At 40.3% G+C, this 144,179-nt stretch overlaps 8 protein-coding genes and 3 long non-coding RNA genes across 12 annotated transcripts in view; 5 read left to right on the plus strand and 6 right to left on the minus strand.

Moving 5' to 3' along the window:
• Window positions 1–6,445: 6,445 nt before the first annotated feature.
• Window positions 6,446–8,095, minus strand: Bex1 (brain expressed X-linked 1). Its single transcript, XM_040744425.1, has 3 exons — window positions 7,936–8,095; window positions 7,544–7,620; window positions 6,446–7,081 (listed from the first exon to the last, which is right to left on the minus strand). Exon 3 carries the CDS (start codon window positions 7,074–7,076, stop codon window positions 6,690–6,692), a length of 387 nt encoding a protein of 128 aa, XP_040600359.1. The 5' UTR covers window positions 7,077–7,081; window positions 7,544–7,620; window positions 7,936–8,095; the 3' UTR covers window positions 6,446–6,689.
• Window positions 8,096–14,076: 5,981 nt separating this feature from the next.
• LOC106021641 lies at window positions 14,077–25,460 on the minus strand. The gene is made up of 3 exons (XR_002384136.2): window positions 25,163–25,460; window positions 14,922–15,110; window positions 14,077–14,552 (listed from the first exon to the last, which is right to left on the minus strand). It is a non-coding gene; the product is annotated as an uncharacterized LOC106021641 (long non-coding RNA).
• A 5,411-nt stretch (window positions 25,461–30,871) lies between these two features.
• On the plus strand, window positions 30,872–31,487 carry LOC110342146 (peptidyl-prolyl cis-trans isomerase FKBP1A-like). The gene has a single exon (XM_040744428.1). It carries the CDS (start codon window positions 30,872–30,874, stop codon window positions 31,109–31,111), a length of 240 nt encoding a protein of 79 aa, XP_040600362.1. The 3' UTR covers window positions 31,112–31,487.
• Window positions 31,488–35,211: 3,724 nt separating this feature from the next.
• Window positions 35,212–42,807, plus strand: LOC121140011. 2 transcript variants are annotated; one of them, XR_005876822.1, is made up of 3 exons: window positions 35,212–35,281; window positions 38,568–38,648; window positions 42,558–42,807. It is a non-coding gene; the product is annotated as an uncharacterized LOC121140011 (long non-coding RNA). The 2 variants fall into 2 exon arrangements; XR_005876821.1 differs by lacking the exon at window positions 35,212–35,281 and adding an exon at window positions 37,269–37,506.
• A 16,699-nt stretch (window positions 42,808–59,506) lies between these two features.
• Bex4 (brain expressed X-linked 4) lies at window positions 59,507–60,978 on the plus strand. Its single transcript, XM_005076727.4, has 3 exons — window positions 59,507–59,633; window positions 60,055–60,134; window positions 60,415–60,978. The coding sequence occupies exon 3, from the start codon at window positions 60,420–60,422 to the stop codon at window positions 60,774–60,776; it is 357 nt and encodes a 118-aa protein (XP_005076784.1). The 5' UTR covers window positions 59,507–59,633; window positions 60,055–60,134; window positions 60,415–60,419; the 3' UTR covers window positions 60,777–60,978.
• Window positions 60,979–62,835: 1,857 nt separating this feature from the next.
• Window positions 62,836–95,459, minus strand: LOC121140013. The gene is made up of 3 exons (XR_005876823.1): window positions 95,340–95,459; window positions 67,845–67,983; window positions 62,836–64,582 (listed from the first exon to the last, which is right to left on the minus strand). It is a non-coding gene; the product is annotated as an uncharacterized LOC121140013 (long non-coding RNA).
• On the plus strand, window positions 76,195–77,069 carry LOC121140012 (SAP domain-containing ribonucleoprotein-like). Its single transcript, XM_040744429.1, has one exon. It carries the CDS (start codon window positions 76,211–76,213, stop codon window positions 76,535–76,537), a length of 327 nt encoding a protein of 108 aa, XP_040600363.1. The 5' UTR covers window positions 76,195–76,210; the 3' UTR covers window positions 76,538–77,069.
• A 2,068-nt stretch (window positions 95,460–97,527) lies between the features above and the next one.
• Tceal8 (transcription elongation factor A like 8) lies at window positions 97,528–99,731 on the minus strand. The gene is made up of 3 exons (XM_005076726.4): window positions 99,589–99,731; window positions 99,080–99,147; window positions 97,528–98,488 (listed from the first exon to the last, which is right to left on the minus strand). The coding sequence occupies exon 3, from the start codon at window positions 98,454–98,456 to the stop codon at window positions 98,103–98,105; it is 354 nt and encodes a 117-aa protein (XP_005076783.1). The 5' UTR covers window positions 98,457–98,488; window positions 99,080–99,147; window positions 99,589–99,731; the 3' UTR covers window positions 97,528–98,102.
• A 21,874-nt stretch (window positions 99,732–121,605) lies between these two features.
• Window positions 121,606–124,525, minus strand: LOC101837976 (transcription elongation factor A protein-like 5). The gene is made up of 3 exons (XM_005076725.4): window positions 124,371–124,525; window positions 123,050–123,117; window positions 121,606–122,453 (listed from the first exon to the last, which is right to left on the minus strand). Exon 3 carries the CDS (start codon window positions 122,425–122,427, stop codon window positions 121,843–121,845), a length of 585 nt encoding a protein of 194 aa, XP_005076782.1. The 5' UTR covers window positions 122,428–122,453; window positions 123,050–123,117; window positions 124,371–124,525; the 3' UTR covers window positions 121,606–121,842.
• Window positions 124,526–134,031: 9,506 nt separating this feature from the next.
• Window positions 134,032–135,636, minus strand: LOC101837709 (protein BEX2). The gene is made up of 3 exons (XM_005076724.4): window positions 135,487–135,636; window positions 134,986–135,065; window positions 134,032–134,657 (listed from the first exon to the last, which is right to left on the minus strand). The coding sequence occupies exon 3, from the start codon at window positions 134,650–134,652 to the stop codon at window positions 134,266–134,268; it is 387 nt and encodes a 128-aa protein (XP_005076781.1). The 5' UTR covers window positions 134,653–134,657; window positions 134,986–135,065; window positions 135,487–135,636; the 3' UTR covers window positions 134,032–134,265.
• Window positions 135,637–144,111: 8,475 nt separating this feature from the next.
• Window positions 144,112–144,179, plus strand: part of Tceal7 (transcription elongation factor A like 7) — a 10,032-nt gene continuing 9,964 nt past the window's right edge. Inside the window, exon 1 of the mRNA XM_040744435.1 lies at window positions 144,112–144,179. This exon is cut by the window's right edge and continues 662 nt beyond it. The gene's annotated coding sequence lies outside the window, so the exon portion shown is untranslated.

Genomic DNA, 144,179 nt, shown 5'->3' on the forward strand with positions numbered 1-144,179 from the left:
CCCCTAACAATGGGAGCGGGGACTCTCTCTGACTGTTTTGCCTGCTCATTGGACCCTTCCCCCCTTACTGGGTTGCCTCATGCAGCCTAATATGAGGGTTTATGCCTAGCCTTATTGCATCTTGTTATGCCATGTTTGGTTGATGCACCTAGGAGGCCTGCTCTTTTCTGAAGGGAAACATAGCAGCAGTGGATTTTGGAGAGAGGGGAAGTGGGGGAGGGGGCTAGGATAAGGGGAAGGAGGGGAGGCTGCATTTGGGATGTACTATATGAGAGAAGAATGAAGAAAAAGGAACTTTGATAGAATATTCAAAATGGTGTGATATTTAACAAATAATGAAAGCTATCAACAAAATAATAAGGGCTTTGAAATTTTGTGTGCACGTTGCACTTTTCACATATCTCCAATCATATTATACATGTTTTGAATTCTCAATAACCATAGATGGCTTATGATCACTGTAGACTTGGGAGGAGGATCTTGAATCCGTTATCCATCCGAATCTCAATCATTTGTTATCTTACTTTGGTATTATAGCTGACATTAAATAAACCTAAAATTCTTAATTTTCCTAAGCAGTTCATCATTGATTCAAATAATGCACACTACTCCGTGACATAAGTTATTACACCTGGGATCAATAAATACTTTTTTAATCCCATAAATTTTCTTAACTGTCATACATTAAGCTCCTCATTTTAGTGAATGAAATCTTTTTGCTTTCGTTTTGCATGTTCTATAATATTAAGAGCTAACATTTGCTAGAACTTAGTATACGATATGCATCTCAATGAACATTTTCTGTTTTATAGGCAAGAAAAAGTCAACTAAGGGAGGAAGTTATGCAATTTTGTTGCAAGTCATCGGACTTGTAAGTGGTGGTGTCAATATTTGATCTATAGTTTGTATCTTCACTCCAAAGTCTATTCTTGTTCAAACACTCCTTCAAATGATTGCTGTGTTTGTGTAATGCCCCACACACACACATACACACTTTGTCCCTGTACCCTGTGCTCTTTCTTGTGGCCTTTTCTCCAAGATTGCAGTGTATATCTGGTATCTGTCGGTCTGTCTCGATCTAGTTTCCCCTTAGCTTCTCTTTTTGGCCTATCCTAGGTCCCCTTTATAAATGATGTTTCATTTTCTCAGCTTCAGCTTTCATTTTCCTTACAGTGTATTGTACCTGCTTTCATCACCTTTATTTGTAACGCTGCTAAGCTGATGGTTCACTCCTGATAGATAATTGTGTACTTTTTTCTCAATTCTACATTAAATGATACTATACAGCTAGCATGAAGTCAGTTGTCACAGTTTTTACACAGTGGAGATAGGTTAACACAACAAAAAATTTACTTGAAGCTCCATTGTTAAACTTTTATAATTACTTTTGCTTTTGCTTGATTTGTGTGTGTGTATGTGTGTGTGTGTGTGTAACTGAAGACCAGTATAATATATTTAAAAACAACACCTTTCTGTTTCCTTATGTACTTGTTCTTATGATGATACAAATATTATATTTTGTATCCAACTTTTGGGGTCTTCTGTTTGTTTGTTTTTGAGACAGGGTTTCTCCAATAGCCATGGCTATCCTGGAACTCACCCTGTAAACCAGGCTAGCCTCAAACTCACAGAGATTCCCCTGCCTCTGCCTCCCAAGTTCTGGGATTAAAGACATGTACCACCACCACCCAGCTGTATCCAACATTTTTACATGGACTTTGTCAGTTAATTACAATGCTTCTAAATGTGTGTGGTACATCTTACTATAATTTTCCATTGACTGAAACTCTTACTTCTGTTTAAACATGTACTTTAGTACCTTGAATATTCATTCATTAATTTTTGTTCATAATACATTTTCCTTCTCAGGCCAGCTGGATATTTTGGTCCAAACACATGAATTGTTTTGTTTTCCTGTGCTGTGTTTCCATATTAACTTTTCTTTTCTGTCTCTTACTACACGTTTCTCACATCAGTTGTACAGTTTCCTTCACTAACATCTAAAATCTGTCATTCAACTTCTACCTGTTTCAACCTCAAGCCACTTAAAATATCTACAAGATCCTGCTATATAATCATTGTCATCGTCATTGTCACCATCAATTTTCTTTCTCTGAAACACTTCAACTGTGCCTACATGGCAATAGAGATGACATCAATTAAATATTTAATGTTTCCCAAATTTTCATAATTATACTATAAATATTTTACTGACAATTTATTCATCAACAGAAATTGAAAATAATGTACATTGTCATATTTACCAATTTATAGTCCTAAGAGGGCATTCCCATTTCTAAGAACAGAGATTCCCTGGATCCACAGATTATAGCCTCAATCCATTTATATTAATACCCAAAATTTGAACTTCTTGAGAAAAAACAAAGGTCTCTTTGCTAATATATGTCACTGTTTACTCAATCAAATCAGATGGTTAAAGAACTTCAAATGCCTGTTATTTCATTTTTTTTCATCCTATGGTTTCACTCTAACATTTTTTCTAAAGAGAACCAAATACAACATTTCACTACAGATGCTTACCACAAGTATGGTAGACAGATGTTTACATATTTCTAATGTTTTCAGCCTTCTGTGTCGTCTAACAATTCTTTTCTTCTTCTAGGGATAAACATTTTAAGAAATCAGGTTAGCTATAAGTTTTTTATAAAACTTTGGCAACATAAGATATCATATTATAAAATGAATTTATTGTTTGTTGGTTTGGTTTGGTTTTTGATTTTTAGAGAAAGGGTTTCTCTGTGTACCTCTAACTGTGCAGGAAATTTCTCTGTAGACCAGGTTGGCTTCAAACTCATAGATTTGCCTGGACCACCACTACTGGCTCAAAAGAATGCTTTTTTATTAATCTGTTATATATGTGAAAGCCCTTACTGACCCTCAGTATATCCTTATTTTTCATTTCATCTCACATATTAGCTTTTCTCCTAGCATTTACTAGACATTGATAGTCTGTAGCCGGTTCTGTATTGAATCTGAGACAGCTTTGTCCAAATATGTTATTTTGTAGAAAAAGTTATAAATTTGTAGAAATATATACATATGTTGCTTTTGCTATTTTACACCCTGATAAAGCAAAAAGTATTCCTTAGACACATAATTTATATAGCTTGGGGTTAAAATTTATCACACTATTGAGAATTTGACTACTGACTATACATTGCTAATTTTAATGTGCTAATTTTAACTAGAAAAATATTTTTCTAGTTATTTTATTTTATTTTTAAATAAATAACATTCAGTTTTGGCTGGAGAGATTGTCTTGCGATAGTGGGACCTGTTCTTTATCCTCAGAACCAATGTTTTATAAAATATGGAACTTTGACATGGTTTCCAGTTCTTGTAAACCAATCTGGGAAGGTAGAAATGGGTCAATCCCTAGGGTTTACTGGATATCCAGTCTAGCCTATTTAATAAGCTTATGTCAGTGAGAGACCCTATCCTAAAAATAAAAATGATAAGAACTGTAGAGGTATTTCAGCAGTGACCCAAAGGGTGCCCATTCATACAACATGGACATATGTTCCACTATGTTCATAGCAGCATTATTTGCAATAGCTAGAACCTGGAAGCAACCTAGATGCCCCTCAACCGAGGAATGGATAGAGAAAATGTGCTACATTTACACAATGGAGTACTACTCAGAGTTAAAAACCAGTGGAAGTTTGAAATTTGCAGGCAAATGGATGGAACTAGAAGAAACCATCCTGAGTGAGGTAAGTCAGTCACAGAAAGACAAACATGGTATGTACTCACTCATATATGATTCTAGACATAGTGAAAAGGATCACCAGCCTACAATGTACACCTCCAGAGAAGCTAGGAAACAAGGAGTACCCTAAGAGAGACATACACGATTCCCCAGTGAAGCAGAAGGGACAAGAGCCCCTGAACAAATGGGGAGTATTGGGGAGGGGGAGGGAGGGAGGAGAAAGAGGAGGGGAGAAGAGGAGGGGGAGGAGAATATGAGGGATCAGGAGGATTGAGTGGGGAAAGGAATAGAGGAGATCAAGAAAAGAGACACATCAATAGAGGGAGCCACTGTGGATTTAAAGAGAAATCTGGCATTAGGGAATTATACAGAGATCCAAAAGGATGACTCCAACTAGGACCCTAAGCAATAGTGGAGAGGCTACCTTGAATGCCCGTCCTCTAATAATGAGAATAATTACTGCCTTAAATGCCATACTAAAGCCTTCATCCAGTAGCTAATGGAAACAGAAGCAGAGTTCCACAGCCAAGCACTGAGCCAAACTCCTGGAATCTAGTTTCAGAGAGGGAGGAGCAACGAACAAAGGGATCGAGACCAGGATGGGGAAACCCACAGACAGCTCAGCTGAGCAAGTGAGAACTCATGTACCCCAGTCTGACAGCGGGGGAACCAACACAGGATCAAATTCTCCTCCAAATTCTCATGCTGCAGACACCATAAACTAGCAACTCAGATATTTAATAATAAGTATACGCATATCAGTAATCTTGTAGACATTGATGTGCAGCAGAATCACCAAGGATGCTTGTTAAAAATGACAGTTCTAGATTCCCACTTAGTGAATCTAGGGTGGAACCTTACATCCATGTATAAACCCATACTTTACTAGACTCCAAGTGATCCTTGTACCAGTAATAGATTAGCATACTGTCAGGAACATTTAGGCATTTCTAAATAAGTCCAGTATCCTTTTAGAAATTGCAAGCAATCTCTTCTAGAAAAGGAAGTTATACATTCAGAGTTGTTTGTTCAGATAGGAACTGTACTCAGACCAAAAGAAGTTCCAGACTCAATCATTATTTTTCTCCTTTTGAACATGTATGCTTCCAGTCAGGCAGAAATCATAGCATGATCAGCAGACATTGCATCCTTGATCAGGAAATAGGAGGTGTGCCAGACTACTGCAACCAGGTCCTAGACACTGCTTATTACCTAAAGGGAATAATATGCAGATAGGGTTCTTCCCTAGTAGGTGAGGATTAGTGAAAACTTGATGAACCATATCCTCATGACCTTGCTTCATTTGCGTGAAAGCAATATCATTCTCGATTTCTTAAAAAAAAACAAATTGCTTGGCTTATCCGTGTGGCTACGAGACTCCGTTTCTGCTAATGAGTATTAAGTGGCTTTGTTTCTTTTATAACACAATTAAAAGTGGTGTGTTTCTTTTCTCCAAATACAGAAAAAAATAAACCAGCAAGTCTATTGGTCTATATTTCTCACAGGGAATTGATTGGATTGGTAACTGCCTAGAGGATTACTGAAATAGACCTCTGTTTCTATGAAAGAAATACTTGCCACTAAGGAAGAGAGCATGATCCCATTAGCTGGGGTCAGGGATGGAACAAAGGCAGAGAAACTGTGATGTTTCTTCCTTCCCCCACTCCCGGCAATCATGGTGTGAGCTACTCTGTTGCACAATATGTTCCTCACAATGATAGGCTGAAACATTTGCAATCAGAAACCAAAATAAATCTTTTCTCCCTTTGAGATGTTCATACCAGGTATTTTATAACTTGAGCAAAAAGTATAAGATCATAACTTTTTTGATACTGGTTGGGGTCTGGATACAGTGTTTCCACTCCCAGGTCTCTTAACCAAATAATTGAAAAAGGGGGCTCAAAATTGGCTAAAGAAGCAAGGTGAATTTTGCTCAAATAAAATCAATAGTGTAGGTTATGGAGGGATACATTGTCAAGATTCACAGCAAGTCACATGAATGAGAACACTCAAGGTCCCCATTATAGTTCAGAACTTCTTTTTATGGGATTTAAGATGTTACTATGGGACATAGACTGGGTGATTCTATTACTTTGATTGACAGATCAAGTCATAAATTCATATTCCCTAATACACATGCCCTGTCCCACAAAGCATCCGATTTTAATAATGTGCATGCCCAGTTTTACATAGGCATACAATGGTGAATATGGTTATCCTTAAAAAATTTACTACAGTATAGACTTTTGCCTTACTGTGTATGTACCCAAAACCAGTATGAGCCAGAAGGATCAGCCCTTCTCCACACCCACATACCTTGAGAATTCACTTGAACAGAAACAATATACATGCGGTTGTTACCAAGGGTGGCTGGGAAAACACACTTTTGTTTGTTCAGAGACGGAAGTGTGAGAAGCATGACGAATGTGAGGGACTGAAGGGGTTCTGGGATTGCTGGGTGCCTTGTGTAGAGACCGGTGTGCGTCTACTACACACAGGTGAAAGGAATAGGTTGCAAAGTGTATAATACCATGGGGAAGTGGGCATAACCAAAACCAAACGGGGGCCCCGGGGTACTAAAATATCTCCTGTTTGTTTATGTTAATATTTCAGAAATGACTCCCAGTATTAATTAATCCTTTTACAATTTAATCCCACCACTTCACTTGTGTGTGGGGGATGTACAAGACGCCTTTAAATAAGAAATACTAAGGATGCTTTTAAAATCTGCTTTATTAACTCCACAATATATAATGAGCATCTTTCCATGCATTAGATAAATTCTGCTAACAAAAAAAAATTTAAGACTAAATCAAAAACACAAGTTCCAATTAGAAGCTGGCGGCAAGTGGAGACCCATGAGGAACAAGTAACACCAAAAATTTTACAACAGTACATCACAAACATGTAAGTTTTGTAAGCAGGGGTCCCCATATTATCCTCAGTAGAACTTCAGTGTTCAGGGCATAAGGCAAAACTCATCATGATGGTCATGGTGAGGGGGGTCAGTGCTAACTGCCCGCAGAGTATGGCTCAGCTGCCTTTCCCTCAACTTCTCCATGAGCTGTCTCACATCCTCCCCAATCCTCTCCATGTTCTCATCTCTCATCCTTGCCTGGGGCTCTCCAACCCTATGCATCAGGTCCCATCTATAGTGCACGATGGGCTGCCTAACACGGAAGCGCCTGCGACTTCCTCTAGGCACGCAGTAATCGCCAGCTTCCAAAGGCAGGGCCACAGGAGGCTCCCTTTTGTCAGCGTCTTGCAGCTTTTCTTCCTTTTCCTCCTTCTCCTGATGGTCATTTTCCATGTTGAGATTTTTTACTCCTTGATCTTTGGATTCCATATCTCCTGGAAGACAAGGGAATTGTTGAAAAGTTCAGCACCGAGGACAGAGGCCCATTTTCCAACATTCATTCTCTTGGATGTCCACGTATACTTTGTTTTTCAAATTTTATTTTCCTACCTGAAAGGCCCAACACGCCCTCTAGGGGGCCCCTAGTCCCATCCCCTCCCTCCCCACAACCCACCATTTTCCCTGTAGATCTATCTTCAAGGATTTTGCAGGCATCAAAATGGAGGATGGAGCTAGTGGATGGGGATGGTGGGTGGTGGTCGGGGGAGATGGGCGGTAGAATGAGGGGGATGGGATGGAAGGTGAGAAAGAATGGATGGGAGGGGGCTAATGTTCCAGACAGGGTTTTCTGCACGCTCCTCCTCCTCCACCACCAGCCCCCACACACACACACTACACACACACACACACACACACACACACACACACACACACACACACAGCGCCCCTGCACCGACCTGGGCCTATCCCTTGCCGAGTAGTCCTCCTCTCAATTGTCTCTGTGAGATGTGCCTCCGCGACCCTGCTACTAGACCTGCGAAAGGGTGGGATGGGAAAGACTCAGCGTGGAACTCAGTACCGCACCCCGCCTCCTTCTACACCCCCACTGCCATCCTCCTATCCAGCCTCCCACAGCCACCATCAGCCTGTCCCCTTCCCTGCTCTCCAGAACTAGGTCCAATGCTCTCCTCCACAGGACCACCCGACCGCCCAGAGTCGCCCCTTCCCGGGCGCAGCCACTGGTCTCTATGCGGTGCAATAAGCCGCGCGGCCACTGCACCGTCCTCCAGTGCGCTCTGGAGCATCGGGAGGCTGTAGCCCCCAGGGCCGCTGCGTGCTGGCCTCTTACCTGCTCTGCTCGCCCAGGGCCCGATGCCAGCCCGCCCTGCGCAGGGAAGCACGGAGCTGGTGGCCAGACACAAGTGACGACTGCACCCAAGGCTGCGTCGCTCTGCAGCCCCAGGTCACGTGAGGGCCCCGCGTCACTGCCAAGCTTGCTCCCCTGCTCAGGAGGCCAGTGCAACAGGAGACCCCGCCTCCACCTCCCCGCCGCGAGCGCGCATGTCATGCCCCAGCTGTCATTCATCCAGATCCTCACCAATCTGAGGACCCACAAGTGGCATCACCGTCTGGAGGCTGGACTTCTCCCTTCCCTGTTACCAGGGAGAGTCTGCACCATCCTTCTTGGTTCAGCACCACCACACCCTTACCCAGGCGTTTTGCTTTCTCCCTTCTTTACATCTGTATAGATCCTTTCTATTAATTTCTCTTATTTTCTTTTTAAATATTAATGAATCTCAGCCACAACTGGTGCCTCACTCTTGAAATCCTGGCACTAGGGAGGCTGAAGTAGGAGATTCACCAGGAACTGGGACCAGTGTAGACTACATAGGGAATTTCAAATGACATTGGGCCACAGAATGAGACCCTCTTTCAAAACAACAAATTTTCATGTCTCAATTTTTGAAAAGTAGGAAATTTGATTTTTTAACTAAATATTTGAAAACTGATACAGTAACAAACAGCAACAACAACAAAAACATGTCCACTTGTGCTGTATGCAATACATTTATCCCGATTGCCACAAACTACGTTTAGAACATTCTACTTTGAATTTTTCTCTGAAAAAAATGTAAAAGCAGAGAATATCCCTGAACACAATCTGGGTTTCTAAAATCATCTAAGTGTATCTTAAGAGACAACTCCAATTGTTAGAGCTTAGCAATTTTAAGAAAACAATTTTTATCACTTCTGGAACCAAAACCAAATGTTAAATATTTCTGTTCTGTTTTATCCTTCAAATATCATCATTTTTAGTTGTAGAAAGGCTTTTGCTAGTAACTGAAAATTAATGGCTATTACTATGTATGGCTTTAAGGACCTAAGCAAAGGGATAAAGCTGTGAGGGTATCCACAAAGTTTGAGATAGATTATCTATATGAGATAGATGATCTCTGCTCTGAAAAGAGACTAGGAAGGTGCTGGTTTCCCTACCACCAAATTCCAGAGCCCCCAATTTCCTATGGTCAGGTTCCTGTTGTATATTTCCAAACCACATGGAGAATTCACCTTTGGAGTATCTTCTCCAACTCTTCCACAAGTCATTCCCTGGTAAATTATCTTTTAGCATAGAATAGAAGTCTATGCCCATACTGGAAACCTCAAAAGTATCCTAAACTTTTGTAGATTCCATGCAAAGTACACAAGTGTCTGTTGAGGAAGGAGAAAGGGAGATCTCAAGACTGCCTGTTCTTCATTGCACCCAGCTTGGGTAGAATCCTGGCTGTGTTCTGGTTGTTAACTCTTCTGGAACACTGGAGGTGTGGACTGCTGCTGGGATCCTTATCATAACCGTTTCACCTCCAGACCACTGAGCAGGAAGATTTCTGTGAGTTTGAGGCCAGACTGGTAAACACAGTAAGTGCCAGGCCAGCTGGGGCTACATAGTGAGATACTGTCAAAAAAGGAGAGAAAACCTAACTAACACATGTCTAGAAATAATAAAGATTAAGGCAAAAATTAATGAAATAGAAAATAAAAGAACAATACATACAAATTAAAGAGTTGGTTCTTCAAGATTAACAATTCTAACAACAATCTTAGCTAAACTAACAGAAGAGAGATAACTCAAGTTCATAAAATCAGAGATGAGAGGGGAGTTGTTAAAACTGTATTCAATGAAGTCCAGATTGTGGTATACTTTGAAGAGTTTTATCCTAAAAAGATGGAAAACATAAAAACAATGAATACATTTCTAAACTCCTAGGTACTGCTGAAATTAAATCCAGAAGATGTTATAAAAATTAAAAATGCAATTAAATTGACATAGTAATTACAAGTCTCTCCACAAAGCAAATCCCAGAACTGGACAGGGTGACTGTTGAATTCTATCAAACATTAAAGGAAGGTTCAATCCCAATACTCCTCAAACTGTTCTACAAAATAGAAATGAAAGGAACGCTACAAAACCAATTCTATGAAGCCAGTTATTACACTGACATTAAATCTGGATGAAGACATAATAGTAAAAGAAAGCTACACACCAAGTTTCCCAGATGAACATAGATGCAAATTTTCTCAGCCAATAGGATTGGCAGCATTCAGATGAAAGGGCTCATGGGCTTCCATCTCTAACTAAGGAACTATGGAGAGGTGATGGCTTCTGGAGGAGGGAGGGTCAAGGTTTAAGGGTGTGGTTCCTGGTAGGTCCAGCACAGTACAGTGAATACCTCCATAACAAGAAGTATATGGACAACACAAATTGGAGTTAGTAAGCTATTAAATTTTTAAAAGGACAAAAAGGTCAGGGATATTAAAACATTAATTTAGAAACAAAAAATAAAGACTGTTATTTTCAGAAAGAAATATTTGTTAATGTATATGTGTATGCACAGGCATATATCTCTATAGTAATGTCTCCAAAAGCTGTTATAGTAAATGCTTTACACTGGATGACTTTAAGTTATGAAAAATAAAGATTGTTATTTTCAGAAAGAAATATTTGTTAATGTATATGTGTATGCACAGGCATATATATCTATAGTAATGTCTCCAAAAGCTGTTATAGTAAAATGCTTTACACTGGATGACTTTAAGTTACAAAAGTGTCCTGGAATAGTTTGGAATAGACAAAACATAAATCAAAACAATAAAGGCTACTTATGAAAAACTTTTAGTCAACATTACACTAATGGAGGCAAGAGAACATTTCCTATAAAATTTGGAAGAATACAAGGTGCCTACTCTCTCCGCCCTTAAAATTTGATATATTTCTTGAAGTCTTAGCTAGAGAAATAATGCAAGAGAAAGATACAAAGGGGTTAAAAAAGAAAGGAAGAGGTCAAATTATCCCAATTTATAGATGACAAAATTGCATACTTAAAAGAGTCTCACACTTACAGTAAAACGAATGTAACTGTAGATGATTATGTTAAGTGAAATAAGACATACTATCAATGAGCCAAATACTATATGTTCTTTTTCATATATGGGTTGTAGCTTTTGGTGTTCTTGTGTGTGTGTGTGTGTGTGTGTGTGTGTGTGTGTGTGTGTGTGTGTGTGTGTGATTAAGTCCTAAATTTGAGACATTGTGTTTGAAAATGCTATAATGAAACCTTATATTTTTATGGCAATTAAAAAATTTAAAGAGAATCTTACAAGATATTTATGGTCTTTTTAGCACTTTGGCTTGGGAATTATAACCTCCAGATTGTGAGAAAATAAATTTCTGTAGATTTAAACTACCCATTTTGTAGTATATATTTTTAAGCTTTGGACAACAATAGGCACCCAAATAAAGATACACACTTATGTATGCAGACACATATACTCAAATGTTCCTTTTTCTTTCTGTTCTCCTTTTTAATATGATTTTTTATTGATCCTTTGGGATTTTCACATCATGTACCCCATTCCCATTCATTTCCCAGTCCCTTCGTATCTACCCTTCACCCTTTTAGTGTTCCCTCCACAAAGGAAAACTTAAAAATAAATAGTAAATAACACAGCTAAGAATATTAATTAAAAACAGATGTAAACAAACAAAAACAGAAAAGCAAACAACAAAAACCACTTCGCTCCTCCATCTTTCCAGCCTCTCCATCCCTCCTCATTAGTCTTAGCGCCATTGGGAGCTGTTGTATATTGTGCAGTATACCTTTTGTTCAAACAGCTTCACTTGAAAGTGGTCATTGAGGAGTGTATCAAGACCTCTGGTACCCTGACTCATGGAAATCCTGGAGGTTTGAGTCCAGAGGACCAGTCCCTTCATGCTCTCCAGCAGGTCATAGATGGGGTAGTTGTTCAAAGGCCTGGAGATGGGCCTGGGTGGTAGCCAAGTTGGTCAATCAGGCCTCTGGGACCATCCCCTTCAGTCGAGGGGCAGAACAACCTCTCTCACATCTGTGGTAAGGGGTGGAGTCAGCTCCTTGTTGCGAGGCAGTTCTCACAGGGCCACTTAGGGGCAGAGCCAGCTCAGCATGGCCCTTGTACTTCAACACATTGTTTAACACATGGTTCCCATGGGTCCCTATGGTAACACAGGCAATGGACATCAACACAGCCTCCAGCTAATGTACGACCAATAATCCAGACATGGCTAGCAAGCAGCAGTAGCTTGGGCCCAAATGTCACCATGGGCTCCAAGTGGCAGCACAGGCTACTCAGATGGGCATGGGCCTAGCAGTAGCATAGTCCCCAGACTCCAACATGGCCCCAGATGGCCAGACCCCAGACAGTTGCATGACCTTCAGTGGTAACAAGAGTCATGGATATCAACACAGACCCTGGTTACAAGACCCAAACATGGCCCCTTGTCCACAACCAGGGCCTGGATGACTCCATGACCCTAAGTGGCAGCACAGGCCACTCAGATAGGCATAGCCCTGGCAGTGGCATGTCCCTCAGAATCCAACATGGCCACATGTGGTGGCCCAGAATCCAGGCATCCATGAGGCCTTTGGTGGCAATACAGGAGCAACAAGGACCACAAACATCAACACAGACCCCAGCTTAGGTAGGACCATGAACCCTCAGCACCAGCCTGGGTCTGAATGTCACCATGGTCCTGGATGGCAGTGCAGGGCACTCAGATCTGTATGGCCCAAGTAGCAGCATGACTCAGATGCCAATATGGCCTCAGATGACAGTTCAGATCCTGAGCATCCTCATGGCCTTCCAAAGCAACAAGAGCCACGGACATCAACACAAATATCAACTGTTGAAGGGCCACAGACCTAGACATGGCCCTTAGCAGCAGCCCAGGCCCAGATGTCATCATGACTCTGGGTGGTAAGCAGACCTCCCAATCAGTCCATTCCTAACCACTGTCCCCTCTTCAGATCTGCCTCTCTCCCATACCCCACCACATAATTGCTCAGCATCATGGTGACTGCAGTTTCTCTTCCTTGCCCAAGGCAGGCAGCCCCAGGCAGCCATGTAAGTGTCCTTCATCTGCCTGGTTCTAATGGCTCTGGGAAGGCCCTTGGTTTCTCTTCCTGCTCGCCTGCCTGGGGCTGCCTGCCCTGTAAGAGAAAGAGAAACCACCGACCTGCCTGGCTCTATTAGAAACAGGCAGATGAAGGATACTTTTTTTTCTTAAAATAATAATCTTTATTTTCCTTTTCTAAGTTATCTCAGTGTTTGTGGCTACTTTTATACTTTTAGTGTTTGAACATATTTTCATAGGGTTCCTGGATATTATTGCTTTTAATAAAAATAGAAAATAGTAATTTCCTTACTCTTACTGCTTTTTGTACCAAGGATTTTTATAGTATGACAATTACATACATGGGAGTTACTTTTCTTCACAGGCCTTTATGTGTTATTCAATGCTATATCCTACCAATTATACTGTATTTAATTTTCAATAAATGTGTATGGTTAATAAAAGAATATTGTTATCTGCATGAAATACTTGACTAATATTTTAGGCACATAGAACATCAGTACTCAGTTTTAAAGGGGTTATAGAGTATGCTCAACATAGGGAGCTATACAGCATAGAGGAGCAGAACTCTACAGCCTAAGACTGGATCTAAGACTTCAGTCTCTGCAGCAGCTCTTCCTTAGTGGTACTCATTCTTATAATATGATCTTCCTCCAGGGGATTTTGAAGGGATTCAACTGGCAACATCAGTAGTATCTTCTGAGCATGGCACAATTACTATAGTCTTTTAGCCACCGAGACGGCCTCCACTGGGCCTACCCAAGACTAGGCTTTCATTAGTCAATAATAGAATGGGGGTTTATCCTTGTCTGTCAAACTATTGGCTACTGACAGATTCTAGAGGAATCTGTCATTGTCTTTAACAGGTGAACCCAATGGACAGTTCCAAACACACGGTCACATAGATGGCCCTGTTTATACTCAGAGAGGCATAACAAAACAAATGACATGAGTGTGAGACACTGACTTATAGGGAAGTGGGGGTAGGAAGGAGATATGACAGGGTGAGGGGTGAGAGTAACTAGAATATATTACATAAACACAAAATGCTCAACAAATTTAATAAAATTTATAATAAAAGAAAATATAAGAAACAAGGATTCTGAAATATGTGGCAAATACACAAACAACAATTCCTTTAGATGTATGAATGAGTTAGCTTTACAAGATAGGCGTTAGCTTCCAGAATGTAACTAGATGGCCCAATTCATTTACATGGAAATTACTAGAAGAAAATGACAACAGAGGTTTGAAGAAAGAAGACAGCAGCACCTAGGAATTTCTTCTTTGTGTGTTCTTAGGATCCTGGACCTGTCTGTGTGAAGGTATCCTCTGGGCTTGTGTCCTTCACCAGGAGGAGGTAAAGGAGGCAATTAGGAGATCAGCAGATACAAGAATACTAGCATCATTTCCAGGCCACCTGGCATTTTATCACTTGGTTTTAATTTCCAAACCTCACCTTGAGCACAGCAAGGCTTTGTATTGCTTTGCTGTAATCCCAAAGCTCATCATTAAGGCACCTGAGATAGAAGATGAACAAACAGCACCCATTAAAACATAAGAAAATATACAACACAAAGGCATTACCTGGTCTATGGCACAGAAACATGCCTCTACATATACTTCAAGATATTCATCGAGATGACACTTGTGCCATAATATAGGCAAATTCCTGAAATTCCAATGTCTCATTAAATGAACAGGGTCCATGTATTTTGGGAAATTATCAAATAGCTATTTAAAATGGTTAGTTAGCCTACTGTTCATGGAGAAGGAACTGTTCATTAAAATAGTGAATGAAATAAAGAAGTGAAGCCTACATGTTTCCATAACTCATTATCCTAACCCTCCTCCCTCACACTACATCACTGTGTACACCCAGAGCTCACCTCTGAGACCCCTCGACATTCATCCCAGACTGTGCATAGAATGTTTGCACCATCTTCTGTTGATCTTCACAGAGGCCAGGCAAATAGTCAGAAGATGTGGCCACAGCGATGGAGGCACAGGGAATCCCTTGGACATTCCTCACAAACAGCTTGTCGTTGATGATATAAAGACTGGAGGAGAAACATTCCCTAAGGTGAATGGGAAAGCAAACAAAAATATAATTCCCAACAATTGCCTTGTTCTCACTGAGCAGCAACCAGATTTTTCCCACATTACTGCTTTGTCCTGCTTTTACTTCCTGGTTATCTAATACTTCCAGAGAGTGAGCATACCATTGGAGACTGTCTATATCAATAGAATGACAGGTTTAACTTTAATTCAAGAATTGTTTTATCAGCTAACGGGAGTGGACAGTATAATCAACAATTTTAGAAGACAGAGTTACAAGTGGGCTATGTGACTTGACCAAATTCTCAGAATAAGTGAGTACTATAATGAGAAAGGACCTGAAAGTCTGACCCCAAAGTCTGCACTGTTAGCCACTACACTAGACTACACTTTGAAGCTACCCATTGACCTTCCATAATATTGCTAATACCCCAAGAAGTAGACCACCACATTGTCACACTGCTGGCCCGAGGCTGGAATGAGAGTGTCCAGCCACAACACAGGACTTACTCTGAACTATTCCCATAGGTAGCAATGAAGATCCAAGTAAAGGCATGGACACATCCCTGAGAGCTGCCCTCCACTTCAAGGACAAGAAACAATAATGCATGTTAGAGTTGTCAGTGCTTTATACACTCACCAGGGCATTCCCCAGGCAGGGTCTTATACTAAAGGGGCCAAGAAACAATCAAATTTTAGCCTGGAGTCAGGAAAATGTGGCAGGAATTGAGAGGGCTGATGACATTGGAAATGATCCACGTCCATTGAAGGGCCTCCTACCACATGCCGCAGTCTGTTTCACATTAAGGGGGAGTGATGGGGGAAGTCCTGTACATTTGTTAATAAAGCACTGTTGGCCAATAGGAATCTAGATGGGTGGGACTAGGAGTCCAGGAGGACTCTGGGAAGGAGAAACACAAGAGAGTCAACATGTAACGCCATGGGGGTAGGAAGCCTGGAACTATTCTCCGGTAAGAGACATACTTAGATTAACAATTATGGGGTAATTACTTAAGTCAGAGCTAGCCAGTAAGAAACAAGCAAGGCCAACAGCTTCATAATTAATACAGCGTCCTGTGTGTTTATTTGGGGACTACAATGTGGCAGAGCCCAGGCGACTGGCGGGTGATAAACCAAAGCGGCTAGCAAAGAAAAAGCTTCTCTTAACAGGGGAGGGGGAGTTTAATAAGCACAATTAGCAAATGTGGAAATGCAGAGGTTAAGCAACTGACCCAAAGGCAGAGTCAGGATCTGGATTGAGAGTCACAAACCCCACAGCTCCCGTGCCCTCCCTCACCCAGGAGCTGTGGGACAGACAGACACAGCCCTCGGTCAGATCAGGATGGTCTGTGGGAGGGTGCTGTGGGCAGAACACAAGGGAGGACAGGACGGAAAGGCATGCACTTGTGGGAGCTGGGGTGTTCTCAGGAATGCACATCCAGGGCAGAGACTGCCTTTTGTTGGGCAGAGAGTTCTTTCTAGCATGAGCCTACTCTTGGTCACTGGCTTAAATAAAGGACTTGTACTTGGTCTTACATCCACAGTGGTCTGTGGATTTCTTTTTTGTGGCTTTCTTTCTTTACCTGTAACACAAACTTTCAACCCTTTCTTCCTCAATATTTTCTGAGCCATAAGTACAGTAGCTGTGATGTAGATGTGTCCATCGAGGATGGGCTCACCATGATCTGTTGGTCTCTACTATATTGTTTTCAGTTGTAGTATTCTGTCATGGTCCCATTCTAAAATTTATATGGAACCAGAAAAAAACCTGGATAACCAACTCAATACTGAGCAAAAAGAATATTGGAGGGATTACCATTCCATACTTCAAGAGATATTACAGAGTTATAGTGATAAAATTAATACGGTGCTGGCACAAAAAAAACAGACATGTAGGACAATGGAACAAATTAGAAGAACCAAACATTAGTACACATAACTACAGACATCTAATGTTTCACAGAGGCAGTAAGACATATACTTGGAGAAAAGACATCATCTTCAACAAATGGTGAATGCAAAAGAATGAAATTAGACCTGTGTATATCACCCTGAACAAAAGGTAGATAAAAGTGGACAAAAGATCTTATATTGAAACACGTACACAATACCACATTTCACTAACTCCACCTTTAAAGTTCTCAGCCTTAACTGGCTGCAGCAGTCTGAAATCCTCCTGTTGTTTTGCGTTCTTACATCAAAAACTGTGTCCTAATGGACTGGAATGCCTCTTCCTGTATTGGACCCATCAGTATAAGAGGATGCCACCAAATCTCACTGTTGAGGAGCATGTTCAGTAAAGTAGATAAAGATGTCATCTCTCTATATGACAGCAGTAAATAGAAAGTTGCCCAAGATTGCACTCAGGTAAGCAGCAATGTGTAAGACTTATATCAATATTATTGATCTCGTTATAATTACCGGCTACATCTTTACCTGGCTTCATCAAATTTAGCACTGGCTCACTGGTTAATGAGAATACTCATTGACAGTTGCTTGTTGTGTTCTGCTAAACATAAGCATTCCTAGACAACATCAATATCCGTCCTTCTGATGACTCCTTTTTATTTTATTTCCTGTATTCATTGACTGGTGTTTTGCTTGCATGTGTGAGGCTATTGGATCCTCTGGAACTGGAGTTACAGAAAGTTGTGAGCTGCCATGTTGGTGCTGAGAATTGAGCTCATATCAGTCGCTCTGTACCCACAATGAAGTGAACAAAATGAAGCCAAGACGATGAAAATCAGAAATGATCATTCTTATCCTGACTAATCTGAATGACTTATTTTTTCATTTTTTGAGAATATCATACATGAGTACTACATTTACATTATTTCCACCCCTCCCTCTTCCACTCCTAACTCCTACATCCCATTCCTTCTCAAGTTCATGGCATTGTTTTTTGCGGGGGCAGGAGAGGTTTGAGACAGGGTTTCTCTGTATTATAGCTCTGGCTGTCCTGAAACTCGCTTTGTAGAGCTGGTTGGCCTTGAACTCAGTGAGATTCGCCTGCCTCTGTCTCCCGAATTCTGGGATTAAAGGCATGTGCCATCACAACTGGCTGACCTCTTTTTAAATTGTTGTTACACACACAGACACACATATACACAAACACATACATACACAACTTAGAGAAATTTTATTATTGCTAATATGTATATGTCCTTAGGACTGACTACATAAGACTACATAACCTATATGGAGCTTATTTCTGTGGGAAGTTTATTCTTCCCCCTCTCAGCATCATCTATGAGTGGGGCCTTGTGACATTTTCTCCATCCAGTTTAAGATGTGAAATAGTGCTCTCATACAAATAGTCCTCTTGTTTAGTAAGCAGTATTATTGACATTTCATGGATGCAGCATTCTTAAAATGTCTAGAAGATACTGTCTACCAGCAGGCATCCTAGTCCTCTGGCTGTCAAAATCTTTCTGCAATTTTCCCCTGAGTCTTAGATGTAGGAGATTGTGTTGTAGATATTATCAATTAGGGTTGGGAATCTCATGGTCATTTGTTCTTTGTCTTTTGGCCAGTGGTGAATCTCTAGCTGTCTCTAGCCACCACAAGAAATGACACTTCTTTGATAAGGAGCTATACTTATTTGTGGATGTGAGAATAAGTATTTAGAATGCAGTTAGGAATTATACTGGTTTAGGAAAGTGTCACTAGTGGGTTCTCCTCTAGGATCTACAGCCTTTCCAGCCATGGGTCCTCTGCTAGATTTGCAATAACATGCATGTGTTCTTTCCTATTGTGAAGGCCTTCAGTCAAATTAGACAACTGTTGATTTTCTTCAAGATAACAGTGCCACTAGTGAACCACTGGAGATATCTTGCTTGGCTGATCAATTTTTTTTTGGTTTCTATGTTTTACATCTGGGTTGTTGATTGTTTTTTTTTCCCTTGCAAAGCACCTTCATATGCTATGAGAGCTACTAGTCCTCAGAAAGGAGCCTTCTAGGTTGGTTCCAGCTCAATTACTTCAAATTCTGTGTCTGAACTGTGTGGTTTGTTCAGCAATGGGGTCTTACCTTCACGTTATTGAAGGCAACTAGGGGCAATGGCCGTTACCTACATTGGAGAGTGTCTTAGATTCCTGTGGCCAACAATTAGAAGGAAGACATCACTTGCCTGGTAGTAGGGCTTTTGTTAAATAGCCTAGGATTCTTGGGTGAGCACTATCACCCCATGTGTAAACTCTGTGTGTGTGTGTGTGTGTGTGTGTGTGTGTGTGTGTGTGTGTGTGTGATGTGTTCCTGTGGCTTTTTAAAACATTTTTATTCTTATTTATTTCTTCCTCTGCCTCTGTATTATCTTCCAGTCTCCTCCCCAGTTAAAGTTCTCGTATTTTCCTATTTACCCCTGCATAGTGTCTGGGTCTAAGCCCCTTTCTAAGGCTCCTTCTCCATCCCCCATGATTTTGTTCTACTTTTCAGGTTTCTATGGTTACTTCATGTTACACACTACAATTAAAGATTCAAAGTGACTCCTGATTTTTATTGATAGCAGCTTTGGATTTTCTGTATTCTTCACTCCTAGACAAACTGTAATAAGAGAGCAAATCAGGGGATGGATGGTCCTTAATGACAGCCTCACCCCCAAACAACCTGACACAAACCCAAGTCCTCCAAGTCACCCCAATACCATCTTATTGACACATTCTGTCATACCCTATGGTATGCATTTTTTCCTCTTGCAATGAGTTAAGTATCAACTTTCTTGGCTACATGTATGTTCTTGATGATCAAGTGTCTAGAAACTGTTCTTGAATTGGTTGGCCACCCTGCGGTGGCCACACAGGGTTTCCTATATCCTGCTGTTCCTTGTTTCAACAGGCCTTGACTCCATGCTTATCAAAAATCTTTGAGTGACAGAGTGTGTAATAGAAAGTTGTAGGAAATTTCAGGTAAATTATCTACGATACAGTATGGAGTGTGAGGTAAAAGGAATGATTAGGACAAAGATACAGCTCCTGAGATATAAAGCTTGGTTATTAATCCAGAGTCACCTACATTAAGAGAAAATAGCAAAAACACTAACATATAAAATAAATTTATTTACAGTTTGGGCCCAAATTAAGGAAAGACAATGAGTATCTCTCAATAAACCCTTAGAAATCTTCCTTGAAGTAGAGTTGGGGGTTTGTTTTACCCCATCAGAAAAGTAATGAGAGACTACCATTATTAGGGATTTGTTTCTCTGACTCTAATGCTAGACTTGGATACAAGACAAAATCCTTCCCTTCTGAAGTCTGATTGGAGTAAAGAGAAATAGGATGGACCACTGGTGAGTGTACAAGTAATCTAGAGAGCAATATAGCAACATTTAAAAATATCTGATAAAGCTAAGAGTGATCCTATATAATAACCCTACAATTGCACTATTGACACTCAATCTATAAAATAGAAATAACATTCACTGCCACACTGTTTTATTAAATTTGCAAGAAGATTATTGATAGTAAATTATCTTTAAAATATAATACATTCATGCAAGAGAATCACATACAATGATGGAAAATGAATGGAGTCGATCTCCAACTACTCAATAAATGGAACACATATAGGACTCTGAATAAAATATAAAGTATGATAAGAGTGAGACAAAGACTTCTATACAAAGTACTCCAACACAAACACAGATTTAAAACTATGAAAACAAATTTTTATTCTAATTAGAGGTAGAAGCAGTGGTATACAAGGTATAGATTATGAAGCTGTGGTCAAAACACATTAGGTAATGTACTTAATGGGCAAGCATGGGTACCTGGGTTCCATCCCCAAAGCCCACACAATAAAAAAGTCCAGCATGGTAGTATAAGTTTATAATCACAGCATAGTGCAGGCTATCCTAGTCTGGCCTAGAGTTCCAGGCCAATGAGAGAACTTGGCTCACACTACAAAAAAATTCAAAGGTATACAGCAGCTGGTGACCAAGACCTGAGGTTGACCTTTTGCCTGCTCACCTATACATGCACAAATGCATGCACACACACACACAAACATATGCATCCTCCAAGTGTGCAAATGTACACACATACGCATAAAGTATAAATTATAACTATACATTCCAATAGAATTGCTACCTCGAAGGGAAAAGACAATGACATGAGGGTAGACTTAAGGATTCTGTGGTAGCTGAAATAATGTATGTCTTAATCCGTGCTCATGGCTATTGCATTATTTGTGATAGCTTTGAAGTTTTACAAAATTTCAGAATTAACAGGCAACACTTGTATGATCTTTATGATTACTTTGTGATTACTTTAAAGCAATCTATATAAACTTTAGAAACAATAAAAAGAAGAGACATACAAAAACATATTTGGAATTTCACCAGGTACCAAGATAAACCCCCATCTTTAGGGAGGAATGCATGGCACATAGATACAACATGTGTACACTGCTTTCTGAGGCAGTGAGCAGCTCCCAGAAAGTGCAGTTACTGCTTTTGAAGGTAAACTCATAAATAATATTAGAGTTACTATAAATAAAATCTAGGTTATATTTTATCTTTTCAACACAGTACCTGTACCTTACAAGAAATGCCCTCAAAAGCCTTGAAAACTCTTTCCAAGTAATTAAATCTAAAATTATTCTAAAGCTGTCCCACAGTGCCCTGAAGCATCCACAACTCGTGTTGCTCTAATCTCCTGGGCACTTCCCTAGAGTATTGCTCAATTTCCATTATGATGAACTATATATTTAAATAAAACAATTACAGCAGTCTAAAAACACATTCTCAACTGGGTGTGGTGTCATTGCCTGAAATTCCCTCACATGGGAAGCTAAAAGAAGAAGACTGTCAAGTTCTAGCTCAGCATGGACTATGTGATGAGAGTTTACAAAAACACACAAGGATAAAACCTCCAAACTCAGCCGGGCGTTGGTGGCGCATGCCTTTAATCCCAGCACTTGGGAGGCAGAGGCAGGCGGATCACTGTGAGTTCAAGGCCAGCCTGATCTACAAGAGCTAGTTCCAGAACAGCCTCCAAAGCCACAGAGAAACCCTGTCTCGAAAAACCAAAAAAAAAAACCTCCAACTCATAATAAATGCAAAGTCAATAGTAGTGTGATAAGTCTGACTATGTTGTTTGAAAATTACAGTTACTATATTAGTATAACATGTTTCAAATATGAAACACATTTATTAACAACAAATGGACAAAAGAGAATTCACTTAAAACTATGCATGCACCAAAAAGAAGTCTTAGCATATTAAGTTCACAAAAAGTAATGAAGTATAAGTAATAATTTGATAAATCATATTAAACAATAAGGCAACATAAAGATAAATATTTATAATTGATTATAAGTTTGAATATGAATATGTGGATATAAATTTGTTAATATACAAATACAAGTTACTTTTCCATCCAAAGACCAATCAATTTGAGTAATATGTACCAATCTACTCACAGAGGCCTCATTTCAGACAAACATCAACAGAGGAGGTGATACAAAATTATTTCACTTTATAGGTATATATTTGTGTGAGAGGCCCTGCTGCTCTTGACATGGGCAAAATCCAGGAATGAAATCTTTAATTTGGGTTTTGTACAGAGATCCAGCAATCTGAGAAGCAGTATAAAGATCTACCCTCCATCTTATCTTCAACCAGCAGACTATAGAGTCAATCATTCCAAAGCTTAGACTTGCCCCTCTAATCTGGAGGTCAGTCTTATCTCTGAGATTTTTGGTGTTGGTGCTTTTCTCCTCTTCTCTGTTCTAGATGAGGGAAGGAGGTAAGGGGTGGGAGTTTCACAATCACTAAAGTCACTGAGCATTCCCCCCAAGCCAGCTGTTTGGGTGATTTCCAGGTTGAAGGTTAACTCAAAGCAAACAAACCATTTTCAGTGTGTGCGTGTGGATCCCTTCCTATAGAACAAATACAAATGTGTTCTTATAAATACAGAATTTGCAGTGCCCCTATCATTGTGTCCCTGTGACTTGTTATAGCATGACCTTTCCCCCTTGTGTGTAATGTAGTCACCTCATCATCATCTTGAAATTACCCTGTGATAATGGTAATCGATACTTGTAGAAGGAGGAGGGGAGTGTCATGGGACTCTTACCTGGGATTCCAGCTGTTACTGACTTCTACCATCCCCCCTGCTGCAAGTGATATGAAGATATGCTAGAGTATATAGGAAGTAGAAGATTAACTAAAGGACAGATTCCATGATGCAGCTTCCATGAGGATAGGGCTTTATGGTGATGCTATTCTTATGGGGTCACCCATACACCTAAAAGTAATGTTTATCCCTCCTCTGCAGATATGTCCAATAAACACCTTTTGTCAATGTGGGTGGAATCATATTTTGGTCTGTTGTTAGCTCCCTATCTGGAGTGACTAAACAGTTGTATGCTTTTCCCCAAGAAAAGTTAACACAATAGTATCCTATTATTCTTTACAATGTAGTATATTTGGGAAGCTATGAATAAAATAATCTGGAGAGAAGAAACTTACTATTGGATTGGCACAAATGTTTATGTGTAGTTAGACACTAGTTTGATGCATTTAGGGCATTTTACTTGTTACTGTTGTAACAGGAGAAAGAGACAAATACATAACTAAGCTCAGATTTTAAATAGAGGATAATTATGGATTTTTTGACAAAGAGCGAAGTTGGAGATTAGAGGGATTCTTGCTAAACTGACTTCACAGAGTTTCTGTTAAAATTAAGACAATGTGATAAGGAATCATGGGTGATGACAGAGAAAATGAATCACACATTAAAAATGACCAGACTATGGAGAGCTGGAATAAGCAAAGTTCTGCACTAAAACTTACTCTGGAAGGACACAAAATGACACATAGTTAAAGACTAAAAGGTTCAGAAGAATCAGTGTAAATTTGGTTGGGGGGAATTTTTGTCACATATATATATGTGTGTGTGTGTGTGTGTGTGTGTGTGTCTGTATGTCTATATTTACTGATTTTAAAATAGATACAAAGTAAAACCTTTTTTGAGTAAAAAGGTTAAAACAATTGCGTTTGACATAGTAGGTGCATGTGTGTACTTGTGTATACATACATGTGTGTGCATCTATGGCTGAAAATAACAAAACTGTGTATTCTGGGAATGCTCTCTCATCTTGGACACATGGGGGAGGGCCTAGGCCCTGCCCTGGATGAAATGAGAGACTCTGGAGATCCCCCATGGAGGGCCTCAACCTCTCTGAGGAGCAAAGTGGGGATTGGGTGGGGGGTTGAGAGGGTTGGAGTGGGGGGAGGAGAGGAGGGAGAGAGAACTGGGATTGACACATGAAACAAACTTGTTTCTATTTTAAATTAAAAAAACTGTGTATTCTGTGTTCTTGGATTTGAACTCTATCTCCATAGACACACATTCATGGGTGTGGTTTTCTGTCTGTTAGTCAGAACTCAGTCTTGGAGTTTAGAGATGTAAGAAAGTGATGGGAATAGGATTGCTTCTTCTGGGTGGAAAATTCATAGACACATCACAGATATTAGAGTCCTTATCTCTTCCCTGTCACTCCTACAGAGTGTCCAAATGAGACACTCTGGATGTGACCAACAAAAGATCATATACATTTTTGTTTTGGTTCTTTATTTAAAATTAAAATTCTTAGGTTTTGAAATTAGGTTTCACAGTAATCCCTAGACTAACTCACAAAATAATTAAAGGAGTATATACAGCCAATCCTGCTTCAAAAGTTTCCATGTATATTAAAAGTATAAACATTAGCTCCTGTTGCTATTGGAATCATATATTTTATTCATTGACCATCTGCTTTCCCGTTCTGTTCCTCATAATATTAGTTAATATGGCCACATTGCAGCAATGGTCCTTTCTAGGAAGAATTCTATTAGCGTACCAAGATCACATCCTTGTCAATGCTACCCACTGATACTCCCCACCCCCTCTCTGATATCTGGTCTCAAGGATGCTCTAGACAAAGCTGCCCAGACCAGTTTCCCTGCATCATTATCTGAGCACAGAGGCAGGCTGTTGCATAGCAACAGAGGCTCAGAGTCAAATATAGACCCTGGAAGGAAAAGTGGCCCCATGTAATGTCAATGCTATTAGAAAAGTGAGCAAAGCATACCTTCAAAACAGCCTCAAATGCAGCTCACATCCTCTTCGTACCAAAGCCCCTCACTCCATGTTCCCATTCCAGTATGCTCAGCCATTTCTGTTCTTGGTGAAGTGTTCCATTTTTTTATCCTTCCGCTTTCCAAAATCCTAAGAATCTCAGTCACAGAATGGGTTAAATTTGAATAAAACTTGCATTCATTACAAGTACAGTGATATTCCACTTTCATGTGCTACCCTGTAAAGGACTGGTCTTAATCCCATTCTTTTAGGGTTTTTGTTTTGTTTTGTTTTTCGAGACAGGGTTTATCTGTGTATCTTTGGAGCCTGCCCTGGAACTAGCTCTTATAGACCAGGTTGGTCTTGAACTCACAGAGATCTGCCTGCCTGGCCTGCCAAGTGCTGGGATTAAATGCATGTGCCACCACTGCCCAGCAATCTCATTCTTTTTTTAATGATCATAAATCTGTGTCTCTGTAGAAATTGTTTGTTGATCTCTTCAGGTGTGCTTAACAAACCATCAATATATAAGATGCAGTTATAAAATGGTTTTCCCTGGTTGTTACACAAATCTCAAAGTCTGCACTCTTGCTTTCTATTTTTTGAAATTTTATATGTTTTTATTTTTAATGAATAAATGTTTTGCCTTCATGTATGTCTGCTTGCCACATGTGTTCTCGATCCCCATGGAAGTCAGAAGCGGGAATCAGATCCTCTGGAACATGAGTTGCGGGCAGCTGTGAGTCACTGTGTGGATGCTGGGAATTGAACCCAGGTCCTCTACAAAAGCAGCCAGTGCTCTTAAGCACTAAACAACTTCGCCATCCCACAGTGCTTTTGCTCTCAATTCCAATATATTTATTAATATTGTATCTCCTAAACTATGCATGTCATAATATAAAATAATGATAAATAGCAGAAGCAAAGGCAAAGTTAAAAGACTTTTATAATAAATACAAGGCTATTTGTTGATCAGTAAACACCAAAGTTTTCGCCTGACTTAAGCTCACCTAAATTCAGTACTCAGATATGAACCATTTTCATCACATTCATTAGCCTAAATAGATGTTAAGAACAAAGCAGGTGATAAAGAACATTGGCCCAAAGTAGTTCAGTATCTACAACTTTCCTCTCACTTGTCTCAAGGATCAGCCACTTCATGAGGTCCTAAGGGGTCCTATATTCAAGCCTCCTGACAAAAGGGTAGATTTTCTCTCCTGCACCATGCTCATCTCTGAAAGGGTCTGTAGATGAGGACTTCTGCAGCCACATTAGTAGGGTAGTGCCATCTGCCTGTGCCTTGGGCCTGGACGCCAATCTGCTATCATGAAGATGGTAATGATATATTATTTATGATTTAGTAAAGCTTGCCTGAAGATTCAGAAAGCAAAGTCAGCCATAAGTCATAGAAGCCAGGCACACACCTTTAATTCCAGCAGCCAGAATCTAGGAGGTGGTGGTGCACACCTTTTGTTGTCCATTTACTTCTGGGTGAGGGACCAGACACTGGGGTATGTTCAAAGTATTAGTGGCCTCATCTTCAAAGAAAACTGACCCTCATTGCCCCAGACACCATCAACTGTCCATACTTTCTCAGTTAGGGGTGTGAATTCTTGGTTCCCTACCTCCCCTATGCTGGAATAATGACTGACTTGATATTTTGTGAAATTAGTGAATTACAATTCTAGAAATCTTCAGGGAGTACAGAAATCATGAGGCTAAATGCCCTTGGGAAATTTCATAATGGGTGGGACAGCCTTCAGACAACAACTGCAACTAGTCATTCGTCTTAAAAACACAGGAAAAGAGCTAGTCAAGCACACTGGACTTCTAGGACAACCACAAGTAGCACAGGTTAGCTGTCACTAGGCTAGAATTTGTACAAAAGTCCTAGGACATTTCTTTGTGTTTCTGAATCCTGACAATACTCATTGTCCTTCACTGTAAAACCCAACAAAATTCTTGGTGGTGAGGGCCTACTGTGATATCAAAAGGGGTGGAGGCAGAGTTCTGTCAGTCATCTGCTTCTCTGCATAGCTTCTCTAATAAGCACGCTTTCCAAAGTTCCCTGAAGGGGAATATGTTCTTTCCAGGACCGGTAAAGGCAGAGAAAGGAGAATTGTACAGAGACATTTCCAGTCTGTGGAACAGCCTGGACGTCACAGTTCCCATAGAAACGTGATGTGATTATGGTGCCTTTGAAGACTTTTTTAATGGCAGCTTCCATGGCCAGAATAGTGGAGCAAGTTCCTCCTGCAGGTATTTGGACAGAATTTTTACTTTGTAAACATAATTATATAAGAATAGAAATGTGTCAGGTGTGATGGTTTATTCTTATAATTCTAGAATGCGAGAAGATCAGGATTTCAAGGCAGTTGTTGGTTATATAGTGAGTTTGAGACCAGCCTGTGCTGCATGAGACAATGCCTGAAGAATGAAAACTCAACCAAAAGAGTACAAATAAGATAATACCTCACTTACTGCCTTAAAAACTTATTTTATGACAATAACCACATCTTGAATGTTTATTCATGCCAACCATAAAGTCCACACAATAATAAATTGTAACAAAAATGGTCGGATCTTTGTGAGTTCGAGGCCAGCCTGGTCTACAGAGCGAGTTCCAGGACAGCCTCCAAAGCCACAGAGAAACCCTGTCTCAAAAAACCAAAAGAAAATGGTAAGAGTCAAGTAACATGTGCTAATAATGACAAAAATGTTAATGCTTGAACTGAAAGCATAGTTCAATGGTAGAATTTTTGCCTAGCATGCAAGATGCCTTGAATTGGATCTCCAGTATCTGTGAATGCAAACTATTTGAAAATGAAGTCTATGCATGATTTAAGACCTTCACATGAGAAGGCAGATTTAGTGTAAGCTTTAAATCCAACAATTCTTGTTCTTGTAACAAACTGTATGGAAGAGGGTCATGTAAAGGAGACAGACTGGATTTATGGTGCCACAAAGCCCAAAAGCTAGGAAAGAAAAGGAAATGAATGGACCTACTAACAATGTCTCAAACGGCATTGACTGTGAAGAAATATCAGTCTGTAGTCACTTTAATTATTACACAAAGTAACATCCACCACATTAAAAACAAATTTTAAAATTAGCAAAGGTCTATTGAGGTGGCTCAGTGGATAAGGGCACTTACAATCTACATTCAACCCCAGGAAAGCCCACACATTGTAAAGAGAGAACAGACCCTGAAAAACTGTCATTTGATCTCCACATGTACACCCTACATGCATATGCACACACACAAACACACACAAATAAATAAATAAGTAAATAAGTAAATGCAATGTGAAATTAAAACTTGTAAAAATTCTGATCTACCATATCATTTGCTGTTGGTTAGCAATGCAAATTAAATCCTGTTGCACAAGGTAATTACATGTTCTATTTTAACTACACCCTCAGGTCCTTATCATTTTAAAGTAGTAGATCATATAGTGCTAAGAGCATATTTCCAAGATGGCCAACGTTGCTCACCCTCATTGTACAGCAGAGAGGAAACAGGGAGGGGCAGTAAGGATAAGGATGGTGCTCAAGGCTGCAGAGTTATGGAATAGGACAGCTTGCATTTACACCCAGAACATCGTGCTCCAGAGTCTGAGGAATTGTCAAAGACTCATTGCTAAAGAAGAGAAATGGTCTGTACAATTGAGAACATATTAGAACACCATTAAAATACATTCAGTGTGTTAATATTTATATAAACAACTAACTGTACCATGTGCTAGAAAAAAAGTTTGTGACCTTGGAGAGAGAATGGTTGCTTCAGGAAAGACAGAGAGAGAGAGACAGAGAGACAGAGAGGCAGAGAGCTCATCTCAGACAGAAAACCCACATACTCATCCCTCTTCTCTTGTACTTACTAAAGAATTAATGGGTCAACTCTCTAATAGGACAGTGAAGGTCTTGTGTTCAAGAAATATTTAGTTGTTGAGAAATGAAAAACCAAACTATTAGTCTTGAATTTTTGTCCCTGCACAATCAGGGCACGGGTGAAATTCTAGTGTGGTGAGATGTGTCTGGATAGATCTAAGGACTGGTCCTTGGGCAGGTCCAGCATTTTCCTACATAGATATTAACCAACATGTCAAACAGTTCAGGGGCAGCCACTGGGCCCACCCAGAACCAGTGAGCTCCACAGATCAAGGTATTGGGTGGGTCTGTTTTCCCAGGTAAGGACCTAGATTTGGGTTTGCTTAGAGGTGTGATGTGAAACATCTCTTATCACATCATGAAAGACCCAAGAATAGAAAGCTTCATTACTATAGATGCTAGGCAATGAACAGTGGAATTATTCTCACAGTGCCTGCCTTAGATCTAAAACTTAGCCAGACCTCTGCCCCAACATTTAAAGTCATTAACAAATGTCCCACTTTATGCATGAGCACTGGACATGTTTCCTCAGTTCACACTCAGGCATCTTTGTAAGAAAAGCCTGGCCTGTCCTTTTTCACAGATGAACAAGCTCAGGCTCTTCTCCAGATGTCCAGCATGGTTGGACAGAGTCCATTCCTTAACCCCCTTAGGGGACTCCGAGCATTCCCAGGTGCACTTTCATCTCAGTACATGTGGGAGGAAGGAAGCAATCTCTGTTTCGGATGTTCCTGTGATAGTTTCAGTAGGATCCCTTCCATTAGTTTACCAAGTCCATAAAATTCTAAGCCTATGCCCCTCCTTTTTCTCTGTGCCCTGATGAGACACTCAAAGTCACAAACCTTCCTCCAGACTCCCAAGATGGTATGCATATCCATTGTTTTTGTTTATTCTGTTGTTGTTGTTTTGAGTCATAGTTTCTTTGTGTAGTCCTGGTTGTCCTGAAACTCACTCTGTAGACTAGGCTGACCTCAAACTTACAGAGCTCCTCTTGCCTCTGCCTCCCAAGTGCTGGGATTAAGGACATGTGCCACCACCACCTGTCTTTCCATTGTTCTTTATAGTTCCTTTGCATTTTGTTTTGTTTTGGGTTTCGAACAAGGTCTCACTATACCCTGTGTTAGCTTTGAAGTTGATAGTCTCCTGCCTCAACCTCTGAAAGGCTAGAACTGCAGGAGCTACTAGCATTCCTAGCTTCTTTTTCTCTTTTATTTTTGTGTGACTATAAGATTGTGTATGTATATACATGCGTGTGCAGGGGCGTGAGGACAGCAGAATTTGATATTTCATGTCTTCCTGTATCAGTCTCTGCTTGTGTATGTTATATGTGTGTACATGTTCATGTATGTTGTGTTACATGAGAACTCACATGTGCACAAAGGTCAAAGGTTGATGTTGATTTTATTCTTCTATTACTTTCCACGACATATTTTGAGACAAGGTCTCATACTGAAACTGGAGCTCACAAATTTGGCTAGACCAGCTTGCCACGAATAATCAGGGATCCACCTGTCTTCTCAAACTGTTGATATGGCCAGCTTTTTCACAGTTTCATAGATTTGAATTCAGGTCCTTATGCTTGCTCCACAAGCACTTTACTGATGAGCCATCTTCTCAGGCCCCTTTCTCCTTCTCCTCCTCCTGCTTCTCCTTTTTCTATTTCCCTCCTCCTCTTCCTATGTTTTTAATGTACTGTAATACTAAACATTTAGTTCCTGGGGCTGGAATTATGGCTCAGTTAAAAGTACTTACTGCTCGATTTGCCGTCTGTCTCTCCTCAGGGCTCACCTTCCCGAAGCGCAGCCAGACCTGCATAGTGCACTACACGGGAATGCTTGAAAATGGAGAGAAATTTGATTCCTCTCGAGACAGAAACAAGTCTTTTAAGTTTATGTTAGGGAAGCAGGAGGTGATCCGAGGCTGGGAAGAAGGCAATGCCCAGATGAGTGTGGGTCAGACAGCCAAACTGACAATCTCGCCAGACTATGCCTCTGGAGCCACTGGGCACCCAGGCATCATCCCACCACATGCCACTCTGGGCTTTGATGTGGAGCTTCTAAAACTGGAATGACAAAAGTGGCCTCCTCCCTTAGCTCCTTGCACATGGATCTGCCATGGAGGGATCTGGGACCTCCAGACGGGTGCACATGAATCCATGTGGATCTTTTCCTGATGTCCCACCACTCTTTGTATAGACACCTACCCGACTGAATGTGTTCTGTCACTCAGCTTTGCTTCGGACACCTCCATGTCCTTGTCCCCTTCTGTATGTGTGTTGACCTAAACTATGCCATAAACCTCAAGTTATTTTGTTTTGGGGTGAAGATTCAGTTTCAGTCTTTCAGGTCTAGGTTTCCAATGAAGTATATTGTCAAGTATTAACAGCACAAGCGGTGGGTTAACTTTAGAATAGGAATTGGTGTTGGGGTGGGATTTGCAAGAATTTTTATTTTAACTTTTTGGATGAAAAATTATCTATTATATATTAAGGCATTCTTGCTGCTGTGCTGCAAAGCCATAGCAGATTGGAGATGCTGTTGAGGGCTGGATTTTTCCAGTGAGGGAGGTCCTGTTAAACTGAAAGCCCTACCCAAACTGAAGTCAGAAGGAAGGAGCAAGCCTTTGCTTCTGACAGTCCTCCCACCTTCTGAAGCCGTCTGCCTTTTAAAGCAGGTCCCTTTACTGCTGTGTTGGACACTACAGAACCTGTCCCTGGTCAGCAGGGACCTCTGAAGCCTTCTTTGTGACCTGGCTTAATTTGTTTTTCATCCTATGATTTTTCTAATGAATTTTCAGAACTTTTGTAATCTTGTAACTATCCAAGCTCCACTTCCTAAATTTTAAGAACTTTAATGGAAAGTTTAGCTATTTGTATACTCACCACCCAATGGATGCCTAGTCATCACTATAGATGCTTGAGTGTTCTCTAAGAAAATGATGCTGCTCATCACAGCTTCAGCATCTCCTGGGGTTTGATGCTTGGCTCTCTCTGCTAATCTCAGCTTCCTTCCTTTTCCCCCCTCCTTCAATTCCTTCTCACCCCCTGCTGTCCTGTGTAGTGATTTGGTGAGAGAAAGTATGCTTTTGTCCCCTGCCCTCTGCACCACATATGCGTTTCAAGTTTTATTATTGTAATAAAAGTGCTTTATGCTTGCTTCTCTAAAAAAAAAAGTACTTACTGCTCTTGCCGAGCACCAAAGATTGGTTCTTAGCACCCATATAGTGGTTCACAGCTGTCTATTACTCCAGTTTCAAGGGACCCAACGCACTCTTCAAACCTCCAAGGATACCAGATACACATGTGACGCACATGTACACATGCAAGCAAAACTTATCTACAAGCATAAACGTATATGCAAGCAAAATCAACTGTATACACAAAATTTTAACATAAATTTTAAAATATTGTTCATGTTTAACATTATGAACTGAAGTTCAGTAAAACTTCCCATATATACACATATATTAATAATTGTTTTGCAATATTTTTTCAGAAATGTTCTTTCAAAACCTTGAAATATTCTATGCATTCAGAGTATTAACACGAGTGTGTTTTGTTAGCAATGTTATTTGAAAGTATCTATGCATTAGAAATAATGTGAACCAAGGGCTGATCTCCAAAATATATAGTGAACACAAGAAAGTAGAGATCAAAATACCAAATAATTCAATTAAAAATGGCATACTGATCTAAACAGAAAATTCTCAACACTAGATTCTCAAATGGCCAAGATACATTTTAAAAAGTATTCAACATCCTTAGCCATCAGGGAAATGCAGATCAAAACAACTCTGAGATACCATCTTACAACTGTCAGAGTAGCTAAGATCAAAAACACTAATGACAGCTTATGCTGGAGTGGGTGTGGAATAAGGAGAACATGCCTCTACTACTGGTGAGAGTTCAAACATGTATGGTGGTTTCTCAGAAAATTAGGAAATGTTCTTCCTCAAGGGCCAGCTATATCACTCTTGGGCATATACCCAAAGGAAGCTCAATCATAACACAAGGAAACTTGCACAACTATATACCTAGCAGCATTATTCATAATAGCCAGAATCTAAATGTCCCTCAACCAAAGAATGAATAAAGAAAATGTGGTACATTTACACAATGGGGAGGTGAGAGGGACGACGACAAGGACATCATCAAATTTGCCGGCAAATGAATGGAACTAGAAAACCCATCCTGAGTGAGTTAACCCAGACTCAGAAAGACAAACACAGTATGCACTCACTCATAAGTAGATATTAGCCATAAAGTAAAGATAACCAGGCTGCAATCCACAACCCCACAGAAGCTAGGTAACAAAGAGGACCCTAAGAAGGACGCATGGATCTCCCTGGGAAGGGGAAATAGATGTGATCTCCTGTGTAAACTGGGCATGGGGTTGTAGGCAGGAGGGAGAGGGGATGGGAACATGAGGTATTGGGATGGCCAAGTTGCGGGAAGGATTGAGAGGGAGAGCAATAAAAGATATATCTTGATAGAGGAGGCCATTATGGGCTTAGGGAGAAACCTGGTCCCAGGGAAATTCCTAGGAATCCACAAGGATGACCCTAGCTAAGATTCCTAGCAGTAGCAGAGAGGGTGCCTGAACTGGCCATCTCCTGTAAGCAGATTGGTGGCTACCCTAATTGTCATCAGAGAGCTTTCATCCACAGAGATCACAGCCAAGCACTGGACCAAGCTCTGAGAATGCTGTTGAAGAGAGGGAGAGTGGATTGTAGGAGCCAAGAGGTCATTACAAAGGAACGCACAGAAACAACTAACCTTGTCTCATAGGAAGTCACGGACTCTGGTCGGACAGCTAGGGAGCCTTCATGGGACCAAGCAAGGGCCTCTAGATATGTGTGACAGTTGTGTGGCTTGGTCTTGTTTATTAGACTCCTAGCAGTGGGATCAGGGCTTCTCCCTAATGCTTAATCTGACTTTTGGGAACCTATTCCCTATGCTGGTTTGTCCTGCCCAGCCTAAATACAAAGGAAGGAATTTAGTTCTACCTCAACCTCAACTTGATATGCTATGCTTTGTTGATATCCATGGGAGGCCTGCCCCTTTCTGAACAGAAGCAGAGCAGGAGTGGATGAGGGGCAGAGGGGAGGCGGGGAGGGAACAGGAGGAGATGAGAGAGGGGAAACTGCAGTCAGGAAGTAAAATAAATGAAAAAATAATTGATAAAACAAAAAATAATGTGAACACTGCTATTCTGATCTCCCATGATTGTATTTACTGCCTCCCACAAATGCTTCCCATGAATGTAACTATTGGTTTTTACAACTCCAGATTATGTGTAGTTTTTTTAAAATGCCTGTTCATAGACTCTTTGGGTGGCAATTTAAGAGTGTGTGTATTGCTAAAGGGAAGATGAGGGCAATAGAGAAATCTCCCAAGATTATACAATATGATGTAGTTGAATGATTAAGTTTCTGCATACGAAATAAGTATAATGTCCCAATGCATTTTGAAATAAGTCTGAGATTTCATAAATGACATTTTAAAATATTTCTAGTTGATGTAGTCTAAATATTAGAAGCAGTCTCTTAGTGTTCAAACAACACAGTTTGGACTGTACGTTATACAAGCAGTCCTCTAAAGGGCTCCCTCATCTCCAAAAGTTGGAGGGGATATTCCTGAGTGAATATGTACAGACAGAGCCTGCAAAAAAAACCTCCTCATTCTGTTTCACAGAGTATTCTGTCAGTTGCCTGCTTCTTCTCCCAGACGGTCCAATTATTCTTCTCACATAGTTATCAGGAGAGCAAAGACATTCTACTTTCAAAACCGGGTGAGGTCGTGAAAGGTTGAAGGGGAGAGCTGTGTGAGAATAAGCCTATGCATCATGGTTACCACAGTAACGACCAAGCAAGGAAACCATGACAACCAGAACATTTAATGGAGACCAAGGTGATTTGGCAAGAAGAGCAGGGTCTCGCTTACATGGAAAAGCTTTGTTAACCAAACTTCTTCAGCTAATTATCTGCTTCCCTACCCAATACCTCTAATGAATATGCTTTTTCAGGTGGACTGAATTGAAACAGTGTTTTTGTTTTGTTCTGTTCTGTTCTTTTTTGAGAAATGCAGGGGCACAGAGAGAGGGCTACAAAGAGACATTCTAGAACGGCCTGTGAATCACGGTTGCCATAGAAACCTGATGTCATTTTAGCAACCAACACGATACTTTGATGGAGACCCATGTAATGTGGTGAGAAAAGCAGACGTTTGAGCTCAGCTGAAGGTGTAGGTGCCCCATTGTGGTAACTGAACCTCCCTGAATAGTTGAGAGACTCAAGGATTTCAGAAATAAGTCAGCTGCTTTCCATTTTGGGACTTAGTCATGTATTGTCTCCTGAGAGAAGTGGGATCCTTCTGGCCCCCAAATGATGTGCTGTTGTACTCCTGGTTGTCCTGGGCCCATTTTCCATTTCCTTGTGGGTGGTATACAGGAAGATGAGACAGGAAATAGTTCTGTTCTCAGCCCAGCTTTTCCCACTGTGTGTCAGGACACTCACTCACAGGATGCAGTAGTCAACACCTACTTGACCAGTAGTGGATGAGTCTCTTGTATATCTCAGATAGTTATTGAGCCACAGCATTTTTTGCATATTGAGATTTTAATATGTAGTATTTCATGATACCATCTTTTACATTATTTTCATTACATTTGTTTGTGTGTGAAGCAGGTCCCTGGGACTGACCTTAGTAGTTAGGCTTGACAGCAAGTATCTTTACTGAATGAGCTACCTGACTAGCCTCCCACTTTGAAAAAAATCATTTTATAATGACTGTCATGAAGCTAGGGGATTTATCAAGTGTTAGCTAAAGTTGTCAAAATTTCAGATATCAAAATTAAGTAGTTCCAAAAATAGTAAAAAAAAAAAAAGTCAGGCTCATGCCTTTAATCCCAGCACTTGGGAGGCAGAGGCAGCTGGATCTCTGTGAGTTCAGGGTCAACCTGGTCTTCAGAGCAAATTCCAGGATAGGCTCCAAAGTTACACAGAGAAATCCTGTCTCGAAAAACCAAATAAAGGAAAAATCATACATATTGGCCCGTTATAATATGAGCCAACTATGTCCTCTAAAATAAATACATACACCTCCATCCTATTATTGTTAATTTCCAGTAAATAAGGCTTCCTGTTCCATCGTACCTAGCCTCCCTGACCTTCCTAATGACCTGTACCTACATAAGTATAGCACTTCTGTTGCTATATAACGTTAACATTCCAGAAGTTTATTTAAGCAGATTCATGGAAATTCTTTTATAGTACTTACAATACTTTCATATATATCCATATATTGCATATAGCAATGATATGACCTTATTTATTAATTTGATTTAATTTGCAATGATAAAAATCAAACACAGACCTTCAACTTCTTAGGTACATGCTATGTCACTACCCTGTACCTCCAATCAGATCACTGTTTTTATTACAGTATAGTATTCCAGTACATGGTAATATCACAATTTGTTTTATCCACTGGCAGTGGATAAAATCTTTCAGATTTTCCCACTGTTTGCACCACTACCAAAACCTACAGAATCTACTTTCTAAACCATTAGTCGTATCACTTGAATTTTTTTTATTTCATTGATAAATTGCATGTATTCTTCCTATGTAATGCAACCTTGTATGCTGAAAAAAATCACCACCACCACCACCACCACCACCACCACCAGCAATGTGTTAAAATTCAGATAGCATTAAGCAATGTCTTAGTGTATTGAACATGAAATGCCTTCCATTTCTCCAGGTTCAAACCTGTCTTTCATTTTCATTATATTCATCTAAGCCTGCTATATGCATCTAGAACCATCGTGGTCAAAGTAACTGAAGTTACTTGTCAACTGTGTCCTGACTGCCATCCGAACCCCTTGCTTGTTTAAGAGATAAAACATGTTTAGAATGTGGTCTGCTTTTGCATTACAGAATTGGCATGTGTACATTTTCCTTTCTCCTATTAATTTTAGATGCCCAGGAAAAGGCCTGCAGGGGCGTTTTGATTACTGTGTTTTGATGGATCCTAGAATGCTGTTCTGAATGAGGACTTGACTTGCTTTTTACCCTGAATCCTGCTATATAAGCATCGCTCCCATCTGGAAACTATGGAGCTGGCCACAGGGTGCTTCCCACACAATCCCTCCTCATTTTTCTTATGTAAATTCATTGCTGGGTTAACTATGTGAGTAAACAGGGAAGCCTGCTGTGTATTCATTGGACTTTACTTAGGAGTATAGGGAGAAGCATGCCAGAAAATTCCTTTCATCTGTGGCCTTATTGAAATCCAGAAAGTGGATACATGCTCTGATTGCTAAATGCATGGTCCATCCTAGAGATTTTTCTGCCTTCTGTTATGTAACTGATTTCCCTAAGGCACTCACCCAGACCTGACCTGTGCAGGCATTAGGAAGCAGCTTCAGAACCACCCCATCTTTTCACCAAGTTCCCATGGCTTTCAAGGTAATCTTTCTTCTGTCACTGGGTCATTTTCTAATGGGAATGGCAGTGAGGTTTTGCTTTGTTGTGTTTTCTTACTCTTTTCATTGCCCTATTCAGGATAGGTTCATAGCAGATGAAATGGCAAACTGTATGAAATTAATAGTTACTAAATATACCTTAAATTAGATTACTTTCAAATATACACTGTTTACATTTGAGCTCCCCTCTCTGTTTTTCCTTCTTCTTCCTTCTCCTTCCCTCCTCTATTTCCCCCAAAGTATTAACTCATCTTTTTTCTCTCTACCCTTGAACACATCCAGACTTTTCTTTGTAGTGCTAGAGATGAAACCTAGGACCTTGCTCAGGCTGTCAATTTGCTGTACCATGGATCTACATCCCTAGCCCTTGGCTCATCAACAAGATGAGGGTTTTGCCTGTGGCCCAAGCTGGCCTCAAAGTTATTATCCTCCTGATTTCACCTCCTTCACAGCTGGGACTCGAGGAATGAGCCACTCTGCACGCCTAACTCAAAAGTTGGCCACAATTCGTATGCTATCAAGTGATTTTTCAACTCATTGGGTGATTTCTACTCACAACACCTTTATAAGGGAGATACTGCCATTAACCCCCACGTTGTAGATGAATAACTGTGGAGTAGAATGATTTTTCTGATTTGTGGAATGGGAAACCAAGGATTAGTGTGAACCAGAGCCTGGGAGAATGTCACCAAATTGTTATTAAATGAAGCAAGCAGAGTGCTCAACTGCTCACACGTTAAGAGGAGATCAACAGCAATAGTATGCTATGATGGCGAAAAGCTATCTTCCTTTCTGTCTTTCCTCTCCTTGTGTTAGTTCCAATCTGTAGATGCTGCACAAGCCATAGTTGTTTCAGTTCGGGGATGCTCTGTTCCAGAGCTCTCAGCCTCAGACAACTCCCTACTGCCCTCCCATTCTTACCTAGTATTCATCATACTCATGTCCACGGTAATATTATTTTACAGATATATTTTAGATGTTCCCCCTTTTTTTCTTTTTTAGACACTATTAATTCGTCTGTTTTTCTCTTTATAAACCTTGCAGCTTGGTTATGGTTGAAATACGTTGGTGTCATCTCGTGGCAGAATTCTGAACTGCAGCTTGAACACCCCAGGCAGTAAAGAGGTAGGAGGGGTGGTTCAAATCCACCTTAAAGAGCTTAAATGGAAATGGGTAAGAGACCATCTGTAGGATATCAGGGTACACTAATTATTATATAATTTTCAGCCTGTTTCTATGCCTTAAAATGTTTATATGAGAACAATCATTTCAACAGTTTTAAAAAACATCTTAGGCTTCTGAATAAATGGTTGGAGACTTACATTAGCAAATATGGAACCTTCACCTTTGTAACCTGGTTTACATGTAGCAAATATATACAATTTATACGAAATTTTAATTTTTGAATGCTCTAGGTGTTTTACTGTATGAATAGCATGACACTGGTGAATATTTAATTCCCTTACCATAGTTTACATAATGAAGAGTAGTTTATGTAAAATCCTATTTATATATAAGCAGATATATTTGTATTTTATTCTCTAAATTTCTTAAATACAGAAATACTACAGCATTTTACATTAACATAACATTGAAAATAGTTAGCTAATTTATATTTTTACATTACTTTACAAAAGCATTTGATTTTATTCACACTGGAAATAATAGAAATTGTTACTAAATTGATAGGCAAAAAGCTATCCTTCACTGTTATTTATTATCATTAATAAAGCACATTATTGCAGATATATGAAGAAATAGGTACCCTTCCCTCATAGTTGACAGGGCAAATACTACTAATGTGACTATAACTGGATGGGGAATGTTAAAAAATGTTCAAAAGCACTCTAAGCCACAGTAGTCCCCTGGAGGAATTTATGCTATATCCTGAGGGGAGCCATTTACTCGTCAGTTATATGTCTTCATTGCTTAAAGTTGAGTTGGTGCTATCCATAGCAGACCGTGGGCCTTTAAGATCCTAAACCCAGCTTCATTAGTCTTTTCATTCATAGAGCATCTGCCTCTTGGTTAGGCATCCAGGCTTGGTCAACCATGCAAGAGACTCCCCTGGTATTGAAATGGAGCACTGCCCGGGTCTGAATTCCTAGAGGCACATGTAAAAATCGTCCCTCATTTCTGTCTAGATATTTCTGTTCTCTGTCCTTGGAGGCAAGTCCTGTTTACTAAGTACACATAGCCTAACATCCTCCACAAATTTAAATTTTCATAAATTGTAGAAGAAACACTGGCTCCAGAGAATTTCTGCCTCCAGACCTGACATAAATCCCATGTGGTTAAGCCAGTGAGAGCCCTTTATAAACTGCTTTCCCAACTGATGGAAGGTCTTTCTTAAGTTGTCTTGTGATTGTACAATCAGAACTGGGTAATATTTATTCATCTTGACAAATGTTTCTCAAAGAACTTGTCTTGAAACTCTACTTCTTGGCCCAGGCTAAAAATGGTTATTTTTCTATGGACACATATAGACAGTAGACACCAGACAGACATATACTGAAGACCAAGATCTTGTGGCCACCCCACTGGTGACAGCTAATTAGATAAGTGTGTCCAGTTCTGGGGACTATTTACAGGAATCCCACTCAATAGAAAATTCCATTTACACCCTTCAGTCATCTTTACAAAGAATAAAGTCAACATAATATTTTTATTATTTAGTCAGTTTCAATTAGTATACAATTTCTATTAGAAACAAGAAGGCATCTCAGGATGCCTTTAAAGGCACAAACATAGGTGAAGTAAAAACAGAGAAGACGGAAGTTATAAAAGCATGTGTGTGCATGAATGAGTGAGCGCACACGCACACATGAGGAATGAACCCATTCTAAAACCCTTTTCTGTGGAGTAATGCAAAATAAAGTATCCCTAAAAGGCAGCTTGTCACCAAGTTTTGAGGGGAAAGAGTCTGAACTCTGTCACTTCTGTTTCTCCTTCAGAAATGAGTAAGCAAACCTAGCATTACTGGGGTTGTATGTTGTATGCTATCTCTATCTATACATTTCTGAGGATAAATCAACGTATGTTTGAATCAAGTAGTAGTCTGCCTTCTACCAGGCCATATTATTCTAGGCCTTCATCCATGAAACAACTGTGAGATTTCTCAAAATGGGATTTTTTTATCCTTTGGTCTATTCGTTCATCTCTTAGTTTTCTTCCACATATGGTTAACTGCATAGTAGTGTATGTATATTCTTACATGTTTCCCCTCAAAGGGCTAGTTCATATCAAAGACTCCTGGGAGACATCCTTGGTTATCTGTAAATAATACTCTCCTAAAGTCACCTTTATAGAAAGCAACATTGCTAACAACACAGATGTGCTTTGTTCCCATGGGATAAGCAAAAGTCTGCCAATCACCTGCATCCCTGACAGCTTTGTCTACTAAGTATGCTAGGGGTTGGATTTGCTTTGCTTTCGGTAAAATACAAGGGCAAGTGGCAAATGGTTGTGTGGAGGTATTTTGGGTTTGGAGAATAATCTGTGCACCCTGGTTCTCATAGAAACTGATTTCATAACAGCTTTCATGGTGACTTTTGGAATGACACTGTAAGTTAATGGGAAGAACAAAGTCCTGTATGCAAGTGCTTGGGTTCATTTGAGGGTGAGGGTGTTCAGTGGTGGAAGCTGAACCTCCTTAGGGAGTAAAGACATTCCTGCTTCAGGCAAAGATATCTCCTGAAGGCTCTCTAACTGGTAGCTATTGGGCTCTTCCTTGCTGCTGTAACTGAGCTAAAAGACAATTAATTGATCAACCCGCCAACTTGCCTATCCTTATGCCAGCAACTAGCAGTTTGGGACTCAATAAAGGATGTCTTGATGAGACTATATGATTCAGCCTTTCCACTCTGGCTCCTGAGGCACAGCCTCCAGCAGAACACTTACAGGTTATTTTTCTCTGAATGTTTTCCTACTGTCAGCCTTGGTGAGCACTAAAAGATCCTAAACCAATTCCATTCAGGCCAGAAGGGCAGAAATTCTTAGTGGCCTACCAGAAATAAGGAAGCTGTAACTTGTGTTAAAGGGACAACACTATGGTTAGTACAAATATAAGCCTCTCTCACTTGGGTGACACAAATGCTAATTGCATACATATAACATTGCTGTAGCCTATAAACATAGACAATTTGTCCATACACAGATAAAAATACAGATAAGATTGATAAAATGTTATCTGTATCATGTGTAAACAGAATCCATTTGTGAGTGTGCCTAGACTTCCTTACCAATTTCCAAATTTAGTAAGGAGTCCTGGGGATTAGGATTCCTTCAGAGTATCATGCCAGGGAAGGAAATGGACCATCCCAACAGTACCTGACACTGGAAAGACCTGCTTCCCAGCTGTGGTAACATGAATCCATAGCCTACAGGGACATGTTTCCCAAAGTTTAATATTTTTTGTAAACTGGAACACTGCTACAAGCAAGGTGCAGAAGACTCTTCCCACTTTTGGTTCAAACTGTGAATTCAGTTTTACATGCATGTATAAATTCTTGTTTTGGGAGGGGAAGGGGGAAAGTTTTCGGATTCAGTCCAAAAGAAGCAACACTTGGTAATTTGCAACAGAAACCAGGTTTACTTATGTCAGTTTTGAGAAAAAAAGGAACTGTGTGGATTCCCAGTTCTCTGCTTTAACAGTCCCTCCAGATGAGCGAGATGTCCACAGAAATCTGAAAACTACTGACTTGCATTACCTGCTACGCTATTGTTTCTGGATTAACAAAGCAATAGTTTGGATAATTCCAAAGCATTAAGTTCACTTACTGGGGCTGGAGAGATTGCCCAGCGGTTCAGGACACTTCCAGAATACCCAGATTTAATTACCAGTACCCACAGGGCAGTTCAAAACTCTGCAAGTCCATCCCCAGAAGATCCGAAGCCCACTTTTGGTCACTGTGGGCACTGCATGGATGTATTGTACAAATATAAACATGCAGGCAAAACACCCATATGCTTTAACGTTTTTAATGAAGAAAAAGTTGGGATTTTTTTTACATGTGTGCTTACGTTATCTGATAGGTGCCAGATTTCCTGCTGTGTACTGTGTAGAGAAGCCTATCAAATACTCAAGCAAGCAAAACCCATGCATTTGGCACACTGCTGTTCAAAACAGGAGTTTCACAAAGAGTAAGTCTGATTCTCCCGAGTAGGCTCTGCCTTTCTATAGAATTCACTGGTTTGGATTTCACATGCCACTCATCTCCCCAGATAGCTGCTGCACCTGGAGCTAAAACACAGCGGGGTGCGGACGGCCGGGGTGGGGGGTGGGAAGTGGGGGTGGGGGGAGGTGGTGCCTGGAGGACAAAAGTTTTGCCATTGCTTCCTCCTAAAAAGATGTTAAAGCCTCACATCAGGGAAGGCTGATAGCTGACTCTTTTCTTGGGATAGTAGCACTAAGCCCTTGTGCTGTCAAAATCTATTTGCAGGATTGATAGCAAGAGCCAGGACATAAAGGGTGAAATTTATAAATTCTAATTAATTTCCTACTCCCGAACTTCTAATGCAATCCCCAGAAATGTCAGTTATCTTTAATGTCCACCGGTCATCCCACCAGGAGCCGAATTTGAAACTAGGGACCAACACAACACACTAATGCATACTCGTATGGGCATGCGCATTTGGTGTGTGTGTGTGTGTGTGTGTGTGTGTGTGTGTGTGTGTGGGTGTGTGTGTGTGTGTGTGTGTGTGTGTGTGTGTGTGTGCGCGCGCGCGCGCGCGCGCGCTTTTTGCTGGCATCTTTTCCTCTCTTAGATCCTGTCCTTCGCCCGCCACAATCCAGTCCTCAACACACCGGAACCAACGACAAGCCCCTGCCCCTGGACGTCATCAGCAATCGCCTGCAGTTCGGTCCTATTCTTACTCCCTCCCCCTCGTGGTCCCCACTAATTTCGGTTCTGCTGTTTCCGCGCCACTGGTAGCTCCCCCGCCGCGCCCCCCCCCTTTTTTTTACCCTGGTTTTGAACCGGGAAAAGGCACTGTGGTTGCCTCTAACTGTCTCCCCTTCGGTCGACTGGTGCTGCCCTGTGGCCTCTGGCCTCCCGGAGCCGCGGCGGTGGCAGTAGCCATACCAGCTCAGTCCCAGACTCCTCTGCGAAGGTCGCAGCCACCGAGAATCTCGCTGCATCTTTCCGGGGCCACACCGGACACAGTAGCATACCGCACGCATCCCTTGCCGGCTCCAACCGCCAACCAGGGTTTGGCCCCGGGAGGTGTTGGTTTTTGGCGGGCCATTTTATTCTTGAAGCCCCGCGTCTATTATGCTAAAATACATAAAATGCCTGACCTGTCTCTCTCATTTGTTAGAGGGTGGCTCACAAGGTTATCAATTATGCTGAAGTGGGAACTCACTTTCTTGTGTGACTCGTTTGTCGTGACCCATTTAAGCTGCTGGACCAGTTCCGGGCCTCGGTGTGCAATTTCTGCTGTGTTTGCCTTGAATTTGCAACTCTTTCTGTTCTTTATTCTGTGTTTTGTGCCTAACTCTCACTACATACCTGGAGAGCAGGACATTTGTGGAAACATAATTTCTAGGTTGGAATCGCCACTCACCCTTGTTCTGACTATGTATTTTGTAAATAAATAAGATTCAATTCCCTGCCTTTCTCTTCCAAAGAATGGGCGTATCAACAGTACCTACTGCTAGTATGCTAATGAGAAGAGAAACATTTTGTAGCACAAAGGAGTGTGTTTTGGGTAAGAATTACATTTTTTGAAATTGACAGTATTGTCTTCTCACCTAACATTCTATAGTCAATAAATAATGAGTTACAATAATGACTAACAGAGGAGCTTTGGTCCAGACAATAAGGCCACACTTTTATCGCGTTATTTCACTTAACATTTTCCCTCAGCTGCCCCATTGAAAGTGTACTCTCTGATGCTCACTAACCTTGCAGATCTGCCAGTCTGGTTCCTCTGTTGTGTTTTAAGAACACGAAAGGAAAACAGATTTCTGTTGTAATAGTAGTGGATCTGAGTCCAGGGGCACCTGCTCAAATACCGGTTCTTGTTCCAAGGGTGATGAATTCAACCAGGGACAGAAAGTTAGAAGTAGAAATGGAGATTATTTATTAAGAAGTAAAAACACAAGAATAAGGATGAGCTAGTGAGCTGCTGGTAAAGTCCCAAAAGCGCTGGACCACGAGGCCATGTGACCCTTTGTGGCATATTTACATTGCCCCCTCCTCTCCTATCTGTATAGAATGCTGACCTTTTGACATGTGCTGTTTGTTAAATGAAGCTCAGAAGAAGGGCTTCCGGTCTTCTGTCAAAAAGGCTTTCTCGGTGTGCTAATCTTCAGGTAGCTCTCTCCAAATATCCATTCTCTTGCCACGGTATGATTAACATCAAGACATATCGAAAGGATACAAAATATCTTATTAAATGCAATGAGGCTCCTACTATTTGTCTCTGTCACAAAGTTTCATGAATGGCAAGCAGAATTGGTTCTATCATTTTTATGGTACTGGAAATTGAACCTAGAGTCTTGCCCTTGCTACCACTGAGCTATGATTCCCCCAACCTCTTCTCATGTATACTTTGAGGCAGAATTTTATTAATTTCCTAGGCTGACCTCAAACTTGGAGTCATATTGCCTCAGTCTCCCATATTATTAGGATTACAGGTGTGTGTTGTTATGTCTGGTGTTGCCATAATTTATCCTCTTTTATGATTTTAGTTTAGTTTAGTTTAGTTTTGCTGCTAGATGCTATTGATCCTGCTACCCATGGCTCCTGAGCTCTGGGAATATAGAGCTGTGCTACCACACCCAGGGATGCCCAGTTCTTAAAAGGACACTATCCATTGGATTCAGTGGGGCTCCTAGAGATATCTGAATGTTGCTCCTTGCATTGTTTTCTGTGAACTAATATGTGTTCTGAAATGACATCTAAAAGTGCTCTAAATGTCCCAGGCCAGTGTTTCACCCAGTGAGTTGATGATCTGGGTCCTTGTTTACCAATGTATGGTTCTTGCTTTTGAAGTAAGCTGCCGTTATGACTTGGCGGGTGAAACCCACAGAAACAGCTGACCTGAACAAGGGAGAGCTTATAGACCCCAGACTGATAGCTGAGAGGCCAGCATGGGACTGATCCAGACCCCCTGAACATGGGTGTCAGTGAGGAGGCCTCAGCATCCTTTGGGGCCTCAGGCAATGAATCAGCATTTAGCCCTGTCATCCAGATGGACTTTGCGAGCCCATTCACATGGAGGGATGCTGTCTCTGCCTGGACACATGGAGGAGGGCCTAGGCCCTGCCTCAGATCATATGACAGACTTTCGAGATCCCCCATGGAGAGTGGAGTCTGGATTGGAGGAAGGGATGGGGGAGGGTTGAAAGAGGGGAGGGAGAGGGAGCAAGGATTGTCATGTCAAACAAACTTGTTTCTAATTTAAATTAAGTTTTAAAATATATTTTAAAAAAACAAAGTAAGCTGCCACTCACTTAGATACTCTTCCTGGGCTCTTCTCAGCTGTAGGAGACTGTACTGTCTTCTGTCAATGGATTCTTAATAATAGACCACCTATGGTTTTGAAAAAACTCAATCCTTTCCCAGGACCACCCTCAACCTTCCCATGTGAGGATAGTTATCATGTCATCCCTACTCACAATTTATATAACTGACTCATCTGACTTAGGATCACAGTGTTCATTTATTTCTTATTTAAATACCTGCTTCCCCTCAGGGCTTTCCTATGAGGGCATGACTGTGGAGGAAGGAAACGGGTGGTGGTCTTGGCATCTTTATGGAATACTTTCTAGAAGATCTCATCTCTGCAGTATGATCATACAATCTAACACCATAATGGAGAGAACAGAGCAGGAGAAGCAAATAGTCAATGAATAAAAATGCATGATATCAATACCAAATGAAATATGTTTATTCTTTCATATGCAAAGAAAAATTTAAAGCATATTTGCTCATGTCTGGCTCTGAATGTGTATGCTTTCTGAGAATTAGGTATAAGGAGGAATGCTAGGAGACTTACAGGAAAACTCTGAGATGAGAGGTGCTTTGATTTAAGAAATAAGTGAACACTGCAATTCAAAACCATATGACGCAATTAAAACAATGGTGACCAGCATAAAAATGACATGTTTTCCCTCATCAGAGTTATCTGGAATCCCTATCAGGATGACACAGTCATGTCTGTGTGCTTGGGATACTGGTTCCTGATATTGTGAACACGGGCAGCAATACAGCTCTCCTCACACAGGCAGGTTGAGGGTGGTAATGAGAGAGGATTGACTCATTTGAATGCTACATTTGGCCTATTTTTAAGACTCCTACAGCTTAGAGGAGGCTAGGAGAGACAGCAAGGAGGGTAGCAGATAGTTTTTAAAGCAAGAGTCACACCATGGTAAATGAACACTTGGACCATCAACTCACTGGCTGAGATACTAGTCTGGGAACACTTTTGGGTATTTTTAAAAGCTAGAATTAGAACCCAGGCCTGTGGAATCCCACCTCTGTGCCTTCCTCGTGAATTACTGCAAGCTGCACTTGTTGGAAAGGCAGGCTTGCTTCTCACCATCTTGGAAAATGTCTCTTGTTCAGTGAGGAAAGTGCAATTAATTTCATTCTTTTACAGAGTGATCCTGAAGATGGAACACCATTCTCTGTGTGTGGATCACAAACCCTTTACAAACGCAACCCCTTTTCTATGAATGAGACCTTGTGTTGCTCACAAATGGAGGAATCTGTGAGTTGTCAAGTTTTCCGAGGTAGTGCTGAGCACATAAGATGAGGTGCACAGGACGGAGGACATTAGTAGAGAGAGGAGATGGGATGCTTGTGGGGGTGGTTTGGAGAGAAGATTTCACCTACTTTGCCAATAGCAATGACATTACCTGGACCCACTTTTCCTTACGGTGACAATTTTTGGTTCTCAACTTCAAAGCATGATTCAGGGGAAATGGTCTGTGCAGCTGTGTCCTGCAGCAGTAATGGGGGTGGGGTACAGGAGCAGGGAAATGTGGTCATCCTTTGCAGGAGTGGGGGCCTCTCAGCATCATTGTGGAATGTTGTCTATGAGACATCATGTCTGCAGTAGAATCATATCATCTTACACTATGAAGGAGGGAACAGAGCAGGGAAAGCAGATGGTCAATGAACAAAATATATGACATCCATACCAAATGAATCTTATGTTTCCTTTTTTAATGTTCAAAGAAAATTTTAAACCAAGATCAGCTCTATTGTTCATACTATTTTATGAGTTATTCTAAGAAATATTACATACTTCATCATTTAACAAATTAAAAGTTTGCGGCCAGCCTTGTCTATAGAGCAAGTCCCAGGACAGTCAGGGCTCCACAGAGAAACCTTGTCTTGACAAAAAAAATAAGCTTTTAATTTGTTTTCTTTTTTTCTTTTTTTTTTTTTTTTGGTTTTTCGAGACAGGGTTTCTCTGTGGCTTTGGAGGCTGTCCTGGAACTTGCTCTGTAGACCATTAATTTGTTTTCTTGTTTGTTTGTTTTTTAGTTTGGTTTGGTTTGGTTTTTTGAGACACGGTTTTTCTGTTGTAGCCTGGCTGACTGGAAACTCGCTCCAGTAGACCAGTCTGACCTTGAACTCACAGAGATCTGACTGCCTGAGTGCTGGGATTAAAGGAATGTGCCACCAGGACCAGATAGAAGCTTAATTGTTGAGAAAGGAGAAGAAACATGATAATCACATCTGGAGGACTGTCAGGTGGTGAAAGGAGACAGCAATGCAGGTTAATGTTTTCAATGGGAGTTTCTAAGATTTTCTACTCACTAGCAGCAATTCCTCCGTATCCATCACTTTTGGGATCCCGAATTGCAAAGGCAGTAGGCCCAGCTCCTCTCTGAGACGTACAGAAACTGAACTTTTGTGTATTTTTATATGGAGTGATAACATTTGAGATGTAGAAACAATGACACATACAATATCATGTTTTAGTCATAGTGATAGAATGTATTATCAGAGTGTATGCAAATTAGGGAGATATCTTTGTCATGTATTAATTAGGAGTCTGTCCTGAATGACATGAGTCAGTTGAACTATCCTTCCCAGTTCCTGGAATATTCACTTTAAAAACATCACCTATAAAGATTTTAAACTGCAGCTGGGTGGGGGTGGTGCACACCTTTATCCCCAGCTCTCAGGAGACAGGCAGCAGCTGGCCTGTTCTACAGAATGAGTTCCAGGACAGCCAGGAATACACAATGAGACCCTGTCTCAAATAAAAAAGATTTTAAGCTGTACTACTATGACTGAAATTGAGTTTCCTATTAGATTCTATTAGATTTTAGAGCATCTTTTAACTATAAAATGATGTTGCCCACAAATAAGGACAGTTTGGCTTTTTTCTTTCTTCCTTTTATCCTGCATGTCTTTCTCTTGTCCACTTGCTATCATCAAGACTTAGAGTACTATACTGAATGACAGAGGGGATAATGAACATCCTTGTCTCATTTCTGATTTTACAGAAATTATCTGTCTCGATTCAGTATATTTCTGTAAGTTTATTGTGTATAACCTTTATTATTTTGAGGTATGGTCCATACTCCTAACATCTCCAGGTCCTTTGTCATCAAGGCACTTTAAGTTTGTCAAATGCCTTTTTTGCATCAGTTGAGATGATTATGTGGCTTCTCTGCTTGGGTTTGTTTCTATGGTGTATTATATTATTGATCTATGCTTGTTGAATTAACCATTAATCTCTGTGACGAATCCAACATGAGCATGATATATGACCTCCTAATTTGTTACAGAATTCAGTTTGCAAGGATTTTTCTGCCATGATTTTGCATTTGTATTCATCCAAGATTTCTTGTTTTGGTGTGTCTTTCCCTGATTTTAGTGTCAAGATGAGATGGGTTTAGTAAAATGAATTTGGTAGTTTTCCTTTGTTTTTCTATTTTGTGGAACAAATACTAAAGAATTAATAGTAAATCTTGTTTGACATGAATTAGTTTAAGTATCTCCTGGCTTTACTTTTGGTTAGTCATATACATTTAGGAATTCATCAATTTCTTCTAGCCTTTCCAAATTTTTGCAGGTTTGTTTTGTTTTGTTTGTTGGGGATTGGGAAATGTTTTTTTTCAGACAGGGTTTCTCTGTGTAACCCTGACTGTCCTGGAACTTACTCTGTAGACCAGGCTAGCCTCAAACTTAAGGCATCCACCTGTCTCTGCCTCCCACGCGCTGGGATTAAAGATGTGCATTCTCACCATATGGCTTTGGAGTGTGTATTCTCTAAATATCTTTCACACATACCGACAATAAAGTTTAAGAAAAGGAAGTTAGAATAAAATATTGTTTATGTAGCTTCAAAAAATAAAATATCTAGGAATATACCAAACTTAAGAAGAGAAAGATCTCTAAAATGAAAAGTTAGAGACACTGTGAAAGGGAATCAGAGAAGATGCTAGACAATGGAAAGCCCATCATGCTTCCAGATTAATAGAATATTGTGAAAATGGTTGTACTAACAAAATTAATCTATAGATTCAATGGAATACCCACAAAAATCTCAATGTTATATTCCATCAATGAAGAAAATCAATACAAAACAATGTCCTGGTCATTTAGAACCACAAAATATCACAAATAACCAAAGAAAATCTGAGAACACAGCAAAATATATCACAGTATCTGACCTCAAATTACAAAATAGAGCTTTAGTGATAAAGACAGCCTTGTTCTGGCATTAAAAACAGACTTCAGCCAATGAAACACAATAGAAGACCTGAAAATAAATCAACAAACCTACAGTGTTGGCAAACATAGCAAAAATATGCGTTGGGGAATACTGGAAATCCACTAACAGAATGGTATTCCCTTATGTAAAGGGAAGCTTTTTCTTTGCTAGCTGCTTTGGTTTATCCCCCGCCAGCCGCCTGGGCTCTGCTGCATTGTAGTCCCCAAATAAACACACAGGAGGCTATATTAATTATGAAGCTGTTGGCCTTGCTTGTTTCTTACTGGCTACCTCTGACTTAAGTAATTACCCCATAATTGTTAATCTAAGTATGTTTCTTACCGGAGAATAGTTCCGGACTTCCTACCCCATGGCGGTTACATCTCGAACTCTTGTGTTTCTCCTTCCCAGAATCCTCCTGGACTCCTAGTCCCACCTATCTAGATTCCTATTGGCTCAACAGTACTTTATTGACAAATAACAGGCAAATAACAGGACTTCCCCAACACCCATATTCTTCACCTTGTACAAGAATCAGTCTGAAAACAAAAAAACAACAGCAACAACAAAATAAAAGCCAGGAAGTTGTGGTGCACTCCTTTAGTTCCAGCACTTGGGAGGCAGAGGCAGGTGAATCTCTGTGAGTCTAAGACCAGCCTGGTCTACAAGAGCTAGTTCCAGGACAGCCTCCAAAGTCATAGAGAAACCTTGTCTCAAAAAACAACAAAAAATCAGTCTAAAACAAATCAAAAACCTTAACTTAAAACCTGAAATGTTGAAAATTCTAGAGGAAAACATAGGAAGTACTTGTCAGGACACTGGGGTAGTTAAAAAAATATCCAAGCAGAACTTTAGTGGAACAGGAACTTACCCCAAGTGATGTCAGACGGGAAATACATGGATTGAAAAAATGTCTGCCCAGCAAAGGAAATTATCAGCACAGCAGACAGGTAGTTCACAAATGAGTAAATCTTTATCAGCTTTATTTCTAGTGGGGGCTAATATCTGGAATTTAACAAAGAACTAACAAAGTTAAACACCAAATAAATGAAACTGCCAATAGACAAATCTGCTAATGAGATGAACAGACACTTTTCAGAAGAAGAAATATAAATGGCCAACTTGACATCCCTAATTATCAGAAAAATGCAAATTAAAACTACTTTGAGTCAAGCATGGTGCTGTATATCATTAATTCCAGAACTCAGAAGGCTGAGGCAGGAGGATTTCCATGAGTTTGATGTTAGCCTGGTCTACACAGTGATTTCTGAGCCAACCAGAGCTACAAAGTAAGTCCCTGTCTCAAAAAAAAATGAAGTAAATAAAAAAGGCTTTGAGACAGGTAGTGGTGGCACACACCATTTATCCCAGCACTCGGGAGGCAGAGGTAGACGGATCTCTGTGAGTTTGAGACCACCCTGGTCTACAAGAGCGAGTTCCAGGACAGCCTCCAAAGCCACAGAGAAACCCTGTCTTGAAAACCCCCCAAAAAATCAACAAAAACAAAACAAAAAACTTTGAGATCCCACCTCACTGCAGTCAGAATGGCTATTATGAAGAACTATGACAACAAATGTTGGAGAGGATGTGGAAAGAAGAGCCCATATTCAGTGCTGGTGGAGGTGCAAATTAACGCAGCCATTATGGAAAACAGTTTGGAAGTTCCTCAAAAAATTAACTATTATATGATCCATCTATTCCACTCCTGGACATGTACCCAAGGGCCTTCATATCCCAACACAGAGATATTTGCACAGCCATATTTATTGTTGCTCTATCTATGATGGCAAGGCAATGGGAACAACCTATATACCAATCAACAAATGAACAGATAATGTAAATGGTACACACAGAAGTTGGAATATTATTCAGCTATAAAGAAAAGTGAAATTTGCAAGAAAATGAGTGGCATTATAAACTGTAATATTAAGCAATATGACTCACTCTAAGAAAGAAAAATAAATCATATTCTTGCTCCTATGCAGTCTGGCCAATAATGTATGTATGTGTAAACATGTGTAAATGTGGTTATAGTATAATATTTAGAAAAGAGACTAAAAGAGGGAAATGCTAAGTGACAAAGAATGACAGAATGCAGACAAAATGAAACATGAGTCAGGAAATGATATAAATCTAAATTTGTTTAGAGTTTAACTCTGTCATAGTAAAATTGTAATTATAGCCGGACAGTGGTAGTTCACACCTTTAATACTTGGGAGGCAGAGGCAGGCAAACTCTGTAAGTTCAAGGCCAACCTGGTCTACAGAGATCTGGGACAGCCATGGCGACATAACACAGTGAAACCCTTTCTTGAAAATCCGAAAAAAAATGTAATCATAAAATTGTAATCGATAGTGAAAGTAGAAAACGTTAAGTGAAGCTGCAGAAGTTGGCTGCAGTGCTGAAGTTTGCCAGTCATAGGAATTAATTATTGCACATTTACTTGTTTCCTAGCCATTTTCTGAGAACTGGGAAAGGCCTGGTGCATGTGGTAATGCTTACTGTAACTCTGCTTTTGGAAGTTTGTTTGTAGGCATGCATGATTATATAAATCTCACGTACAGGAACAGTTACTTTTGTGTCTAGAAATGGCATATTTATTTTAAATAATAAATGTGCTTTCATAGCATTTGAAATTCATAACAAGGATAAAATGTATTTGTAAAATGTAAAGCAGGAAATATGTTTGCCCAAGCTGACAAAAGGTTATGTACCTCCCATGCTTCTATAACAGCATTTATTCAGTTTCATGTAGGGAAATGAAGGAAATGGAAAAATAAAATGGGCTCTGTGCGCTTGTGGGTCTGTATGGTTTTTGTTCTTTGTTAGTTTGTTTTCGAGGTAGGGTCTTATTCTGTAGTTCAGACTGGCTTAGAACTCAAAATGCAGCCTATACCGGCCTTAAACTTATATCAATCAGGCCTCAGTCCCTTAAGTACTGCTATTACAGACTTTGAGCCACTGGACCCTGTCTCCAGCACCTCAAAAATAGCCCCCAGTTGCAACTCTATCTTTGGTTCCCAGAAGTAACTTCCAATCTCACGTTTAGAAGTATCGTAAAATGTGATTGTTTATATCCCAGAAAAAGGGCAGAGACAGAAGTGTAAAACTTCCAAAGTCCAAGAAGTTTGACTCCGTTAATCCCAGTAGGTACTTTAAGTTCCTCTTTTCCACTGCTGTGACCTGGTGATCCAAAACAACTGCAGTCTTCACTTTGACCAGGAGGTGGCATCCAAGCGGTACCAGCTATACACTTTAATTGAAAGGGTGGACATTTTGCAGAGAAATAGATGCTGTGACAGGGTTTATTGTGCTAATAGTCTTATTTGGATATTTCATATGTATGTTAAAACGCTCCCATTTACTATTGACCTCAAATCTACCTGGCATTCTCTGATCTGTCTCTTCTGTATTCTGTATAACTTAAGATGCGCACACTCTAAAGAGCAGGTTGTTCATTTTCTATCACCACATCCTTCAGCAGGAGTTTATACTTTCCCCACTGTGTCCTATGCTGCCTCCTCTTCGGGATGCTACGGAACAGCTATCCAGACCCCACTCTAGCACTCAGTCAGAATCATTGGGTTGCACTATGCCTGTTTGTGCCTGGCTGCCAAGTTGCATAAGAGTTAGCTGGTGTTTCGTGGTGTGTTTTTGCAATATTCCTCCACCGCTTGTATTTTTAGACAGAATTAGAATCATTTTGTACATGCTAGTTTTAAAGGTGGAGAGATCTATGCAAACTTCCAAGAGATGGGAGTGAGCTTGCGCCACCTTGTGATAGAGTTCTGGCCTGCAGCTTGAACACCACTAAGCAGGAAGGTAGAAAGGAGTGCCTGTGGCTAATCCATCTTCAGCATTTTGAGGAAGTCTAGGTAGGATAGGGGACAGTCCTAGTATATAGGAATACTATGGGCCACCTGACAGAAAGTCTGACCTATCATCATTGTAGGGTAAAAGGGTCAGCCAAAGAAACACACCCTGGCCCTGAAACCAGAGTCAAAGAAACACACCCTGGCTCTGAAACCTGAGCCAAAGAAACACACTTTGGCCCTGAAACCAGAGCCAAAAAGAATAAAGATACTCTACCCCTGACCAACTCAGTACAAAAGCAATCAATTCCTAAGCACAAAATCCAGTCAATCTCTGAGTTTATCCAAGGTCAGGGATTGAAATCTGACCAATTCTCACCCTGAAAATCTCCACTCTGGAAAAACTCCACCCCAAGAAGCCTTATATAAGCCTTATATAAGTTCATGCTGCCTTTTTCCACCTTGGCAGCGACAGCCACTCCCATGGATTCCTCCCTCCCAATAAATCTCTCGAATGAGGTTTGGATGAGACCTTCTTTTGCTGGAGAGGAACAGAGCAGAGAAGCAAGAGACATCGCTGCTTGGAAACTCCCTTAGTGGAATGAAGGAGAGAAGCAATCATAAAGAGAAAGCTTTACATGAAATGAAATGTTGTATGCTTTGAAGTTCCTGGATAAATACTGCCTTACTGTTTTCCCTTGCCTCTCCTTCTCCTCTCTTTGATTTCTCTTCTCTCCTCAATCCCACACTCCCCTCCCCCTTTTGCCACCCTTCTCTCCTCCCATCCCACCCCGCCCCTCTTCCTCCTCCTGTCTGCTTTTCTCCTTTCCCCTCCCGGTCTCCTGGCAGAGTCTGTCTGTGTAGCCTACATTGGTCTGGTATTCATTATGCAGCACAGGCTGCATTGGATCCCTCCCTGGATACTGGGATACACTATTGTACACGTCTAGAGCAATACTTTCTACAACATTTTAAACTAATTCTCAAAAAAGTCAAATGATTCCTAATGATATTCTGCTATACTTACAGATCAGTGCCTAGTCTAATTGTCATCAGAGGGGCATCATCCAGAAACTGATGGGAATAGACACAGAGTCCCACAGCCAAACATTAGGTGGAGCCAAGAAACCCACAGAAGGAGGAGTAGAGGATACCACAAAAACAAGGCCCACAGAATCAACTAAGGAGGGTGCATAGGGACTCACAGAAACTGAATGGACAGACACAGACCCTGTATGGGACTGTGGAAGGTCCTCTGCACATACCTTATGGTTGTATATCTTGCTGTTCCTGTGAGACTCCCAACAGTGAGACTGGGGGATGTCTCTGACTCTTGCCTGAACCTGGCACCCTTTTCCTCCTACTGTGTTGCCTCTACCAGCCTTGATATAATGGTTTGTGATTGTCTTCTTGTAACTTGATAGGCCACGTTGGGTGAATATCCCTGGGACGCCTGCCCCTTTTTTAAAGGAAAATAGAGGAAGCATAGATCTGAGGGAGGGGGCAGGTTGGGGAAAGGAGTGGGAGGAGTGGAGGGAGGGGGAACTTTGGTCAGGGTGTAATGTATGAGAGAAAAATTAAAAATAAAAGTAATAAGTAAAATAATTTTCTGGGAAAATGATTTTCAAGAAAATATCACATTATATTTTTGCTGGTTGAGTATTTCACTGTGCAGAGGTTCTAAAATTTACTTATTAGTATATTAGTGACAAAAATTTAGTTTCTTTACTGGTTCTGTGTGACAAATAACAGTATCTGTAATACCCCGCTACTGACTCACACATATATTTGGATATATGTGCATTTCTGTTAACTCAAAACACTCTTACCTATTTTCACAACGTTGCTCTGTGAATGCACTTATTTCATCATACGTTTGGAGTGACTGATCATCTGATGTTGAAGAAATAGTCTTGCATCCTTGTTTTCATTACAACATGTTTGTACCTCACCTATGGAAGTAAATTTTAAGAACGCTATGTTGTTTGGTGTATTCTGACATTTGCTGTTATAAACCTTATATCAGTGGCATTTTCAAGCTGTGTATACTGCTAAAGGGAACATTTTAGGACCAAGATCATGCGAGCATTTGAAAAATGAGATGTGTGTGCCCTGTTTGTGCCCAACAAACTGACTTAGAAAATTCTAATCTTCTAAAGAGCCTGTCTGTTGTAGGTGTGTCTCTGTGTGAGAGAATGTGTGGTGGCTGGGGGTGGGGTTCTGGTGACGACTCCCTCTGCTTCCTTCTTCCCTTTCATGGTTTTGTATCCTGTTTGGATTCCTTTCCCAATATGATCCATGAAAAGGAGGAAGAGAATGCCGAGAATGGTAATTCTTTTGACTAGAGCTTTACCAGCATTCCCCACTTTGCCCTGAAGGAGAATTTGTGCAAGCAATACTGCTGATCTAAGGGGATCCACCTCTTTACCCTGAGGTTGATACTGTCATACTGACACTAAAAAAGGTACTGCCATTTGGACATTGAAGACAAAGATGGATGGTCCCAGATTCTGTAAAAGACTCCAATGTCACTGCTTCAGTTGGAAGGTGTGGAAGTTCTACTTGTAGATGCCCTTGAACTCCTGATCCTCCTGCCTTCACATAGTAAGTACTGCAATTGCAGATATACACCACTATTCCCAGATTAGTAGGTGCTCAAAATCAAACCCAGGGCTTGGGCAAACAGTCTGTCAGGTGAGCTACATCCTAGCTCACAGCATCTAATTTTTTGCATCTGGTCTCTTTTAGTTCACCTGCTCATCCCTGTTCAAGCATACCAGTACTTCATCCCACAAATTGTGAAGATTACATTGTGTCTTATGTAACCATGCATTTAATGGCAAACACATGGGTTGTTTCTAGTGTTATGAATGATGATGGTACAGATACCTATGTACACATTTTTATGCAGATGTGTCTTTTTGTTTATTTTGGGTATTGTCCCAGTTGGTTTTTATTGCTGATTTAAGTAACCCTTGAAGAGGAAACCCCAAATGAAGAATTTCTCAGATCAGTTTTGGTCTGTGGTCAAGATTTTGAGAGACTGTTTTAACGGGTGATTGATATGACCAAGCCCACTGTGGGTGGCACCATTGCTAGACAGATGGGCATGGACTGTATAATAAAGCTAGAACATGAACCAAGTAGCAAGCCAGTAAGACGTTTTCCTTCATGATTTCTGCTCCAGATCTCTGATTTGAGTTCCTTCCCTGACATCTCTTGGTAGTAGACCATTACCTGGACATGTAAACTGAAATTAACCCTTCTTTCCCCCGAGTTGTTTTGGTCATAATGTTTTATCAATATAACAGAAAGCAAGGTAGGACAGATCTGTACATACTATAATTGATGAGACACGCGGGAACTCCCTGTTTAACTGTTTGAAGAAATGCAAGACTACGATCCTGACTACCAATAATACTCCTCCTCCTCTTCATTTTCTCTTCCTTCTTGAGTCAGGGTCCTACTATGCAAACCAGGCTGACCTCAAATCCACTGTGTAATCCACCATATTTATCAGTCTAACATTGGAAAATGAGACCTCAACCCTATGACAACTGAATATTACAGACACCTCTACTAAAGAAAGAATTAAGATAACTCAACCAACAAACTTTTCTAGATGTGTAAATTCTAACACAAAAATCATAAATAAATCAGAAAGTGGTAGTGCACGCCTTTAATTCCAGTACTTGGGAGGCAGAAGCATGGCATCTCTGTTCAAGGCCTACCTGGTCTACAGAGTGAGCTCCAGGACAGCCAAGACCTCACACAGAAAACCTATCACAAAAAAACAATAACAAAATTACAAATAATATTAAAACCCAAGACACCATGTGTCCTCCAAAAACTTACCAATCTCAGAGTAACAACAAATTATGACACGGCCTTAGATGAAATTCAAAATAAATATCTCACAAGAATGAATATAAATATCTAAACAGTTCACAGAGAACCCAAATAAATTCCTAACTGAATTCCAAGAGAATAGAGATGGCTAAGTAAAGCAAAAATAAGAATAGTAAGTTCAATAAGGAAATAGAAATACTTAAGAAAAGCCAAATTGAAATGATACAGGAAATTAGAAAGTTCAATATGTCAAATAAGAAGCTCAGAAGGAAGCTTCATTGACAGACTGAAGCAACACTGCAGACAAGGGGCTAATAGCCAGGATTTACGAAGAATTGCAGCACTCGGGAGACAGAGGCAGGCGGATCTCTGTGACAAGGCCAACCTGGTTTGCAGAGCAAGTACAGGCTAGGCTCCAAAGCTACACAGAGAAACCCTGACTCAAAAACAAAACAAAACAAAAAAGAAAGAAAGAAAAAAAAGGAAAAATAATGGCCAAGGTTTAACTGTAGAAGCTAGGCAACGAGTCCTTGTTTCCACACTATCCTTCTATACTTTTAATATACTGGCAATTTGCCATAGTAGAAAATCAAAATAAAGTTAATGTAAAAATAAACTCTATTGCCAGGTGTTGGTGGCACACACTTTTAATCCCTGTACTTGGTAGGCAGAAGCAAATGGATTTCGGTGAGCTTGAGGTCAGTCTGGTCTACAGAGTGAGTTCACACTAAGTATTAAGAAAAATTAGGTCTTGGGGGGGAAAAAAAGAAAGAAAGGAAAAGGAAAAAATTTTAAAATCCACCTTCATTTAATTTCTGATTGCCTACCGAATTTCTGTATGGTGGCAGAAAGAACTACAATTTGAAGTGGAATGTGTGAAGCCGATGTTTGTGTTTAAGTTTTTGACATCTTGCTCATAAATACTTCTGTGCCGATTTTATTTTTTTAAATATTGCATTAATTTTTTACTATTGTCTTTGCTTCCATTTAAATTATTGTCCTTCACTTCTTATGTGCGTGGTGTGCTTAGTCTTTGCACGTTGACACATTGGGGGCGGGGTCCCCTCATGCCTGTGCAAATCATCTTCCATTGGTCTTCTACAGTATTCATTCTGGAAGGACGTCTTAGTCAAAGCCGGAGCTCCCATACATTCCGGCTAGGAAACTTGCTCTGTGGGCTCCCTCTCTGCCTTCTGAAGTTGGAATTACAGGCTTCTTCCCACAAGACATTTACACGTGTTCTGTGTTTACACAAGTTTACACTTTAACCACTGAGCTATCCTACCAGCCTTTACCTCCATTTGAATTCTGAGACAAAAATCCAGGTTTTGAAGCAGAGGGCACACAAGAGTGACCCTCTGAAAACAGAAGAGAGGGAAAATCAATCTCCCAGAGATCTGGGGATGGATAACAGCCCCTTGCGAGCACACCGCTCTTCCCTGTCAGACAAGAAACGCCTGCACCTCAGAGTGACAGGGCCCGGGCTGGAGATGTCATAGGGACCTGGGATGAGGAGGGGACCTGGGCTTTCCCTGAAAAGACACTCAGGGCGGGGGAGGGGCCGGGGGCGGAGCTTTGGCTTGCGATGCGGGTCTCACGTGACTAGCCCACGCAGGCTCACACCCCTCTCTGGGTCTGGGGACCGACCTGCCCTGGCTCACTCCCTCCTGCCCGCCATCCCTGGCCGAGGCACCTGTTCCTGGTGGCGCAGCTCCTGGTGGCGCAGAGCGCGGGCCCGGGCAGCGCGGAAAGCAGGGCGGAGCAGGTGAGGGAGGCAGCGCCCGGGCTGCGGAGCCCATCGGCGGCGTCGTCGTGGTCGTCGGGTGCGGCGGCCCCCAGCCCGGCTGTCGCAGCGCAGGCCGAGGCAGCAGGTGGCCGTCCCTGTCCCCGTGTGCACGGCGGCGCGGCCGGGGGCGGGCCCGGGGGAGACCCTCAGGGAGAAGGAGCATGAGCCCGGCGACAGCTTCCCACAGCCCCCCAGCCCCACCCCACCCCACTCCACCCCCGCTCTCCTGCATCCCGGGTGCCCAGGGGTGGTCGCTGGGGCGGGGGCGGCTGTGGCGGCGGGAAGAGCCTGGGCGGGGGCACCCAGGGCAGCGCGGCCGCGGGTCCTCCCTCTCCTTCCCTCCCTCCCTCTCTCTAATCATCCCAGCCACCCACCACCCTCCTGCCTGGTTTGTTCGCAGGTCCCAGGAGGCCAGCTTCGCAGCGCACCTGGTGCTGAGCGAGCGTGTCCTGGAGGAGGAGAAGGCGAGGAGAGGCCCAGGTGGGTACTGGGACAGGGCTGGAGGCTCGAGAAGGGGAACTGGGACTTGTGCAAAACTGGGTCGGACATCCTAGAGCCCAGCTGTTTCCTCTACATCTGTCTTCTTCGCCCATTCCCGGCTGCTATATTTTGCACCTGTAGGATCTTAGAAAAGGGTTCACAGAGGAAATGATATACTTTGGGGTGGGAGGGGTTCAGGCCCAGGCCTGTGCCTCTCTCTGTTCTATGTCTTGATTGAGCAGTCTATGAAGAAATCGATCCTATCCATCTTCTTTCCTAGGAGTAATGGCGTCCAAAGAGCAACAAGTCATGAAAAATGTCGCTGTGAAGAATGACGAAAAGGATGAGGCAAGGAAGGCCTCCCAGCAAAGTGAAGAAGAATCCCACAGCTTGGACAAGGTTGAAAACAAGAAGCCTGGAGGAAATGTCAGAAGGGGACGAGTCAGGCGACTTGTGCCTAACTTTCTATGGGCCATACCAAATAGACATGTTAATCACAATGAAGCGGGAGAGGGTGTTGGAAAGTTTGTAGGGCAGGTGATGGAAAGCAAGAGAAAGACTAAGGAGCAGCAGATGAGGCCTTATGGGCGTCTCCAAACACCAGAACCTGATAATCACTACGACTTTTGCCTCATACCTTAAAATGCAAGCTTTTCTCTGAGCTCAGAAAGTGGCTAGTGTTTTACAAGCTTGTATTTAGTGAGGCACTTTTTCTGCAAACTTTGGTGTTTGCAGTTTGATTGTTGCATTTAATTCTATACATTCCTATCAGCATGACAATTTAATAAATTTTAAGAAGAAATCTTTTTCATGATTTGAAATTAATAAAGCAATTTAAAAGGCAGTATATGCTCAGCCATGTTCTTTTACCCTGTCCTTACATTTCCATCATAGGGTCTTAACTCTTCCAGCTACTTGGACTCAAATCTGTTGTCACTGGCAATTCCCTTTTTTCATGTTCTCAGTTAATCAGTAAGGAACAGCCATACATTTGATTCATTATCTAATATTCTAACAATGTATGTCTAGTGATTTTCAAAGGATGTGAGTCTAGTCTCTTTATGAAAACACCTTAGGAAAGTGTTTTAAATATGAGACCTCTGGCCCTTCTCCACACTCATAATGTATGGAGACTTCCAAAACCTCCATTCTAACAAGATCCCTTGGTAATTTTGAGGTACTCCAAAGTGCTATTGTTGTGTATATATCATAGATTAAGCATAGACAAATGCAGGATGAATATCTAATTTATTAGGAACAATATTTTAAAAGTACGAGGCCTTACATCCATACAGTAATAGAAGGGGTTATGACAAACTGGAGGGTAGTCGCTGTGTGAGTCCAAGTATGGCTGAGGGAAATATCCATCTTGAATGATCTACTGTTAGTTCTTTACCTTTATCAGTGCTTTTTTTTGTTTTTCTCTGTATTACTTTGGAGGCTGTCCTAGAACTCCCTCAGTAGGCCAGACTGGCCTTGAACTCACAGAGATCCGCCTGCCTCTGCCTCTGGAGTGCTGGGATTAAAGGTGTGAGCCACCAATGTCCCCAGCCCTTATCAACACTTTTAACATCTAAGATCTCACTTTTTTCCTTACAAAAACCTATACAGTCTGATATCTCCCCTTTGTCCATGAGAACCCTGGAATTGAGAGAAGCTACCTCTCCAGGCTATCTTTATGCTGTAGGTATTACCAGGTGAATTTAGCCTGGAACATTTTGTATGGCTCCCTCTCTTTGAACTGCAGAATATTTAATTTTTAACTGACACAAGCTGAGGAAATTCAAAGAATTATAACAGAAGTGAAGTTACATTTCTCCGCTTACATATGCAACAGACACTTTAATAGAACACTGAGACAAAAAATAATAGTAATAACCAAAAAGAGTCTATCAATTTGGGAAGGAGGGGCATGGGTGGAAGGAAGGGTTGGAGAGAAGACAGGAAGGAAGGAGGTAATGTTTTAATGTTTTTAATAAACTCTTAAAAGACTCTTCAGTCCAGTATTATTCAAGGTACGAATTACCACCCATTATAGCTCATGGGGAAAATGTTTATACATCATAAAAAGGAGTTAAAATCAGAGTCTGGATGTTTGAGGTTTATCTAGTGGTAGAACTCTTCTGCCTGGTATGTGCAAAGCCCTGGGGTTAACTTCCAACATCAAAAAATGAACTCTGTCCCCCATTAGTGCAAAGAATTGTTTGGGCAAACAATTTCATCGGCAGAAAAATAACCCTTAAACGTGTTTCTTTTTATTTCTTAAATATGTGTGAGCTTTTTGCCTGCATACATATATGTGCACTGCGTATGTTCCTGGTACTTGTTAAAAGAAGTTTTCACATGGTCCTGAGCCACATGTAGGTGCTGGAAATTAAACTCAGGTCTTCTGCAAACTCTGCAAGTGCTCATAACTACTGTTTTCCCAGCCCCTTCAGATGTATTTCTAAGGGCTGAGAATATAGCATTTTCAAGCATGCATGAGTCCTTGACTTCACTCCCCAGCACTTCAAAGAATTCTAGTGTATATTTCTTACACAAATAATGAACTTCACACATGTACATCACACAAGCTTATCTCTCATCCCTTCCCTCCTTTCATTCTTTACCACAAATAATAAGATAATAAAACTTCTACTTTATTTTTTGTTTCTTTTTTATTGAGAGAGAGAGGGAGAGAGAGAGAGAGAGAGAGAGAGAGAGAGAGAGAGAGAGAGAGAGAGAGAGAGAGAGAGAGAGAGAGAGATGGAGAACACTGGGGGACAGCTGCACAAGTGTTTTACTGCAAAGCTTGGTCTCCACACCTCGTTCTATTTTTACTTTTGAGACAGGTTATCAGTAAGCTGCCCAGGGTGGCACTGAATTCACTCTGCACCCCAAATAAGGCTTGAACTCAGAATCCTCCCACTTCAGCCTCATAAGTACCAGGTGTTACAGGACTGTGCTGCCAAACCCAGCAACTTGGTTTTTAGCTCTTTATATGTTCTGGATATTAATGTCCTGTTACATGAATAGCTTGCAAATACTTCCTACTTGGTTTTCTCTGGACTCTGTTGTTTCTTTTTACACCACAGAAAGTTATTTAATTCAGCCCCATTTGTATTACTTCTGGACTGTTGATGTCCTATTCAAAAAGCCTTTGCCTGGGATGTTCAATTGGTTGCTCTGTGCTTCAGGTCTTTGAGGGATGTTTAATCTGTTCAAACTTTGATTTCACAGATAAGGGAACTGGACAGGAAAATGATTTACTTACAGCCTCAGAACCAGTTTGTGGAAGGGTTGTGTCCACAGCCTTCGTCTTATCAACTGCCAGTTAAGGGGTCTTGTCTTCTCACTCCAGTAGCTACATAGAATATTGTTTGGAAATTTTTACAGCCTATATTTATTGCCAATAGATGTGAATTAATGATCATGCACTGTAATCACCTGTCATTTGCCAAGAGAAAAAAGATAGTAGTCTGGTCAGAAAATGCACAATGATAAGCTATGGACAATTAACAAAGGCTTGCAGATTGAGGTTCATAAATGTTTCTTTAGTACTTTTGAAAACAGTACTTGAGCCTGTCCAAACAATCAGCAATCAGCAAACTCCCACTTAACCTGTTCTTTTTTTAAAGCTAAGAATGTGGGAGGAATCAGAACATGATTCCATCCAGAGAAGGAAAACAGAAGCCCCTTCATCAGGGTTGTGAAAAAGGCAAGGGATGAGTGCAGAGATTATGGAAGAAAAAAAACGTTTGGATTCAAAATATGGTTTGTTCAGTACTTAAAAGAACCTTGTCCCTTTAATGGGATAAGAACATAATGTTCTCAGAGCGGTAAAAGTCGTGAAATAGGTCCACTGTGCTCTTGGTTTTGAGCTAGATGAAAGTTCCATCTAGGGCTGGAGGTGTGTATCTCTGTGGTAGAGTACTAATTTAACACTTGTGGGACCATTTATTCACCCCACAATATCACACAAAAAAAATAATAACCCATTTCCTGGTACTTTGTTTGGTGTTTAAAACAAAGTTCAGGGACCATGATGTCATTGTTTAAACTTAAAGGAAAGTTTTTTTCTAGAGGTTTCTGCAAAAGTGGAGGACAGGATTTCCTGGGGGGAAAAAGTTAAGAAAAGCCAGATCAGAAAACTGGATTATCCCAGTGAATAGTTCCATTAATTTATACATCTTATCTGAGGGTCAAAATTCTTTAATATTGGTTGGTGCTGTAGTCTGTCTTTTGTTTTGTTTTGTTTGCTTGTTGTTTTGTTTTTTGAGACACAGTTTCTCTGTGGCATTGGAGGCTGTCCTGGAACTCACTCTGTAGATGAGGCTGGCTTCGAACTCACAGAGATCCGCCTGCTTCTGCCTCCTGAGTGCTGGGATTAAAGGTCTGAGGCACCAGCGCCCAGCCTCTTCTGTCTTTTTAAAGTGTCAAATAGATAGCATCAACTGTCTGTAGAAAGTCTTTGAAAAGAAGAACATAGATAATTTATGAAACCAATAAAAATGCAACAAAAGATCATCAAATTCATCCTTATCCATCTTTTATGTGTTCATTTTGTAGATTTGGGTTTCTTAAAAAATGTGCATGCTTTTATGTTGTGGAGTAAGACTTGAGATAAATCGCCCAGTAATCAATGAGAGGAATGTGTGATGAAATCTTCCGAAACAGGAGAATCATGCCTATGTAACAAAGCAGTTGTATTAGTATATGTCTTGTTGCTGTAACAAAATGCCTGATAAAACCAACAGAAAAAAGGAAGAAAGGAAGGATTTATTTTGACTATTACTTCAAGGGTAGAGTCAGGTAGTCATGGTGGCGGGACCTTGAGACAGTGATACTCTGTTTGCCATCAGGAAAAAACAGAGAGTGACAGATGCTGATACTCATCTTACTCTCAACTCTTTTAAGTTTGGCATTCTGAATGGGTTTTCTCACATTGATCCAACTAGTCTAAAAGGCCTGTTAAAGACTTGCAAGGAGGTCTTTCTCCTAGATCCTATCAAGATGACAGTCAATTCAAGCAACACTTACTGCCATCGGAAAATTACAGAAAATGGAGAGATCTTTGAAGGAATATTTAAAGCAGTGCTTGTGTCCTCACAAAAATTTGGGTTGAAATCCTACCTTCTGGGTGATGATAATAAATATGTTTTGTAGTACTTTTTATAAATTCTGTCATAAAGCATCCTTCATCACAAATAATGATAATGAATCTGATAATATGTATTTTTCTGTTCCAGAATAGTGTCCCATGATATGGCAAATATTTTTACCCATTCATGTGTTGATAAGCATTGAAGTACTTTTAAAATTTTTGTGTCTTACAAATAAGGTTTACATAAACATGCACAATTTTTACATACTTATCTTTGCATTTTTGTGGACAAATGCATAGAAATAAAATGACTACATTATAAAGACATTGCCTGTTTAGTTTTTTAAAACCTGTTCTCCTAGGTAGCATTACCACTTTATAATCCAATCAGAAGAGGAGGAAAATTGCAATTTCTCCACATGTTCACACATGCTTAATGTGATCAAATTACTTTTTTATTATTTATTTAACCAATCTAAATAATATATATATATTAATTGTTCTGGTGACTAAAATATCATATTTTAAATATAGCTAATATCTAATTAACCATGTATATTGGCTTCTTTTGTGGAATAACTGTTCAAATACCTTGCTTACTTTCCTATTATTGGGAGGAGAGTCAAAAACTATCATACAGTCTGGACAAGTGCTTTCTCACCAAGACACAATCAAATTTTCCTTACTTCTTTTTGGATAATTTATTTTACTATTACTGAGTGACAAGAGTTAATTTTAAACTTGATTCAAATACTTTGTCTGATGTATATGTTATTAATTTTCTCTCAGGCTTACTTTTCCCTTTATTTACTTACTGGTCTCATTTAAAGGGCAATAGTTTTATATTTTCACTGCTCTGCTTTTTGTTTGGTTGGTTTAGTTTAGATTTGCTTGTTGTTGTTCCTTTGTATTTTTTTTGCTGTTTCTTCTTTTGTGTGTGTGCATCTGTGGTAATGTATGTTCATATGTGTGTGAGTGCACATGCATGTATGAGTGTAAGTGTGGGACTGTGCATGTAGAAGTGCAAGGCTGATATCAGGGATCTTCATTGATTACTCTTCTACCTTGTTCTTTTAAGGGAGCCTCTCAATCAAACCCAGATCTCACCAATATGGCTTTTCTTGCTAGTCAGCTTGCTAGCTAGATCCTCTATTGGCACTTTCTGAGGCTGAATTACAAGTGGGCTGTCGGAGTACCTGGGCATTTCTGTGGGTACTAGAGAGCTGAAATCCCGTGGGCCTCTTGCTTGTGAAGGAAGAAGCACTTGAATCACTCAGTCGTCTTCCAGTCCCAATTTTTGTTTGGTTTACTAGTTTTTGTTTTGTTTTAAATTTGAGCCAGGTTCTCATTAATTCCAGACTTGTAATGTACCCAAGAATGGCCTTCAAATTCTGATTCGCTTGCCTTGAAAGGAGTGTGCCATTATATCAGTTTATTCAATGCCGAGACTCAATCCCAGGTGCGATCTGCTTTTTGATTTTGATTTTGATTTTGGTTTCATAGGGACTACAGTTAAGAGATTGCATGAATCTCAGAAGAGACTGAACTTTGGATTTTTAAACAGTGCTAAGACTGTGATAGACTATGGAGACTTTTAAAGTTGGATTGAATGCAGTTTTGCATTATTTTATGGCTTCAAGTCTTTGGGGGCCATGGGGTGGAATGAGGTGGTTTGAAAGAAAATGGTCCCGATAGGCTCATAGAGACTGGAACTACTGGGAGAAATGGCCTTATTGGAGTAAGTGTGATGCTATTGGAGAAGGTATGTCACTGGGGGCAGGCAGGCTTTCAGTCCCAGATACCTAGGCCAGACCCAATGTGGCAATCTTTCTTCCTGATGCCTGTGGGTCCAGATGTAGAACTCTTGGCTACTTCTTCAACACCATGTCTCCCTGCTTAGCATCATGATGGCAATGGACTAAACCTCTGAAACTATAAGCCAGACCCAATTAAATGTTTTTCCTTTATAAGTGCTGCCATGGTCATGATGTTCATCACAGCAATAGAATCCCTAAGACTCCAGGGCTTCTTGCATGCTAGGCAAACACTCTACCAATTAAGCTATATCCCTGGCTCAGGAGTTTTCCATGTTTACAAAACTCATTTTGTCTGGTTTCATTTTTCCCTATATAATTATTTTCTTCTTATAGTTTTATACTAGTAGGCTTTCATTTAGTGTATGACTGTTTCAAGATTGTTTTTGTGTATGATTTATTGTAAAGTCTGTTGTTAATTTTGCCACATGTGGCTATCCAAAATGATACAGCATCATTTGTTGGAAAGACTTTTCTTTTTCCATTGAGTGCACACATTTGTCAAAAATCCAGTGTTTATATGTGGCGACATCTCTCTGTACTGCCTAACTTAATTATTGTAGCGTTATAGCAACTCTTAAGATTGGGCAGGAAAAGTTTAGTTACTGTTATGGTGGAAGCTCCACTCCAGCCCTGGCATCCATACACCCAAAGAGTCTGGGATGTTATGGTGGAAGTTCCACCCAAGCCCCCTCTCGTATCACTCTCCAAACCATACTGCATCTCAGAAAGTTCGACAAATGATGACCCCTCCCCCCAGAGATGCTCAAGGTTACTCCCACAGGGTATTTAAACTCCACTCAGAAAACAGACCTGTGGTTTTCTGGACTCTCTTTCCAGTCTCCTCTCTGGGGGGCTGGAAGGCCATGCAGGAGCGTTGCATCCATTAAACGTGAGCGTTTTCTAATTCAGTTGGATTTGGTCTGATTTGCATTGCTGCGTCTTCGAGAGGCTTATAGGAGTGGAGAAAATTTTCAGTTACTTTGTTCTACTATTAAAATTTCTTGGGATTTTTCCCCTTAATATATGTTTTTATTTAAATTAGAAACATGAATGCTTCACATGTCAATCCCAGCTCCCTCTCCCACCCCTCCTCCCTTATACCTCCACCAGCCCCCCCAACCCCCCACCCAATCCCCACATCATTTCCCAGGGAGGGTGAGGCCCTCCTTGGGGGGGCATCTCCAAAGTCTGTCATTTCATCCAGGGCAGGACCTAGGCCCTTCCCCATGTGTCCAGGCTGAGAGAGTATCCCTCTATTTGGAATGGGCTCCCAAAGATCATTCATACACCATGGTAAAGACTAATCTACTACCCAAGGCCCCAGAGATTTCTGTGGCTTCCTCACTGATACTACATTTATGGAGTCTGGATCAGTCCCCTGTTGGCCTCTCAGCCATCAGTCTGAGATTCAAGAGCTCCCCCTTATCCAGTCAGTTGTCTTTGTGGGTTTCACCATCATGGTATTGACCCCTTTGCTCATCACTCCTCCATCTCTGTCACTGGGTTCCGGGAGTTCAGTTGAGTGTTTAGCTGTCTCTGATTCCATCAGTCACTGGATGAAGGTTCTAGGATGGCATATAGGGCAGTCATCAACCTTATCATCAAGGAAGGGCTATTAAGGTAGTCTCTCCACTATTGCTTAGTTTGGCAGATGGTTTTATCCTTGTAGATCTCTGGAAATTGCACTACTGTCAGCTCTCTCCTCAAACATCTATTATGGTATCTCTCATCCTGCTCTCCTCTAGTCTTACCTCGACTCAACCTTCCTGTTCCCCCATGCCTTCTCCCCTCCTCTTATCCCCCTCTCTTTCCTGGGTCCCTCTCCCCTCCCCCGATGTTCCCAATCTACTCAGGATATCTTGCCTCATTCCACTTCTCTGGGGTATCATGCAAATATCTCTTGGGAACCTCCCTGTTTCCCAGAATCACTGGCCCTGGATTGTAGGCTGACACTCCCCTGATCCATATCTAAAATCCATATATGAGTGAGTACATACCATGTTTGTCTTTTTGTGACCGGGTAACCTCACTCAGGATGTTTCTCTCTAGTGCCATCCATTTGCCTGCAAATTTCAAGATTCCATTGTCTTTTTCCGCTGAGTAGTACTCCATTGTGTAAATGTACCACATTTTCTCTATCCACTATTCAGTTGTGGGGCATCTAGGTTGTTTCCAGGATCTAGCTATTACATATAACGCTGCTATGAACATAGTGTAACAGACATCTTTGTTGTGTGAATGGGAGTCTTTTGGGTATATGCCTAAGAGTGGATGGAATTGCTCTGTCTTGTGGTAGACTAAGTCCCATTTTCCTGAGGAATCTCCATACTTATTTCCGTAGTGGCTGTATGAGTTGGCACTCCCACCAGCAGTGAAGGAGTGTTCCACTTTCTCCACATCCTCTCCAGCACAAACTATGATTGGTGTTTTTGATTTTAGCCTACACTGAAAGGAGTAAGATGATATCTCAGAGTTGCTTTGATTTGCATTTCCCTAATGGCTAAGGATGTTGAGCACTTTCTCAAGTGTCTCTCAGCCATTTTAGACCCCTCTATTGAGAATTCTCTATTTAGTTCAGTCCCCCACTTTTTAATCGGATCCTTTGGTGTTTTGGAGACTTGCTTCTTGAGTTCTTTGTGAATTTTGGAGATCAGCCCTCTGTCAAATGTGGGGTTAGTGAATATCTTTTCCTGATCTGTGGGGTGCCTTTTTGTCTTGCTGACTGTGTCCTTTGCCTTACAGAAGCTTCTTAGTTTCAGGAGGTACCATTTATTAATTGTTGATCTCAGTGTTTGTGCTACTGGTGTTATGTTCAGGAAGCAGTCTCCTGTACCAATTTGTTCAAAGAGTACCTCCTACTTTCTCTTCTAACAGGTTCAGTGTGGATGGATTTATTTTGAGGTCTTTGATCCATTTAGACTTAAGTTTTGTGCATGGAAATAGACATGGATCTATCTTCAGTCTTCTACACGCCAATATCCAGTTATGCCAGCACCATTTGTTGAAGATGCTATTTTTTTTCCATTGTATAATTTTAGCTTCTTTGTCGAGTATCAGTTGTTCATAGGTTTGTGGATTAATCTCAGGGTTTTCAATTCGATTCCATTGGTCTACCTGTCTATTTTTGTGTACTCATCTGGGTGAATGCTCACCAGCACATTGACATGCATACACAACATATACACATCCAAACCCAGATCCCACACGCATACCAAACAAAAAGAAAAGCTGAGCTATTCGACAGATTGTCTTCTCGTCCTGTATTACGCTGATTTGAGGATCAGTCAACTACTGCATTTCCTAGAACTAGACATTAATTTCCAACATCTCATTGTATTAAGAGATGTTAATGAAAGAATCCCAACTTATGTATGGCAGAGTGTGAGCATGATATATCAAAAATTATACAATGCAGTCTTATCTAAGAGCTAAGAATATAAGCTAGATTCCCAGGTATGTTTCTAGGTGTATGCTCTTGGGTAATTTTCTGAGACTCAGATTTTGCATTTGTCATTTGGGGGCCCATAACATTTAACTATTGAAAGGGGTAAACTAAACTCAAAGGCTTCACTTCTAATAATTTAGAAATAAAGGAACCAGACCCTCACTCAGCCCCCTGCTTTGGCAGTCATGACAGGATACAGAAAGGACATGTAGGCCTCTGACTAAGCACAAGACACAAAGAAACTCCAGACCTCCCACCTTAGCCTCCTACATACTTGGTTCCTGAGAACTGTTGGCTACAAAAGAAACTCCAGGGGAAATCAAAACTTCCCCTGTAGTCTCCAGAATACAGTTCTGAAAACTATTGGTATCTATGAACAACAGGCCATCTGCAAGTTACAAGAAAAAGATATAGAAACGACATAATGTTCCTTCTCAGCAACGACCAATGAGAATAATTGATACACAGGTATTTCATGGCAAAATATGACTTTGAGAAATTCTCTTAATTGTTCCCAAATGTCAACCAATCAAAAACCAACCCATACCTACTGATGTAATCCTGTAACTTTTGTCTATAAAACCAAAACCTAGCAGTCGACAGGGAATGTCACTCCCTCTGTAGGCTGATGAGCTTGCTGGCCAAGGTTCCTGTCATGGTTGGATGAACAATAAAACCTTGCTTTTGCAGTTTGGTGGATCTGTCTTCCTGGTGATCTCTGGGGATCTTTGCAACTTGGGCACAACAGTTATCAGCATGGGAAAAACATTCACAGTACTTGATTTTTGTGTTATAGTCAGCTCCTTCATGAAAGGACTTGGAGCATAATATTGAAATTAAAATTTGAGAGAGAATCTACACCAACAAATAGTGACTCAAACCTGGCCTTTGTTTTCCATAACTAGTAGTTTTCAATCACCTAAATCAAACAAGAAATCAGTGGTCAATCTACCCATTTCATTTCTTTGCTATTAATAAGTACATGTCAAAGGAAGCTAACTTCTCTAAAACTTTTTGCAATCTTAGAGATTTAATGAAATGAAATTATAATTATGACTCGGATATTATTTTGTTCAATGCAGATAGGAAAAGATGGGATATTCTCCATACAATCCTTTAATGACCAAAAGGGGCAAGAAGGCCTATCATTTTTAACATCCAACTAGCAAGATTTTGTTTGGTGATTATACACAATCTAGGAAGAAAAAGTGCTTCTGGAAGACTATGATGGAGTTTCATGTGGGAGATAAGAAATTGGTACTGATTTTGCTTGTGTAGGTGCCTATAAGATGGCTGCACTCCATCTTGGCTCAAGGACAGAGAGTTCAAAACTGTCCTCAGCAAGTCATAAGACTTAAAGGTCAAAGGTGTGGCTACAGTAGAATGTTGGATCTTGGCCTTGGCTGTCTTATCTAAATAACAACAGACCTGGTGTGAGGTATGGTTACTGCTGACCCTCAAGGCCAGGGAACAAGAAGTTGAATCTCAGGTGTGGTTACTGAACCCTTAGAGAAAAGAGTCTGTTTGCTCTATATACGTGGTACCATGTTCCCTCTTTTGGTTAAGGTATATAAGAATGGTGAAAAATAAACTCGTGGTAATTCGGTATTAACTGAATCTGCCCTCCTAACACTATCCGGTGTCTCTGTCTTTCCTTTACTGTCTATAGCTGGCCTTCCTTTCCACACTCCCCCTCTCAGGTATAAACCTGAGGCTGCTCAGCTGGCCCTGACAGCAGCCCTGAAAAGACAGTTCTCCACATGCTCACAGTTTAAAAGCCAGAAATCAGCCAGCTGACTGTAATTAAGCCCGTAAAAAGCAACTCATGATCATGAATTCAGGAGAAAAACTGAGTGGCATTTAGTTAACATGTGTTTTGTTTCTACCAGAGAAATAGTCGCAGTTAGCAAATGACAGACTTCTCCCATTTAGGACTATTCTGTCTACTATGACATTGCTGATATAGATTGAAGTGACTAGATCTTCCTCCCAAACTTCTCATTTTATCCTACCCAAGTTTCTGGCATCACTACTGAATGCAAGAGGCCATGTCAAGCTCGAGTCACTTACAGCATTCTCAACCTAAGAAGAATAGCTATCACAAGATTTTTCAAATTATGCTTTCATGTTCATTAGCCAGCTTATTATTAAGAATAACAAGATAACATCTTGGGGGTAATTAAGTAGTTAACAGCACTGACTGCTCTTCTAGAATACCTGGATTTGCTTCCCAGCACCCACATGGCAGCTCACAAATATATGTCACGCCAATTGCAGGTGCTTCTGCATCATCTTCTGGCATCCTTAGGCACTCCATGAACATAGTGCACACCAACACCCATACACATAGTTTTTTTAAAAACTAGCATCTTCCGGTCCTATTTCCAGACATATTTAGAAAATAAGTAAGTACATAATATATGATAGGTATACTCCAATATTCCTTTGCCTTATTTCTAGATTATTTCATGTATATACAACTACTTGTGCATCAATTTTATTTATGTGAGATAAATCAGGAGACAACCAGCTAAATATATCAGTAGAATCTTATTGCACTGGAAAAAATGAATCATCATCTTTATTGTCTGCATGGGTATTTATAAATTTGTGCTTATTAACTCAAAATTATTGTCTACCATATTCCTGGTGCTTCTTATGTGTTAGAAATTACAACACTGTGAAAAATAGAATGAAATCAAGGTCCTTTTGAAACTAACATTCTTACTGGAGAAGTCAGAGGATTTAAAGTAGAAATGCCTGAAAAAAATTGAAGGACAAGCCAGTCAGATATCTGAGGGTAGAGTTTTCTTGGCAGAGGGAGTAACATCGGCAGTGTCTCTGAGTTGAAAAAATGCTTGACAAAGTTACCTAAAATTACATTCCTTACTGCTTTTATCTACAACTCCAGAACTCATTTTCACAGATAGGTTAGCATTGTTGCCAGTGTAGCAAATGTGCTGGCTGAACAGATTTTAAAGGATGCAATAACCATCTTTCATTTCTACTGCCTATTTAAACATACTTCTTAGAAGTTGTTCTTTTCTGGTCTTTTGCCCATATCTAGGATATTTCTCATGACTTTTTTACTTGCTCTTAAAAGGTGAAAACTATGACAACTCTAGTCATGAAAGTTTCCATTCAATGAAGGTAGATAATTATTGAGAAGTGGTTAGATTCTTGCATGATAAATATGTGTGTAACTAATATGGGTATTTTCTAGTCCATTAGTTGATTTAAAGTTGATATTCTCTTACGTAGCATTTTCAGATATTCACAGATACAATATTTTGTTCTTTTGAGATGAGCAATTACAAGGGAGATATATGATGCACACCAATAATTCTAATACTTTGAAGGCAGAGGCAATAGGATCTCTGAGTTTGAGGTTAAGCTTGGTCTACACAGTGAATTTCAGGTAGCCATAACTACTTAGGAAGGCCATATCTCAAAACATACAGAAAGAGTAAAACATAACTGGGTATGATGTGACACATGCAATCTTAGTACCTGAGAGACTGAAATAGAATCATTGAGAACTTGAGGCTAGACTGGGCCACATAAAGAGTCTGTGGCCTGCCTGGACAGTATAATGAAATCTTGCCTCAAAACAATGACAAAATTCTGTCTCAAAAATGTGTGTGCTTGGCCAGGAGGTGGTGGCACACACCTCTAATCCCAGCACTCAGGAGGCAAGAGGCAGGCAGACCTCTGTGAGCTCAAGGCCAACCTGGTCTACTGAGTGAGTTCCAGGACATTCTCCAAGGCTACAGAGAAACCCTGTCTTGAAAAACTAAAAAAATGTGTATGTCTATATGGGAACATATATATATATATATATATATATATATATATATATATATATATATATATATATGCCAGAAATTATCACTTTTGATTCTTAGCTTTAGCGCTTCTAGTAATATATTTTCACGTTGTCTCTACAAAAATCTCCTTGCTGTTACATAAGGCCACCACAACCTAGATCTATGGTAGCACTATAATAGCTCTATCTCCTCTCTAGCCTTTGCTGTGTGTTGAAAAGAACACATACATCCTTTGCGGGGGAAGGAGCGGGGGGACTCCCAAATGCAGAGTCCATGCTCCTTCCAACTGTTCTTCATTCATATGGCAAAGTAGCTGGCTAGCCAATCTCTCAATTTCTCTGCAATTATTTTTTCTTCTGCAATGATTTATATAATTAAGAATCTATGATGGTATCAGGTTCTAGGAACCCTGAATGATCTTGAAACTTTTGTTCAAAGTTTGAGGTAGGAAGTTTCTGCTCCTATTTCAAGTAAGGATATACATGAATCACCAATATCCCTCACTAGGTATCTTCTAACTTTCAAAAGTCTTGGTCTTGTAAATGTTTTTGTAGGCTTGAAGTGGGTGGTTGTCTACAGATGACAGAATCCAGCTTTTTGCAAGATATTCTTTCACCACTGTATCTCCTTTACTAGTGACAGCAACTGCCAGGATTTGTATTAAAACATTAAAGTAGGCAAAGTTTTGTCTTCCAGCATAACATTATAAATAGTAAAAGGCTTGCAATCCATCACATATGTGAGGCATTTTTATTTGTTTGATTTTTGTCTTTTTGAGACAGGGTTTCTCTGTGAAGCCCTGGCTGTCCTGAAACTTGCTCTGACCTCAAACTCAGAGGTCTGCCTGCCTTTGCCTCTCTGAGTGCTGGTATGAAAGATGTGCACCACCTCCACCAGGATGCATTTTGGTTTTCAAATTTTATCCTGTTTATAAATTTAGGAGGAAATGAGTGTCTCTTAAGGAAAGGGGAGGGAATAAGCATAAATGATCTCCTTTGCACAGTGCCATTAGGCCTATTTTTACGAACTTCAAAAACATCAGAGTCCACCACCCATCAACAGTGAGTAGAGACAGTGTGTGGATGGGATGGTGGGGCCCAGTAAGCATCAGAAATAGGGAGCATTATGAGCCAGAGTTCCATCTGCTCTATTCCCTTTTCTTGGCTTTCTCTTTCTCCTAGTTCCATGTACTGCTCACTCCAGGCCTCTTTGTCCTTGGTACCCTGATGATGCAGTGTATGAAAGCATACCAGTAACAACTGGTATCTCTCTTTCCTGTCATTGATGCACAGCACATATATTCTTCAATCCTAGTATCCTTTAGCAAAGTAGCTATTCCTTTGTCTGTATCTATGCTTAGGGCTGCCAATCTCACTTAGTTAGTTGCTAAGGTATGTGGCCATTCTTACAGTGTTTTAATGGCTTCTATAGGGTTTAATTATTGTGTATTCAGAAATTTTAGAAACTTGGGAGGAGCTATCTGCTGTCTCATGAATATACCTTTTGTTTTCCTGCACAGTTAACAACACAGATTTTATTGTCTTCTTTGCTACTTATTCTGTTTCAATGTGTGAAGAAGCAGCCTTAGTGGATTCTCAGAAAATTGGCAATTGCAGGGCAGTGGTGGTGCATGCCTTTAATCCCAGCACTCGGGAGGCAGAGCCAGGTGGATATCTGTGAGTTCGAAACCAGCCTGGTCTACAAGAGCTGGTTCTAGGACAGCCTCCAAAACCACAGAGAAACCCTGTCTTGAAAAGAAAGAAAGAAAGAAAGAAAGAAAGAAAGAAAGAAAGGAAGGAAGGAAGGAAGGAAGGAAGGAAGGAAGGAAGGAAGGAAGGAAGGAAGGAAGGAAGGAAGGAAGGAAGGAAGGAAGAAAGGAAGGAAGAAAGAGGAGGCGCAGCAAGATGGCGACCGAGACGGTGGAGCTCCACAAGCTGAAGCTTGCTGAACTAAAGCAAGAATGTCTTGCTCGTGGTTTAGAGACCAAGGGAATAAAACAGGATCTTATCAATAGTCTCCAGGCGTATCTTGAAGAACATGCTGAAGAGGAAGCAAATGAAGAAGATGCACTGGGAGATGAAACCGAGGAAGAAGAACCAAAGCCCATAGAACTTCCTGTTAAAGAGGAAGAACCTCCTGAAAAAGCTGTTGATGTGGCATCAGAAAAGAAGGTGGTAAAAATTACATCTGGAATACCTCAAACTGAGAGAATGCAGGAGAGGGCTGAATGATTTAATGTACCTGTAAGCTTGGAGAGTAAGAAGGCTGCGCGGGCAGCTAGGTTTGGGATTTCTTCTGTTCCAACAAAAGGTCTGCCATCTGATACCAAGCCTATGATTAACCTGGATAAACTAAAGGAAAGAGCACAGAGATTGGGTTTGAATGTCTCTTCCATTTCTAGAAAGTCTGAGGATGATGAGAAGCTGAAAAAAAGGAAGGAGCGATTTGGGATTGTGACAAGTTCAGCAGGAGCTGGAGCTACAGAGGATACAGAGGCAAAGACAAGGAAAAGAGCAGAGCGTTTTGGGATTGCATAATGAAAAGTTCATGCTTTCTGCCTCATAGTGGTTTCCATTTCTCAAATTCTTCATGGTTTTTACACACACACACACACACACACACACACACACGTATGTCATGTGCCTCACAGTGAGGAATCGTGTACTTTAGGTGTGCATCATTGGATTCCAGCAGCAGTTTGATGTAACTGCTACTCTGCATTTAAGTTGTTATATTTTTGTTTTTAATTATTTTGCTTATTAACAAAAAAAGAAAGAAAAGAAAAAAGAAAGAAAGAATTGGGAGTCAATTTACCTCAAGATCCAGCTATACCACTCTTGGACATTTATCCAAAGGACGCTCAATCATACCACAAGGACATTTGCTCAACAATGTTCATAGCAGCATTATTCACAATTGCCAGAACCCGAAAACAACCTAGAGGCCCCTCAACAGAAGAATGGATAAGGAAAGTGAGGTACATTTACCCAATGGAGGTACATTTACTCAGTTGTAAAACATGATGACATCATCAAATTTGCAGGCAAATGGATGGAACTAGAAAAAAAAATCATCATTCTGAGTGAGGTAACCCAGACCTAGAAATACAAACATGGAATTATTTACTCATAGGTGATTATTAGGAGTACAGGATAGGATAACCAACCTATCTAGACCAGAGAGACTAGATAAAAAGGAGGACCCAAATAGGTTTGCATGGATTTTCCTGGGAAGGGGAAGTAAAAAGGATCTCCTGGGTAAACTGGGCGTGGGGCTGGGGGATGAAGGGATGGGAACTAGAAGGAGTGGGTTGGGCAGGCTGTGTGGAGAAGTGGATTGGAGGCCTGATAGAGAGGGATAGTAGCAAAAGAGATATCTTGAAGGAGGGCATTTTGGAGTTAGGGAGAAACCTGATGCCAGGGAAACCCACAGGAGCTCACAAGGATGACCCCAACTAAGACTTGTAGCAATGATGGAGAGGGTGCCTGAACTGGCCATCTACAGCAAGCAGATTGTTAACTTCCTTAATTGCCATCAGAGACACTTTATCCAGTAACTGATGGAAGCAGAGTAAGAGACCCACAACCACTGCGCTGAGCTTCAAGAGTCTTGCAGAAGAAAGGGAGGAGGGGATTGTTCTAGTCAGGGGGCTCATGATGTGAGAACCCACAGAGACTTAAGCTCTCCGGAGCTCATGGACCAACAGCCAGGGAGCCTGAATGCTATAAACCCTCTGCATGTGTGTGACAATCATGTAGCTTGGTCTCCTAGTAAGGCTTCTAACAGTGAGAGCAAGACCTTTCCCTGGCGCTTTACTGACTTTTGGTAACCTGTTTGTTCCCCATGCCGGATTACCTGGCCCCGCCTCGACATAAGGAAAGAAGCTCTGTCCTGTCTCAACTTGATGTGCATGCTTTCTGCCCAGGGCCCATGGGAGCCCTTTTTGAATGGAGATGGAGGAGGAGTGGATGGGGGAGGGAGTACATAGGAAAGGGGAGAGGAGGGAAGGAAACTGGTTGGTACGCAAAATAAATGAAAAAATGTTATTTAAATAAAAAAGAAGTAATAAAAGAAGCAACCTTAGCTTCATTTAGTGGAGTTATTTCACAGAGAATATCCTCAGTTGGCTGTGAAGGTGTGTGGTTGCCTTATCATCAACAGCTATTTTCTGAGCAATTTGATAGCACATAAGCCAAATTTGCCTTTGAATTTGATTTAAACCTAACATTATTTATACTTTTTAGTTAAAAAATACTGACACATGGTTCATATGTAAATCATAATTGCCTGTTTGCTTAGTTTCATTGTTTTCATTTTATCTTTCCTTTTTCTTGCTGAACAATTCAGATACAACACTCTCAGCTGAGTAAGGTCACATCTTTATCAGAAGAGAGGAGAGAGCTTGGCACACCTAACAAAGGTTAGGAAGGCATCAGTGTTGGGAGTGTGGTTCATTGTAGGGTGTCAGAGTCTAAGATTTTTAAGGAGCCTCCTAATAGGATGCAGTCAATTAAGGAAAATAAATTCTAGCTGGTTGCACAGGGTATCTACATGGAGAAAGGGTGTGGTAGAATGAAGCAAGATTTCAGGGTCTGAGCAGTTTAAGATTCTGGCATATAACAACTGGATATGGCAGTACACTGTACATGTAATCTCAGCACTCTGGAGAATTGAGGGCTCTGTGCCAACCTTGGCTACACAGTGAGGACCTGTCTCAAAGCAAACAAACAAAGCAAGGTAAATCAAAGCTTGTGCATGTAAAAGGCCATTCCAAATGTGAAGGGGGAATATGTTTAGCAGCCATGTGAAGAAGAGGTGAGTCTGGAGCACATATTTCATGCATCACAGGTGGCCAAGGTGGACTGCAGATTAGGGATGGAGAAATGGTGGAGGGATTTCTAAACAGACGAGGAATTACAGCAAATGAGAGGTTGGTTACATATAGGAAGACTGATTAAGTAAAGAACTATTTTAAGGATAATGAAAACCTCAGTTCTCATTGTCATGTGAGGGAGTTACAAATACAGAAAAGGAAAAATTAAAATCCTCTATAGCATTAGATTGTAGTTAGTTATCAATACGAAGTCACGGCTTTCAGTGTATACAGTGGTAGAAATATAGGTATATATGTGTAAATTTATACACATGTGAAAAGCTATGTCTTTCTCTGTGTGAAAGGCTAAGTATCATTTATTGAAAATGCTTAAAACCAGAAATATTTTGTTTTTATATTTCTTTGAATTTGGTAATAATTATGTCTATGCAGAGATATTTTGTGTGTGTGGTACTCAAGCTTAAACACAAAGTCTACTTGTTTCACATATAGTACCTATACATAGCTTGAAGGTTATTGAATATATTGCTTCCAGTATCTTTCTACATGATACAGAACTTTTGTATATTGAATCATCAGACTTGTGATATACTGGTACTGGAAAGGTTTTAAATTCAGGATTCTGTAAATTATATTGGCATACAAATGTTGTCTAATTCTTTCCACTGAGAGAGCTACAACTTCCCAACAGCAAAAAAAGGAAGGAAGAAAGAAAAAAACCTTCTACCCTCAATATCTTGCCCTCTAAACATCTAAGCATCACTATTCAATGAAAGGAATAGAGACTCTTCGGGTAAATGTTTATTGTGTGGGTGGGATAAGAAGAGCTCCTGGACTGACTCAGTGCTCCAAAAATTAAAGCACTCAAGCAATGCTGGGGTCATACCAAAAGGCTGTGGAAAGAAGCCTAAACAGGACTTAAAAACCAAATATAGGACAGAGTTAACACTAAAATAAATAATGATGAACTGAAGCATTGAATGAGGACAGGAAATATGAGGTTTTTATTAAGGTAAATGGGTACATGCAGGTAACTTAAATTGCTTCAAAGTAATTTCCATAAAATAATTAGTTTCAAAAGGAAAGGAGTTCTAGAATTGACTAGAAGTCACCAACCACCTTAAACAAGTAACCAAAAACAGATATGGTAAATAATAACACAAGTTATGAGCAACTGGAAAGGATAGAAAGAGAACATTGCAACATCACTAATCTGATGGTCATACCAAAGATACATAGTCTGGATCCATGCAAGAGGAAATGTCAGGCAAATTAAAATGGCACTACTAAAAACAGAAGTCATCTCAAAGTTGTGTGGGAAGGGGTGGGAGAACGGAGATGATGGTAGCAGAGTTGAGAGAGATGAGTGAATATTAAAAAAAAAACCACTGTATGACATTCTCAAAAAGAAATGAAATATCGCAAAAAAAAAGACATCACAGAAAAGAAATGACTCTAAGTCCATGAAAGAAAGAGAAATATGAATAAGTTCTATAGAATAATAAGATGTGACCAGTAAATTCAACAGGTCATTCTCAACTGGACCTTTGTTCTATAAAAGGACCTTGTTGCCGGGCATTGGTGCATTGGTGGCACACACTTTTTTGTTTGTTTGTTTGTTTGTTTTGCTTTTCGAGGTAGGGTTTCTCTCTATTGTTTTAGAGCCTGTCCTGCAACTCGATCTGTAGACCAGGCTGGCCTGGAACTCACAGAGATCCGCCTGCTTCTGCCTCCCGAGTGCTGGGATTAAATGTGTGCGCCACACACTTTTAATCCCAGCACTCAGGAGACAAAGGTAGGCAAACCTCTGTGAGTTCGAGGCCAGCCTGGTCTACAGAGGAGAAATCCTGTCTTGAAAAACCAAAAATAAAATAAAAGGACCTTGTTAGAATAGCTGGTAAAATCTTATTGTGGTCTGGGTCTGAGTTTAGATGGAGGTAATGTATCAGCATTAATTTTCTTCCTTAAATTATTTTATTTGTTCATTTCTTTATTTATTTCAGATATTGTCTCACATAGTCCAGACTGGTCTCAAAATTACTATGCTGCCAAGAATGGCCTTGAATTTCTGATCTCTCAGCCTCTCTCAAGTGATGAAATTATAGGTGTTGGCCAGCATGCCCAGCTGTTAATTCAATACTAATTTTATTATCTTAACGGTTATGTTATGGTTACAAAGGAAAATATCTTTTGGAGAGTTTTACTGTGTGTGTGTGTGCGCGCGCGCGCGCGCACGTGTGCACGCGCATGCTCGCACATGTATAATCTAATATTTAACACATAATTACAGTTATAAACTTAAAACAATTCATTTTTATAGTGCTGTAGGTAAATATTTTGAATGAGATTGGCTGATTCTCTGCTTAAAGATTCCTAAGACTGAAATCAAGGTATTAATTGTCCTGGGCTCTTATTTGTAGGACTAGGAGAATAAGCTCCTTCTAATTCATTTAGGTTGTCGGTACAGTCCAAATCCTTTAAATTATAGGAATAATGTTCTTATTTATTTTATGATTTGTGGCAGCACAATTTGAACCACAAAGAGTCAAAGTTTGCTCTCAGGTCCCTTAAGATTTTTTCTGTCCTGTTGGTTCCAATTGTGTTGAGAATGTGAAAAAGTATGGGGACGTTTGAAGTTGAACTAAATGCATTTTGTATTATGTCTTAGCCATAAGCCTATGGTGGCCAAGGAGTGGAATGTGGTGGTTGGAATAAGAATGGCCCCCATATACTTGGTCCCTAGTTGTCAAACTATTTGAAAGATTAGATGTACTTTTGTTGGAAGATGTGTGTCACTGAGGAGGATGGGCTTTAAGGTTTCAAAGCCTGCGCCAGTTTTTGTCTCATTCCCTTTGACTTTACTTGCAGGAAAGACTGTAAGTTCTCAACTACTGTTTCAGTGCCATGCCTGCCTGCCGCCATGATCGCTCACATAATGGTCATGGGCTCACTATCTGAAACTATTGGGACCCAATAAACCGTGTTTTCTATGTTACTTTGGTTGTAGTAGTTTAGCATGGTAAGAGAAAAGTGACTAGCACAAGCTCTTTCCATCTTCAAGACTGGGAATAGTGATGCATTCAAGCCGTATCATGCTTCAAATGTATCTGTTTTCTCCTTCCACCAGATAGGTAAGACTTTGTCCTTTTAAAAGGCTCATGTGATCTGATTAAGCATACCCAAATACTCTTCCTGTTTCTGTATAATTTAAATAATGATAGGAGTTCAACGACATAGAGTTGAACGTGTAAGATATCCAAGAATCTAGCCACCTATATAGGGAAGATGGCTGACAACTCACTCTCTTATGTTTTAAAGGCGTGAGTGTGTGTGTGTAGCTAGAAGTTGTCCATGAAAGGGGAAGAAGAGCTATTTAAAGAGAGAAATAAGATACTGTGGTATGAAAACAGAGGACTGCTGTGAGAAGAAGGCGCCCAGCAACAGGGGGCAGGGCCGCAGCAGAAAGCAGTGGGGTGTGGTATCTGAAGAAAGTGTTTATAAGGATGCCATAACAAAATCCATTACTTTGTTTACTAATTTTAAAAAAATTGATGAAAAATTAGGAAACCTATTGATTTAAACATAGCATTTAAATTATTTGATATTTAAACATAATCTAAAGAGAAATCCTATCTCAAATCAAAGAAAGGAAGGAAGGAAATAAGAAGAAAATGTAAACAACACTGTGCCTTGTCTTTACCTTATTTGCCTGTGAACTTCCAAGAATTTTCTTGCTGTTGACTCCTATCTCACTATAGTAGTGGAGGGATTACAGACACATGCTACCACTATGGGATTTTTGTGAGCCCTCGGATCAAACTCAGGCCCACAAACTTGCACAGCAAATATTTTACTAACTAAGCCATCTCTTCAGTCTCTTCCATCCCTGACAACTTACTCTCTAAAACTTAAAGGAAAAATTCCTTATCTTCTCCAGACAATTCCTCTAGACATTTGTTATTTTTCTTCAAATCAAAGAAAGTGAACAAATTTATACAGTGTTCTTCTGATTCTAACTAATGTGCTGTTCTCATAGATCAGTGCCTTGTTCAGCCATCTTCAGAGAAGCTTCTTCTTGCAGCAGATGAGAACAAATATACAGACTCACAACCAGATATTATACTCACGCACATGCACACACACACACACACACACACACAGAGGGGGGGAAGGGATGGAGGGAGGGAGGGAGGGAGACCTTGGAACACACAGCTCTAACTGGGATGTCGCCATCAAATCCCTCCCTTCAGAGTTCAGGGAACCCTTGTAAGAAGGAATAGATGAGATAGAGGGGCTGGAGGACACTAAATGAGTAAGGCCCCCCTAAACCAAATGAGCAAAGCTCATTTGCTATAATAGAGACTGAAGCAGCAAGCACAGGGTCTGTTTTGTTGTTATCCCTTAGAAGCTTGTTTGGTTTCTAATGAAAGACAGAAAGGGAGTGGATCCAGACAGGAGGTGGGGAGGGGAGGAACTGGGAAGAATAGAGGGAGGGGAAACTGTAATCAGGATATATTGTATGAGAATAATCTATTTTCAATAAAAGAATAAACGGTTTTAAGAAAGAAGGTAGACTAGGCAGTAGAGGCACACACCTTTGATCTCCACACTCAGGAGGCAGAGGCAAGCAGATTTCTGAGTTGGAGGCCAGCCTAGTCTACAGAGCAAGTTCCAGGACAGCCAGGCCTACACAGAGAAACCCTGTCTCTGAAAACCAAAACTCAAAATCAACCAAAACCAATGTAAACAGAAAAAACAATATATATAATAAATATATATAGAAATCATTACTTAGAAAAATGTTTTAGTTCATTTTAGTACCATATTGAAGAACCAGCCTACCTCTATCTTGGGCTTAAAAGCCATCTTATAGTAAAGACAAACTAGGTTCATTAGAAACCAAACAAGCTTCTAAGGGATAACAACAAAACATGACAAAGTAAAATATAACAAGATTAAACAAAAACCATGGCATCAAAGTTGAAATAGGCAAACAAACGGAAAAAAACCCAGAGCAGGCACCAGAATCAGAGACCCACTAGCGCACACACTCGAGTTCCATAAAACACTAAACTGATAGTTATAATATAGACACAGAGGCTCTGGTGCAGAGCGATCCAGACCCTGTGCTTGCTGCTTCAGTCTCTATGAATGCATATGAGCTTTGCTCATTTGGTTTAGGGGGCCTTATTCTTTTAGTGTCCTCCAGCCCCTCTATCTCATCTATTCCTTCTTACAAGGGTTCCCTGAACTCTGAAGGGAGGGATTTGATGGCGACATCCCAGTTAGAGCTGTGTGTTCCAAGTTCTCCCTCCCTCCCTCCATCCCTTCCCCTGTGTGTGTGTGTGTGTGTGTGTGTGTGTGTGTGTGTGTGTGTGTGTGTGTGTGTAATGTCTGGTTGTGGGTCTGTATATTTGTTCTCATCTGCTGCAGGAAGAAGCTTCTCTGAAGATGGCTGAACAAGGCACTGATCTATTAGTATAGCAGATTCTTATTAGGCAGTGTTGGGTTCCATCTCATGGAGTGGCCTTAAATCAAATCAGACTTTGGTTGGTTACTCCCACAAGCTTTGTGCCATCATAGCCCTAGTGTATTTTACAGGCAGGACTTCAGTGTAAATCAAAGGGTTTGTTCTTTTCTGGTATGCTGAAGGATACCTTTCTGTACCAAAGACACTGGGAGGTAGAAATGAAGGTTCTATGTAGGCACCAGCTCTACCTCTCCATGTTCAATGAGTTGTGTATGAGTATCCTTCAGCAACAGGGCCTTGCTGTCAGTTTGTGGAAAACAACCTATTATCTTGGCAATAGTTTGGGTTGTTTGGGGATTTCCATGGGATCTCTTTGACCAACAACTCAATGAAATGTAACCCAATTTCTGTACTAGAAGCTTCCTTTGGTTATAAGAGATGGCCAGTTGGGACTTTGTATCCCCCATTTTTCAATACTTTATTAGGATCACTTTCATATATTTTAGGAGGTTTACACTACACTAAGTTTACATATCAACCCTCAGATGTTCCTCAATTCTAGCTGTCTTTCCCTGAATTCCCTCAAAACCTAGTTCTCCAAGTCCAGTCCCCTCCTAACATCCATCTATACAAACTGTTCTATTTTCCCCTTTCAGAGAGATCCATGTGTTCCCAATATTGAACATTGTTTCCACCTGGGAGGAGAAATTTGTTTTTAAAGGTTTGAAATGGTATTTAACATACTACTAGCTCAAGATTTAGCATCAGCTTTAACCCTTTTCCATTTCTTGGTCACTGTTTTAGAATTTTCTGTTGGAAAATTAAAAAGCAACCAAGTATTTGAAAAGCAATGAAACTTCAGGTTCCTAGGAAGAGAAAATTCCTCATTAACATCGGAAGTGTTTAATAACTTCAGGTTAACAATATTGCCTGAAAATCCTATAGAGAACTTGCAATGTAGTCAATGGTAGAGTATTAGTTTAGCATAACCAAGGCTATGGTTTGATTTCCAGCGCGCGCGCGCACGCGCGCGCGCACACACACACACACACACACACACACACACACACACACAAAAGCAGGCATGCACGCATATGTGCACCAACATAACACCATTCTAAAGAAATCACAAAGGATAGAAAACATAAGAGGGAATTTAGCATTGTTATCACAATCATCAAGTAACTAATAGAATGCAAAAATATTTTTATATATTTATATATTTTAATGTTTTGTTAAATGTGCATTGGTGTTTATGGTGATATTTTGTTTATGATATAACAAATAAAGCTTGTCTGAAGATCAGAGTGCAATGCTAGACACACTAGTGAATCATATAGGCCAGGCAGTGGGAGCATAACACCTTTAATCCCAGCAGCCACACTAGTTAGCCATAGGGGCCATGCAGTGGTGGTATATACTTTTATTTCCAGCACTTGAGAGATAGATGTAGACAGATCTCTGTTAATTCAAGGCCACCATGAGCTACAAAACTAAAAGAGAAACGGAGTTCATACAAGATGATCTCAGCACTTAGGATCCCAGTCCTCTAATCTCAGCACTAGAGAGGAATATAACTCAGGAGGAGACAGGAGCTCAGTGCAGAGGGAGGTCTGGTGGAGACAGCTGCAGTCTGGAGATGCAGTCTGAGGACAGGATCACCCCTTTGGTAAGAACATTTGTAGAGGTGAGAACTCTCTAGTAGTTGGATCCTCTGCTTCTCTGAACTTCAGCTTTAACACCAATGTCTGACTCTGAGTTTTTATTATTAAGAACAATTAGAATTCATACTACAGGTGTTCTGCCTGCATGTGAGTCTGTGGGAGGGTGCCAGATCCCCTGGAACTGGAGTTACAGACAGTTGTGAGCTGCCATTTGGGTACTGGGAATTGAACCTGGGTCCTATGGAAGAGCATCCATGCTATTAACACTGTGCCATCTCTCCAGCCCGGAATGGAAAAAAAATATTTTATTGCTGTCTTAAATCCTCAACAAACTGTCATTTCTCCTGTTTGGTTCAAAGCATAGAGAGAACAGTTTAGATAGACACTGTCTTTATTAGTTCAGGTTCTGCTTCTATGTTTTCAAAGGGAATGGAAGAGGTGATCCTTTTCCCACCTATTTTAAAGGATCATTAGCAACACCCTATAATGAAAGGTTATCAAGTGAAAAGGTAATCATAGTTACACATGACACAGGAATCTTTAGATAAAATGTCAGGGTGAATAATTTTCATTTAAAAATATTTTTATTAATTCTTTGAGAATTTCATGCATTTTGATCATATTCTCCCCAACTACTACCTCTGACTCCTCCAATGTCCACTCCCAACCTTCCCACACCCTCTCAATTTTTAGTCCTAATTTTTTTCGTTTTTACAACCTACTGAGCTAAATTTGTGTTGTCCATATACTTATGTATGTATGGCCATCTACTTGAGCCTGGTAGATTAACCAGGAGTCATTTTAATCCTGGATAATTTTACCAGTGCATGCTTGATATATATATAATTCATAGTGTTGGGTTTCATCTAGATAATTTCACCCAAGTATGCCATGTTCTTTGTTTTTGTTTGTTTGTTTGTTTTGTTTGTTTGTTTGTTTGTTTTTTCGAGACAGGGTTTCTCTGTACTGTTTTGGAGGCTGTCCTGGAACTTGCTCTGTAGACTGGGCTGGCCTTGAACTCACTGAGATCAGCCTGCCTCTGCCTCCCGAGTGCTGGGATTAAAGGTGTGTGCCACCAATGCCCGGCTGGATGTCATGTTCTTTAACCATATGAATTACTCATTTTATGTTCAAATTCAAGGATGCAAGGACATGACAGCTGTTTAGACATATAATTGAGAATCTGGTATGATCTAGTGGAAATCAACTGCTGAAAGCAGGTAGGACATGTCCAGAGTCACCTTGGCCCTTCTGTATAGTACTCCTCCTTCCCTCCTTCCCTTCTTCCCTCCTTCCCAGGTAAAGGGTAGGAAGGACCCTTTGTAGAATGTGTTGGGAATTCTTATTAGCTTCTATCAGACAAGAGAATTTTTTGGCCAGTTTTAAGATAGAAAGGCAAGGCAAGATCAAGACTAATATTTTGGGCCTTATGACTTGTTTTGAGTAAAATGGAGTCCAGTTTCTATGGCTGCCCTTTAAGCAGATAAATGCTAGTTTCCAAGCCTACCTTTAGGGTTGGAAATGAAGCAAGCGTGTAAATAGAAGCCTTCCAGCCAGCCTGGTTCCAGAGCCCCATCAGTCCCAAATAAACACACAGGAGGCTATATTAATTATGAAGCTGTTGGCCTTTCTTGTTTCTTACTGGCTAGCTCTGACTTAAGTAATTACCCCATAATTGCTAATCTAAATATTTCTCTTACCAGAGAGGTTTCCGGGCTTCCTACCCCATGGCGTTACATCTTGACTCTCTGTGTTTCTCTTTCCCAGAGTCCTCCTGGACTCCTAGTCCCGCCTATCTTGGTTCCCTATTGGCCAACAGTGCTTTATTGACAAATACACAGGACTTCCCCCATCACAAGAATAGGTAACACAGAAACTTTGTTTCTCAGACTACTTTTGAGATTTCAGCTTCAGGTATCATTTTCTCAGCCACACTCCTTCTTGTAGTATTGTTTTGTTAACCTGAGCTATATGATCCAATACAACTCCTTTAAAACAATAACATTTAGTGGTGAGTTAAGAAACATTAGCAATAAAGCAATAACATTCATAAATCATCTTAACACACAAGGATCCCAAAAATACTATTTATGGAGCACTTGCTATATGTGAGGGCATCAATTCAATATTAACTTTAACCCATACAAAATCCCTTTGAGCTACGTACTATTATTTTCAAAATTTTATGGATAGAAGAATCTAGATATAAATCAGGTATGGTGAGACAGGTCTGTGATCCCAGGACGCAAAAGATTGAGTTAAGAAGATGGTGAACTCAAGGCATAGTCTCTCAAAATAAATAAATGAAATGATAAAAGTACCTAGATGCATACATAGTTATATATTTACTTACCCAGAGTCATACAACTATTAATTGTAAAGCTGAAGTTGATGTGTTTCATACTACTAGTTGTGGGCAGAGCCAATAAAAACTATTTTGTGAGCCGGGTGTTGGTGGCGCACACCTTTAATCCCAGCACTCGGGAGGCAGAGCCAGGTAGATCTCTGTGAGTTTGAGACCAGCCTGGTCTACCAATCAAGTTCCAGGACAGCTTCCAAAAACAATACAGAGAAACCCTGCCTCAAAAAAAAACTACTTTGTGGCCCCCTGAAACATTGATGTCCTTCAGGGTTCTTTTATAGACAGTTTTCTCTTACTATTAATAAATGACTAGAAAGAAACTCAATGGCTTTACAATTCTGAAGGCTAGAACTCTAAATTGTCTTACAAGGCTAAATTCAAGGTGTTGACAAGACTTTTTCCTTCCTGTACAATCCAAGGGAGACTCTGTCTGATCATTTTGCTTTCAGCTTTGGTTGTCTGGTGGCTTTTCTTGGTTTGTTCAATCACTACAATTTCTGATTCCCTTATCTCACTGGATTTTTGGTCTCTAAAATGAAATTTCCCTGTACTTTCCTCTTAAAGATGCTTGTCATTATATTTGAAACCTATGTGAATGTTATTCTCTAATCTGTGTGTGTGTGTGTGTATTGCGTATTGTTAGTTGAACCAACAGCTTTGCACATGCTAAGTATGAATTCTACCACTGAGTTACAAGCCAAGATCCATGCCCAACATTAATGTATTAAATTTTTTGGACTATCCACCTAAATATCCTCAAGATAAAAACAATCTGATTTATAGAGAACATTTTCATGCTATCAGACATGATCTGCAAGTGTGGACTATTTAGAGGTGGAGGAAGACATCTCTTTGGCTATAAGAATGACTGTATAGTCCAGGAGATGATCGTATTAGAATTCAGACATACTTCTAAGTTGGGTACTGTTCCATTTCTGTCCCTTGTGTAAATTAGAATGCATCACTCGTTGCATTATTTTGCTTGGCTTCCATCCTTTCCATGGTCTTCTGCTCCCAAGTTCTCCATTCCTGTTACTCCCATCTTTCTTTGTATTCATTCCTTGAGAACTTGGTCTGTGACTCCTGACTTGTGTTTTCATCCCACACACGATGATAGTTGAATAGAACAGAACAGGACATGCTTGTCCCATCACTGACAAAGCAACTGATACAATGTTCTCAACTGCAAGGTCTACAACTGATAAGAGAAGATTTCTGTCTTGTCCTAAATTAGGCCACCTGGCTGAAGAATGATGGGAGGAAAGATAAAAGATCATTTTAATTCATAGTTTCTAGCTAAATCAACAACCAAGAATCAGAGAAAAAAAGCTTTTAAAATGGATTGTCCTCATGTCCTAGAGTTTTGCCTGTTTCATCTTTTCTTGCCCTTCTTTTATTTGTTTTGTTTTTCGAGACAGGGTTTCTCTGTGTCTTTGGAGGCTGTCCTGGAACTAGCTCTTGTAGACCAGGCTGGTCTCAAACTCACAGAGATCCACCTGCCTCTGCCTCCAGAGTGCTGGGATTAAAGTCGTGCACCACCAACGGTAGCTCACAGCCATGTGTCTTTAACTCCAGTTCCAGGGAAGCCAATGCCCTCTAGTAACATTCACTGATGCCAGGCACAAAAAGGTGCAAAGAAATACATGCAGGGAAAATACACAATAAGATAATAAAATAAATTTTGAATAAAACAAATATCTAGGTTCTGCTTATGAGAGAAAACAAACCATCTTTGTCATTCTGTCTTGTTTTACTCAACACAGTGAGCTCCAATTCTACCAAGATGAATTTTTAAAGCATTATATGAATGATAGATAAGATTGTAGTTACAAACGAGTGCATACCATACACTTATTCTTATCTGAAGTTCTTCAATAGATAAGTGAATATAAATTCATAGAAATAGCTAGAGTGGTTTCTAGCAAGGAAATGGGGAAACTTTTGAGAAAGGTTGACACGTTTTATTTTATAATTTTAGCTATGCTGAGTTGCACAGATGATATCTGTACATTTCCCTGTATGTAAGTTTTATTTCACCTTTCCAAAACCACATAAATCAGAATACATGCATCACGAAGGCAGGAACATTATTTTGCATAGTGCTGTGCTTTAGTTCCTATCCAAAGGGCAGGACAATAAACAGGAGCTCGGTAAATGAATACAAAAATTATCCAGCCTTGGATTTCATCAATAGCTATGGTTGTCAAATATATAATGAAGATTTGGACAGCCAACCCTATATAATACATGTGTGTTTTGTATTTTAAACCTGATTAATCCATTTCCTGGCTTACTAAGAATCCTGTTCATCATTTACAGTATTCTGACAAAAGCAAATGGATATTCCAACTGTTTTTACTGGCTCAAAAACTTGTGTTTCCCCTACTACAACCACTTTACATGGTGAACTATAAGACTGAGGAACAGACTGTAAAACTGATACTATACCCACATGGATGCTTAATAGTATTTATCTGTTTTGAATTATCAGTCCTAGAAAGCAGCTAAATATATACTTTTTAAACTCTGACATGGATAAATAGATATTGGCTAGAATGGTCAGACATAATAAAGAAATCTTCTAGGAAATATTTGTTAGATTGGATGAATAAACTGATGAAATATGAACCTGAGAATATCTGGTAAATATAACGAAAGACACATCCTTCTAATATTTCTCTCTATATACATCTACAGCAAATTTGAAATGATTAGCATACTTTTCTGTGATGTTGGTGATCCAATCCAGGGGCACATACATGCTAGGCAAGTATTCTACCACTGAACTACATACCTCAAGTCATTTCAGTGATGTTCTTTTAAAGTCATATTAGTTTCTATTTTGAGAATTCATGTTACTTTATTGGACGATTTTTAGCAAGTAGTCATAAAATGTGACCATGTGACCAAAAACAGAACTATGTCATAAACTTAGTTAATGATAGGGAGTGTTGTTCAGAAGGTGACAGGAAAGAGAAGCCTCACAGTCAGGACCTGTAAAATTCCAATACTTATAACAGGTTCTTCTCTGAAGTAAATGGAAAAGGAAACAAGTGAAGAATTGAAAGAGCAGTAAGTTGCTATATCAGATCACATGAAAGGAGAAATGAGACTATATTGTTCTCACTTTTGTATGGTGTTTTAAATCTCCACATACTCATTGGGAAAATTTAAAACTGAAAATACAGAGGATAACGATGAAGCAATAGATTTTCAATGATAATATAACCAAGAAATTATATAATAATTATATATGATTATATATAATCACTTTAAAATGTTGTTATTGTTCTTAATCCACGGGGGAGTGAGGATGTTGTAGATGGCTTTGTCTTGTAACCATATGTCAAAAACACATTTCTGTATCAGTGATGTATTTCTACAACATATTTTATGGTTCGTGACAATAAGATTTCAAATGCTCTGACATATCTAAATTATATGAAAGTGTGGAGATTTTCTTTGCATTGGCTTATAATGCAGAAATAGCATTAACATGAGTATATACTGTAAATACTCACATTATTAAGATATTACTTTTAATATTACAAATGAATTTCAATTAGTTATTTTATTTTGCTTGTCTATAAGTTGCTTCTTATATGAAACAAGAAGGGTAGATGATGATTTTGATACCAGCAATGACAGGTATACTCATGTTCTGAAAGCCTACTATATGTCCAGCATTACTTAAAGTTTCCTGAATTCACTTTCCACAACTCAGTCTCATTTTATATATGAATATAATTCATTTTCAGGTGAATTAACCAATCTGATCTTATACTTCTATGCAGAAAATCTTACTTTACCATGTGCTTTCCCAATTAAACTTAGTCCATTATTTTAGGTAATGGGTTTCCAGGGCATGGTTAATGATTATTTCCAAATCTCCCATTATGTGACTTGTGCTTAACCAGAGTCCACAGGTTGTTCATCCCCTGCTGATGATTATAGAGGTGATAGCAGCAACAAAGGTGGTAGAGAAGAAACATTTTGTTTCATCTAAGAGTCTTATGTCTGGGACACTATGAATGTCCTGGTTTCTAAGAAAGTACATGTCCTTCAAGAAAGAAGACAACTGATGTATAGAAGATCCTATACCAATAGGGAGAAAAGCCCACAGTGGTAACTGATTCCTTTGCCTTTTATGTCTATCCATATACTTAACTACTTTGTACTTCTTTTCTGATTACTTTCTTTTTCCTTTCTATCTATTTGCCTCTCTCTGGGGTGTGTATGTGTGGGACTTAGAAGAAAACCTGCTGGAGGAGTTGGTTCTCTCCCTCCTTGTTAAGTGTGTCCCAGACCCAGCTCAGGTGGTCAAGTTTGGCAGCAAACACCTTTGCCTGCTGAGACATTCCTAAGGGCCCCACTTTGCATTTCCAAGCCAAAGAATTTGAATTCTCACCTCATTACCCAAATAACCCTTTAAGACTCCAGAAGCTGGGGCTCAGTTCCGGAAGAGAAGGCTCTAAGGTTAGCAGCTTCTTTTGGATCTGGAAGAGTTCAGCACATTCAGCAGCCCACTCCTGTAACTGCATCTTCCAAGGGGCATCTGATGCCTCTGGCCTCCATGGATAACCCCACATAGACATGCTCATACCCACACAGGGACACACGCATACATATAATTAAAAATGAGAAAAGCAGCTGGGCATTGTGGCACACACTTTTTTATCCCAGCACTCGGGAGGCAGAGGCAGGTGGATCTCTGTAAGTTCGAGGCCAGCCTGCTCTACAGAATGAGTTCCAGGACAGTCAGAGCTGTTACACAGAGAGACCCTGTCTTGAAGAAATCAATATAAATAAATAAATAAATAAATAAATAAATAAAACAAAAGTAACTCTTCTTTTAAAAGATGTCAGAAACATTTCTTCAGGTGACAAATATGAAGAACACTACTTAATTTCACTGCTTCCTCCACCTCCAACACCTTAAAAAGCAACTTTAATTGTTTCTTTTTACAATGATTTTGTCTTACTTTAAAGTGTATATTTGTGCATGTGAACATGCACCAGAATGAAGATGCACAAAGAGGCCAGACGCATTGGAAGTCCTGGAGCTGGAGTCACAGGTAGTTGTGAACCAATGAATATGGATACTGGGAACTGAACTTAGGTCTTCTGGAAGAGAAGCAAGTGCTCTCAACCACTAAACCATGTCTCCAGTCCCTTAAGAAACATCTAAACACTGATTCAGTTGGACTGCCCTGAGTCTGCAAATCAAAGGCTGAGTTTGCAGTGTACGGCTGTTCAAACAAGAGATAACAGCATTTTTTCCCCTCCCCAGATGTAGGATCCAAAGGCTTTGCAAACTTCCTTACCTGCAATCATCTATGATTTTGGTTCTGAGCTGACACAGACATGAGATGTTCTGCATCAGATAGACACAGAACTAACTCCTTCTAGAACCACTGAAATAGGCTGGGGCAAATTTCAGGCCATTCTGGGTCTTAATAGGATAGGAGAGACAAGAATGGGGCAGGTCTTATCTGCAAGCTAACCTCGCTTTTGCCCGTTATTCCAGAGGTTAGTTCACTGGACTCTGAGGCAAGGGTCAGCTCCTTATATTTCACCCCCCAGTCACCTAGTGAGATACCTTCTAGCTCAAAGGCAGTCCTAACCAGTGTTTCCAGTGGGGGAAACTTTGAGGTTCTATTTCTTCCCCTGGGAAAAAAAGATTTCCAAAAGAGACTGATTAACAGAAGAAAAGATAACATGCTCTGACTTGGAGTGGGAACAGCCCACCAAGTAAGTCTTCCAAGATAGCTGAGTCCTCAGCTCCAGAAGCCCTGATGCCTGATACAATCTTGAGCAGAGAAACCAAATGGTGTGCTCAGCCCATAGAGGAGTGCCCTGTGCCAGAGTGGTCCCTCTGAGTACCAATGTACTGAACATAGGCTTTCTAATGAAACTTTGACAGTGAACCTAGCCTCTGGAACCTTACTCTAGTGGGAATTCCAGTCTGCCCACCATTCATCAGGCTGTTATAATCTTGAAAAACATCTTCATTTGTAGTTTTTTCTAATATGTTTTACTCATGTTGCAAGAAGGGAATGCATGATGTTCAAGAAAGAAAATTTGATCTTATATTACAACTCTCCTTTGGCTTTTTAATTCTGCAATTTTTGTAAACAGGAAGCTTTGAAGTCTTGTGTATGGAACCTTTAATATTTTTCTTTAAATTTTGTATTTATATTTATATAAACACTAATTTTTAAATGTCTGTAAGCATTCATATATATATATATATATGAATCTGTCCTGGAACTTGCTCTGTAGACCAGGCTGGCCTCAAACTCAGAGATCTCTTTGCCTCTGCCTCCAGAGTGCTGGGATTAAAGGCGTGAGCCATCACTGCCCAGCTAAATTTTGTTTTTTAAACTTCTGTGTATGGGATTTCTGCCTATATGTATACTTGTATACTACATGGATACCTTGCTCCTATAGAGGCCAGAAGAGGACATTGAATCCCCTGGGACTAAAGTCCCCTGGGACTAAGATGTTTGTGAGCCACCATGTGGATGCTGGAAATTGAACCTAGTACTCTGGAAAAGCAGTCGATGCTCTTAACTGCTGACCCATCTATCCAGCCTCAGCATTCACTAATGTTTTATTCTATTTATCTTATGGTCTTCATTTATGTTTGAAAGTACACTGTATATACCAGTGATTCTCGTGCCTCAGTATATATAGTACTCACCTGGGGCAGTTTGTTAGATCTGTTGTATTTCCAGGCAATCTTCAGAGTATTAATCAAGTAGATAATATGTGAACCCAAGAAATCAGCATTCTCAAGATACTTCACAGATGACCCTGATGTAGAAAATAATACAAAAATCTTTAATAAAGTATTTGGACAACAATTCTTTCTCTGTGTCTCTCCCTCTCTCCCTCCATTTCCTCTCTTCTCTCCACAATTACTTGTTATACTTCCAGAGAAATAAAACATGCATGCAATAAAGACTGAGTGCCATCCCAGAATGCACATGGTGGGAGAGACCTGACACATTCCAGTTGCACTCTGGTTGTCACACACTCACACACTAATAAATGTAATTTTAAATTTTTAAAGGAAAAATATGGACATTGGACGTGGGCCACAGATAGTTCTTAAAGAAAACAGTAGATTCAGTAGATTAAGGCACTGAGCATATGAAGAATCTCTTTAATGGCATCCAAATATCATTACTGATAGTCTAACTAAAGGGAACAGATCATTCTGCTATTTGCTCTACCCTCTCACTCCTTTGCTTATCTAGATTTTCTTTTTTTCCATTCTAAAATAGAATTGATTCATTTTATAATAAAAATAAAGGTATTTTTAACAGTAAAAATCACACTTGAAATATAATGCACCAGGCAAACTCCCATCAGTATATGGAGGTATCAGAATGAAAGATAACCTTTATTATACAGGAGCAATGTAATACCTATCACTTACACAACAGCCATTCTACTGCAAGTACATTCATCATGTTCATAGCACCTTTGGAAGTTTTTGAATCTTTCCATATTTCAACAGGGGGTACGTAGATGGGGGTGGTTATGATTCTTAGATATGCCTGCATAATAACAAATCTTTGCTTTATAAATAATTTTTATCTTTCAAGAAATAAAATGGAAATCAACCTTGTACAATTTATGCATTTTCTCTGAGTGTCTCCTGAGCCAATGGGGACAGTCAGCAGCCTTCACATAGATTTTCTTGCAAGGCAAGGACACAATCTCATTTTTTGTTAGAAGCAGCTCCTCTGGGAATTGAGTACAAAACTCAGTTGGCAGAGTGCTTACCTACTATGTATAAATTCTTGAATATGATCCCCAGTATGATATAAACTGAAAGCTGTGGTACTCAGCTGAAATCCCTACACTTGGGAAATGGAGAGCACAGGATCAGAAGCTTAAGGTCATATTAAGTTACAAAGTCAGTCGGTGGCAAGCCTGGGATACATAAGATACTGTCTCAAAAAAACAAAAGACAAAAAACACTATAAAAAATACCCAGCAATTTTTCCATATTTTTCATTTAAATAGGTACCTTGGTCTACTCTCAAATAGGTTTATTATATAAGGTTGGGAATCATGCCAAGAAAAATGCTCCACGTTTAAAAACAAAAGGGATTGCTTGTGCTTAAGACTTTGAAAGACACCCTCTTAAACCCAGAGCAGTTTTTTAAAGACTTAAAAAAATTTATGTGTACGTGTATGACCCTGCATGAGCATATGTGTACCACGTCCGTGTGGAGACCAGAAGAATATCAGATCTCCTGGAACTAGAGTTAAAGTGAGCCACCATGTAAGTGTTAGAAATTGAATTTGAATTCTCTGCAAGAGCAGTTAAGCATTCTCATGAGTCACTGCTCACTACTTTTGCTTTGTCACTGCAAAATAAGGCTTAAAACTGTGGGGAAACAGAGTGTGGTGACTCATATTTCTAATCTCAGCACTTCAGAAGATGAGGACGGACTACCATTAATTCCAGGCTAGCCTGGGTTACAGAATAAGACCTTGCTTCAACCAAAACAAAACAGCGAATTATAGTGGCACCACCTGTAGTTGAGCACTCCACGATGGGAGTTCAACTGGGGAATTCCAGGAGACCCAGTGGGGTCTTGACACTCAGTGCCCCAAGTGGTGGGGGCCAGCAGAGAACATAGGATCCAGCATAAGTGGCCCTAGTTGGCAGGCTGACAGATCCCAGGAAAAGGGAGGGGACTCAGCAACAGAAAATTGGCATGGAAGCCCCCACCTCTGCTTACCAGTTTTACATCTAAGCACAGGTTGAATGAGGCCAAATCCTCCCTGAATATGATGGCACACTACTGTTCCACACAGATGCCTGTGAGGCAAGTATTTTCCCCATGAAAAGACCAAGTCTTAAGCAAGTGTATCTATAATGATTGCCAGTTTTATTCCTCTGGCTAACAAATCCAGAGGTAATTCCAGGTTTACACTTCTTTTCAATAGTTCTTCATCAAGAGTTTAGTGTCTTTATTGCCTCTACAAGCTGGTTACAAATTAATTTTAATTAACTCCCACTTATTAAAAAATCTGCAGTTCTTTGTGAGACACACATTCATTAAAAAATACACATAAGCAAAAGGCAAAATTAAAACACACCACACAAAAATAAGCAGTTAAGTTTTTTGATACGCATAATTATACATGTACACACATAATTAGGAATTTTCCTATATATGTGAGCTGGTACTAAATATGCTGCTTTTTAATTGTATAATATGGAATGAACACATTTCCATGCATAAGTGTGAAACTTTCCAGCTGAAAAATAAATGTGGAAAATGGGTCAAAATCCAAAATCCAATGAGATGCTGGTAACAACAAAACTACCTAAAAGAAAATACCGCCAGGTAATTAAAAGTAAAATGAAGTTCAAAGATATGAAAAAATGCTAAGAGAAAGAAAGCAGCAGCCAGATTTCATTATCAGAGAAAAAAAGATTTCAAGGCCTGAAGCACACAGGGTAAGGTCGGCTTCGGGAATGTCTTTGCTTCCAATGCATCATCACAAACTTGTTTCTTACTCTTCTTATCTCTTCCCTAAGCCTTTCCAGCTCATCTACTCCTCTTATCACTTCTTCGGGGTTCAGATGCCTTGTGGGAGTGTCCTCTTTAGGTTCCGGGCTGGGTTGAGCAGGCTCTCCTCTAAGGCTTCCATCTGCTTCCTCCCCCCCACTTTCTCCAGAAGCCTGAAGATTTTCTCCTGCCTGCTGTGGCGGATCTTCTGAAGGATGGCCTTCATCTGCCTTTGGTGTGTTCTGGAGTGTCCCTTCGTTCTCGTCACAAGACTTTTGCATGTTGACTATTTCTTGTTTTTAATAAATTAATCCTAGAAAAAAAAACAAGGAAACAAAACAGATTAAGTGCCAGGCAAATGGATAAGTTCCTGTGTTCCCATAGCGACTGACTTTACTGATTCAGGTCTCTAATTGCCAAAAAGTTTTCTAACTAGACAAGTCAGGCTCTGAGCTCCTGACTCCACCCCTTCCTCCACCTCCCTTTCCTCCCCCCCTCTCCTTGCTCTCTAACTCCATCTTCTCCTGTCCCGGCTCCAGCCCACCATTTTCCCAGCAGGCCCTGCAACAAGCCTCTCCTAGCACTGAAATGGGAGCGGCGTGGAAGCGATTAACCCTTCCCTCACCACAGGGGTCTAACACTCCCACCCTTTCGGGCTTTTCCAAGTCATTCCATCCTCACCCTTTCGCCAGCAAAGGTCCCGTCAGTGGCCTCCTCTCTTTTAAATGTGTTTAGCCTCTCCCCTTCATTCTTTCACCCCATTTCCGCAGCAGGATCTGCACCGGGCTTCTGTGCTTAATCCGGATGGGGAGCCGCTGTGGCGCCCCTAGTATGTGTTTTGGTGTCTTCCGCACTTCTACCCCCCACCCAAAGGGTCCTGAAGCAGTCGCACCCTTGCACTGACCTGGAGGTATCTGAAGATTTTCCTATCTTCTTGCACCTCGACTTTTGTCGCGCCGAAAAGATAGAGTCCTGAAGAAAAGACAGGAGTGCTTGGTGAGCACACCAGTGCCTGGATCAAAAGGTCTCTTTTACGAACATAAGCCTTGATGGCACAAAGTTTTTCCACGTCCCCCTCTTCTCCCTCCTTTTGTGACAACCCCGCCTTCACCCGTACCCTCCGTTTCCCAGCAAGAGAGTAAAGACTGAGACAAGTTTTTCCCACATTGTTATTGTTTCTTCTCTCTGTCTCTCTCGTATTTTGCCTTTCCCCCTCTTTTCTTTCTCTGTGCCCCACTCATTAGCTACCTCCCTTCCAGTCTGTCCCATCCCTCACCAAGCAGCTCCAAACCTCTCGCACAAAGTAGTTTAGCAGAGTCCTTGGATAAGGGAAATAGTGCTGGATAAGTGTGCTTTCTGATCTCTGCCCTCTCCACCCTACGGTCTCTGAGCCAGCGCCCACTACTAAAGTACCTGGAAGGAGCCGGGCTACTCTTCTCTTGCAGGACTGAGCTGCTACTGAAGAACTGGGCCTGGACTATAAGGACTTCTGCACACGTCGACTGCTGGTCACGTGAGGGCCGCGTCATCAATGAGCTCCAGCCCTTGGTTATCCTTCCCATTAACATTGCAGCCCGCCCCCTACATTCCCTTCACTCGATACTGTCAATCTTTTTTCTTATTTGCCAATCGGAGACAATAAAACTGGTATCGTCACCAAGTAGTATCTATTCATACATTACTCAGATTACACAAGAAAGATCAGTCCTTTAGGGTACGTCGACCAATTCTCCTAATTTGGGAAATCATCTCTTTCTCTCCTTTGCTACCTATGCTTTCCTCCCCTTCCCCCCAAATCTTACAGTCCACCATTTCTCTAGGAATGTCATCCTTCTTTAAAATGGGGGAAGGTTATAGATGTCTGGTCGCTCGTGGGGGTAGGAGGAGGTTGGATAGGGTAGGAGTGTTTAGCTTCACTAACCCTCTTGAGTAATTTTTTGTTGCGTTCCGTTTTAAGCAATAGCATGTTTTAAAATGATATTTAAAAAGGAATGCCTCATAAGCATTATTTAACACTGGATGAAAAGAAAAATATCTTCATTAAATCAATTTTAAGGTTTTGGAAAGTATTCTAATGGCTACAAGTGAAATGACAGTATTAACAGCCTACTGTTGTTGGGATTTTTAAAAATCTTACTAAAATGGCAACATTTGCAAACTGACTTTAAAAACAGAGCCAATTTTGTCTCCTTAGTTTTGCATCCACAATCCACTACTCTTTCTGGCTGAGCTTAAACTATTATTAGATGACTGAACTTTTAATTGATGGCTGCTGGCAGCTTCAACTTGCAAATAAAGGCTCCAGACAAATAAAGGCTCTTTTCCGTGTCCTTTGTGAGATCCAGTGTCTTTGTTAAAGAGAAAAGCCTGCTTTTCATTCAGTGAACTTTGGTGGAACTCAAAGAAATATGTTTGTTGGTAAACTTTTGTTATTAAGAACAGAATGTTTGTAGGGAAATAGTGCTCATAATGAAGCAGAAAGAAGAGAGCCCTTTGCATGTTACCATTGATTGCTGGGCTTATTAAGCATCTGGGATTTTTCATTCATTCATTCGTGGCACTCTTGACACTCTGACAGTATTCAGTGTGCTCCATTAAAACAAGAGCCATCTCAGAGAACTCCATACCCTACCAAAGAACTATTTACACCCCGTGTTTAGTGCTGCAATATTCATCATAGCAAGGAATACTGTTCAGCTAAAAAAAGAAAATTAATGGACTTAGAATGTATACTATTAACTGATATCACACAATATCATAAAGAAAAAGAATCACATATTCTATCTCCTATGCAAAACCTAGCCAATAATATATATGTGTATATGTAAACAAATGTACATGTGAGGACAGTATAACATACAAAAATGAAAACAAGAAATACCTAATATTAGGAGGCCAGGAAGGACTGAATGCAGAGAATGGCCATTCTATATAGAAGAGGACATAAATCTAATGATTTTTCTAGTACTAACTTTGTCATGGATTTTTCATTTTTTGATGATAGGCAAGTACATAAAATATATTCAGTAGTGAAAATGTGAATTCCAGTGTGAAGCTCCACAGCTTCAGACTAGATACTGTAACTGTATACAAATTCATTTAAATGAATAGACTTTTGTTCTGGTTCATTTCAGCGCATGATGTCTTTTTATTTGCAAGTTTTTGCAATAAAGTTTATAAAAAGAAACTATCAACATGCATAATTGTTGTTATCAAAAAGCAGAGAGAGCCAGGTTGTGGTGGTATACTTCTTCAATCCTAGCACTCAGGAGGCAGTGACATGTGGATCTTTGGGAGTTCAAGGTCAGCCTGGTCTACAGTAGGACAGTCAGGCATACACAGAGAAACCCTGTCTTGAAAAACCAAAAACAATAACTAACAAACAACAACAACAAACCCTGTGCTATTGTAAAGAAAAAATGGATCTTCTAAGATGCAGAGTTCACTAGTATCTGCAGGTGTAATGGTATCTGGAGTGGCTACCTACCTAGAGAGTCAGGAGAAAGAGAATGGGGTGTGGTTGGGACAGTCTCCTGGCAAGTGTGGTCATAGCAGATGTAGAGTCCACCAAGGAGAAAGAAAAAGGTCTCAAAAATAAATATTTTCTTAACTTAATGCTTAATAATTTACACTCAAGCACAAAATTCATTCCACAGATGAGAGATACATTTTCTATTATTTGAGAAGTGTTTAACATAAATATAAGTAATTGTATTTACTTACTACTTCCCACAAAATGTTTTCATTTTTTGTGATAGTACCATTACAAACATTATTAATAGCAAAATTGACTTTATGTAGAATTCTATGAGTTTTAATGTTTGTTTAAGCATCACTGCAGTCAGAACATAGTTTATTAGATTCTCTTGTGCTATCTTTTTAGCCATATCATACTCTTACCTAGCATACACTAAGCCATAGGTTCACTCCCTAGTGTGAACACACACATGCACACACATGGGGGTCCAGTTGGTTTATAGACACACCCTTCTGCTCCCACAAATTGAAGTGAAAGTGTTGTCTTCTTTACCTGTTCTGCTTACCTGTAGTCACAGCTCTAACGATGTCATTGGTGGAGATTATTAATCCTCTTTTCCTAAAGTCTCGGAAGAGAAAAATCAGTCTGTTTACCAGTGCACACTTGGCAAAGAACCAGTTGATCTAGGCCTTCAGTCTTCTCTGAGCAATATCAGGATAGCAATGTAACAGTCTTACAAATGAAGTTAGTCCCAGTAGGTTTTAAATGCAAGTGAATTTTAAGATACTACCATTGTACTAACTTAAATATACATCTCTTGGGGTTAGGGAGATGATTCAGTTACTAAGAATGCTTTCTGCTCTTCCAGAGGACCAGAGTTCAATTCCTAACAACCACATAGGGCTTCACAACTGCCTGTGATACCAGCTGCAGGGGATCTGACATCCTTTTCCAACTTCTTCTGACACTTGTGTACACATGCACATAACTGACAGACACACATACATAACTAAAAATGGAAAATGTTCACCTCTTACTAAAAAGAGAAGAAAACGGTATTTGTGCTGATTTCAACAATGGGCATGTAGGTTCTAGAGAATAGCCACACTGGACATCTGAATTAGCATTTATCTTCTTTGTATGTACCCAGCCTGCACTGGAGGTGCTTCTAAATCCCAGAATGCCCGCCCGGGTTATGCAAGGAGAGGAGGAGGAAGCCTCTTAGCTATGACTCTGATATCTTTGTTTTATTTTTTGTTTTTTGTTTTTTGTTTTTGTTTTTTGAGACAGGGTTTCTCTGAGGCTTTGGAGCCTGTCCTGGAATTAGCTCTTGTGAAACAGGCTGGTCTCGAACTCACAAACTAAAGGGGCTAAAGGCGTGCGCCACCACCACTCGGCGATAACTATGTTTTTTAAAAGTAATTTCAAAAGTCTTGCATTCTGACTGTGTGTATGTGAAAATTCAGCTTCCATATTTCTTTATTGCTTTTATTTACTGCAATGTAGTACTTCAATACATGTGTGCATTGTGCAATGGCCAAATCAGGGTAATTAGCCTATCCATAAGTTCAAATGTGTATCATTTCTGTTTGGTAATAACATCAAAAGTCTACTCTTCTAGGTACTTTGAAATTACACAGTAAATTATAGTTAACTGTATTCACTGTAGAGAACACTAGATCTTAAACCTCCTATCTAATTGTAACTTTGTATCCATTGAGCAATCACTCCCTATTTTTCATTCCTGTCATTGCAGTTTCAAGGGTAAAAATGTTAGAATGAGTAAATACATATCCTGACCTGACTTCCCCTTTAATTAATTCTGCTTTTTGTTACCATATTTCTTGACATAAAATATATTTTAGCTGGGTGGTGGTGGCATGCACTTTTAACACCTCCAACACTCTGGAGGCAGAAGCAGGCAAATCTCTGTGAATTTGAGGCCAGCCTGGTCTACAAGTTGAGTTCCAGGACAGCCAAGAATACACAGAGAAATCCTGTCCCAAAAAACAAAACAAAACAAAAATGTTCTAAAGGTTTAGCATGGATAAATTTAATAAATTCTGCAAACTATTCAGAATAGCCATTGGCCACAACAACTTTTTTTTGGTATTTAGGAGACAGGGTTTCTCTGTATTGTTTTGGAGGCTGTTCGTCCAGCCTGGCCTCGAACTCACAGAGATCCGCCTGCCTCTGCCTCCCGAGTGCTGGGATTAAAGGCATGCGCCACCACTGCCCGGCAGGCCACAACAACTTAACGTGAAGCAATTTTATAATGTATATTGTTTCTTGCACCCATTTCATTTTCCTTTTGCCCACTTACTGAACTCACATTGTAAATTATCATGGCAGTTAATGCAGCACCTGGAACACTGAAAACCTGAAATGCTATGTTAAGGTCATTAACTTCCAGCTTCTATAAATTGTTCTGCTTAGAGTTCAAATACATTATGTTATATTTGACCCTGTGTTTACCCATTTTAACATTTGTACCTTTTTTCTGAGTTCCTAGTTTGTATCCCTAAGCCTGAAAGTTCTATAAAATAATTGAATTCAACTTTGTAAGCACTCCAATGGTAAAATGTCAAGTTGGTCAAAATAGCTTAAAATTCTATCGCTACCAAATGCTTAAATAAATACATATTTTTGAGAAAAAGTTATAAAATGGAACAGAATAATGCACATATAGTAAAGTAGATTATATTAAATTTATATAGAGAGTGAAGATGACATAATATTATTTAGAAAATGGTTCCATGCACATTTATATATATATAATCCATCCATCTATATATCTATGTATCTGTCCATCTATCCATCCATCTATTTGAATTCAAGTACCTTATTAAAAAGTTATATTTTCTGATATGAACATAGAATGATTTTACTTTTTCTGGTTATTAATATCAAATATCCATTTTCTTGTGAATTACTTTAGTGACATTTCAATTTGGTTTTTCAGTCACTTTCATTCATTAAGATTCGGTTTCATATTTATTAAACATTTTATTGAATAATTTTCATTTTAAGAAGCACAAGGTGTTTTCATGTGCCCACACCACATCCATCTTTGTTAACACTTATGAAACATGTTTATTAATACTAAGAAGTTAATACTTATGCATTGCTTTTAAGTAAGGACTATTCAAACTTGGCAAGATTTTCCACTAATATTTTTATGCTCAAAGTTTCAATCTAAAGCCGGATGGTGGTGGCACACACCTTTGATCCCAGCACTCAGGAGGCAGAGGTAGGTGGATCTCTGTGAGTTCAAGGCCAACCTTGTCTACAAGAGTCAGTTCCAGGAAAGATAGGTCTACACTACCCTGAGTCTAAAACAAAAAAATTCAGCCTAGGATACATTGTTGCAATGTCCCATTTAGTTCAGCAGTCTTTATGGTCAGCTGTATTTCTAATCTTTATTTTCCATGACCCTGACATACTTAAAGACAGAAATATTCTTGTAGAATATTTCACAATTTATATTCTCTAATATTTACTCATGATTACATTGGGGTAATTGATTTGGAAGAACAATATCAAAGAGGTGAAATATCTTTTCACTACAAGCCTGGGATGTGACATAAACACAGCATGAGAAGTTAGTTCATTTAGACCACTTAGTTAATGTTGCCTGCTGGGTGTTTTCACTTGTAAAGTTTCTGTTTGTTTCTCTTTTCATACCCTTTTTGTAGAAGCAAATTTCTTCCACTGAGCTGCATGCCTGGCAAGAAGTGAGTTTCTACATCTAGTCCATATTGAAGCAGAAGAGAATTAGTACTACCCTACCCCAGGATGGAGTTTGTGAATATGTGTTTTAAAAGCAGCTACAGTGATTAATGAATATATAGGGACAGATTACTGAAGTTACATAAATACCCTGCAGAGTTTGCCTACATAAATTACTAGTATGACACCTTGAAGGAGAAATTTTATTACTGTTGTAATTTATTGACAGGGTCTCACTATGTTGCTCTAACTGTACCAGAACTCACTTTTATAGACCAGGCTGGCCTTTAACTCACAAAGATCCATTTGCCTCTTCCTTCCAAATGCTGGCATCAAAGACATGTGCCACTATGCCCAGGTAATGTGAATTTTTACTATCCCATATTCCTTTTACATTTAATATTGCAAATTAGACCAGACATGGAGGCATATACTTTTAATTCCAACATCTGAGAGGCAGAGGCAGGCAGATCTCTGCAAGTCTAAGGCCAACCTTGTCTACATAGTAATTTTCAGGCCAGCTAGACCTAAATAGTGAAACTCTCTTTCTAAAGGTAGATAGATGACAGTTAGGTATGTAGGTAGGTAGGTAGGTAGGTAGATAGATAGATAGATAGATAGATAGATAGATAGAAAGAATATATTCTAATTAATCTCACCAACACTTTCTCTTATCGCTTTCTCATTCTTATAAGTATTTTCTCACTCTTATCTACAAATCCCCTTCCCAAATTCATATAACTCAAGATTTAAAAATAATTTTTATTTTGTGACTCGCTGAATTAAACATGGGTATCTTTGTGGCTATGGGTTTCAACCTCTCCATTAGAGCTTTGTTGGCTCACAAGTAAGTACATGGCTAATGATAATGACTTCCCTCTCCTGGAATCTATCAGTAGCCAAGAGTTCGGCGTGGAGAGTAGGGCACTATGAACCTCTTTCCCATCTAACACTGATTGCTAATAGGGACAAACTTGTGCAGATTAACAATAGCATCTGTGAGCTCATGGCTATCAATTGTGTTCTTCTCCCTCTCCTTCCCTTGCCCTCCCCCCTCTCTCTCTTTTGATGTAGGGATTCACTATGTAGCTAGCTCTGGTCTATAACTTACTAAGTAGAATAGACTGGCTTAGAACTCACCAAGATCTTCATGCCTCTGCTTTCCAAGTGCTGGAATTAAAAACTTGTACTACCAGACAGACCTGCCTGTGCAACTGCTGGTTCTTGCCCAGAAGATAGCATTTCATTGAACTTCTTCATAACTTCTAGCTCTTACATCCTTTCCCTTTCCTCTTCCTCAATGTTCCTTGAAAGTTAGGAAGGGTGGTGCAAATGTCTTCTTTAGGATTCCATACTCAGTTGCCATCCTCAGTAACTTAATAAGCCACACATCTCTGTGTTCACTGAAAAGAGAGACTTCTTTGATTATGACTAAGAGTACCATTAGTCTAGTGACTTAAACATGGGTATTTTGAAGGCAGTTTAATGCTATGTCAACTTAACTAAACAACAAAAGTAAGTTCCTTTCTCGGGCCTATGACTTCCCCTGCCACCATGTGCTTTTGACCAAGTTTGCAGCACCAGGTATCCCTCCTGTGCCATGAGTGGCCTCAAATCCAATTTAAAAAGCAGGTGGTCAGCCTCATAACAGACATGCCATTGCTTCACAAATTGGGATTAGTAGTAAAGTTCATTAAAGATCACAGCTATGTAAGATCATTGGTTTTCCTTCCCTAACATGGTACCTTGTGGCACTAGAAAGTTTAATCAGCAATGAAGATTTCAGCTTACATCCAGCTTGATTTCTCTATGCCTGACAACCAAAGTATGCAATATGCAATATGTTCAGCAATAGGGGCATTAATATCAATGATTTTACATTAACTTTTGCTTGTGTTGAAGAGTATGTCTTTTGTTATAAACCAATGTGTTTTTTGTGCCTTTGTTGAAAATTGGGTGTTTATTTTGGGGCTTTCACTTCTATTTTGCTGTCCACATGTATGTTTTTGTTTATTTATTTGGTTTTCTCTGACATTGATCTGTGTAGCCCTGGCTGTCTTGGAACTCACTCCATAGACCCTGACTGCCCTCATACTTAGAGATCTGCCTGCCTCTGAATCCCAAGTGCTGGGATGAAAGGCATGTGCCATCACCACCTGGCTGACATGTATGTTTTTATGTTCATACAAAGCTTATTTTGATACTATAACTCTAATATAATTTGAGGCAAAATATTGTGATTCCTCCAGCATTGCTTTTTCTGGTTAGCATCAGTTTGAATCTTTTTTTTTCGAGACAGGGTTTCTCTGTGGCTTTGGAGGCTGTCCTGGAATTAGCTCTTGTAGACCAGGCTGGTCTCAAACTCACAGAGGTCTGCCTGTCTCTGCCTCCTGAGTGCTGAGATTAAAGGCATGCACCACCACTGCCCAGTTACTGTTCAGAATCTTATGTGCTTCATGTGTATCATAGGGATTTTTAAAAATTCTGTGATGACTATCATTGGACTTTCAATAGTTACTGAACAAAGTCTGTACTTTTCACCATACAAATTTTATCAATCCATAAGCATGGTATCTGAAATGTCTTTGTTCAGTCTCTTAAAATAGTGGCTTTTCATTTCTTTGGATAGATTTATTCCTAAGCATTTTTAAAAGTTATTGTGCAGAGAGTGCGGGATGGTGAAGAGATGTAAGATCAGTGGCTGTTTTTCTAGAAGTCCTGAGTTCAATTCCCAGCAACCACATGATGGCTCACAATCACCTGTAATGAGATCTGGTGCCCTCTTCAGGCCTGAAGGCAGACATACAGGCAGAATACTGTATACATAATAAATAAGTAATTTTTTTAAAGTTACTGTGAATGATAGTTTTTTCCAATTTCTTTCTTAGCAAGTTCATTATTGGTATGTAGAAAATGTACGTTTTTGTAGCCTACAAGTTCATTGTGTTTGTCAGACTTAAGGAGTTTCGTGTGCAATTTTCAAGGTTTTCAAAATAAAGGCAGAAATACAAGGCCAATCAGCATTTAGAAAAGTGTCCAACATCCATAACTATGAGGAAATAGAAGTTAAACTGCTTTGAGATTTCAGTCAGAACCTCGATCATCAAGAAAGGAAATTACACTAAATTCTAGTTTGGATGTGAGGAAAGGGTCTGTTAATGAGAAATGTAAAGTGATGCAGCCACAATGGAATTCAAAATACTAAAAATAGAACTGCCATATTACCCAGTAAACTACTCCTGTATATATACGCAAAAGATTCAAAGTTACCGAAAAGATGCTTGCACATCTATGTTTATTGCTATACCATTCACATTGGAAGCAGTGTTTTAGATACTTATCAAACTAAAGAAAATGTGGCACATACACACAATGGAATTTTATTAGCCATAAAATTTTAAAGCATGACATCTTTAGGAAAATGGATCGAATTGGAAATCATATCCTAAGTGAAATGAGCCAGACTCAGAAAGACAAATGCCACATTTTCTTTCATAGACAGAACCTGGATTTAAGTGTGAGCCTGTGTGCAAGTGTGTGTGTGTGTATGTGTGTGTGTGTGTGTGTGTGTGTGTAGATCATGCAGCTAGAAATTGTACATGAAAGGGGAAGAAGAGCTATCAAAAGAGAGAAATGGGATATTGTGATATGAAAACAGAAGCAGAACTATTGTGAGACGAAGGTGCCCAACATCAGTGGACAGGGTGGCAACAGAAACCAGTGGGATTGGATGGTGTATGAGAACAAAGCGTGCATAAGAATGTGATGACAACATCCATTACTTTGTTTATTAACTTTAAAATGTATTAAAATTTGAAACATTGTTTCAAATATAATATTTTAAATGATCAAATTGCTATTCAATTCAGTTAAGAGAAGTATGGGGAAATATGTATTTGTAGTTCGTTCATAATTTTATAATGACATTTGTCTATGGTTTTCTTCTTTTAGATTACCATACAAAGTAATGAGTTTCATCATGGCATCTTCATATATGCTTTTCTTGTGTATTTAAATTACTGTCTGAAGTAATTACTTTCATTGTGGAGAACTTAAAATATTTCTTTTAAGAAGAAAACATAAACACAGATTCTTGCTTTTTATTGTGTCTTCTTTTGAAATTGCTTTGGTGAATACAGTCCTTTGTTGACAGTTTTTCTGTTTGAACATATATACCATGATACTTATTTTTAGCATTTATTGTTTGAGAAATAAGTTAGGCCCAAATTTACAGGAGTTTTCTTGTAAGTTATTAGTTCCTTCTCTCCTGTTGGTTTCAACATTTCTCCATATCCTTGGCTTTCAATGCTTTTACTATAATTGTATCTAGAAATTTCCTCACATTTATTTTACTTGAAATTTATTGAAATTTTTGATTTTTTGGAAAATTTTAGAAGTTTTTAGATATTACCTCTTTAGATTTCCTTCTACTCTTCCTCCCCCTTTGATAGTGTGTTTGTTGGTATAATTTATGGTATCCCATAATTTTTTGAATTCTGTTTATTTTTATTTTATTTTTTCTTCAAGTTACAAAAGCTTTTTCAATCCAAACATTCATTATTTTTTTATTTCAGTGTTCTTACTTTCTAGACTTTCCATTTGGTTCTTTTTATGTAGTATTTGTCCCTTCATAATTTTCTGTTTGGCAAAATATTGCCATCATTTTGCCTTCACTACCTTAATAACAGGATTTAAAATGGAGACATCTGCAGGTGCCAGTGCTCAGAAAGGCAAAAGTGGGAGGGCCTGTATGAATTCCAGGTTAGCTAGGTTTATATAGTGAGATGCTATCTCAGAGAGAGAGAGAGAGAGAGAGAGAGAGAGAGAGAGAGAGAGAGAGAGAGAGAGAATGAATGAATGAATGAGAATATTTCACAATTTCTCTTGTTTCCTCATATATGGCTCACACTGTCTGTTTCTTTGCATTTTATTTGGAACAGCTTTTAGGATATGTATTGTTCTCTCAGAGGTTTATTATTGTTAATTATTTACTTAGTCTCTGACAGTCACATTTATTTCCTCTGTACTCGTCCTGTGTGGAACGTCTCATGTTGTTCCTCACAAGGAGCCTTGGGTGTAGACAACAGTAAGTTTGTGTTTTTGCAACCCTGACTTTGACTTTCTCATTCTGTGAAAATATCTGGCTGCTATGAGCCGCCAATTGCAGGATAGTTTTATAGTTTTCAACAGTACACTTAGGCATGAAGTACACTACAGATTTTCAGATTCATGGAATTTATTTCGAACTTTTCCAGAATAGATTTTGAGATCATTATTTGAGATGTGGTTTTGACCCAAGAAGATTCTACTTAGTGTCTTTTGTTCATTGATAAACTATCTGCCGTAACACTTAGCTACTATCTCTGACAAATCTACTTGCTTACTCTTAATTCTTCTTCAGTGCAACCTCCATTTTCCCCAAGAACCTTTAGCCATCACGTTTAGCATACTATATGGGCAAATCTGTTCATCTGGAGAGATCTGAAAGTTTCTATTTTTATTTATTTGCTTGTTTGTTTGTTTGTTATTTCCCCTTTATTAAATATAGAGTCTTTTCTCATACAATATAATCTGAATACAGTTTCCTCTACCTTTACTTCTCCTGGGTCCTCCCCACATCTTCTGCCACCCAGATCCACTACCTTTTGGTTACTCATTAGGAAAACCAGGCATGAAGGACTGGAGAGTTGGTTCAATGGTTAAGAGCACTGGCTGCTCTTCCATAAGACCCAAGTTCAGTTCCCAGCAACCACATGGTGGCTCATAGCCATCTATAGTGGGATTTGACGCCCTCTTCTGTCATGTAGTCATACATGCAGGTAGAATACCATATACACAAAATAAAAAAGTAAATCTTAAAAAGAACAGTAAGTGCTCTTTAAAAAAGAAAAATAACAGCTCTGTAGACCAGGCTTGTCTCAAACTAAAAGAGATCTGCTTGCCTCTGCTTCCTGAGTGCTAGGATTAAAGGCATAAGCCACCTGTATACTCACTCATAAATGGATATTAGGCATAAAGCAAAGGATTGCCAGACTGAAGTCACAACCCCAGAGAAACTAGGTAACAAAGAGATATCTAAGAAAATATATATGGTTCTGCCTTGGAAGAGGGATTAGACAAGATCTCCTGAGGAAGGAGAGGGAGGAGGAGGGAAGGGAAGTGGAGAAGAACAAGAAGGAACAGGAAGGATGGGGAAGTACAGAGAGGGAGAGCAAAGAAAGAAATACCTTGATAGAGGGAACCATTATAGTATTCACGAGAAACCTAACACTATGGAAATTCCCATGAATACACAAGGATAACCCCAAGTAAGTGGAGAGGAGGATTGAACTGGCCTTCCCTTGTAATCACATTGAGGTCTGCCATAATTGTCAAACCTTCATCTAGTAACTGATGGAAGCAGACGCAGCGATCCACAGCTAACCACTAAGCCAAGTTCCCGGAGTCCAGTCAAAGAGAGGGAGAAGCGATAATAATAATCCGAGAAGCAAAGAGGTCAACACCATGATGGAAAAACCCACAGAAGCAACTGACCCAAGCTAATGAGAGCTCACAGACTCCAGACTGACAGCAGCAGAACCTGCAGAGGACTGTACTAAACCTCTGAATGCAGATGGCAGTGGGTGAATTGGGCAGTTTATAAGGTCACTGGCAGTAGGTTCAGGATCTTTCCCTAGTATACAAACTGGCTTTTTGGAACCCATTTCCTATGGAGAGACATCTTGCTCAGCAAAGTCACAGGGGGGACTGCCTTGTTCAGACCTCAACGTGGTGATGGGACAGGCTTTGCTGGCTCCCCGAGGGAGGGAGACGATATCCTTTCTGAGGATATGGCAGGCGGGGTGAGGAGAAGGTGGAGAGAGCAGGATGAGGGGAGGGAGGGAGAACCGGGATTGATATGTAAAATTAAAAAATAAAATAATAAGGAACAAGCTTCTAAGAGCTAACAACAAAACATAACAAAATAAAATATAATAAGATAAAACAAAAACCATCATATTGGGATTGGATAAGCCAAGCCAACAGAAAATAAAAGAGCCCCCAAAGCAGACACAAGGATCAGAGCTCCACTCATACGCACATTTAGGAGTCTCATAAACTAAAAGCTATTGTACACATGCAGAGGACCTGGTGCAGACCCATGTCAGCCCTGTGCCCTCTGCTTCAGTCTCTGTGAATTTATATGAGCTTTGCTCAGTTGTTTTTGTCTCTGTCCCTGTATTTGTTCCCATCTGCCACAGGAGGAAGCCTCTCTGATGATGGGTGAATAAGTCACTGATCTGTGAGTATATAGCATTAGGAGTCAAGAGTCATTTTATTGTTGCTTTCTCCTGCACTAGGTTCTATACCTCTTCTCAGTTCTAGCTGTCTCTCCTCTCATTCCCTCCCTCAATCTCATCTCACCTCCTTCCCACCGGATCCTCCAGTTCTTGCCCGCTCTACTCCATTCCACCCATAAAACCTATCCTATTTCCCTTTCCCAGGGAGACCATACCTTTCTCTATGCCTAATCCCTCTGGGTCTACGGATTGTAGCTTGGTTCTTATTTATTGACTAATATCCAGATATAAGCAAGTATATAGGAGGTCTATATTTTAAAGCCCAATTCTTGCCCAGCAAAATGTCTGATCCAAGATTTGTGAGCTAGGGATGGATACAGTGACACACTTGTTTCTAAAACATACTCTGCTTTAGGGCCTAAGCAATAGACTGAAAATGGACATTGCTTTCATTCAAGTTTTCTCAGCTTGTCTCTCCCAGGAATGTGGGGGCCCCAGTATTTCCACCAGTCTGCACTGGAGCTAAAACCACTTTCTAAAAAGTAGTAGTTCATCATAAAAGCCCCCATTTCTCAATTACACCCATTCAGAACTTAGCCTGTGCAATAGAGTTTAACATAGGATGAGAAGTTCTGTCTGTGACAAAGATGCTATGATCCTCTGACAGTGAAGTGGGGCAGATGAAATTCATAGCATTAGCTGAACTCTTCTGGGGTGTTCTCATCATGTTGAGCTAGGGAGGAGAAAGGACAGATTCCAGTGCCACAAATATCCATCTGTTTCTGCTTCCTGAGTGTTGGGACTAAAGGCATGCATCATTGCCTGGCTGTGGTGACACATACCTTTGATCCCAGAACTTGGAAGGCAGAGGCAGGTGGATCTCAGTAAGTTCCAGGCGACCCTGGTCTACAGAAAAAGCTCCAGGATAGTCTGCAAAGCTTCACAGAGAAACCCTGTCTTGAAAAACTAACAAACAAACAAAAAAAGACGTACAACATCTTGCCTGATTCTGTTCCTATTAAGTATTGATGGGTATTCCTATTTTCATTTTTCTTTTATTTTTGAGATTACAATAAAATTATATCATCTCTCCCTTTCCTCGCTCTAAATGCTCCCATATACCCTTCATTTCTCTATTTCATATTCATGGCCTCTTTCTTCATTGATTCTTTTAACATGCATATATATGTATTTGTATATGCATAAACATTCCTAATACAACCTGCTCAGTAATGTTACTTATATACATGTTTTCGGGGCTGACCATTTGGTACTGGATAACCAATTGGTGTGCTCTTCCCTGGGGAAGACGATTTCTCTTACAGCATTCCTTAGTTGCCTGTAATTTTTATTTGCATAGAGTCGAGGCCCTTTGGGTTTTCTCCCATCCATTTTAGCATGTCTACTGTGTTGTCTTTGTTCAGCTCATGTTTAGTCAGCCATGTTGGTGAAATTTTTGGGTGTACCTTCTGACATTATTAGGAGACCTAATCTCACAGCAAACTCCCTAGTGCTCTGGCTCTTACAGTATTTCTACTCCATCTACCGCAATGTTCCCTGAGTAAAGGAATGTTTTTAGAGCTATCCCTTGGGAATGATCTTAATAACTACAATTCATGATTTTCTGTAGTGGTATCTATCCATTGCAAAGATACATTTCCTGGAGGAGTGGTGAAGCCTCACTTATCTGTGGCTATAAGGATAGAAGTTTAGATTGTTCTTTGGGATTATGCTGATTCAGTAAAGTTTTAGATTGTTCTTTGGGATTATGCTGATTTAGTAAAGTGGTGGCTGTAGAGTCCCTCCAATAGTCACTACTTCACTAGCACTGAGTAGTTAGCTGGAGCTCTAGTAGCAGACATAGTTGTTCTCTCGATGAGCTGGTTTTAAGTCCAATTAGAGAGCTACTGTTTATCATCAAGGTATGAATGCCACTAATGTACTCTTAGGGTTATTGTGCCACACTGGTCTTTTATTTTATTTTTGGTTTATGTATGTCAAGTATCAGTTGTCACCCTCCTTTGGAAGCTTGCATGCATATCTGACCATGAAAGCTTGTCCTTAAGGAGCAGGCATTCAGGTCATTTCCAGCTCAGGGACCCCTGAGCCCTGTCACTGAAGTACATGGTATCTTCAGCAAAAGGTGGTTACCTTCCACTTCTCAGCGACAGCCAAGGGCAACAGCAATAGTCCGTATGTTTTGGGAGTTTCTTAGTCGATCCTGGCCAACAACTTAAAAGAGAACCTTCCATGCCTGGTGTTGGGGGTTTTATTAATTGGTCTTTGACTCTGGAATGGAACATTATCAGCCCAGATAAGAACATTTCACTTAAACTACATATGTATATTTTTACACAGACTTATATGCATTATGGTTGTTTTTAGGTAAATAGTTAAGGGTTGATTTCTTATGACTTTTTCAGACATCCTTTTTATTATTTTACCTTCCACTTTCCTCCTGTGTTTACCTCCCTTCCCTTCCTTAATTAGAGTCCCACTTTACTCCTTTTCCCTCCTCCCTCCTTTTCTGTACCTCCCACCCCCTTTCTACAGAGTCCACATTTCACTGATCACATTACTTGTACCCAGCTATTGTTTCCCGAGTCTTCTATCCTGGAAATGACCACCATTTTACTTTCCAGGTTTCTGAAGTTACTCCAGGCTATGTACTCAAATCAGGTTATTTTGAGGTAGGGACCTCTGGTGAGAAAGAACACGTGACATTCATCTTTCTGGGTCTGGATTACCTTACTCAATGTAGTATTTTCTAGTTGCATCTGCTTACCTTTACACTTCAGGATTTCAGTTTTCTTAACAGCTGAGTAATATCCAATAATGTATATGTACTACATTTCACTATAATTTATTAGTTGAAGGTCATTTAGATTGTTCCATTTGTAGAACTGCTTATGTTCAAGTCATCCCTAGGCCCTAAGTCTAAGAGACTGCAGGCAAAAGAATCTTGATTCTAGGAGTATACAGTCTTGCAAACCTTTTAAGTGGTGTTACTTGGCCAATGCTTTCTTATTGTAATTTTTAAACATTTTCCTGGATGTGGTGCCACATGCCCTTAGTCCCATCACTGGGGAGGCAGAGGGAATTGGATCTCTTTGAGTTCAAGGCTAGCCTGATCTACAGAGCTAGTTCTAAGACAGACAACGATCAGTGAAATTCTGTCACAACAAACAAACAAAGATTCCCCTCTTAGGAAATAGTACATACAAGTTTCCTGAATCCTAAAGGATTGATTGGGTAATAAACTGAAGATCAAATTAAAATCTCTTAATTTAGGAAAGAGAACAAGTTAAAGAACAAGTTAAATTAGAGGCAAATAAACCTGGATTTCAACCTAGGCTTCTTCTCTTACCTGTGTATGACTCTGTGTACATCATTTATCTATTTCATTACTGTTTCTGTAGGCCATTTTCACAGTAGTTTTGATTTTATCAGTTTTGTTGAAACTCTTGACTCTTAGCCAGCAATAAATGAAAACCAGATCCCAGAATGAACTTCTTTCCCTTCACATTTCCTCTTAATTCCCCCCATCTTTTTATTCTGCCCCAGAGGGACTTTTGCCAGCTGCTACTACAATACCATTATAAACTAGATCCCTGAGATACTACAGCAGAGTTTCTCCATCGCCAGTCTTCTACAGATTGAGAACTAAGCATCACATATACATTTTTTAATTTTAAAATTTTATGTGTATGGGTGTTTTGCCTCTGTGTATATCTGTGTATCACATGCTTGCCTGGCATCTACAGAGGCCAGATGAAAGCATTGAATTGTCTGAAACTGGAGGTACAGGTGGTTGTAAGTCTCCTTGTGGGTGCTGGGAGTTGAACCTGAGGCCCCTGGCAGAGCAATCAATGCTCTAGCTGCTGAGTTATCTATCTCTATAAACTTCTTTCATATTAAGTAATCAGGAGTTTGGCATTATTAGCTACTGTAGTATAAACTTACCTTACACCAACAAATGATCTTCAGAGTTCAATAATAGTCACTGGTGTACTTATGAAATGTGATAAGAATGTATGTGTGTATGGGGGGTGTTAGACAATATAAAGTAGGAATTATGTAGTATAATGATTATTCTAAGTGTTCCCCCAAAGCCCATGCTTTAAAGTTCTAGTTACTATGGTTTGGGGCTGCTGAAAAGTAGGGGAAACTTAAGGGGTAGAGCCTAGCGAGTAAAAGTTAGATCACTGAGGGAGTGCCCTTAAAGAGGACCGTGAGAGCCCCAATCCTTTTCTCACAGCTTTCTATCTACTATCAATTGATCAATTTCTGTGCCATAAACTTTACTTATAATGAAGTAGGTTGTTATAGGCTCAGCAGCAACAGGGTCAGGTGGCCATGGACTGAAACCACGGAAGCTATATGCCCAAATAAACTTTTTAAAAGAGATTTATTTATTTTTATTTTTATGTGTGAGTATTTTGCCTGCGTGTATGTAAATGTGTCATGATCATGTGGTGACTGAGGAGGCCAGAAAGGGGAATCAGATTCCCTGGAGTTGGAGATATGGGCAGTGGTTAGGCACCATGACTGTTCTGGCAACCACACTTGGGTTCTCTGCAACAGTGACAAACACTCTTAGTCATGGATCCATCTCTCCAGCCCCCAAAATAAACTTTTCATCTCTCTCTCTATATGTGTATGTGTGATGTATGTGTGAGTGCATATTTGTGTGTCTGTACACATGTGCACGTATATGTGTAGATACCAGAGGATGACACATCATGTGCCAACTATTTTTTTTGAGACAGGGTTTTTCTGTATAACAGTTCTGGCTATCCCAGAACTTGCTTTGTAGATCAGGCTGGTCTCATACTCATAGCAATCCACCTGCTTCTTCCTCCCAAGTGCTGGGATTGAAGGCATGTGCCACTACACTTAAATCCTTATTTTAATTGATCTATTTATTTATTTTTAGGTGTATGGGTGTTTTGACTGCATGTATGTCTTTGCATTGCAGATATGCCTCGTGTCCAAAGAGGGTAGAAGACAGTGTAAGATCCCCTGGAACTAGAATAACAATTGTGAGCTGTCTTGCAAATGCTGGTACTAGAACCCAGGTCCTCTAGAAGATCACCAAGGACTCTTAATCATTTATCAATTTTTCCAGGCCCCTTTTATTTTTATTTATGTATATGTGTATATGTGTATCTTCATGATTGTTTTTATGTGCACTACATGCACGCAGTACTCACAGAGGCTAGAAGAGGAGGGTACCAGGTCTCCTGAAGTTGGAATTACAGGTGGTTACGAGCCATGCAGCATGGGTGCTAGGAACCAAACCTATGCAAATACATCTAACCACTGAACTATTTCTCCTGCTCCTCAACTTTATGAGACTGTAGTCCACTGATTGTCTAGAGTGAATGTCCAGAAAACTTCAGGAATCTAGCCTCTCACTCCTACCACCACTCCACCCCTGTCCAGTTCTAAAGCTGCAGATGTACACCATCACACTTGGTATTTATATGGGTACTAGGAGTCAGAACACAAGTTCTCATGATTGTACAACAAGCACTTTACCAACTGAGCTGTCTACCCAGATCCTTTGCATCTCTCTCTCTCTCTCCCTCTCTGTCTCATGGGTATTGATGCTTTACCTGCATGTATGTAAATGTGCCAAGTGCATGTAGTGCCTCCGGAGACCAGAAAAGTGTGTCAGACCCCCTGGAATTGGAGTTAGAGATGGTTCCCATGGCGTGGGTGCTGGGAATCAATCCAAGGTCCTTTGGAGGAATAGCCAGTCTTTTCAACCTCTGAACCATCTCTCCAATCATATCTTTTCCTCTTTTTAAGTTGATTTTTCCACAACATTTGTTATGGCACTGGAAAACTGACCAACTCATATGATTAGCAGAATATACTCCATTTTCATATCAGAAGGTCCATAGATAATGGCTATTCTTAGCAAGTTAGGAAACAACAGTTGCAAATTATCTATATGGTAAGGGACTGCTTCTCAACTAGATGAGGAGTCATTTCAACTCAGCAATAAAAAAGACTATCAACCCAATTTTAAAATCAGCAAAATAGGCAAGGTATAAAATCAGCACTTGAGAGTCAGAAGCAGGTCAATCTCTGTAAGCTCAAGGACTTCCTGGTGTACATATTGAGTTCAGGACAGCCAGGACTACAAAGAGAGATCTGTATCAAAAAACAAAAACAAAAAACAAACACACAAAACCCAGCAGGATAATTGGATAAACATTTCTCCTTCAGGAGATATATAAATGACCAATAAGAATATGGAAAAAAAGCTGAATTGTTAGCCATTAAAATTTTTCAAATCAAAATATTTATGGGCTGATACTTTTTAATCAACTAAGACTGCTATAATAAATTGTGTCAGCAAAGATATTGAGAAATTGGAACCCTAATACACTCCTGGTAGGACTGTCTATTGTCACAGTTGTTTTAGAAAACATTTTGGCAGGTCTTCAAAACTTATGCCAGGTCATTATAGACTTTAGAAATTCATCTCCTAAGAATATACCCCAAAAAAAATACGCTTTGAAACAAAACCTTACCCACAAACGTTTAGTGATGATGTATGATGTAACATTATAACAAGTTTAAAAAGCCAGATACAACAAGGCATGTAGTGTATGATTCTATTTATGTGAATGAACAAATCCGTAGAGACAGAAAAAGGATCACTGCTTACCAGATGCTAGGGACAGGGAATAGGCACAGTGTCAATGAGTATAAGGTTTCTTTTTAGGGTGATGAAAATATCTAATTTAGAACTAGATAATGTGATGGCTTCAGAACTTTGCTAACATATTAAAAATACTTAATTGTGCACTTAAGTGGGTAAATTTTGTGATCTGTGAATTACATTTCATCAAATATGAATTACATTTCATCAAATATGTTGGTAGCTACCAGGAGCCAAACATAATCATATTAGGAATATGAAATGACAACACAGACTGTAGTGTTTATTAATAATAAACTATTTGGACCACTTATGTTTTCATTTTAGTGTATGTATCTATTTTATGAAACACAAAATTGAGGGCTGGAGAGATGAGTCAGCAAGTAAAAAGTCATCATACATCTGGTTCAATTCCCACTTCCCACATGGTAGAAGGAGAAAAGTGACTCTCGTATGTTGTCCTCTCACCTCCACAAGTACATCATGGTACACACACACACACACACACACACACACACACACACACACACACCTCCCACAAATGAATGGATTGGGTAAGATGCTTTAAAATGAACTAAATGTGAAAGAAATATAAAATCAGAAGAGAGTCTGATGACTTAGGTCTGATGTGGAAACCAGGACTCTACATTTTCTGCAAGACGATAGGATTTCCATGCAGATATTCTACCAGTAGCTCTCAACCTTTGCAAGAAATGCTAAAACTATTGGGTAAGAATTGTACAATAATTTCTGCCCTGTCATGATTCTTTTGAAATGGCAAAGTTCAGTTACATAAGAACAAAGTTACATGAGACAAATATGATAGCTAATGCTTATAATCCCAGCAGTTGGGAGACATAAGCAGAAGGCTCAGGAACCTAAGGCCAGTCTCAGCTACATAGCCAGGTACAGTCTAGCCATGTCCATGTGAGATACTTGCTTCAACAATAGCAACAGTAGTGTATTTAAGAGTACACATACAACCAAGAGCAGAAGTAGATGAAAAACTGAGGTCTTCTGACTTGATGGTTAATGTGTTTATTTTGTGAGTTTCTATCAAGTGTTGGGGGAAGCAAAAAAGTAAGGTAAGGTATTGGCTTTATAAAGGGCAAGACTGAGACATGAGACTATAGCTCAGTTGGTACAATGTTTGCCTAGAGTGCATGAAGCCCTGAATTTGGTCATTGGTTCTTAAAAAACCTGATTTAATTCCAGCACTAAGCGTATGGAAACAGCAGGATCAAAAAAAAAAAAGAAAAGAAAAGAAAAGAAAAAGGTCATTCCTTGTATACATAGCAAAGTTCATGGTCAGGCTAGGTTTATATGAGACCCTGTCACAAAGTAAATAAACAAATGATTAATAAAGATAAATCTAGTTGATGTAATTTTAGTTAAAAATTTAAAAATCATTTCCACCTCTTTTTATGATTGATAACTATTAAAGTGAGAGAAGTCTCTTTGTGAACGCATCAGAATGGGGCAAACTAGATATATTCTGTTTAACAGAAAGAAAAAGGGCATTGTTACCTCAAGGGCTTCAACTTACTAATAGCAATGGGTGTCTCAAGAGGATGCAGGATCCAAGAGGGAGAAGGCACAATGCCCAGCGAATGTGGCATTTGCCCAAGGGAAAGTATCACCTACATCTCAGATTTCTGCATCTTCCTGGGTATAGTTGAGGCTTCCTTCAGTCATCCCCTAGGTGTCTTATCTGGTGCTCTCGTGCATAGAAGCAGCACCCATTGCCAAATTTGATTTTATTCCATAGTTTTGTGATGCAAACCTCATCCCCATTTCACATGACAAGGAAGCAGTATCATTGGCAGGGACTGCAAAAATTCCTCCAACTTGAAGTCCCAGAGGTAGATGAGTTTTACCTGTGACTGTATTTTGAGCATCACCTTTGCTTTCATGAGCTTAGTAGTTATTTTGATAGCCTCTGTTGTCCTGGCTGGCCTGAGGTGACTGTCCATAAAGACTAGGAAGGCCTCTAAGTCACAGATCTGCCTACCTCTTCCTCTAGAGCCCTCGGTCTAAAAGAGTGTGCCACTGCACCCAGACCTTTATTTAACTTTTATTGTTTCTTTTATAATAAAATTATGCTTTGTTTTTAATGGGGAGGGGGTTATATGAGAAAATGAAATCACAAATCCCACCACACAGAGACAACCATTATTTCTCTAGGGTCTATGTAGTTGCACAGTTTTCCTTATGTGTAAATAGTCTATGTGATTATTTTGTTTTCAAAAATGAACCGATACTGTATCTATGGTTCTGCAAACTGTTATCTTTATTATTTTCCAGTACACCATGAACATCTCTTCCATGCACATGGGTGAAAGTCCTTTACTAAAAGACATAGTGCTGTCTGCTGGTAACAAGAGAGACACCTAAAGGAAAATATCAGCACAAGGTTAAAGCACAGAGCCTGGCAGATGTCTGCCAGGGAAAGCAGGGCTGGCAATATTTCCCATGAAAGAAATCAGAAGGAAAGACCAAAGGCATTAAACGAAAGGAGCATCTTCCAAGTCCTTCTGGCCCCTGCCTCCGCCGCCCCTCACTCCCCTGACTCCCCGTTGGCCCCTGGGGACCAGCGCATCCTGTGCCTCTCTGGGCACCCAGTGAAAACCTCCCATTTTCTGCCTCTTCCTCAGCTCTTCCTGAGCCCTTGTCACATCCGCACACTCTCTCATCATCTCCTCACTGCTTACATGCCTGTCCTGTAAGTCCTCCTGGGACTTCTTGGGAGAATCGTCTGTCCCCCTGTCTGTTTTTCGTTTTGCTTTCCGGGGCACATAATCTTCAGCAGGGCGCTTTTCTGCTGCATGCGCCTCGCTGGCTGGCTTTGCCTGGGAATCATGCTTGCCCTCCCCTTCAGACTTCCCCTGATTTTCTGGCTTCCCCTCACCTTTCTGTTGCCCCTGCTCACCTGGCCCTCCCCCCTCCTCTAGCTTCCCCTGGCGTGCTGGCTTCCCCTCTGCATCTGACTTGTCTTCATCTGCATTTCCTCCCTCTTCTGTACTTCCTTCATCTTCTGCCCTTCCCTTGTTTTCGGGTTTTCCTTCATTTTCTTTGTAGAACTTTTCCATGTTGCGATTTTCCTTTGCTGCTTGTCCTAGAAGACAAAGAAAAGAACACTAAGTACCTACAGGCCTACAAGGTTTTAACAGCTGCTTTTCTTGGTTCATAGTTCTGCCAACCCAATCCTAATCTACCTCTCAGGTGGGTTCTTACACTTGTATTTCTTTTCCTCTCCCCACACACTTCATACATATTCACATGAACCAACTTGGCAGGAAATTCCACGGGTGCTTCTTCCTACTGTTAAAGCAACGTCCCAAGAATAATGGTGTCTAAACTTTGTTCTGGTTCTGTCCACAGAGGCACTGTGTAGTTTCGACTCACAAAGAACTGCAGGAACCCTGCAGGACACTTTCATTTTTTTCCCTCATCCTTTCACTTATAAAAAGAATACACAGGTTTCAGGGGTGTCCTGGTATTCTCGGAGAACACGGCAAATGCCATTCTTTTTCCTCACTTCCATAGCTTCCTCTTTGGCCTCACCAGCTGCAAATGATCACACTCTCTTAGGGTCTTGCAACGTGCTTTGAAATTGCTATAAAGGAAGTTGGAGGAGGCAGGCAAGCAGTGGGCTCCCCTGCATTAGCTCTACTTGCAGAGGTGGTGGGACACATTCTTTCTCCCACTAACCTGCTCTGATACTGCAGGGCTTTCCTTTTCTTGTCTGGATCGGTGCCCACAACCACAGACCTGAAGACCTGTGGGGAAATAGGAATCAGGTGGTGAATGGAGGATTAGAAATCTGAATGACTGGCAAGCAGGACATAGAATCTTTATGAAAAACGTTGCCAATACCTCCCTCCCACCCCATCACCCATTTCGCGGTATTCTCTGAGTTTCTCCCTCGGCAGTTTCCACCCTTTCTAGGCCTGAGCTGTGAGAATGAAAAAAAAATCTTTCCAAACCCTTTTTCTGTGTCTGAATTCTCTTCCCAAATCTCCTCTCACTTCACTGAACTGAGTAGAGTTGAGGCTGAGAAAGGCAGAAGGTTGGTACTGCTTCTCGCAGGTCTCTCTGTATCAGCCCCCATTCCCACCCCAGGGGCCCTCGATCATGCATAGCTGGTACTTTTCTGAAAATGGAGATAGTAGAAGGAGGAGGGCAGACATAACGCCAGCGCTTCACTCACACCTTCCTCCCCACATACACAGAAAAAAAAAACGAGCGTTTCACAACGAAAGGGACAAATTATTTCTGAACTTCAACATTTGGGGTCCATAAAACCTCCTTTGAAACCTCCCTATTAAGAAGTCGCCCCCTACCTGGGAGCTGAGCGCCGTCGTACTAAACCTCTGTTGCTCTCCTTTGTAGCAACCCCCACCCTTGGTCCCCTAGGCCTTCCATTTTGGGTTCCAAAATGGTTGGGGGATGGAAAAGAGGAAAGGAGAACTCAAGCCTTAGCCTGGGGCAGTCCACCTTCCTCAGTCTGGAGTCAGGGCCTGTGCCCCTATCCTGTTACCGAAAAGGGATTAGGCCCTCACCACCCCAACTCCCCCGCTGTCCCCCACCCCCGCCCTCCTCCTCTGTAAAGCCTATGTAACTCAATAACTATTCGGATTGTTGTTCTATACCCCTGATCTCCCTCCAATGACCCCTGTCCCCGTCCCCATCCATTTCCTGCACCAAGTCGCTTAGCATCTGGAAAGAAATAGGGTATCTGGTTTTGAATCAGTTCTGGTATTAGCCTCCTGTCATTTCTACCCAGCCGTCTGCAGGCAGTGAAGGATTTGTAGCTAACCCAGGGATATGACTCCCTCTCATATTTCCTTTTGCCATTAGCCCACATTTCTCCAAGGATATAAGAGCTCCTACCCCCAACACTCACACAATCTTCTGCGCCAAAATGAATGGGGGTGGGAAGGGGGCGGTATCTGAAAAGCAGACAGAATCCTCGCTCGGTAGCCTTTGTCCATTACTACCCCTCCCTCAGAAATCCCCGGCTTGTACCAACCTGCCGGGCTATAGGGCAGTTGCCCGCCCCCCTTCTGCAGCTCAGTTTCAAGTCTGCCTTCGTCCACAGAGATGAGGAGCTGGTAGCTGCTGGTACCTGGAAGAGAGGGACTTCTGCATACGTCTGCTCCTGATCACGTGACAAAACGTCACCAGTGGGCTCCGGTCCCTAGTTCTCCTCCCAAGCACCAGAAAGTGCGTCAGGAGCCAGCCTACTTTCCCCCTCACTACCCCCACCACCTTCTGTCCCTTCCCCCACAGCATGAGGCCTTGTCATTCATTTTGTTACTTGCAAATCCCAGAGGTCAAATGCAGTTCGTGCTGTGGTACGTGTTTAGTCCTGTGTGGTTATTAGAGGGAGGCTGCATCTTTTCCTAACACTTAAGAGCTCAGATTATTTGAAGGGGGCACTGTTTTTAAATCCCAAATCATGTACTCCTTCAATCACTTCCTCTCTCAGCCACTGATGCTCATTCTGCACGTGGTCTACTTTACACTTGCACATAAAGGGCACAGGGTGGATCGTTCGGGAGGGAAGTAAGTTGTTAAAATAGATTTTCTTTTAAATAGTTTTTTTTAATTTCTTTTACTTTGCTGAACACAAGCTATTGTTATAGCCACAAAAAATATTCCATTTAAAATAAAGTGTTTAAGATAGAGGAGGAAATATGTCTCCAACATTTCTACTCAGAAGACCTGTCCAGTTTGTAAATGAGTTGAATTGGCTACATGCAAAATACCTTTAATTTCTTTTCATGATCAGCTGGTGCTGTCATGCATAGTTTGTTTTTTTTTAATATATATCTAGCCAGTGTTTCCAAACAATTGGTAAACGATAGGTGAAATCTAATGACTAACACAATGCCAGTTTTGAAAATTGGACTGTGGATATTTCACTCAGTTTGGGGAAAGGAAAGAGCTGTGAACCCAGGTAGTGCAGGTTTGGGGGCTTGCAGAGAGTTTGTGTCATCCGTCCCTTGTGACAGATGTTTTAGAGCCTCTCCTCTATTTTTCCCTGCATACAGGCACTTGAATGTGTTAGTAACTTCAAAAAACTACATAGTAGGTGTCACAGGTTGCTAGTTGAATAAATGTGCTTGATCCTCCCAAATTCCTCCCAAATACCCACCAGGATAGGTTAGCCCCAGCAGAGAGGAGAGTAAGAACAGATTCCCTCTGTCCCCCTGTCCTCCTACAGCTTGATGTTACCATGAAGACTGAAGAAGTAATTGCTGCAGGGAGAGCCCTTAGACCTGTTTGCTTCCTGTGGTTATTTACAATGCTTGGGTAGAAGCTTCCCAAGCTGCCTTCTCCCTTCCATTTTACTTGGAAGGTATAGCTTGCAAACTCTCTCAACTCTGCTGTGTTCACCTCGAAGGCACCTGAAAAGTGCCTAGCCATCCTGCAGGGTTTTTGACGGCAGTCCATACTCATATCCTGGTACATTCTGACTTGGTATCTGACATCCTAACCATACTGGTTGATCCAAGCCACATGTTCCAAACTGACCACCCAAGATAGTATACAAGGTGCATATGTGTAGGACTTAGTGGATTATATATACTTTTGTAGGAAGACCCATGCCATAGGATTCTAAAAATAATGCGGATATGTAAACAGGTTGACATAATGAGGAAGCAGGAGATAAGAGCTTGAAAAAAGAGAAGACACTATGCATGAATGCAATAGGGGGCAGGAGAAACAGAATGCTCACTTATTCCTTGAGTTCAGGCATTTTCAAACTACGAACCCCTTAAATTAGGTTCAAAATTATGTATATGGGCATAAAATATACAAATTTTATTTGATGAAACATTTGATGAGAATAGAGTTCTCAGTTTTTATTAAATGTTCAAAGGCCTAGGGTGAGGGGATGATTTTGTGGGTAAAAACACCTGCTGCGCTAGCTTGATAACCCAAGTTTAACTTCATTTCCAGAACCCACGTGTAAAAGCTAGAGGTGGTGTAACCAAGAACTCCTAAGATGAGAGTCAGAGACAGGAGAATTTCCTAGAGTCCTGTGGGACAATGAGCACACTGCATGGCAGAAACAACAAAAGAAGACCTGCCACAGCAGAGTGGAAGAGAACTGACTGCTGAAAGGTGCCCTCTGACCTCTGCCACAACACAAGCACATCCAAATGCATCCTTGTCTCTCCTTTCTCTCCATTTCTCTCTCTCATAACACACAAAATATGAATAAAACTTTAAATGTTCAAAGGTGTATATAATACATGAAAGATGAAAGGTACTGGTCTAGAAAACTTGTACGTATACATATTATTTCTAAAATCAGTTATTTCTATTGCCCTTTGCAAGGAAAATTCATATAATATAAAATTAACTATTATAAAATGTGTAATTCAGTTATTTTTGGTTATGAGCCTAGCCTTTAACAACTGAGCCATCTCTCAAAAAATGTGTACATAGCACATTCAAGAAATTGTGCAACCTTCACTTCTACTGGTATGAAATACTTTCATTAAGCCCTAAACAGCCCCTATATCATCTAGGCACTATTCACAGTTCTCTCTTCTTAGTCCCTAACAATAATTAATATCTGCTCTGTCTCTATGGTTTAATGTAGTCTTTGCATTTCATATAAAATAAATTATTAAACACATAAACATTTGATCTGAATTATTTTGCTTTACATAATGTTTTTAAGGTTGATCCATATTTTTACATATATGATATTTTATTCTGTTTATAGGAAATGGAAGCAGCTTTAATGTCTTTCAGCCAACAAATGGATAATGAAAATCGGGTACATATTCATGGAATATTCTTCAATTGCAAAGAAAAAATGGAGCCCTTAAATACAAAGATAAGTAGATGCAACTAGAAAGTATTATATTGAATGAGGTAATGTACATCCACAAAGAGAAATGCCACATGCTTTCTTATCTTCAGATCCTAGCTCTGAATCTTCAGATCTGAACATATAACCTGGATTAACCATAGAAATCAGCAAAGTAGACAGAATCCATTACAGACATCTCCACCTGGTAAAAATGCAGACAACTTAGAACTACCTAGCCCCAATCTATACATCTAAAACATAACCTTTATGGAACATTGAAAATGAGTGGAAAGATGATAAGAGCCAGAGAGGATCAGAGTGTCTGCTGAGAGCTAGTGTCATATATATATATATGACAAGTGTCATATATATATATATGACAAGGAAGCTGAACTCATGAAATAGAACCTGAAAAATGACACCACCATTGTTGGCATGCTAATGTGAATGGGAGAAATCACAAAAATCCCCACTCCTAGATGAAGAGCTACAGTTAATTATTAGCTACTGTAGTGGTTTGAATAAGAATACCCCAATAGGCTCATATATTTAAATGCTTAGTTATCAGGGAGTGGGAGTATTTGAAAGGATTAGAAGGATTAACAGGTGTAGGCCGAGGCTGGGCTGAACTGACACCCTCCAAAAGAATACAGAGAAACCCTGTCTCGTAAAACCAAAAAAAAAAAAAAGAGGTGTAGACTGGTTGGATCAGTATGTAGAACTCCCAACTACTTCTCTTGACTGTCATGCCTGCTGCCATGATGATAGTGGACTAACACTCTGAAATTATAAGCAAACCCCCCCAATTAAACGCTTTCTTTTAAAAGAGTTTCCTTGGCCATGGTCTCTCTAAACAGAAACAGAACAGTGACTAAGACAGCTACTAAGAGTGAGAGAATCAGTCTTCTCCAGGGACAGTGCCATAATAGATTATTCAGTCCCAAGCAGTCAGATGTAAACACATATACATAATAGTGACATTAAATGGACTCAGCAGATTGTTTTATAAGTGTGTGTGTAATTAAAAATAAAAATAAAAGTAAATAAAAATAATGAAAGAAAAATACTCCATGAATTTGAGAGGGTGTCATAGTGGGGGGACACAGGAAGAGTAGGAAGGAGGAGAGGAATGAAGAATTATGTAAATATAATACTCATATATGAAATTCTCATTACATAATAAAATTTGAAAAAGATAAACCTTTTTTGAAATATTTTGCAGTTTTGGATTGATCACAGAGCCTCAGACATGCTATGCAAATGTCTACCCATGAACTTTTCAAATGACCTGATTTCCATTTTTGTTTTTACTTTGGGTCAAGAGTTACTTAGACATATGTTAATTGTTCCTATTTTAAGATTTTAGCATTTTCCAGGGATTTATTGTGATTTCTCATTTAATTTCATTGTGCTCTGAGAACACAGTGTCAAATATCATTTAAGTCATGTTAAAATTATTAAGATTTATTGTATGACAGTGAATATGGACTACATTGGTAAACATGGCATGTGCATATAAATAAGGGATACTTTCTACTGTTGGTGGTGGGAATTTACATAATCACCAAATAGATTAAACTGGTTCACATTCTTGAAGTCTTCTATTTACTTATACTGTTAATATTTTAGAGACAATGTTTAATTTCTGACTGTTGTTGGTGATTTGCTTATTTTTCATTGAACTAAGAATTTTGGCTTCATGTACTTTGAAACACTGTAATATATCTAAATTTACCACTAAAAATAATGTAATAACTTCATTCATCTTGTCTTCTGTTCTACAATTTACTATGCCTAATGTTCAGTGAACAAAACTTATCATTTCATGAATTTTGTTCAGGTTTTAAATTTCAGTTAGGGAGGTAAACCTAGTCTGTGTTATTCCATTTTCCTTGGTGTTACTGCATTTCCATACAGGTAGCTTAATGTTTAAATGATAGTTAATGATGAAAGCTTTATTTATCTTGTACCCAGAGTCTATTTTTATGTGTTTACTTTCTGCTGTAAACTAGAAAGTTTAGGCCATGTGAATGACCAGGGTCTGGTCAGACACCCCAGTCTATGTTGGTATTCAAGGTCTACACTGCTGCCAGGGCAATGTTAATCTGGGTGGCCTGTGCCACCACCTGGGGCCATGATGACATCTGATGGGGCCATGTCTGAATCCATAACCCTACTGCAGGCAGGGTCTGGGTTGATATCTGTGACTCCCGATACCGCTGAAGGCTGTGAAAATATCTGGGGCCTGGCCATCATCTGAGGCCAGTTGGGGATGTGAGGATCATGCTGTAGCCAGGGTCATACAGATCTGAGTGATCTATGCTGCCACAAGGTGCCATGGTGACATCTGAACTCAGGTTGTAGCTGGAGGACATGTCTGGGTCTGTGACCCTGTAGCAACAAGGGTCTGTGTCAATGTCTGTGGTTTCTGATGCCATCAGAGGACTTGTTGATGTCAGGGGTCTTGGCTGTCATCCAGCGCCATGTTAATGTCTGAGGGCCATACTGCCACAGGAGGCATGCCGATCTGAGTGGAGTATGCTGCTATCTGGGCCCATGGTGACATCAAAGCCCAGGCTGCTGCTGAGGACCATGTCCAGGTCCATAGTACTACCACTCTGAGATCTGTGTTGTTGTCCATGGCCTGTGGTGCCTTCAAAGACCACATGGGTGCCCAGACCTTGGCTGCATCCTGTGGTCATGTTGCCCAGGTTTCATGCTGATCTGAATGGCCCGAGTTGCTACCTGGGGCCAGGGTGTTGTCCAGGCCAGGGCTGCTGCCAAGGGTCATATCTGAGTCCATGGCTTCTTATACCAATGGAGGTCATGCAAATGCAAGTAGTCTGGGCTGCCACCTGTGACCATGTTGATATCCAAGGGCCATACTGTAACCAGGGCCATATTGATCTGGGTATCCTGTGCTGCCACTGGGGCCATGGTGACACCAGGCCCAAACTGTTACTGAGGACCATGCCCTGGGTCCATGGTCCTGCTGCAGCTAGGGTCTGTGATGATGTCCATTGTCCATGTTGTCACAGGGGATCATAGAAACCATGTATATTGAAATCCAAGGTCTGTGTTGAGCTGGATCTGTCCCTATCTGACCCTGAGATAGCTGGCCCTGCCCCTCATTGGTCACTATAGCAGGAGAGCTGGCCCTGCTTCCCATGGGAGAGCTGCCCCACAGTGATGGCAAGGGAGAGCTAGTCCTGTGGGCCTAGGAGAGCTAATTCTGATGGGGTTAGTCCCAGTGGCTCGGACTGACCAGCTCAGCTATCACCCAAACCCACATCCTGGGCCTTGGGCTGGCCCACCCTAAAATCTACCCCATCCCTGCTGGAGTGTGTGAAGGAACTGGTTCTATCAAAGGATAACCACAGGATCTTTATGAGTAGGGGCAACAGCAGGATATCCAAGAGTAGTTTTGGTGAGGGTCCAGTGATAATGGTGTGAACCAGACATCTTGTACCAGACCAATTACTCATTGTAATGAGCATTTATGAGTGGAGCTGATTGAAAAAATGGGCATGCTGTGTGATGCTCTCAGCTACCAATGTCATTAGGATGAATGAAGAGATGTGGGAAGATGGAGGATTGAGGTGTTTTTGTTTGTTTTGTTTAGAATTGCTATTTGGGGGGATTTCTTTTGGAGGGACGCTGCAGTAGTGAGGGAAAGAAATAGAGGGACTGGGAAGTGAGTGGAGTTCGGGTGCAAGATGTGAAATCCACAAAGAATTAATAAAGAATTTTGTTAGAAAAATATATATAATGAGTGATTGTATTTGCTTCCATTAGATTTTTAGAAATATGCAAGCATCTAAACTGTATACTGATAATTTTGAGTACCACTAAAATAGTTATTTTTTTCATAAATTTCATTAGGTTTTACTGGATACCTATGATAGGCTAAGACTCAATGACTCAATTCATTTATACATATATAAAGAGTCCTTTTTGCCATTAAAACACTTTCGGCCAAATATGGCTTCTCATGCCTGTAATCCTTGAACTCAGGAGGCTGAGATAGAAGAATCATTGTTAGTTCCTGTCAAGTCTGGTCGACATAGTGATTTCTAGGATAAGCTGCGCTGCAGAGTGAGAGCCTGTCTTAAAAGCCAAATTCACAATATTTTCAAACTATACCAAACTTAAACCTTCAAATATGAGTATCTTTATAATTAAATAATTCTTTCGGCTGTATTATAGAAATACATCTCAGAAATGAAGGAGTGATTCAGTTAAAATATATGATATGATAACATAACAATAATGGAGATTTTATATGTTACTGGAGCACAGTCAAGTCTCTTTTGAACATTCTTTTTCTCTGTGAATACCCCTAATCTTACTGCATGTACCTTGCCAGAATTTTATTGCCTAACTTTTTTGTAAAGAATGTAGAAAAAGAACCTCATTATATTAGGTACAGAAATGACAACTAGGAAAATGCATCCAAACAGACGCTTTTTATTAACTGCTGTCTTCATTAATTTGCCTTATATTTCAAGTGCCTGTGAGAGGCTAGGACACTTTGGAATTAAGCATACAGTTTATACTGGCATTTGTTACCTTTCATGATGGATTTTTTTTACTTTTTTATTTATTTAACTTAGAAACAAAGTCGCTTCACATGTCAATCCCAGCTCCCTCTCCCTCCTCTCCTCCCCCGCCCCTCCCAACCCCCCTAACCCCCCACTCAGCCCCTACTCCACTTTCCAGGGAGGTTTAGGCCCTTCATGGGTGATTTCCAAAATCTGTCATATCATCCGGGATAGGGCCTAGGCCCTCCCCAATGTGTCCAGGCTGAGAGAGCATCCCTCATTGTGGAATGGGCTCCCTAAGTCCATTTGGATGCCAGGGATAAATACTGATCTACTACCAAGGCCCCATAGATTGCCGAGGCCTCCTCACTGACACCCACATTCAGGGGGTCTAGATCAGTCCCATGATGGATATTTTTATCTGTTAACTTCCCCTCAATTGCCGGGCATTGGTGGCACACACCTTTAATCCCAGCACTTGGGAGGCAGAGGCAGGCGGATCTCTGTGAGTTCAAGGCCAGGCTAGACTGAAAGCCTCCAAAACAGAGAAACCCTGTCTCGTAAAAAACCAAAAAAAAAAAAACTTCCCAAACTTCCCCTCAATTACCCAAGGCAGAGGGTGACAACCATTGTGTACTATGACCTGGTAACAGTCTTTGATGAGCTTCACCATTTTACAACTACTCAACATTGCCACTGTAATAGAAAAACAGCCATAAACATTGTGTAAATGAATTAGCATTTGGTGCTCCAATAAAATTTTATAAGCACCAAATTAAATTTTCATATTTTTTGTGTTACAAAGTATTTTTTCAACCATCCTTACAGTTTCCCAAATAAACAGTGTGCCAGATTTTGTCATGAATTATTTACTAGCCTGTTCCAGAATCCTACATTTTAAGTTTATTTTTGCAAAACACTGGCATGCCTGGTATGTGCAATACTGTGGGTTCACCACTCAGCACCACAAAATAAAATCAATTTTCATAAATAAAATGTACTTTTTTCATGTAATTAAAACTCTGATACACTGGCATGATCTTCTTATATTCAACTCAGCATAGAACAAAATTCTGTACATTCCTAAGTTTCGGGTTAATGTGAGCTATTGTGATCAACTGTCTCAGATTCAGTGAGCTGTTGCCTCATACATCTTTTGTAATCTGCTCAACTAAGAGATAATTGCCCCCAGACAAATGATCTTTATCAAAAAGATAAACAGAAAGGAATCTAGCTATGCATGTAGAGCAGGATCCACTACTGTGGGCATTCCAGAGAAATCAGTGCGAATCTCTCACTTTGGGGGATTTATATCTGTAGAGATCTGGTGTAGAACTGTAGTCTAGTACATAGACTCTAAGGGAACATATGGTAATAGGGCACAGTAAAGAAGTATGTGCCCATCCTTTGTCTCACAGGGCCTTTGAGTAGAGACCCCGTCTTACAAACACCCCCTAATAACTGAAAACACTTCAGGGTTTTAGTTATGCACATGCCAAGAGAATAAAAAATCTAAAAAAGCTTGAAAACTTTTCACCTCATCTAGTTTATACAACAGCCCTGAGGTGATTATTTGCACTTTACTGATAAACAGAAGGATAGATACTAAACACTTATTAATTTCCCAGTAACAGATGCCAGATGGTAAACTAAATCTGAAGTTATATCACAAGTCTAGAAAATTCTCACATTTTATAAGATTATTAAAAGCCTATTATTTTTAATTTGTTTTTCCATTTTTAATCTTTTGATTTCGTTTTAATTCTAACCACAGTTCTCTCTCCCACCCCAATTTTTGAATTTTAAAGATTTATTTTATGTGTGAGTGTTGTGGCTGTATGTATGTCTGCACCACATGTGTCCCTGGTGCCCAGAAGTCATCAGATTCCCTGGGAGTGGAGTTACATATAGTTGTGAGCTACCTTGTGAGTGCTGGGAATTAGAGCTGGGCCCTCTGGAAGAATAGCCAGTGCTCTTAAGAGCTAAGCAATCCCTCAAGCCACCAAATTCTTCATTAAATAATATGTGCTCCATTTTGAAAAATTAAGAAATATAACGAAAATTATTTTCAGTTCTTCCAGTGATCAACATTACTTACTCCATTTATGTGACTATTTGTACTCTTATATAAAGAAAAAAATAAGTAAAAATGCAGAGAATGCCGAGCCGGGCGATGGTGGCGCACGCCTTTAATCCCAGCACTCGGGAGGCAGAGGCAGGCGGATCTCTGTGAATTTGAGGCCAGGCTGGACCGACAGCCTCCAAAACAATACAGAGAAACCCTGTCTCGTAAAACCAAAAAAAAAAAGTGCAGAGAATGCCTTTTCAATCTGCTTTATTCGCCTCACAATATATGAGCATCTTTCCATGCAACTGATAAATTCTGCTAACAAGAATTACAGAGAGTCAAAACACAAATTCTAATTAGAATCTGGCAACCGGAAGAGATCCACATGAAAGAAGTAACCTCGAAAATTTTACAACAGTACATCACAAACATGTAAGTTTTGTAAGCAGGGGTCCCCATATTATCCTCAGTAGAACTTCAGTGTTCAGGGCATAAGGCAAAACTCATCATGATGGTCATGGTGAGGGGGGTCAGTGCTAACTGCCCGCAGAGTATGGCTCAGCTGCCTTTCCCTCAACTTCTCCATGAGCTGTCTCACATCCTCCCCAATCCTCTCCATGTTCTCATCTCTCATCCTTGCCTGGGGCTCTCCAACCCTATGCATCAGGTCCCATCTATAGTGCACGATGGGCTGCCTAACACGGAAGCGCCTGCGACTTCCTCTAGGCACGCAGTAATCGCCAGCTTCCAAAGGCAGGGCCACAGGAGGCTCCCTTTTGTCAGCGTCTTGCAGCTTTTCTTCCTTTTCCTCCTTTTCCTGATGGTCATTTTCCATGTTGAGATTTTTTACTCCTTGATCTTTGGATTCCATTGTTCCTAAGAAGCAAGAAAAGGAAAACATCTTGGTGGACTGACCAGCAAGGAAGACGGAGTGCCTACTATGCACCTTTTAAAATTCATTACTTCCCGATCCAAGAGGCCCACATGCTCACTAGAGGCCCCAATTCCAGTCCATCTCACCCCCAAAGCCCACCGTTTTTTCTGCAGATCCATCTCCAAGGCGTCTACGTCATTAAAATGGAAGAAAAGGATGGGAGAGAAGGATGGCATAGAAGGGGGCAAGCTGGGCTCTGGGATGTCCGACCCAGTTTTGCACAAGTCCCAGTTCCCCTTCTCGAGCCTCCAGCCCTGTCCCAGTACCCACCTGGGCCTCTCCTCGCCTTCTCCTCCTCCAGGACACGCTCGCTCAGCACCAGGTGCGCTGCGAAGCTGGCCTCCTAGGACCTGCGAACAAACCAGGCAGGAGGGTGGTGGGTGGCTGGGATGATTAGAGAGAGGGAGGGAGGGAAGGAGAGGGAGGACCCGCGGCCGCGCTGCCCTGGGTGCCCCCGCCCAGGCTCTTCCCGCCGCCACAGCCGCCCCCGCCCCAGCGACCACCCCTGGGCACCCGGGATGCAGGAGAGCGGGGGTGGAGTGGGGTGGGGTGGGGCTGGGGGGCTGTGGGAAGCTGTCGCCGGGCTCATGCTCCTTCTCCCTGAGGGTCTCCCCCGGGCCCGCCCCCGGCCGCGCCGCCGTGCACACGGGGACAGGGACGGCCACCTGCTGCCTCGGCCTGCGCTGCGACAGCCGGGCTGGGGGCCGCCGCACCCGACGACCACGACGACGCCGCCGATGGGCTCCGCAGCCCGGGCGCTGCCTCCCTCACCTGCTCCGCCCTGCTTTCCGCGCTGCCCGGGCCCGCGCTCTGCGCCACCAGGAGCTGCGCCACCAGGAACAGGTGCCTCGGCCAGGGATGGCGGGCAGGAGGGAGTGAGCCAGGGCAGGTCGGTCCCCAGACCCAGAGAGGGGTGTGAGCCTGCGTGGGCTAGTCACGTGAGACCCGCATCGCAAGCCAAAGCTCCGCCCCCGGCCCCTCCCCCGCCCTGAGTGTCTTTTCAGGGAAAGCCCAGGTCCCCTCCTCATCCCAGGTCCCTATGACATCTCCAGCCCGGGCCCTGTCACTCTGAGGTGCAGGCGTTTCTTGTCTGACAGGGAAGAGCAGTGTGCTTGCAAGGGGCTGTTATCCATCCCCAGATCTCTGGGGGATTGATTTTCCCTCTCTTCTGTTTTCAGGGTGCCCCTCCTTCCTCCTGCTGTCCCCTCATCTCCCAACGTTGTCCATTTTTCCTTCACTATGAACTCTATGAAGAAGTTAGCCAAGAAAGAAGCTTATGTAGATTTTTTCCTTTCCTTTCCTTTCCTTTCCTTTCCTTTCCTTTTATTTTATTTTCCGACAGTTTCTCCGTAGCCCCTGGCTGTCCTGGGACTCAATTCTGTATACCAAGCTGTCTTTGAACTCAGAGATCTGTCTGCCTCTGCCTCCCGAGTGCTGGGATTAAAGGTGTGCGCCACCACCGCCTGGTTAATTTTTAAAAAATTTTTAATGCGTTTCTGTACTGTTTTTTGGTGATAAATGAAAAGCATATGTCTTTTATATGTAATGATAATATTGGGGAAGAGGAGGCCATCAATTTGAGAGTGGAGGAAGCATGAAAGGAATTGGAGAGAAGGGACTTGGGAAGGGAAATTGGTGCGATTATATTTAAGTTAAAAATCTTTAAAAGGCGGGAAACAATATCTCTTGCCTTTAAAAACCAAGTAGTGGGAGAACTGAGGCAGGAGGATCTCTATTTTAATACTGGCTTAGGCTGAGGAGATCCTGTCTCGTTTCAGAAAGAAAAAAAAGAAACCATAGTCTTGTTTGAAAAACAGGATTAAATTTGGGGAAAAAAAACAACCATCTGTCTCTTCTGCTAAGTCATTATATAAATATAGACTCTACAGGCAACAGCTGCTGTTTTTGGACCTTGGTAAAGGACAGGGCAGCTGATGGCTCCCCCTGTGAGGGGCCCCTAGACATGCGAGGCATTTTCATGATGTGAGCCAGAAAATACTGTGCTACAAAATCTTGTGAGATTTTCAGAATGAAAAGAAATGAACAAATCTCTTTCCAAAATTTCTGCTTCAAATGGTTCATATGTGCTTGCAAGTCAATGGGTATATATTTAAATAGTCTTAAGTTATATACAGTAAATCTATTTCAGGATGAGTTTTGGTAGCTTGAGAGGACAGCCGGAGGAAGGCATGCCGTCTGGGAGCAGAGGACAGGGGAAGGCAATCCCCCAGAGAATTGGGAATTCAGAGTAGGAGAGTTTCAGATACATGATTACCATACAGAATACACTTGGATTTTGTACGTTGGTGATAAGCAATTGAAAAGGAGAAATATCATTTGCATGCTTTAGGAACTTGAAATGTGACATGTTTCAAAGTAAGCCATATACTAAAACTGTAAAATAGTGATGAAAGGAAGCAAAGACCAAAACAAATGTAAACGTATATAATTTAGGTAATCTTTTTCTGAAATTCAACACTCCAAATTAATCTATATATTTAGTTTAGTAAAACTCCCAGTGCCAGCAGTCATTCTTTTATAATTTGCAAATTTATACCTAAAATTTATGGAGAAAAACCAAGGACTTAGAATAAACTAACTTTGAGGAGAACATCTGGAGAATTAATAACCATGATTTCAAGGTTTAAGTTGTCTTAGTAAAGGAGTGTAGTAGCATTGTACTATTAATAAAGGAGTACTCCAGTTATACATAACTGGAATAGAATTGAGTTCAGTAATAGACTTATGGGTATACTACCAATTCATTTCTTTACAAAGGTATCAGGATAACCCTTTGGGCAACATACATTCTTCAACAAATAGTTCTGAAAACAAATGCAAATTCTTCCAAGAACAAAAGAGATCTTCCCCCCTCCTTTTTGTTTATTCTTTGTGTCTTTCACATCATGCATCTCCATCCTATTCATTTCCTCATCTCCCCATCCCTTTGTATCCACTGTTTGCCCTTGCAACCTTTCCCCCACTATAAAACAAAATAAAATTTAAGAAAAAGGAAAAAGAGCCTCCAAAACCACAGATAAACCCTGTCTCGAAGCCCCCCCCAAAAAAAAGAAAAAGAAAAGAAAAAAGAGAAAGATAAAATCAATCTCATCATGGAAGCTGCAGTGTGACACAATGAGTCACACAGTAAACCCTTTTATCCATCTATCTTTACTTAAAAGTGTTCACTGCAAGGTCTTTGGTCTGGTTTGAGGTCTCTGGTTTATGCTAAGCTATCAATACTGGGCCCTTACTGGAATTCCTCTTGGTTATCCTGCTGTTGCCCTGTGTTATGAAAATCGTCTGCAGGACCCCTACCTTCATGTGCTCCAACAGATCACAGATGGGGTGAGCCAACTCATAGCCCTGGTTCTGGGCCTGGATAGATGCAGGGTTGATGAGCCCATCAGCTCTTCCTGTCCTCACCAGTAGGGAGAGCTCTTCATCATGGCCCAGGCTAGGTCCTTTCGATGAGCAAAGGAGCAGGGCCAGTTCTGCTGTTTTCATGTCCTCAGGGTCAGACCTCTCACACCTACACCTTCAGGGTCAACTGTACTGTGCTGTCCAGGTGTGGTGTAGGGACCACACTCCCGAGTGCTGCAGCTGGTGAGGGGCAGGGACCTTTTCTTTTACCTTTACTTGCACAAATTAGTTTAAAGCAGACTATAGGCCTCAATGTAAAAACTCAATCTATGAAATTTTCAAAATAAGACATAAAAGCACTAAAATCTTAGGAAACAAAGATTCCTTAGATGGGATATAAATAAATCATACATTAAAAGAACAAGTATAATTGGAGTTATGAAGTTTAAAACATTGCCTTTGTTGGTCTGTTTTTCAAGACGGAGTTTCTCTGTGTAGCCCTTGCTGTCCTAGAACTCCCCTTGTAGACCAAGCTGGCCTCTGCCTTCCAAGTGCCGAGAATAAAGGTGTGTACCACCACCGCCTGGCTAAAACATTGCCCTTTAAAAAACGTAGTTTAAAAACTGAAGTAGAGGAGTTAGGGAGATCACTCAGTTGGGAAAGCTTGTGAACCTGAGTCTGAACCCTTAGCACCCATGTAAAAAGTCAGCTGGGTAACATGTGCCTCTATAAACCCAGCCCTGGCGAGATGGAGACAGGAGGATCGCTTGGACTTGCTAGTCAGCTAGTCTAGCCAAATCAGCATGCTCCAGGTTCATTACATAGAATTTTATCTCAAAAACAAAGGTGAAGAGAAAGAGACTGAGGAAGACCCCTGACATCCACTTCTGACCTCCATACATATATTAGAGTATGTGCACCCCATCCTCATGTGCACACTTACATATAACACACACACACACACACACACTATGACATGTAGGGGGGGCTTGGAATAAAGCTCCATGCTAGCACTCACTGAGCATGCATGAGGCTTTCTTTCTTTCTTTCTTTCTTTCTTTCTTATTTTTTTTTTTTGGTTTTTTGAGACAGGGTTTCTCTGTATTGTTTTGGAAACTGTCCTGGAACTCGCTCTTGTAGACCTGGCAGGCTTCGAACTCACAGAGATCTGCTTGCCTCTGCCTCGCAAGTGCTGGGATTAAAGGCGTGTGCCACCAATGCCCGGCTGCATGAGGCTTTCTATGGGAGCACATGTAGTACTTGCTACTTGAGGAGTTGATAGCTTGAGCCCTTAAGTTTGAGGACAGCCTGGGAAACACAGCAAATCCTGACTCAGCAAACAATCACAGAAACAACCTGGTCTGAAACAAGTAGAAAATATTCATGATACAAATTCAAGTGTTTGTAGCCAGTAGATGTATAAAGAACTCCTGAGACTCAAATTAATAAGGCGAGAGTACATTGAAATAATATTAAAAACCAGTATGATCAAAATCCAAATGAACTGATTGGAATGGTAAAGGTAAGCTAACTGACAGTCCCTGCTACTTCTTGGATAGAGAAAAAGGACATTCATTCATTGCTGGTGAGAAGTTAAACCACTTTTCAGGAAGTTTTTGGGCTATTTCATGAAAAGTTAAACTTATATATACCATATTTTCCCAGAAAGTGAACTCTTAGGACTATTCCCAACAAAAATGCAAAAATTACTTTCTGGCAAATTTTGGCACAGTTATGTTGACAGCTACAAAGTCGATAAAATATAATTATCAATAAAGAAATGAATAAAACAAATTTTATGTATTCATTTATTTGAACACAACTAATCAAAGGGAAGGGCAAGTTATTGGTACAAGCAGTGACAGAGGAATCTCAAAAGATAGGCTTAGGGAAAACTGTCAGATACAGAGCAGTGCGTTCTAGGTGATTGCATTCCATGACTTCTAGAATAAGCAAAAATATCGTATACACTATAAACTGGAGCATTTTTTGTCTGACTTGAAAGTTGCTGTCTTTCTGACTGTAAAGGTGCACATTCAGCCAAGGAAAATATTCTGTATCTTGATACTCATCCATCTGTTGGTAAGTATGTTACAATATTGAATTATACAGTTTAACTATGAGTTTCTTGGGTTAAGGATGTAGGTTAAGGGTTAGAGGCTTGCCTGCCATGCCTGAGGCTCCAGGTTTCATCACCAGTACTATAAAAAAAACAAAATATGGCCATGCAGTGGCACATACCTTTAATTCCAGCACTTGGGAGGTTGAGTCAGGTGGATCTCTGCAGATTTGAAGCCAGCTTTGACTACAGAACAAGCTCCAGTACAGCCAGGATTGCACAGAGAAACCCTGTTTCCAAAACAAAAAAGCCCACAAAAATGTGTACATTTTGTTGTTTGTAAATTATAACCCAATAAAGTTCATTAATATAAAAAGCTAAAAATAAATCTGATTGAAATGCTTCTGGTCTGAAAATTATAAAATAATTTTGATATTCATTAAATGGAAACTAAAATTAGTGTAGACATAGTATTATGATTATTAATTGGAATACTCAGTATTTTGAACGTTTAAATTATAACCAAATTGATTTTTAACTCAGTATAACCCATATAAAAATCTCAAGAGGTCACTTTTCTTTATATCCGGAATCAAGATATATATATGAAAACAGAGAACAAAATGTCAAGACAGTCTCAATGATTAAGAAGCATCAAGACTTCTACTACCAGATATCAAAAAGTAGCATGACACTATACTATTAAACACAGCTAATATATTACAATACTAATACTGACATCCTAATATATTGTTAGAAAGATTAAAATGTGTTTGTATGTAAACTTTATAGACCTGAAAAACATACCTACATATTCAGTCACTTGTACATAATGAAGGTCATATACCGTGAGGGAGGGAAATATGCACATTGATCCTACCTTAAATACACACACACACACACACACACACACACACACACACACACTTTCTAGACCATTGGGTCTATACATGTAGCTCAGTTGATACAGTTACCCTCCCAGACCTGCATTTCAACCCCATCACCCCATAAGAGCAGGCAGGGTGAAGTAGTCTCTGGATCCCAGCACTTGGGGGGTTGGAACAGAAAGAGCACAAGTCAAGGGCATCCTCCATGACGGATACAGTTCATGCACAACCTGGGTGGCCTGAGACCATGTCTCAAACACAAACAAAGAAAGGAGAAACTAACAAGACCAACAACAAAACTCCTTTGAATCTAAAATGGAAAGGTAGACTTGTAATTCTAATGTTACACATTAGAATGGAGTATGCCTTTGAGATTTTTTGAGTAACTAGTTTTGTTAAAGGGAACACAAACAAGGAAGTAAATCATTATAAATCAATCATATTTGATTAATGCTATGCTATTTCTGTTCACATTGTTTAAGGAATATTTAGACATCAGGGGCTGAGGATATAGCTCTCCATGGATAATGTCCTGGGTTCCATCCTCAGCACTACAGCAAGTTAAGAAAGAAAGAAAGAAAGAAAGAAAGAAAGGATTTTAGTAAATTAATAAGGAAAAGAATTAATATAATCCCATAAAATTTAGGTAAATATCGTAAAACAGAAAGCAGACCATACCTCACAAAATAGAAATATCCAAATGGCCAATAATTTGTTCAAATAAAGTCAATTTTGTTTGTTTGTGAGAAATGCAAATTATAGACAAAATGTTAGAGCAGTAAACACTTCTCAGAGTGTCTGAAATAAAGACAAAAGCAGTATTTTACAAGGATGTTGTACAACTAGATTTATCATCACCAGTTTGGAAAAATCATATGACAGAATGTATTAAAAGCAAATATACACACATACAACCATACATACGTACATACGTGTGTGTGTGTGTGTCTGTGTGTGTGTGTCTGTGTGTGTGTAGTCTATAATAAAAATATGAGCACTGATCCCATGGAACAGCTTTTGTATTTAGTGAATACAACAGCACACATCTACATTTACTTTTTACTAATAAATAAAAATATGAAAAGTGTATGTATCAGTAGGGTATTATTTTAGTACATAAATAGTTTGAGTTTACACATATCTATCTTTGTAAACATTTAACATTACTTTGTGTTTAAAAGTTTCAAAATCTTTTCTTCTAGCCCATTGAAATATCCATTATACCCTTGGCTATCCAGGTTTGTGCTGAGCTAGGTGACACCTGAGTCTCAGTCACTAGGACCTGCACAATCTCAGAGTGTCCTGGGGCCTCCACCATAGTGATATGAGCTGACATATGATTTCATCCCACTGAAGTGCATTTATCTGACTAATAATGTTATTGTCATAGTAAATTATTAAAGCAAAAAAATTCTTGGCTGCAGGAAGTACTTTGCTACTTTCTAGCCTGTTGCCGTATATTCATCATAAATTATTTGCTTTATTTGTGTGTGTGTGTGTGCATGTGTGTGAGAGAGAGAGAGAACAACTTTGAGTCAGTTCTCTCTTCCCACCATGTAGGTTCATGGTGTCAAACTCAGGTTATCAGGTTTAGCAGCAAGCTCCTTTACTAATTGATCCGTCTCACTCACCCTCAGTCTGGTTTCTTTTAGAAAAAATTATCAAGCTATCAGAGACAAATAACTTTGAACGTCTTTTTTGAGACTGGATTTCTCTGTGTAACAGCCTTAGCTGTCTTGGAACTTGCTCTGTAGACCAGGCTGGCCTTGAACTCAGAGATCCACCTGCCTCTGCCTCCCAAGTTCTGGTATTAAAGACATACACTGTGGGGACACCAGACCTTGAGCAGAGACCCACTTCCCCATCAGCCTGGGAGTAGGCAGCTGTAAGACAATGTTTACTAAAAACATGTTTACTAAAAACAATACAATGCCCGGGACAATAAGTTCCTGAAAAGGGCTGGCCCATGGGAACTGCCCTGACCTCAACCTTGTCCAAAGACTAACCGCCTCTTCTGACACACCCAAGTCAGTTTTTCTGGTGTCAGGGCAGAACCAGCCAGGGGAGAGGAGAGAGCAGAAGCTTTTCTGGAGGGAGGCCTTTCTTGGGAAGTTTTTCTTGAGCCTTTTTGGGGTCTGTGTAATTTTCTTTACACCGTTGAACGAGTCTCTGTGTTGTCAATCCCCGATACCCTCCGCACATTCTCGGACACAGGCTGCGCAGCCGGCGCGGCAATGCACCACCACCGCCCAGCTGAAGATTTATTTGTGTATTTATTTTATTTATATAAGTGCTTTGTTTGCATGTATGCTAGAATGATAGAAGAGGTTATTAGAATTCCATTATAGATGGTTGTGAGCCACCATGTGGTTGCTGGGAATTGAACTCAGAATCTCTGGAGAAGCAGCCAGTGCTCTAACCACTGAGTCATCTCTACAGCTTGTCCCTTCTTTTTCCAGGGCAATTTAGTAACAATTTTGTAAATTCTTACAAATATTCAAAGTATTTGATATAGTTGCTTCACATTTTACAGAAAAATATCTAAGTATCTGAAAAGATTTATGGATGCAAATATATAACTCGGTTAGTATTGTGCTTGCTGCCTTTTGTGCACAAAGCCCTAGGCTCAGTCTCCAACCCCATATAAAACTGCTGCACACACTTAGAACCCCAGCACTCAAGACATACACTCATATTGCTCGGTTGTCTTTTTTTCTTTTTTTTTGGTTTTTCGAGACAGGGTTTCTCTGTATTGTTTTGGAGGCTGTCCTGGAACTCGCTCTGTAGACCAGGCTAGCCTCGAACTCACAGAGATCCAACTGCCTCTGCCTCCCAAGTGCTGGGATTAAAGGCGTGCGCCACCAACACCCGGCAAGAAACCCCGTCTTGAATAAATAAAAATAAAAATAAATAGATAAAAGATAGAAGCAGGAGGGCTGGAGAGATGGCTCAGAGGTTAAGAGCACTGACTGTTCTTCCAGAGGTCCTAAGTTCAATTCCCAGCAACCACATGGTGGCCTTGGTGGCTCACAACCATCTTGAATAAGGGCTGGTGCCTTCTGCTGGCATGCAGGCAGAAGATTGTATATATAATAAATAAATTAAAAAAAAAGATAGAAGCAGGAGTATCAAGTGTTCAAGGATGTCTTTGGCTA

Source organism: Mesocricetus auratus, unplaced genomic scaffold (assembly GCF_017639785.1).
Source record: "Mesocricetus auratus isolate SY011 unplaced genomic scaffold, BCM_Maur_2.0 Super-Scaffold_100003, whole genome shotgun sequence".
Taxonomy (NCBI): Eukaryota; Metazoa; Chordata; class Mammalia; order Rodentia; family Cricetidae; genus Mesocricetus; species Mesocricetus auratus.

Coding starts and splice junctions, on each gene's coding strand:
- Bex1 (XM_040744425.1), bottom strand. CDS start 7,076: ATGGAATCCAAAGATCAAGGAGTAAAAAATCTCAACATGGAAAATGAC.
- LOC110342146 (XM_040744428.1), top strand. CDS start 30,872: ATGCTTGAAAATGGAGAGAAATTTGATTCCTCTCGAGACAGAAACAAG.
- Bex4 (XM_005076727.4), top strand. CDS start 60,420: ATGGCGTCCAAAGAGCAACAAGTCATGAAAAATGTCGCTGTGAAGAAT.
- LOC121140012 (XM_040744429.1), top strand. CDS start 76,211: ATGGCGACCGAGACGGTGGAGCTCCACAAGCTGAAGCTTGCTGAACTA.
- Tceal8 (XM_005076726.4), bottom strand. CDS start 98,456: ATGCAAAAGTCTTGTGACGAGAACGAAGGGACACTCCAGAACACACCA.
- LOC101837976 (XM_005076725.4), bottom strand. CDS start 122,427: ATGGAAAAGTTCTACAAAGAAAATGAAGGAAAACCCGAAAACAAGGGA.
- LOC101837709 (XM_005076724.4), bottom strand. CDS start 134,652: ATGGAATCCAAAGATCAAGGAGTAAAAAATCTCAACATGGAAAATGAC.